The sequence below is a fragment of the Vanellus vanellus genome (genome assembly GCF_965231255.1).
Source record: "Vanellus vanellus genome assembly, chromosome: 9".
Lineage (NCBI taxonomy): Eukaryota > Metazoa > Chordata > Aves > Charadriiformes > Charadriidae > Vanellus > Vanellus vanellus.
Window position 1 is genome coordinate 5,370,906 of NC_138914.1, and position 142,987 is coordinate 5,513,892.

General features: G+C 44.5%; 2 protein-coding genes across 5 annotated transcripts; one reads left to right on the forward strand and one right to left on the reverse strand.

Annotated features, from left to right (window-relative positions):
- Window positions 1–4,981: 4,981 nt before the first annotated feature.
- MITF (melanocyte inducing transcription factor) lies at window positions 4,982–116,183 on the forward strand. 4 transcript variants are annotated; one of them, XM_082487519.1, is made up of 10 exons: window positions 4,982–5,182; window positions 65,662–65,908; window positions 94,339–94,566; window positions 95,703–95,786; window positions 97,147–97,242; window positions 103,198–103,315; window positions 106,770–106,844; window positions 107,884–107,959; window positions 108,955–109,102; window positions 112,111–116,183. In XM_082487519.1, the coding sequence occupies exons 1-10, from the start codon at window positions 5,079–5,081 to the stop codon at window positions 112,510–112,512; spliced, it is 1,578 nt and encodes a 525-aa protein (XP_082343645.1). In that variant the 5' UTR covers window positions 4,982–5,078; the 3' UTR covers window positions 112,513–116,183. The 4 variants fall into 4 exon arrangements, with proteins under 4 accessions (XP_082343645.1, XP_082343646.1, XP_082343647.1 ...); XM_082487520.1 differs by having other exon boundaries at window positions 106,788–106,844; XM_082487521.1 differs by lacking the exon at window positions 95,703–95,786.
- A 6,512-nt stretch (window positions 116,184–122,695) lies between these two features.
- Window positions 122,696–129,977, reverse strand: LOC309675576 (2-epi-5-epi-valiolone synthase-like; the record flags this gene model as incomplete). The annotated part of the gene is made up of 5 exons (XM_082487902.1): window positions 122,696–122,796; window positions 124,069–124,321; window positions 124,991–125,224; window positions 126,874–127,507; window positions 129,808–129,977. The coding sequence occupies 5 exons, from the start codon at window positions 129,975–129,977 to the stop codon at window positions 122,696–122,698; spliced, it is 1,392 nt and encodes a 463-aa protein (XP_082344028.1).
- Between the last annotated feature and the right edge of the window lie 13,010 nt (window positions 129,978–142,987).

Here is a 142,987-nt window from a genome sequence, read left to right on the forward strand (position 1 = left end):
CTGTGTGGCTGCCCGTTTTCACGTCTCTCAGAGATATGCCATGTGCCGTTCCTGTGACAATCAGGGTAAATGGTAATTCTTTGAAAAACCGTAACTGGTATACGCGCAGCAGAGCAGCAGTTAAATTTCCATGGGTTTCATCCCTCTCGGACATTTTCCATCCTAAATAGGAGCAGGATTTCTGAGCTGCTGTGCATAGGGAGCGTATGCCGAGATGCTTGTTTGGTTTATTCTCCTGCGTGCAGGGAGTAGGGAGAAGGAAACCCCTTGATTTGGTAGCAGAAAGGATGAAAACGGCACCTTATGGGAGACAAAGCTCAAACGGCACTCAGGGGAGGCAGGAACCGTGATTAAGTACTGAATAAATGTGTGAGGGTATCGCTGGGAGGTGGAAGGAGTTGAGGTCTGGAATAGAGGAACGTGTTTTGGGAAGGCAAAGAGATGGGATGGTGGCTGGGGAAGGAAGGAGAATGGGTGACGGACTGGGGGTCTGCAAAGAAACTGTGATGCTGTGATTCTGTGAAGAAACTGTGGAGCTGGATAAGACGACACCAGGACAAGAAATGAGGCAGAATGATCCTGAATGGGGGCAGGGAGGGGGGTCTCTGCTACATCTCATCTGGGAGAGTGCAACGAATTTGATGAGATATTAGGGATGGGAGATTTTAACTGGCAATATACGCAGCTGGTGGGCAAAGAAACGGGACAGAGACTACATGGGTAACTGGAAGCTCTCACTTAAATGCCACCTTTCTTTCCATATTGAATGCTGCAAGATTTTAAACAAGTCTTCTGCCTTGTGGAGTGATAAAGAGCGATAACGACTTCTTGTCTTTTAGTCTGCAGGGGTAAATTGCGTCCTCTTCCCAGATTTCACAGTGTACCATACAGAGTACGAATGCAAAAGCCTGGGAACTTTCCACAAAATTAAGTCACATGTTTATGTTCTTGAATAGCAGCATTGACTGCTTCCTTTCCCCTTCAAATAAATGCACGTATAGTTGGTGTGGGGGAATTCTTCCAAGCTGGCCACGCTGCTGAGTCGAGTGTCAATTTTTTGCCTACTTATAGAGATATGAATCTATGTTGCTGCTCCCTGCTCTCACCTAGAGATCCCCAGACTGTGGTTTGAGTAACATCACTGATGGGAGAAACATTTCACGTGGTACTCGTAGGCCAGAAGAAGAAAAATACAAGTTATGAGAATTATAAGCGAAAATACCACAAACGAGGGAATTGCAAAGAGTAATCATGGGGTGGGGGGGAAATAGCAGCTCTGCCCCAAGTGCTTGCTGCACGTTACATGGTGCACCCCGCGGTATCTTGAAAATCATTGCCGAAATCACAGGAAATGTTGGTTCAGAATGAGGAAGAGCTGTGCCTCCTGATAAACCCTGCTCCTCTGCTGCACGGCCAAAGTCCTTCAGTCTCCCGAACCTTCCTCAGACTTGATGAGAATCCACTCTGAAACGGAGAATTTGTCTAATAAACTAAACATATGTTTTAACAGCTGTAGCAATATCAGACCCATCAGTTGAAAAATAACTGAAGGATACTGCCCAGAGAGGGGATCTCTGCATGGTGCTGGGGAGCTAAGCGGAGCAGGGCAGCCCGAAGTAGCTTTTGGCGGGGGTTATGTTAGTTTGGGTGAAGAACAAGACGGAAGTGTCATATAGGCATTGAGACCGCCTGTGCCTCTGGATGTTAATCTCTGACTCTAGGAAGGAGTTAACAAGGCGTGAAAATTTAATTCTGTTTGAGAAAAAGGAGAACAACAACAACAACAAGTCGGTAAATGGAGTATTATCTTCCAGGGAACAAACTAACACGTAGCTGTCAATATAGCTGCAGTTGTTTCCTTTATTCTGGCTATAATTTGTATTAAATGAGTCTTCGAAGCAAGGCCAGTTCCAGGCAATGGAAAACCAAGCTGTGCATTCCCGGCGATGCCTAAATCTGATGATGTGGCTGTACCCGCGGTGAAACCTGCCTTGACCCCTTGGAGTGTGTCTGGGACTTGCTCAGAGGGCATCGTCCTTAGCGGAGTGACGATGCTACAGAAATCCTACCTGGTAAGAGTCTTAGCAGGGTTATGCCCACAGTGCAAACACTCGATTAAAGTTCATGTTCTGCCACCGATTTGCTGTTTGACAAATGACCTTTCTGTGTTTTGTTTTTCGCTCCGCTAAATGGGATAATCGTTCTTGCCCTCCTCCCTAAAGCAGTTTGACATCCATGACTGGAAAACACTCAGCAGAGCTATGCAGAAATCTGGCTATATAGAATAACCATACAGACGTCAAAATCCTGCATCAACACAATAGTCACTTCATCTCTGGTTTCACCTAATATGTATTTTGTGTTTATTTTAATTTTCTTTATGGCACTCAAACTTCAATATTGGTATAATAGGATTCACCTTTAAACATCGTGTTTGTTTTGGAGGATGTTTACGTATTGGTATCCTGCTTGGGCACAGTGGAAGTATTGTTCCTTCACGCTGAAAGATAAACTCTGAAAAATTATTATAAACACAAATGACATCTAGAAGGCGGCTTTGTATGACTCAGCAAAACAGTGTGAAGGTCCCAATTAGCCCAGGCGCAATGAGAAATTACCGCCATCTGAACACCAAATACAAACTTTGCCGCGCACAGAGGAGGGATGAAAGGCAGAAATAAAAGCTTCACGGTCTGATGAAAAGAAAACCAGCTTCCTCTGTCCCCGTGCGCTGTACGCACCGGCCCTACTGACGCTGCGCTATCTCAAGTGCAGCAGCATCGCCTGGGACGTGTATTTGCATACTAGATCTTAGCTCTTTAGAACAAGCGCTATAATTAAAACAAGAGCTGAAAGCTCACAAGCCATGCGTTTCCAACAGCAGAAGAGAATATCTCATTTTTACACCTGGAGAAACGGAAGCAAAGTCATTACAAGGAGATGAGTCCTGCGGCTTACTCCCTTGCACCCAGTTGCGTAGCGTTTCTTCACCCAGGCGAAAACTCACATTCATCAGAAACACCCCCGAACCCACGGAGGCTCAGGCTGGAGATGTAGCTTAGCAGTGTTTTTTATTTTTTTTTTCTAAGTTGTTTTTAATTGTTTGTTTGTTGGTTGCCTTTTTTTTTTTCCCCCCAAAGCGCTGTTAGCAAGCCTACTCCTCTGTCGAGCTATGCCAGCCATCTGCCAATGTGGGCTCAAAAGAACATTCTTCAGGGCCTTATCCAATTTGTTGTATCTGATTCATTAAAGTAATTACTCCTGCTATTAAGTCATTGCTCGGAGTTTGGCAGGTGCATAATAATCTGGGACTTAAATTTCTAAACCAAGTTAAAATTCTTGAGCTTAATTTTATCAAATCTCTCATTGCCTGGGATGAGCGGGGGTCCTGGCTGCGTGAGGGCGAGCAGTCCCCGGTGCGGCGCCGAGCAGCTCCGGCAGCTGTGCTCAAGGAACGGGAGGTGTGGAAAAGCCTCTTTTCTGGCTTATCCGGTCTGCTGGAGTTAGCGGTGCTGCACCGACACAACAGGAGTGGTGTGGTTTTAGCTGCCGGTGATACGATGGCAGCAGAATTACTTGGCATCAGTCATCAACAGCATCCTCAAATGTCCCGCGCCTTTGAGTTGCGCTGCGACTTCAGTTAGTGAGGTCAAAGCTCCGGGGAAATGCCAGGAATGAAATTTCCTATGGCATTTCTGAACTGGAAGGCCCTTGTCACCCTAACATCGCAGCGGGTAAGGAGACAGGACAGAGCTGAGGAGGGTTTCTCGCCCCCTGGATTGGTAAAGGGGAACATCCTGATGGTCCGTGCTGACACACAGCCCCTCGTGAGCACGGGAACAGAGCCCCGCTCCCGAAATCCAGCCCCTTGCGGCACCGAAACGCCAAGCTGAAGAAGACGAGCAAGGCCAAACAGGATCAGTTAAGAAGTCCAGAATGGGACCCTCTACCCCCAGGGTCTCCGAAGCCAAGGAGGGACCGACCCCGTCACTCGCAGGGGCTGAGCAGGGAGAGGACGGCTCTGACCCCTGACACCCCCCCAGTGAATCCCCCTCGCCCACCGTCCCCTCCCTGCCCTCCCGCTCCCGTGCCCTCGGGGACCCGGCGCCTGTTGCGTGGCAAAGGATCAACTCTGTGTTTCGAGATCATCTGCTCTTCGTTCCCTAATCCCGCAGGAGCCACTCGGGAAGATGAGGCGGCGTTGCAAATTTTCCGCTGCAAATAACGCAAACCCCGCTGGCTCTCAAACGTTTGATTTTATTGCACCTCTCTTTGCAGCTTTTCCGAGCTTTTCCCTATTTATAAAGCCACATAAAGCCTGAGGGACCCCTCTTAGCGCCATGAATTCTCACGCCGAGAAATTACTCTGGGGAAGCGCCGTCCCGGGATGCGAATGCCCATCACTTCTGCACCCGCCAAAATAAATTACCCGTCAATGTCCCACCCTCTGTCGCCTCGAGACCGCTGCTGTTTGCCTCCGAACCCACCCCATCCTCCATCTCTTCCCGGGCTCCCAACGCGGCCCATTCGCGTGCCTGACGCTGCCGGGGAACGCCGGACACCCCCCGCACCGCTGACCAGACCCTTCCCCAGACATATTCCCCTTTCCCTTTCCGCCCCGCCCCCGGGGGAACCCGCGCTCCTCGGCGCTGACGTGACGTCACGCGCGGCACGGCTGACGACTGCCTGCCGTCAGAGCCGCGTGACGTCAGCCGGCGGGGCGGGGCGGGGGGCGGAGGGGCGGCAGGTGGCGGTCACGGCTCGCCTGCCCCCGCCCCCGGCTGACAGCGGCGGGTCGGGCCCGGTCCGGCGCGGCGCGGCGCGGCCCGGCGGGAGTTGTAGTGCGCAGCGGGGCGGAGGCGGCCGGGCCGGCCCCGGGGCGGACTACAAGTCCCAGGCGGGGCGGGCCCGGCGGCGCTGCGTGTGTGTGTGTGTGTGTGTGTGTGTGTGTGTGTGTGAGAGAGGGAGGGAGCGGGCGGGCGGCGCGGCTGGGCCGGGCTCGGCGCGGCGGTAACCTCCCGTCTCCCCCCCCCACCCCCCCCTCTCCTCTCACAGCGGCGGTGGCGGCGGCGGTGAGGATGCAGGCGGAGTCGGGGATCGTGCCGGACTTCGAGGTGGGCGAGGAGTTCCACGAGGAGCCCAAGACCTACTACGAGCTGAAGAGCCAACCCCTCAAGAGCAGGTGGGACGGGCGGAGGGACGCCGTGCCCCCCGCGCTGCGGGGCCGGGCCGGGCCGGGCGCGGCGGGTCCCGGCGCTGAGTCAGGCCGTGGGTCGAGGCTAAAATGACCGATAACCCCCCCCCGGCCTGCGCTGAGGGGAGGCATCCTGCGCAGCGGGGCGGCCATTTAGCGCTGCCTGCCATAATAGCGGCGTTGTTGGGCGGGAGGGCGGGTCGGCCTTATGTAAAGGGCATTGTTGGCCCTGCGGGGCCTCGCTGTCACGGCGGGGCGGCCCCTGCCGCCCGCGGGCTCCTCTGGGGGGGGGGACGACACGACACGGGGGACACGGGGATAAAGCACCGGCGGGACCTGCCCCCGGGGAGCGCCGCCGCTCACGGCCGTCCCCTGTGCCCCGTCCCCCCTTCAGGTGCGGCGGCACCCGGGGGGGAGGGGGGTCAGCGCAGAGGTGTTGCAAGGTCTTGTGGCGTGTAAGGTTGTTTTGGGTGTTTTTTTCTGGCTTTGAGGGCCGGTTTGTTACTTGCAGTAGCTTGGTTGACTGGAAACTTTTGCCTAGGTACGTCACTTTCTTCTTAAAGTATTTCCCTCCCCCGAGATGTACCCTTTATTCTTATCTGGCGCGGCTGCGTCGCATAGATAGGGTCTGTAAAGGGAAATGAGGCGGGGTGTGTGTCCCTCCCTGGCGGGGTGATGGGTACCCGCCGTCCGTCCCGGCGCTGGAAGAAAGAAGGAGGCGCTCTCCCGCGCCCTGAGCATCTGTACCTTGTCAGCTATGGCATGCTGCTGCCTCCTCTGCTCTGCCATCCGAAGCGCCCTGGCGGTAACCAACCCTCCATTTCATCACGACGCTCTCCTCAGCTGCAGTCGGTTGAATATAAGGTCACTGCTGCGAGTGGGTCTTATTTGTAATCAAGCCCGTTGTTAGCCTGTCCGTGTATTCATGGGGTTTAGTTTTGAACAATGCTGTGCGTAGGTCTGTGCGTGCGTTTGAAAAGTGAATGGGAAGGTAAATATTTTAAAAAAAAAGTGTTAGAATGCGCTTAGGTTGTACTGCCTATCAGACAGACTTCAAAGTGAACAAATGAATCTTTGATCGTGCTCTGAATGTTTAAGAAACATTGAATGTCTTGTAGTAAAAGACGTTAAATATTCTGTCACTGTTGCAAGGGCTGGCAAACCTGGGGCTGCCTCCTGCAGCCTGTCTTCATAGCAGCCCTATCTCGCATTTAACCTTTGGTATTGCCAAGAAATGGTGTGCGTAGTGGTGGTGATACGCAGCCTTTCACAGTCTGAGAGGCCAGCCAACCTAGCCAAAGCTGCCAGAACTCCTCTGCTCTCCAAGGTTGTGCAGGGAAGTTGCCATTATCAGGGTAATTAGCTGGGAGCCAGGCTAATGTGCAGAGAGAGGACAGTGTAGAGAAGGTGGGTTCCAGCTGTGATGGAGGCAGCTGGGAGACCCACAGGGCTTTGGCTTCAGTGCCCATGTTGCCAGTGGAGTGCAGCAGTTGCTGGGTAGATGGTGACAGCTGCACTGTTGTCAAATAGCCCTGTTTTTACCAGCCATGGGTTCTAACTGGTGCGCAAGAGTTGTCCTGTTTATGGTTGTCCACTTTGTAGTCAGCAGCTTAGCTATGCCTTCAGGTGGTGTGGAGCATGGAGCATAGATAGCAGGTCTGGATTAGTGCTTAGGCAGTAGGTCTGCATTTGACCTTGCACAGATGTTCTGACTGTTTTTAATTCCTGTGACTTGATGCTCTGGGACTCAAATGCATCCCTGTGTTGTTCGCTTCTCTTGGGGAAGTGAATAAAGATACTCTGTAACGAAGCACTGGAGTATTTGGCTGTGTTCTAAAGGTTGTCAGTTCAAACTACCCTAGACTGAATTGCGCCAGTACATTCTTACCTGGTACTCCTGCAGAGCCAGCACTGCCCACGCTTTGGGTTTAAAGGGACCCCCATATGAGTCATCCAGACATCCTGGTGGTGCCTCAGGCCAGCATCTGTTCTGATGTTTCCAGGAGGGCTTGTTGGGTAGAAGTGACCAGCTTGCCCCAGTCTGCCTCCCTGTCCCTCCATGGGTACCCATTCGTACGAGAGGAGGGAGCCCCGAGGGTGGAATAACAACCCATGCTTTTTTTGGCAGATAGTGAACTGACACGCTAACCTCAGCATGGAGTCTGCCCAGCTCACGTACAGCTCGTACCTCCAGGTAGAGTCTCAGTTGTCTTCCTGGTCTTGTGGGAGATGAAGCAGCAAAGGAGCCCGGGGCTCCTGTCAGGTCCGTATAAACCTGTCCCTGGAGCCAGGATGATAAAACTTGATGATAACAGGAGGCAAAAGTTGCTCACAAACCTGTTTGCTTCATGATATGCAGATCATAATCTCGGAGTATTTCTGTAGTCCTTCAGCTTTGCTCAGGCCTGAAACCAGTTGGAGTGATGATTATCAAGGGTATCCGACATCACCGTGGTGCTTTCTCTTGTGGATGTAAATCAGGAGTAATTACACAGCAGTCAGTGGAGTAGCACCAGGTCAGCGTGGTGGAGCGATGGGACTGTGGCCGTGGGAATTGCGTTCTTACCTTCTTCTCCGCAGCATTGCTCTGGGGAGCAGGCAAACCAGAGGCAATAGCTGATGTTAGGAGATGAGTCTAAATAGCAATCTGCTCTTTTCCCTGGTGAGAACTGATTTCCTAGCAACATTCAGGGCTTTCTCTGATCTTTTCTAACCATAAGAGGTGAGAAGCATCCTCAGCTTACTCATAGCAGCTGAATTTTTGAGTACGTAGAAAAAGCCATCCAGCTCAGAAACATGTAAGAGTGACAGTGCTCTGAACCAAGAAGAAACTTTTTTTGTTGCCCAGTTTCACTCAGCCCTGCTGATATTGATGTCTTGCTTGGTAAAACTCTCCTGTTCGCTTCCTCCCGGGTTGCTTGTTTTCCAATATATGACATCCGGTTAAAGATTTCTCCTCTTCAGTGTGTGCTCACAGTGACTCCGTCCGTATTTCATAATTCAAGCCTGCAATCCAAAGCCACAAGGGGTCCGATAATAAAAGCTTTTTGCAGTAAATACTGTACTAACTTAGGCCAAGCCACAACTGAATGCTAGAGGCCAAGGAAAAATGTAAGCCCAGCAAAAAGCTTTAATCACAAGGGATGGAGAGAATACACGGGGCTGAGATACATCAGTCCCAACCGTATTTCCTAAACCCCTCAGACTCATGAGAAGTTAGCTTCTTGTACTAAGTGCTAGATACATTTAAGGGTTCTCTGGAATTTGTTGTGGTTGAATGTCTTTGAAAACTGAGAAGATGTTTCATTCGCTTTGGTTTCTCTAGAGTCACTTTTCACTGTGGGAGGAAACTGGGCTGTATGACTAGCCAGTAAGACAATGAGATTTTATTTTTCTTTTTCCTCACATTTGTACTTTATTCCTCTCCTGCCATATTACTAAAGGATAATAGTTTTAATTTATAAGTGCATACCCTTAAGTGTGTGTGTGTGTAATGAACAAGTAAATAAGATTTCTTTTCTGGTACAAGCAGTGTACAAGGAAGTTGATGGAGTTTTATTTTCAGGCAATCAGTTGAAGAAAATAATCACTTACTACCAAAAGTAAACACAGATCCTGGTGTGTCTTCACACAGTCATCAGGGCGCTCTAGGCTTAAGTTACATCTGTTGTGCTGCTAATGTGGATTCTGCAAATCATTTGACTTATTAAAGCGGTGTTTTGGATATCAAACTGGTATCTGGAAGTAAAGACTTCACAGTCTGCCTTTGCGCAGGGTGATCTTAACTGACCCAGATGGGCCAAATGCAGCAAAAAAAGTCGATATTCAATTACTTTTCCCTGTTTCTTGGTTGTCTTTAACGTGTCTCTGTTTGGTGTGCGCGACCTAGCAAGTGCCAGCAAATTATTGCTAGTTGTTGTAATTTACTGCCTTGCTCTTAATAAAACCATGTGCCTGCAGGTAAATTACTGCTATTTGTGCTATTTTCTGTTTCCCTTTCCCAGCTTATTTATTTTCAGACTGGTCAAAAAGCACCTGAATGATCCAGTTACTGAAGTATTTTTAGTGAAAAAAATATTAGGAAATGCTTTTAAGTTGCATGATAGTTTTTTAGGAAGCTTATTCTTACTTTATGAGCAACAACATTGAGATGTAGTTTGTCATTACTAAAGCAGTGATGTTTTTATAAAATTCTCATCATTCCTGGTGTCCAAATACCTTTGTGTGGTGTGTGTTTTTTTTTTTTTTTTTAATGTAAGCCTTTGATATTTTACTTATATCAACTAGTACCTCATCTCTATCCAGTTAGGATCCTCTGTAAAACACTCCCTCTTATTTTTTTTTTCTTTTCTTCTGGTGCTGTGCTAAACACTGAAGTCTCAACTTAGTAAAAACTTTCCTTTTAATATACAGTGTTTGTTGAGGAAATATTAATTTCACCAGAGGCATGCATTTTAAACTGTACTTACTCTGGAGCCAAAGAGGACTTTTCCAAAGTGCCCTAGTCTGCAGATGATCAAATTTAATTTTGTAAATGAACTTTGCAGCGTGATTAAATTTGAACTTGATTACATTAGGCTTCTCAACATTGAGTTTGTGCGTTATTGGAGGTAGTATTTTCATATTACTGCTATTTATGGATCTTATTCAAGTGTTTTATATTCTGGTTGGGTTCTGCAATGCAGTTTGTTCAAGCTACTGCTTATATCTGTTCCAGTTGTGCAAGAAGTGGAAAATATCCTTTATTTAGAACAGGTCACATGTGCTTGCATCCAGGAACCGCGTCTCAGTGTGTTTAAAAAAAAAAAAATGTATCTTGGAGGAACAGATTTAAAAAGTTCCTGAAATATTTTTCCGTCTGTTACAGAGGAACATTACATATTTTAAACTAAAAGGTAATAATAGCTGAGTTTAAAGTGATACGTAGGCTAGCACTGACTGAAGTCAATGGTAAAAGTCTTTACCGACGTCAGTGGGAGAAGAGCTAAGCCAAAAGTACGTCTCTTTGAAATCTCTCCGGTAACATTTTTGTGAGTGAGTCAATAATCCCATGTTTATTCTGCACCTCAAGTTCGCTTCACTGGGAAGGAAACCCTCGCCACATCTTTTTGTACTCTTTTATTTTTGAACACAGTCTTAAAAGGAAAGGCTGCAATTGGAGCGTCTATTGTATAAACATGTGGAGACAATAAGCGGTATTTCTTTGTATTTCTTTATCCCGGGAGTCGGTGCTGCTCCCTGTCTGTAGCAGAGCGTTTTCCGTGGTGAGAGATCCTGGTTGACCTTTTCTCTTCTGCGAAACTCTCGCTCTGTTATTTGCAGTAGGCCTTTGCTATTTAGCAAGGAAACAGAAATAGCCCATGAAATTCAGTTCAGCATTTGCTTTGATACGAACTATTGAACATCACCTCCTTGCTTCCCTGGCCTGCTTTCCTCGGGAGGGTTTTGTTCAGCTGCCAAGCTGGTCAGAGAGTGCACAGATGTTTTGAGGCTGAGCTGACTGCACTGACTGCGCACCTTTTAGCCTGCACATGTGTTTTCTTTTTATTTATTGGACTGCTGGCTTTATTTGTTGTGTATAAGTACATACGCACTCTGCATGAAAGAAATCCATACCTTTCTGGTGAGCAGGAAGTCTCCCTAGCTGGCTACTGTCGATTTACAGAATCCGGGTGATAATTTGAATCAGTATATTCTTCTGCCTTTTAAGTGGCTGGAAACAAACCGCTGCAGCCCTGCTGATGGATGGCTGGGGTGCACCTGGTACTGCTCGTTTCCTCGCACGTAGCGGAGGTAATTTCACAAGCCTCTGGACCAGAATTATTGGGGCTGCTCTGAACCTACCAGTTGTCATTAACAAGTCATTGCAGAGCTTATTCTGTGCTGTGTATGTTTTTATTTGGCACGTAGGGTGATGTATCGGAGGCCCCTTCCAGTGCCGTGGTAGGCAGCGTGACTAATTCCTGCTGTATGGTTTGGTCAGGATCTAGAAGAAGATTGGGAAACAAGAGCAGAAGAGACTTGAAGATGAGTTATTTTATAACCAAATTTAGGCTCTCGCCACGTTCGGTGATTGAAAGTTTAATGGGAAGAAATCTATATAGCTGCTTAAAAATGAGGGTGCAGGAGAAACTTGTTCCGGCACTTATTATGCTGACCTCCTATTTCTAGGTTTGCTTTCCAAAGCGACATGCTTTTAAGACTTTGAAAATGAAACAGAAGGAGTAATTTTCTGTTTACTTTTTTGCTAAAAATTGAAATTGCGTGTTGGCTGTTAATGGTTTTCCGAGAATGATGTGCTGTTTCAGTGTTGAGAACAAAATGAGAGTCCAACTTCCATTAAGCTGGTCAGGCTCTTGGCCATTATTGTCTGTCTCGTTCTATTTTGGATTCAAAAAGTTTTTGAAACATGTTGGTTGTAACATTTTTATTTGGTAAAATTCACTCTCTTTTAATATCATTTTTGCTGGAACAAAAGCAACATGATTAAGCAGTATGGTATGGCAGATTTTGCGGGACAGTTAACTATTGCATCACTATGAGATTATACTAAAACCGTGATTATTTATTTATTTTTTTTTTTTAATAATCCCGGCAGCTAAACAGTAACAGGACAATTATTGGCTTGCATGTAGTTTTGCGGTTCATTTCATACTGGGGAAAAACAGCACAGGAAAATGAATATTGTTGCATACTCATAATATAATAGTGCTAATGCTTTATCTGCAACAGCTGTAAAAAAGCTGATGCTGCATTAAGTATCAAGATTGAAATATTTAGATTCACTGGAACCAAAAACTGTAATACAGTCTGAAGCAGATCAACCTGTCCTCCAGTCCATCTGCGAGATAGAAATTACATGTTTTCCTGTGTTAGGCACACCAAGGGTCTGGAGATGCACCAGCAATTTTGGGGTGCCTTTAGAAAGGGCTGTGTCCCAGTATCTTTGGCCAGAATTTCAGCTTGCAGCTTGCATAAGCCCTGATCATTGGCGTCTGTGGGCTTCACCTGAAAATGTGTTTCAAAGAGGACGTAGGAGTGTCCAAGTGAAAGAGGATGGTGTGGATGTCATACGTACAAGTACAAAAATTGTGAAAATGAATAAGGAAGGCTTGCAATACAACTGCTAGCTGATACTTTAACCACTAATAGTGCCTTTGGATCGAACTCATTTTTTCTGGTAACATCTCTGCTGCAAGGGCTACTGTAATGTTTGTGTTAGCAGCTTTCTGCCAAGCATGCAAGCCAGGGTCTGGTGGTTTATAGCTTTTTTTCTTTGGCAGTAAGTGATTATGTAGAAACCCTCTGTAGGCTCCCCCCGCCCTGACCTGCTTCTCACAGCTGCCGCGTGGACTGGACTGGCAGGTTGAAGGGCAAAAATGTGTTGCTGTGATATATAATTACCTCTTCCAGCGTGAGCCAACAGAGCTGCTTGCTGTGATGATTGTTACGTATGCTGCTATGTAAAACAGAATGCAAGTTTAATGTAGGGTTCAGGCTAGTATTTTAATGTTGTAATTAACAGCCTCTAACAGTAAACAAGCTTTTTTCTTAATCAGTTCCCATGAAGATTATTCCTTTACGATGTAGGCAGATGTACATTTGCAGATGTGGAGTTTATGAATTCTGTATTGCTTGGAGAAATGAGCATCAAGAACAAACAAATACCTCTTTTTCAGACCCTTTTTCTCTTATTCTAGAATACCACAGGTACGGTGCTGGGTGGCTGGAGATCAGTCCTGCAGTCGGTATTTCATAGGGACATTTCGGCTCAGGGAAACAGTCACATTTGAGATGATGTGGCAGTTTCCATCTCTTGGAAGAACTGGATTCATCCTTCTTAAAGGCTTCCCAAAAAACGGTGATCTAGTTTCACAGGTACGTTGTGCCTCCATTTGCGCTGCTCTTTTGACAAAAAATGGGCATAAACCCACCCGAGCCTGCTGCTTAGGCTGGAGTGGCTGGGTGGAGCGTGCTGGGGGGGGTCTGGTCTTCTCAATCCATCTTGTGAAACCCCTTGTGAAGAGACCCGTGAAGTTGCAGGGGGTAGGAAGGAGGTTTGTATCTGTTCAATGGCAAGCTTCGTTTGTCTGTGCGCGAGGGTTACGTGTCTGGTTTGGCCTACTGTTACATAAAAGAATTTTTGTGATGAATTCTGCGAGAAAAGGACTTTATATGGTGAAAATTAGTGTTTTGGGTACCCGGGAAGATGTTGATCAGCTTTGGTGCTGGAAGCTTGCCAAGTTTAGTGTGTTTAAAGCAGCATGTCCATAACAGATACTGTATTGTCAAAGCTTGCCTTTAACCCCAGGATGCTGAGACACCATTCTTGTCTTTGCAGTATGTGACAACACAAGCTACTGTATGAATGGTAGAAACCTAGTAGGGCAGGGTTGTTGGGGTCTGGAGACCGGAGAAAAGTAATGAGAAGAAGTGGGAACAACCGGAATGACCTGATGCTTCAGAGAATGGAGGCAGGAGCGATGAATGATCATTACTAACCTTATTCCCAGCTACCCTGTTGTAACATGGACAAGGGGGGGTTGTGGTCCTGGAGCTTCTAACTGGGAAGTCGTACTGTGGAGATGGAAAAGGATCATTGAGTTATGTGAGTGGGAGAGACTGGCTGAGCATGTTTTGTGCACATTTACTATTTCCACTCAGGATTCTTTGGGTTTTATCTAAATAAAGAAGGAGAAAGTTTGCATAAAATATGACTGACTTTGGAAATGCTTTTTCTGGATGTGTCCCTGCATGTTAATATGCAGCTGTAAAGCCAAACTAGGAATACAGAGGTAGAGAGAACAAACCCAACCCTTTTTATAATGTTTGTGGCTGTCAGCCTGAATTAATAACAGTTGCAACCTGAGAGAATGAAATCAGAATGATATTGAGATGTGTACACATGCGGGAGGGGATGATCTTCCAGAAAAACAGAGGGAAAAAATTCTTTTGAGCTGTTCACTGGAAGCTGGAAGGAGTTCAGGGAGGCGTGGGGCTCTTGCAGTGGGTCCCCTGGGATGCCATTAACAACTGTTTGGGTTTCTGCTCAGTCTAGCAAGCTTTATTTTATTTGTACCAAATATTTACAATTCTACCCAAGCTCAGCCATGCTGAAGGCACATCCCAGATGTCAGTCTGTCTAGTGGCACAGTTCAGAGGGGTTGCTGGGATCGTTTATTTATTTATTGCTGTTGTAACACGAAGCTTGCTATCTGATAAATAATTATTCCACCCTTGGAGAAGGCACATTGTAAATCTGTTAAGCTGCTCCTTTGTTTGTTAGGCTTGTGCATAATGAGTCTGGAATTTAAGATTAGTAGTATGCTGTGCAACTGCTCATTTCGTGACCTCATCCTCCTGCTCGGCTCGCCTGCCTGTCCACCTGTCACATCCTGTTGGGCACCTAGGGCTATATTCGTAAGGGAACTTTGGTTTAGCGTTGCATCATCTCATTTTTATGTGTTCTGCTGCCTAGTGGAATTAAAAAACCTCATGAGGTAGGTGTCTAGGTTCTTTACAGAATGCGTGAGGGGAAAGGTGGCTTCAAAGAAGGCTTGCGAAAACCAGCATGTGGAATGGAGGATCGCCTGACTCAGCCAGCAAAGGATCTAAGAGGCTGGCGTTAAACGCTGCCCCTCGAAGATGTGGTTGTCTGGTCTAGGTGAGCAGTTGCTAAACCTTTCTCAGAGTGACATGCCAAGGACAGGTCTATTCTTACAGAGATGAGGAAGAGCAGGTAGTATGACATCCTGCCTACCCCAGCTTTATCCACTCAGGACACAGAAGCTTTGAGTTTCAGTCCTGTCTAATTCAAAACATGGGATTGAACATGTCCACCACCCTTTGGAGCACCCAAACTAATAAACCGTGGGCTTTTTGAGGTGTCCCTTTTGCAGAAGCTAGTCTGTTTTGCCTTGTATAGTATTAGTTGAACTGGTAGGAACAGGAGTGGCTTGGTGTAACACAGAGGGGTGACCATTGGCCTGGGATGGTTCTCACCCTGCTCCAGAAAATCGTACAAAGTGGAACAGCTCTACCAGGAAGCAAGGAAGATGTGCTCAGAAATTAAATTGTTTTCAGCTCCGTCTGTTTCTAAAAGGCAGTTGTCCAAATGTCTGTAACTGGCGTCACAGCATGAAATATGGGGACCCGCTTGAAATAGGAGCGGTGATATTTGAGGCACGGGTAGCTGGATGAAGGGAGAATGTCTTTAGGGTTATGGGAGCCAGAGGTTCATGAATTGCTGGGGAAAGACAAGAAAGTTGAAGGGTGGCGTGAACTATCTGATGGTACTGGTGGCCAAAGGGCCTCTCTAAGTGGTATATGTTGGTGAGGAAGCTGTCAGGCAAAGGTGGATGTTAACAGTGAAGGCAAGTATACATCAACTCTTGAGAACACCTAATTTTTTAGGAATGTGAAATTGTTTGTGGTGCAGCAAGAGAAGCTTGAATCTCTGTAGAATTGGGTTATTGCAAAGGAGTTCAGTGAGCAAGGCGGGAGATGAAATAGGATTATGTCTCTATCACAAACTTGTTTTTTTGATTTAGCTTGTTGCACAATTTACAGTTTCAGTCTTAATTGCAAAACTATTCTGCAAGTGATAATTTTGTTCCCAGCTAATACAGCTTTCCATATTTACTGTACAAAGCTGCGCCGTAGGAGCTGCTTGCCCTGAAGATGCTGTAGGCTGGCGAGGACTTTCTGTTTTTCAAGAGTGTCAAGTAATGTAAAAAAAAAAAAGGCATGAAACGGATCTGCCTGTTAGGAGGATCTCGGAGGTGCTGGAGCTGCCCCTGCAAAGAAAACAGGGCTGCTGGAAGAGGCCTGGTGCTGCTGCTGCACGTCTGCAGAGCTGGGGAGGACCTTTCTTGGAGCCTTTTTGGTATTTCCCAAAGGAATTGGCCACCCTGCCTTTACAGCAGCCTCCTGCTTTCTGGGAGAGATCCCTCTGAGTAGGCAGTAATTACTGCCTTTCGAAAGGAGTCCTCGTTTGTGGAGGAGACTGTTAATTATCCCTCACTTAGCCTTTCTAATGAAGGTGCTTGTAAGAGTTGTGCTAGGGTACCGTCATCTTCGTAGCACAAAACTTCTCTCCTCTGGGTCTGCAGTGTGTGCAGTGATCTCTTGCACTGATCCGGGGGCGTGGGGTGGGTGGGGTGTTCTTGGGTCTCAGGTGGGATCTTTAGGGACTCGCTGTTTGAAACTGTTGACCATTTGGCCTTTTGCCTTGCAGCACCACTTGAGACTATAAATAGACCTGCAGAGAAACAGGTCCAGTGATCTCGTGTTCCCGAAATGCCGTTCTGCTGTGCCAAGTGTCGTGCTGCATACCAGCTCAGTGAAGGGAGGCTGGCGAGAAAAGGTGGCTCTTGCAGTGAGATGCACCCTGGAGCACCTCTGGTGGTTGCAGTCTCAGCTGATAATCATTTTCATACCCAGAGCTTCTCCTGGGCAGCCTGGGCTTTGCAGCTATTTTGGGTAGGCACAGCGATAGAGACACACAGAAGATGACAGGTCCCGCTCTCCCAGGGGATTGTGAGAGCATCAATGCGCTATCGCAATGGTGTGATGTTCTGCAGATCGCGGTGATGCTCTTGTCTGTGCCATCCTGGCTGGGTGATGTGGAAAACCAGCAGTACTGCAGGAAGAAGAACAGTAATGATCTAAAGAAAAAATGCTTTAGTGATTTCTTACAGCTCCTCCTTGTTTAAATACTGGCTTTGCTTACTTGCCTGTTTTCTCATATAATTTTTGAGATGTGCTATCAGCTGGAGGATGGTACTGGTTTGTATGGTTACCAGTCTCATCCCCTGCTATCTGATAACTCTTGCCCCGTTGCTATGAAACGTTTTAGTGAGATGCTGTGTAAAAGGGATGAATATCCATCTGTAATTGCGGAGATATTTTTCCATGGCTCATCTCTTGCTGATCTTTCTCATCAGTTTTCTAATTCTGCTGTTGGTAGATTTGAATGATTTCTGGTGCTGTCATACAATTATCTGATGCCTGTTTCCCATCTGTAATTTAATACCTTTGCATTGAGGTTTATTAAATAACACTGCAGAAAAATGCACTATCTGTCCTTCTTGTCTCTTTTCAGTGGGTTTATTTTTTTGTGGCAGGGACTTTCACAGCTCTTGAAATTCCAATTCTGTAATCACTACTTAATCTAAGACAGTTCTCCCTGTATTTGAGCTACAGAATGAGGCTATGCTTTGGAGATATGCTATATTTGGCTGCTTGCAGAGTCATCTGCAGTACATAGGTTGTTCAGTAGGTGCTGTTTGGCTTCTTGTAGTGCTATAGGGAATGCCAGGCTTTGGGGCTATGTGATGGAAAGGCAGTTGCTCTTTTCTGCATGTGGCATGGGAAGAAATAAGTGGTAGAACTAGGAACTGTGTGCACTTCACTTGGTGACCCTTACAGTTGCAGAGCACCCCTGGTAGCCGAAAGACGTGTGCTCTAGAACTGCAAGATTGTATTGTTTGTGTTGCATTTCTGCTGGAACAAAAATATAACAGGCTCAGCATTTGCACTTTCCACTTGTGTATTGTTTTCTCTTTATTTTGTGTATTTAGAAAATGCTATGCACTGCAAACTGCTGGTTTAGTATTTTCTGTGGAATGAAAACCATCTGGATAATTTAACTGAATTTTATCAAAGTTTTTTGGTAACAGGCTCTGTTCTGTTTCCTGGCATCTTGTTAGATGAAAATGAGAATTCAAGTTAAAATTCAAAGAGGTAACAATGTGCTGGTTTATGACCTGGAATTTTAGAAACAACTTGGGCTTGTTTGAAGTTGTAAAAGTAATTGAAATATTAAGATGATATAGAGTCTCTCCCAAAGGCATTCTTCCTGAGCAAATGCCTGCTGTAGGGTTTTGGTGTTTGGTTTTTTTTTTTTTTTTTTTTTTTTTTTCCCCCCCCCAATGTACTTGGAATCCTTGGCATAGTGAGATCTGCAAGCTAAAGAAAGCATCCAGCGTTCATGCCGAGGCTTCTTTGAAAGAGATCAGACTTAAATGCCAGCTGAAGTTAAGCATATGTTTAAAGACTTCCCTTGATCAAACCTCTGTTCAGCAAAACACTTCCATGTATTCTTTATTTCAGAATCCTAAATAATTCAATCTGTTTTGTACTCGTAGGTTTAAACTTGTTGCAGCCCTACGGCTGTAGGAAACATGGGACTGCTCTACTCCATCCAGCAAACTTCAAGCACATGAATTAATGCTGCTCAAGACTACTTGTGCTTAAGTTCCAGCTCATGGTTTGAATATGTTGCTGGACTGGGAGAATAGTGTTCAGCATATGGCAGGCTGTTAAATATGATGTACTTTTGAGCCTGACACTGTTATTTTAATATATTCTACTTTCAGTGAAATACTTCTTAGAAAAGTAAAAAATCCCACTAGAAAAAGATAAATGCATAATCCTTTCAAGATGAGATGTGGAATTAACTGAATTTCAGTATAGTCTAACAGAGGAGGAGCACTATCAATCAGATTTTTCTTTCTCATCCCTGCCCACCCCCAAAAGACTTAACTGCCCATTTAGTTTCTGACATCCTGATGTTAGTGTTGGCTTATGGGTTTGGGTTTTTTTTGGGTGATGTGCTTTGTTTTGAGGTTGTTTGTTTTGGGTTTTTTTTGGTTTGTTTTTTTTTTTTTTTTTTTTTTTTAAGTGAGGTGAAAGAAAATGATAAAGTTCTCGGCATTGGAAAGTTTTAGGCATTTGAGAGATGAGCATGTAGATTTGAACCTGCTTAAATCATGAAGAACAATTCCTTGAGCACTCGTGTGTGTGTGTGCGTGCATGCGTGCCTATGGGAGCTGTATATGTCTGCAGCTTTCTGGATCCAGACTAGGTTGTTCTCAAAGCCAACCACAGCATTGTTAGTCTAATATCAAGTGTCATGTGGACAGGTTCTGAATATTTGGCATAGGGTTATTTTCAACAGTCTTTTAAGTTTTTCCCAGTGGCTATTTAGAATCACAGAGTCATTGAGGGGACATATCTGGAGATCATCTCAAGCAGCTCCATTGCTTGTTATGTTGAGTAGGTTGCTCAGAGCCATGTCTCGTTGAGTTTTGAGTATCTCCAAAGACAGAGGCTCCACAACTTTTCTGGGTGACCTATTCCAGTATCAATGACCCTCACAGTAAAAAAGTGTGGGTTTTTTGTTTGGGGGTTTGTTGTGTTTTTTTTTTTTTCTGAGTTATGTATAACTTACACACAAACTGTTTTACTTACGTAGCACTGAACGCACAAGATAAAGTATGCGGGAGGCTGCATACCTCCTCCCCTAGTTGCAGTCCGTCAGCTTTGCTTTTCCAAGACAAGGGGAGTTATTGTTTATCTGAACTGTTGCAATGTGTCCTGAAGGCAGTTGGTTATACAGGCATAGTTAAAGACCTGGTGGGCAAAGCTTCTGCGTCTTTTTCAGTCTTGGCTCAAAAGCCACCAGGTTTGCTTCCTTGCCTTGGTTCAATCTTGTTTGACACAAACTAGTTTTTTTGTTCTGTCATCCCCTGTTGCGGATGGATGCAAAACACCCTATAATGTAATGTTACATTTAATAAGTGCTTCGGTGCAGAGGTTGTGTCCAGTGCTGCAAAACTGTACCTTGTTCTTGTTTGTGCAGAGCATTTGACAGATGCTCGTTGCTTGCGATGTTATCTGGACTGTTTAATGTGTATAATAATTCCACGAGGCTGTTGACTAAAATATTCCAGTTCTTTGATGCACCAGCAGTAACTTGTCTGCTATGAATTCATACACTAAAGCCAAAATTACTTCTAAAATAGTAAACATGAACTTTGGCCGTTTCACGTTGTGGGATAGTTCTAGAATTGGTTCCTCAGTGTGCTGCACACAAAGTGCCTTTTTGTAACCTGCAGCTGTGTCTGTGTTCATCGGGACAGTGTACAATACACTTCTGCCAAGCTATATTAAATAAATATCACATGGAATCAAGTATCTGAGCTTCAGTCGGGACTAATCTGTCCTGCGTTATGCAGTTATCTAGGACTACAGTTTTCTGCAGTCTGCTTTTGGCAGCCTCGAGAACCAACAACCTGGAGATCTTACAGAGTATGTTCTTTAGCGTAAAAAAAGGTTTACTGGAATTGCTGGTAAAGTTTACTCAAGAGGTGCCTTCCACAGTCAAATAAATGTAGCAGTTAAATGCAAATCTTTAATGACACTGTCAATAGCAAGTAAGAGTCCAGTGCTATGCCATGCCATAGCTGTCTTCATTTACTTGGTATCAGACACAGAAATTAACATGTGCTGACTGCGCAGTCTCCAGTTTGTCTTTTCTGAGGCTGGAGTCATTTCTCTGTACTGTCAAGCTCTGACATGTTTGGGTAACTGGAGTTGACTGGCAATAACCAAGCATCAAGTATAGAAAATAAACCATGTTTACTGCTTCAGACTTTGTCCCTTTTGCATTTCCAGTATCTATTGAAAAAGTTAAGAGTGCTTTCCCAGAGTAGCACTTTTTTGAGAAGAGACTTGTTTACTTATTGCCACCTAGAAGCTCCAAGCAGACTTGAGAACAAATAGTGTCAATGGTCCTCCTTACTTTAAGTTTATAGATGAGGATGATGTCTGCATTTATGCAGTCCTTTTGGGCTTTTCTCATGCAAACGAGTGACATCGGTAAACAGGGTGCAACAGTGTCTGCACTTCCAGGGTGCTGTAAGGCTTAGTTAGCTGTTAGGTGCCTTAATTAATACCATGTGAATGCTGGACGCTGCCGGATCTTGACGGTAGTTTTTGCCTGTACCTGCGGTGAGGGCTCTTTTTACCCCATCACTTCTCTTGGTCTCCCCCTCTTTATTCGAAGGCTCTGGTGTGTACGAGGGAGATGAGGAGAAGCAGGTGCGGGGAGAGGTCTGGACATCTGTTTACAAGGCCATCTTGAAATGCCACTTGAGTATCTCATTGCAAATGCAAGATTTGGGAGCAGGAGAAGTCCTGTCCTCTGTTATCTAGGTAAAATGTGGGATCCTGGGAGGTCTAATTCACAGTGTGTGAGCTGCTGCTTGAATAAAGCTGTTGGGGCAGTTTAACTGCAATGCTTAACTTCAATTAAGCTGTCAAGTTTAGCATTGCTTTAGGCATTAATAGAGTTTTACTCTCACTTAAAAATCTGGTTTGGTAATTAACCTCCATTTTATTCTGGAGTTCAGAAGGTGCTCGTTTAGTGCAGCAAATCTAATGTCATGTGAATTAAAACACGAAAGATATTCAGTAATGAGAAACTGAAACAGGGTGGTGCAGAAATGAGATTATATGCAGTTTACAGGGAGCTGTGCTAGATGCTGCATTCTTAATGAAAAGCATTTTGAAGGCACTACCTTACCTCTGTATTTGCATGGTTAGGTAGTGTTCTGAATTAAATTGGGAATTCGTAATGGACTTGGGATTTCTGTTGTTGCATGCTGACATTTTATTGCACTCGGTTTTATTGTACAGTTCTTCCCGAAATCTGGACACTGGATGGCTGTGACAGTACAACTGCCAGAAGGTGTGAGGCATTCACAGAGGTTGGGAGAAACGTGTATGAAGATGGAGGGACCCCTGGTTCAACTGGGTGATACGGGCTAATAATTGAGATCCCCGCCTCTGTTGTAACTGAAGATTGAACCCAAACTCCAGCATATTCTGCTGGGTTTACTGTTGGAGAGAGGCACAGAAGGATGGTATGTAGAAGGAGAATTACACCTGCAGGCAGCGGAGTTGCTTCACAAAAATTGGCCTGGCCTTTGTGATTTATCTGGCAGCGTTCTTCGTACTGCTGTGCCCATATTTTACATCCTACAATAGCTGTTACTGTCACAAAGAAAAGCGGTCCCCAGCTTTTCTGGTAAGAGAACTGTTTAACTGCTCCCAGCGTTGGAGTATAGCTGCGTGCTGCTGCTTCCCTCCACAAGAGCAGGGCTGCTATGCAAGGAGAGGCGGGTTTAATTTTCCCCAGAAGTTGTCAGGCTTATTGCACGTATGTGTGGAGTATGTGCCGGCTGGTAAGTCCCATGCTTTTCAGGACTGGACTGCTAGCGTCGCGTCAATTCACGTGGTCTGACTTGCCTTTGGATATAAGGTCCAGGCCTTTAAACAGCCTGGAAAACTGCACCAGTTTCTGCTGCCCAGAGGTTTTGGGTGACTGCAGCGGTAAGGGGCGGCTTTCCTCTTTTCTTCTGAGCATCGCATGCACAGAATGTTGTTTACGCAGCTATTTTGTCTGGGTATTGGGGACTGTGTAAGAGCACCAAATTCAGAACATGAACACAAAGGCATCTGCAAAGCAATACTGTCTATCATGCTTTCACCTTGTGACATGCATTCTTACGTTAAAGTGCACTTTACCACCTCTTTGGTATTGTCTATTCCAGTAGATTTCAGAGGCGAAGATGCAGGAGGCTCAGTGTTTGCTTAGCCATCTCCTCTCTAGCTTAGATATGTAGAATCAACGGCTTTGTCTTTTCTATCACTTGAGTGATTTAAGGGAAAAAATAACCTCTTATCACTTACCTAACTACTTTATTTCCAAGGCAGTAGTGTGGGGTAAAAGTTCACTTTATGAATATTGGCAGAAGGACTATGCACTACACAGGGTGTGGTTTTGTGCTCCACCTGATCTCCTCTGGCTGCGGGCTGCTGCTGGAGGGTACGGTGTGCCCATCTCTGCCTTCAGTCTCAGTTCTGCACCCCAAGAAGGAGCCGGCTGCTAAATAGCTGCAGGGAGGGTTCATTTATCTTGCTGATTCAATGGGAAAGGACCACACAGGCTCAAAAATAATAAAAAAAAAAGTTTTCCATCATCTTACAGAATTGACTTGTGTTACGGCCAGACAGTTACAAGACCCAACCAGGGAGAGGGTTGGGAACCAGGATGGTGGGAAGTCAGGACTCCTCCTTCCGTAGCAGCTTGCGGTTATGTTGGGTTAGACGGAACATAAAATCTTACTGCTGACCTTATAAAAACACGGTAAAAGTGATGTGTGAGTTGTATGGCTGGTGGATTTCTGTATGTGGCTGAATTTTGCTGTCTTAAAAACAGCATTCCAGTAGAAAGTAGGACAAGTACCATGCTTACAGCTAGTGACAGTAGTTACCAATGAGTCCAGTTTGATGACTTTATATGAATGATTCTTAACATACTGAATCTCTTAAATGAATGAGCAGTAATGCCAGCAGTCTGGTAATCTTCTAGGACTCTCTTCTCGAGCTTTACGTTTTCTCCATAGGAACTACATCTCAAATATACTGGCTCACTGAGCTAATCGTCTTACGGCTGAAGCATAGTTTAGTTAATTCTGTGTAATAATTTACTGATGTCAGCTATACTGCAGTAGTTATCTGTGTGCAAAGTCCTGGTTCGTAGCAAATATGATGTAATGTAGGTTAACGCTAACCTCTTTGACCGTAAACTAAGCTAAGCTGTTTTAGTACACATTGGCTATGGTCAAACAGCACACGTGGCTGCTCTCGCTGCTCAGCTGCTGAATGGTAACTTGTTAAGCCAAGGTATTTTGATCGGCTGCTTGGGTCCTTCTACCACCATTGAGACCTGGAATCGCTTACATTGACTGCAGCTGTACCGTCCAAGTTGTCCTGTGTTAATCTGTTTTCTGTGGGAGACAGAAAATGTAGATAATGGATGAAACAGGATTAAATTCCTCTAGTGTGTAGCCACTGCTGGTGACTGTGGACTAGTTTGACGGGCTCCACATCTGTGTTAAGTTTCAGAAGACAACATGAAGCTATTATGCAGTTACTACCCACTCCAGGATCTGCACATCAATTAGGAGAGGCTGCTTACTCATGCTCCTCAAAAGTTGTGCCAAAATAGCTATTACATTATGTCAGAGCCCGTATTTTCATCCTGAACAATTAATCAGAATATAAACCTTGTTTCTCCTCGGCAGCATTGCATATAGACCTAGACTTTGATACAGGCTACTTTGGCTGTGCTGGTTCAAGAGGGTTCCTCTGTAGTTGGCACGTGTCAGGGAAATTATTATGAAACGTGATGTTATTTTTCCAGCAGTATATCTGGGGAGCTCCAACAACAAAGTGCTCTGTAAACAGCTTTTGTTCTGCATGTTATGACTTATTCTACTATAACACTTAGGATCCCTGCTCGGGACCCAGCATCCCGTGCTGGTGGTAGGTGCTATGTGATCATGAAGGAAGGTGGTGGGATGCTTCACAGCAGATCTGCAATCTGAGAATAAGACACAAGAAGCAGATGGCTACAGGGGGAAACAATGAGGCAGAGCTGTCAGCGTGATGGGAAGGAGTCCTAGTGCACCCACTGCCTCGCTGCTGTCAAAACCCTGGTCGGCGTCCTGCCCAAGAAAGAGCTCTTGAGACAGACTTGATGGAGGATGGCAAGGCAGGCACGCTTGGAGGTACCTCTGAGGACCTTAATTTGTAAATGGGACAAAGCGCTGAGGGGATGTTGGTGGAGAAATGTGGCACTGTTGGTGACCAACTTGTAGCATTTCCAATCCAGCTTCAGGAGCTTGTGGTTCTGGAATCCAGCCCTGTCTCCTGAGGTAATTGGTGGCCATTCACTGTGACCCAGAGATTCATGGCAGCAGAGCCTCGGACAGGTGTAGGGTCTCAGTTAAGATGTGACATGCCAAGGAAGTGGCATCTGTGGAGAAGTGACAAAACTTGTTGTAATGAAAATGGGAAAATACTGGCTTGACTGACGTTTTTAGCTCAGGTGGGAACTTGGAGGTCTGTCTCTTGATTTTTCCAGACTATCCTCATATAAGAGCTGCCTGATAGTGCCATGCAGGAGCTCCTTTTTCCAAAGAAGAGAATAGGCTCAGATGTTATCCCATGAATTATTTGTGCAGTGCGACACACGGCCGTCACACTGATGGGAAGGCTAAGGTCTGTTCTGTCATTCTTGATCCTAATTCTTGATTTTTTTTGTCTATTTTGCCAAATACCTTGTAATGCAGGGAAAACGATAATTCAGAAAAGATGGTGTCTAATAAAAATAGAAGTGCTTGCTCCAACTCCTCCATATGTTAATGGCTGGATTTTCAGGCAGGAGATTCCAGTAAGGTGTGCCAGCAGTCTGAATACCTGCTTGTGCTGTGGCCCTCTTTCCATGAAAAAGCTGTTTGGGTTAGAAAAAAGGGTGAAGTCACTGGGAGTGTTTGGTATCTCTGTGAATTGGATCCAATGTGTGTGATTGTGTTAGAAGAAATGAAGTATCATAATTCCTGAGGTACTAGTAAGATTCTTGCTTGAGGAATCCCGTCTCGCTTCCATTTATTTCTTCGCTATTGGAAAATTCATGGGGAGTGAATAAATTTGTCGCTTTGGAGGCCATCTGGAAATAGCTAGAGCAGGCTAAATTATACATTGCATCTGACAAAAACTTTACAAAGACTCTGCCTCTGGGGAAAGGGAGGATGGAGGCCTGGAAAAAAGGTTTAATAGGAAAAACAGACAAAGAGATTAGGGTTCAAAAACTACAAAATTATGGTAAAGTTTTCATTCAGACAAAAACATATAGAGAATTTTGATTATGATTGAATGCAAATGCTGAAACATTAAAGTGATGCCTAGCCAATGGCTGTTCTCTTGGTTTATTCTGTCCCCTACCAGTTAATGTATATAACTTCAAGATGCAGACCACCTTTCCATCGTTTGACAAGATAGTTACCTGTGTTAAAATACAAGTAAATACATGCAATGCAATACTATGGGTTTGCACCTGGAATTTGGGTACCAGTTGGCTGAGCTCTGGCAGGTTGAATGTCTAATTCCTTCTTTCTCTACTTATTTCAAAACCAGGAACAACTCATCAAAGCCTGGGCTAATGAATCATTGCAAAAGCTTGATGTGTTGGCAGTTACTTGCCACCCAGCTTCGCACTCTGTTCTGCTGCCATAATTTTAAGAAACTATTGGAACAGTGCCTCCTTCCCCCCCCCCCAAAAAAAAAAAAAAGTATATTCAAAGATCTGGGAACTAATATATGCAACCCTCCCCCAGTTTATTTGTACCAAGCTGTTTGGGTACACCTTCATATTGGTTCTAGTCAGAGAGCAGGTTTTAGTCAGGAAATCAAAAGCTTGGGTATCATTTACTCTGAGTAGATAAATGAGCTACTTAATCCAGAATTGATGAAAAAAGCTCATCTGAGTTGAGAGCACTCAGTCAAAGACATGAAAAATCTCCCGAGTCCATAAGTAAGAGCTATATGGTGCTTTGCTTTACATGGGGTATTAGTCATTATCCTGTCAGTCATGTTTATTAGTTTGATTTAGAGGTGTCTCATCCCAAGCTGTGTTCATCTTTGCATGTACAGGAGGCTTGTTTATTTTCCTAATGTAGTAGTTCAGTTAGATTAACTGAAATCTGTACTTCCATCAACTATTTGTCATATTTTTTGACTCACGAAGTCCATGTCATGATGTACTTCAGTGTATGTGTTAAAACATCTTAGTCCCATACTTCTAAAAGGCTGCCTGTCTTTGGGGGAACAGAGATCTCGGGGGGGGGGTGACCTGCTCCCCTCGGTTTGGCGGAGGGGTCAGTAGGTGGTATTTGTAATTTCAGCAGAGGAGAAATGGGGAGTTACGAAGGTGAGTGGTCCTCTCCTGACTCTGGGTACTTGATGGACCTTCGGTTTCTCACCCCCCCACCCCTGCAGCACCTCCACCCTTTGCTGCCTGAAGCAGACCACAAGTCCTGTAGCGGGTGAACCTGGCCAGAGGAAGAGTTTCCATTTTACAGAGGGGTGAAGTCAGGGACGATGTTTTATCTGGAAGTTGTGAATCAGGCCTTTCCTTCAAATCCAGAGGAACAGTCCCCTTCTCCAAGAACTTAAAACTTTTTCCAGTATTTGAAAAGTTGCCTGTGCTAGGGCTCCGGCCTTTTCTTTTTCTCTGTTTCTGCAATGCCAGGAAGAAAAAATAAATCTGTAATCCAAGTAATATTCTAAATATAGAAGTGCTAGTTTACAAATGAGAAATCTTTCTGATGGCTTCAAAATGGGTTTTGTAATAAAAGGAAATGTATTTGACACTGCCAGAATTTACAGTCCCACCAGAGGCTTGTGAAATAACTGCGATACCAAACATCCTGGGCTGTAATGGAGCTTGTTGACACATACGGGTTACTGAAGGGTATTTCGGGCTGTTGCCATGAGGATGGGTTAGTAGGAAAAAATACTTTCTTTGCGACTACTGTAGGGCCCCGTCAGTACCATCAGCTTTTAAAAAGAGCTTTTTAATAAAAGGTGATTAAGAGGGGGCTGTCTTTCAAAACGGATATCAAAATGTGGCCCCTGAGAGCCAGGAGGAAGAGGCTATGAGTAAGTCTGTGTTAAGTGGTACAGACTAATACTGGTTTTGGCTGTTCAACTGACTGGAAAACTATTTTGCTGGAGCCCCTGCAACTTGCAGGCCTTTTTTGTTTGGTTTATTTGTTAGGCGTTTGTTTGTTGGTTTTTTTTGGGGGGTGGGGTGGGTGGGTGGGTGTTTTTTGTTGTTCTTTTCTTTCTCCCAAATCCTTTCAGGCTTTGACTTCTCTACAGCTACTGTATAAGTAAAGGTCCCAGCTATTCCCAGGTGGGATCACAACTTTTTCATGTGGTCATTTATGAAGTAAATGTTGCCGGAAGGTGTCGTGGTGGTCTTCAGGTGATGTCAAACTCAGCAATTTGGTGAGGTGAGGTTTCAGCTACAGACTTAGAGGTTGAAGTTTTCCCTGCTCGCTATCTCACTTTTTTCACTAGGACTGAGCCTTGTACTGTGTGAATGGTCTTATTGCCTTTGACTGTACTTCATTTGTAGCAGTTATTTATAGGTGGATCCAGGGGTCCAGTTCTGCTTGGTACACAGAGGCATAACCATAATGAAGTTACAGTAGAAAGAGTGGGCTTCGCCATGATTTCTGCTTGGTCTAACTTAGGAGGCACTGAAGATGTATGGGGGAGAGAGAGCAACCTTCTGCCCACCTTCTTGTAAAGCCCAAAAATAAAATGCTATGGGACGACTTAAATAAAATAGCTGATGCTTGAAAGAAAAAAAAAATGTTTGTAATGATATACTATTTCCCTACCAAAAGTTAGGTTTCAGATTGAAATAAGATGGTTAAAAGAAGTATTGAAGTTTGATCAGTAGAATTGCCTATTAAAATGGGAAACTGAGGCTCTGATGCTTCGTTCTGTCTTCAGACCAAGTTTCCCATGTCATTCACTGCCACACACACGAGGCTTGCGCCATATTTTCATCTGCAGGCCTTTTAGGGGTTTTAGTGCTTGTCTGCGACTCTTACATTGCCCGCGTGAGGGGATCAGAACGTGGAACTCCATGGTACACAGAACACTAAGGATTTGCTGAAATGTTTCACTTCAGATCAGTTCCCCATGCTGAGTGGCAGTAGTTGAGCCAGCAAGAACCCAGTTTTAAAACCATGGGTTTTGGCCACGATGATGCCTGTGACTGTGGATAACCTGTTTCTGTGGGAGATTGGGCTTTGCTCTGCCTTTCGCTGTGCTTGGAACTTGCAGGTGTCTCATGCCCACACACCACTGGCTATTGTTGAAGAGCCCTGTGCTGGGTACCACTGCTCCAGGCTCTGCTTCTTCTCAGTACACCATGAAATACCTCCATGAGCTCTCAGAGATGTTTCAGGTTACATAAACCAGAATTTAAAATAGTATCTTTTTCACAACATTTGGAGCACGTGTTTGCGAATATAAATTTTCAGCACAGTGCCAGTAGAGTTAGTTTAACAGATGCAGAACTCTGTTACTAAGAATAGTTTCTGCAGTTATCTCCCCACACAAATTTTCTCCTTGGGCATTTGCAATGTGCTTATCAACACTGCAGAAGATCATATGCATGTTCAGTTTTTTTTGCAGAAAATAGTCTGCAAGCTTTCTGCTTTCAGGAGCTATCGAAAGTACGCTCTTCTGAAGGCACACTGAGTTTCAACTGATGAATCAGAATTCTGCATGGAAGGATTTGGGTACAAACACAGCAAGGAAATGTAGCAATATCTTTTATATTCTTCTTTTTTTTTTCTTGCTTTCCCTTGGTAAACAGCAACACTTGCTGGCAAGAATGGGAATAACAGATCAATCTGCTTATTTTCAGTTGTATTCATGTTTGTTAGTCATCCAGCTCTTTTCCAGCTGTTACCCAGTGGAGAAATTGCTGAGTGGGGAGGAAGATATATGATGTCTTGGCAGAAGATGCAGACTCCTTCCTAATAATGTTAAGGCCATAAGAGCACCTGAAGTCAAATCTAGGCTTTATTTGTTTGAATGAAACCTGAATTCTCAGAGTTTTCCTACTAAAAGAAACAAAGTGCTGTCAGGAGTTAGGCAAACAGAATTTGGTCCCCAGTTAGCACATGAAATTGTATTTAAACAAGAAAGAGTTAATTGAAGGTTGCCGGTTCCTTGTATGCTAAGCAGAAGAACTTTTACAGGGTGTGAAACTGTGGTTATTAACCATAGTTAATGGGGATTGTCTCATTCATCACTATACACTGTTAAGAGTAACTGTTGGTCACTCTCTGTTGAAGCAATGCTTCTGTTGCCAGTCAGGTCAGGAGATTTGCTTCATTAAAAAAAAAACAAAACAAAAACAAAACAAACAAAAAAAAAACCCAAAACCTCCAACAAAACAAACCAACAAAAAAACACAAACAAAAGACCTGGCCTGGTATATTAGTAGTCATTGAAGGTGAACATAAAAGAAATACAATGGGAACGACATACCGAAAAGAAATGCAGTTTGTAAGGTAGTTGAGTGCTTAATTCCTTGTGTTATCAAACAGAAGTTAAGCGCCCACACACATTAAAATAAGGCCTGGAGAAAGGAAAGAGTCAAAAGTAGCAAAAAGACTTTGGGTCTGCTAAAGTAAAGCCAGAAAGGGGAAAAAATGGGGGTGAGAGGGAATGAAAAATAACTGATTTCAGTGGAGTTTAGGGGAGCTGATTTGATTTGCCCTGGTGTCCTTTCTGGGTCCCATCCGTCTGGCAGGTGGCAATGGAATATGGATGTTCCGCATCAGGTGCGAACGCTGTGGAATTATTCGTCTTCTGTCTGTTTTTGTCTGTCCAGTAACTTATCAATGGATGTAACTCTAAATAAATGTTGGTGTTGTGGTTTTGTGTCTTTGTGTTTTTGTGCATGTTGTAGGTTACATCGTTAGATTGCATTGTTTCTTGTGCATGGGACAACACAGTCCTAAATCTTTGGATGATTTTTTTTTTTTTTTTTTTTTTAAAAAGGAGTTTCTGTAAAAGTGTATGGAATGATGTGTGCTGGAGTATTTACAAGATTCCCTAAACTTGGAGCTACCACTCCAAGCCTGGCTCTATGAGTTACAGCCCCTTTCCTCACTTAATGACTGCCAATGTGGAAATCCACCTCTCTATCCTGGGTTCGTCTCCTAAATCATTTTAAAAAATGGTGTTGGGAGAAGAAAACGTAGCCAGGCCAAGGAGCCTGGAAGCCCGCTGTTGCATACTATGCTTGCCCGTACCTGGGGGCAAAACCGATCCCTCAAGTTCTGTAGGACTTCCCCCTTGAAACAGGGAGTAGAAATATTGGGAGGCAAAGGAAAGCTTGGGATTTTCCATATCCTTCTGCTTAATTTAAAACAGTGATTCTGACAGCCAAGGGAGACCGTTTATCTGTTCAGCTATGGTATAGGCGTTGCCTCTTCTTGTGCCAAATACCTTTGAGGATGGGAAGAGACAACATAGTCCTTCTCGAAACCTAAGAATGTACGTCGTTAAAAAGTAATAAACTTCTTTTAAATTTTGAGTCTGCTGAGCCTATGCTGCCATTTACACCTAGCAGAAGAGAGTAGAGATAGTAATGGAGTTCAGGAAAAAAGCTTTTAATCAATGATTATGTTCCGTATGTATTTTCTGTCTCCTGGAGAAGGCCACTGTGTGTGGTTTTGTCCTTCCAGCAGCTGCGGTAGCCCGTAACGATAGTGCTGTGTGCTGTAGGTCTGAGATAAGTGTTGGAAATCTGAATGTTTATTTCTGAAACATGATACAAATGTAATAACTTCTGATGATCAGCTATAGATTAGCAAATATTTGGGGAGTCATATATTCCCCTTGCTGCTTTTTTGTCTTTAGCATGTCATAAACATTTAGGAAAGCTCATTCATCCCAGGTAGGCGTGAAATCAATCTTTGATGCATAGGATTGTGACTCAGGGAGTGGAAACAAAAAGGCCACTTGGTGTAATGTCTGCTGCTGTCCTCTTGCCAAATGCCTCGAGCAGAGGGGGAAATCTCTGCTGTAGTTTGTTTGGAAGATGCTTTGAAGATTATGGATCTCTTCCATATAGTGTACACCAATTAAATGTGATTAGGAGTGTTGTAGGTAATAGCTCTGCTATGAGGATGAAAAGAAGATGAGAAAGATGAATAGCACAGGATATGAAGGTATTGGCTGGATGCGTGAGGGGAGGCGATGGGGTATTGGGAGTCTTGGGGAACGAGGCAGCGGGGACGTGTGAGACAGACCGGCCTGGCGGGAGCTTTGTCTGGAGGGTTTCTAGGACAGACGTCAGGAACTGGCTGGGAGCTGGTATCCAGGTGAGTTTCTACTTAATCTTCTTGCTCTGTCTGCCATCCCTCTCTTTGTCTATGTGCCTTTGGCCCTTATAGACTAAGTGGAACTACATCTCTAGAAGACCCTTTGGTCTTTTATGCAGCACAGAAGGGAACTCAGAGACTTCAGACTCTCTCTTGTCCATTCTTTCTTGCTTGAAATTAAGGAATATATCCTTAGCTGTGAGAAATTGCCTTATCTTTTCACATCCATCTGCTGTCCCCCAGAACCCAGCAGTTCCACCTGGCTCCCCATCCCTTGCTTCCCATACTTGCTTATCCATCCTGGAGGGGTTTCTGTCTGTTGGTAAAGTTAACTGGCTGCCATAATATCATACATGTCCTTCACCTTCTCCCCTTCCCACCTTGGAAGTCGCTGTTGTAGATTTGTCTTGTGGTACAGCACATCTGCTTCTCCTTCCAGAAGCTTTTGCTGTGTGCTCATCCACCTTTTCCAACAGAGCACCGTTTCATAGTTGTTATCTTCGTGAGCCTTTTAAAATGGTCTTATTAATGAACCGTGCTGTAAGCTGAGCGACTGGCAGTGAGTTGGTGTCATGTTTTTAGGGCTGTCTCGGTGGCACACAGGAACCTCTGCAGTGTTCCCAGAGGATGACACCCCACTCCGGTGTTTGCTAGCACTGGGACAGATCATAACCAGCCTCTTGCACCCTGGCAGCATTAGGCTGATGGAGCAGCTTTCAGGATGCTCTTTCGTGCTGTGTGTGTTTGAGCGGTGTTGACATTCCTGTAATTTGCACTGGGTGGACAAACAGGCTGCTTATTGCTCCTGTGATTGCCCAGGAAATGTTCTGTCAACTCCACCCTTTTTCCTGATGTGTAGCACTTCCCTCTGATCCGGTGTTGAGCTAAGCTGGAGAGAGGAACAGAGACCTGGGTGAGTCATCTCACAAAGCTTTTACAGCAGGTGTCTCGCTGAATCTGCTTACCTTGCTTTCTTTTCTCTCATGGGTCTTTTTCTGCCCCATCTCTTTGGTTTCTCTGGGTTGTTCTTTGACGAGATGCTCTTAATAGAAACAGTCTTGTTAGCTCATTTTTTCCATCTGTCTCTGTCTTCCATTCTTTCCCTTGAGATCTCCAGCTTGCCGGCGCAGGGGGTAAATTGGCAGGTAAAGATGATCTTGAGATGCTTTCTGCTGCAGCACTACTTATGGCAGCATTACATAAAATCAACTGCGCTTATGGAAAATGAAGGGGAATTTTCAGCAGAGCAGTGCCTGGGGAGGGAGGAGAGGGAAGACTATGAGCTTCAATGCTGTTTCAAGTAAAATCGTCTGCCTGCTGGCCTTGTTGCGTCAAAATGAGATGACCGTTAACTTCAGTATGGAAAAAGTATTCCTCCTTCCTGAGTATTTCTCCTTCCTTCAAAGGGAGGAAGAGATCCATGGTGGGAAATGGTTGTTCTTTTATTGTCACTATTAAAAAAAGACAAACCAACCCCTTTGGCTGGCTTCTATTGTTGGGACTGCTGCTGTCTCCTACGTACTTTTGTCTCCCCCCATGTTACTTATGTTGTCTGACTTCTTATAGAAGTTCTTTGCGCCATGAGTGGTCATGTTTGCTATTTGTGTACAAGATGCTGATTGATGTTGAGTGCTCCTGGGTGCTGTGGCAGTGCAAACAAATAATTAAGTACTTTATATGTGGCAGGTAGAGACTTGGTGTATATATGAGTGAAGGTGCAGAAACCCTGTGATATGCTGAGGGGGGGAATGTATAAAAAGTTCAAGTTTTGTGATAGGGGGACAGAGCGATCCCACCCACAGTGGATAAAATATCCAATATACTACTCAAGGGAATGTAGCCTCTGGGTATGGGTTACTGTCTGTTGGAATCACAGAAACAAGTCGTTCTGCAGCTGGTTTGTTTAGTGCTTTCAAATGTAATTGTAACTTTTAATGCGGATGGGCAAAACCTTTACCCACTTAAGCAATTAATTTCATTCAGATGTGTATAGTAGTAGAGTAAATGAATGCTTTTGATCTTCATCATTTTTTTTTTTTATCTAGTCTGAAAGGAAGCTGTAATAAGAGATGTCTCCAGTAAGTCCTTTTTGACTTAGGCTACTCTTCAGCTCCTCCATCACTGGGAGAAATGTTGTATGGTTTCTTTTTACAATGTGAATATTTAAGGAGAACATAACTTCTTGGTGGAAACTGTCTAATTAAAAATATTAGGAGCTGTGTTTATTTATAAGATGTATGAATAATTATTACTCAAAGTCTGAGTATTATTTTCTTGGGAAGTCCCTCATTAGAAACTCTGCATCATCAAGCATGGACTGGACTGTTACTTAACTAGTTTTGGTTCACATCTGGGCAGAGACGTAAGGAAAAACTGCAGGGGCAAATACAACATGCTGTGAATAAGAAAGCAAATCTTCCAGCATCCCAGATAATTTTCATAATTGTTTTTCCTTGTTGTCTGGAACTTAAGCACAGCCAATGCTTAACTGCTTGTGCAGTGAAACCTTAAGTGTATGGAGTGTTGTTCTGGTTGCTGCTGGGAGAGAGGGAGAAGTCGGAGAGGTGTGTGTGTGTGTCCTTCTCCCCCTCACCTTGATGTCAGCGCTGCTGGAGATCTCTAAGCCCACCGCGTACCTCCCGCCAGACTGCGTACCCTCAGTGCAGCTCTGCTTGGGTTGTACATCCAAGTATTTGGCCTCTTGCCATTTCCTTTAGAACAGGGACCATTGTTTGTGCCTGGACAACAGTGACTGTGTTTTCTAATTCAAAAAAACTCCTTATAGAAGAGGCCTTTATCATCATTCCTGCTTTGCAAATGTGGGAATAGAAACAGAAAAGGGAGCAACTTCTCTTCAGGTGATGTAGATGAGCAGCAGTCAGGAACAGAGCCCTCGTCCTTGCCAAGTCCTATAGTTGTTTCGTCTGATGTTAGGGTCACCGAGCAAAACTCTCCTGTGAGCTTCTGAAAATACACGTTTATTGCAAAACGTTGCAGAACATAAACAACCCTTCCCTCTGTGCAGACAGAGCTAGCTTACTTGCAATTACTGATAATCATGGCCTTAAGCTACTGGCAGTGATATTCTTGGACAGGTAGGAATAGCTCAATAGTCAGTGCTGGAGCTGTAGGGTTGGAGAGACATGGGAGATAATAACAACACATACAACTGGCTACTTCTCATCCGTCATGTTTCTGGAGGTTCCTGTACCGCCTACTCATGGCCGGGGCCGGGAAGTGGTCTCCTACATGGTCCTATGCACTGGGAGTGAGCTCGGACCAGCTCACTTCTTGAAGTTGTCATTTAGTTTTTGTTACACAATACTTGTAGCTTTGACTTTTCCTCAAACAGAACAAAACCAAAATCCTTTGGGGGTTCTTGTTCTTATTTTCTCAATTCTTCAATAGTCATCTTTTTGGTGTTTACTTCTCTTTTTTTAAGAGCTGATGCTATTCTTGGACCCATAAATTTGTATCTCGTCCCATCTGTCTTTCTCCACATACACCCTGACAAGTATTCCTCCATCCTTACTACAATGATACTCAGTCACACTCTCCACACTGTTTTCTGTCCCTGTCTTTCCTTATCACTTATCTCGCCTGCCCTCATATGTGGCTCCTACATTTCTCATGCTGTGGTCTCCACCCGTGCCATATCCCTTGGGATTGTTCCTTGCATGCTGACTGTTGTCCTGGCACCTTCTTCTCTGCATCTGTTTTTCTTGCGTTTTCCTTTGTCCTCTTTTCCTAAAGAAGGCCTCTTCTACGACATCCTTTCTTTTGATGTGAAGACCTCCACTTTATTCTCCTGTCAGTCCTCTCCCTGTACCACTGAAGACTAAATGAAACTTCTGTACCTTCCTGCCTAATAGCTGGGTCTTGAATCTTTGTATTTTCACAGCACACAGGAATCCCAGTTACACTTCTCTACTTTGTAGTGTTTTGTACAGCACAAATCAAAGGATGATACCCAAAACTCTTGTTTTGTGAACTTACTTAGCTTGTATAGGGCAGGAAAGGGTAGGAAAGGAAGTAATACAGAAACAACAAATGGTAGTATTAGTTACAGATACAGGTTGCAGGAAAAGGAGAGCCCACTTGCTGTATCGATCGATACCTTCCGTATTGAGGACTTCTTTATCCTGTAAGGATTTTGCAAACTGGCCATTCCTGAGACCAGACTAGGATGGGAGAGCGTGCACTTATCACTTGTGGCAGGATATGAGTTTGCTTTGGGTTCAGGACAGGGTGGTTCTGACCTCTGCCCTTTTTTTTGCTTTTAATCCTCTGACTATTCATTAATCCTTATGCCCATGCTCCAAACGGCCATAATGTGTGCTTTGCCATGCTCCAAACAGCCATAGTGTGTGCTTTGTAGCATATGTCTCACTGTGATTTATTTTTGCCTGTTTACTCAGAATTATTTGCTTCTGTATGTAGTAGTAGGGTAACTAGAATTTAGCGTGAAGGCTGTACTGCATGACATTAGTGACGTTAAAGCCTCACTATGCCCCTGTCATGGGAGGGGAGGGATTCAGATGCGGTGACTTGATTTAGAATCATAGAATCAGTGAGGTTGGAAGGGACCTTTAAGATCATCAAGTCCAACCATTAACCTACCCTGATAAAAACACCACCACTTCTAAACCATGTCCCTAAGCAGCTCATCTACCCTTTTCTTAAACACCTCCAGGGATGGTGAATCCACCACCTCTCTGGGCACCTTATTCCAATGTTTAATAACCCTTTCAGTGAAAAAATGCTTCTAATACCCAATCTAAACCTGCCCTGACATTTAACATGTTCCTATCATACAATAAAGGAAAACTTGCCAACTGAATTGGAAGTGGTGGCTTGATTGCATTAGGATTCTTTTGTATTCATAAATTACTAGTTATTTCCTAAATAAACTAATTTAGTCACCATCTTCCTCAATTTTGGAAAAGTCAGTGTGGCCGGTCTCCGAATATCAGCCAGAAGCCCCCACTTCTCTGATCACTTCCCTAAGTCAGGCTACAAGTTTCAAGACAGAAAGTTGCCTGCTCTTCTAAAACTAATCAAATTAAGCAGGGTTGTCTTTGTATCTAAGAACTGGGCTTCTGCAAAATGTAACGACAGAGAATCAACTAATGTTTTTATGGTTCAATTATTAGTTCATAAGAAATATCAGTTGTTCCAAATAGCAGCATTTTTTCTTGGTATATACAACCAATGGCATGTGAAAAATCTCTGCATTGCTAATGATGGTCAATCTGTTGACATGCTACTGGAACAGCAGTGCACTTCATTGTATTTTACATTTGGTCAACCATTAAGCAAGTGTTTTCTTATAGTTTGGTGGTTTTCTTTAATCATGTGAGAAAGTAGATGCTGGAACTGGTAGATCTGGAATATAACTGTGCTGACCTCACAGGAGAGAAATGGCTTTGTCTGGTGTCCTGTCTTTCTTCTTGCCCTGCTTCTGTCTTGTGTGAGAAATACCAAAACCAAAAAATTGTATTTCAGAGCTTGGTGGTGGTCTGAGTGGTGCTAGGTGTGAGCACCTGGAAGCCTGATGAAGAATTTTCTACTAAAAGTGTACATTTTCCTCCCCCAAGTGTTTCTGTTGATCTAATGAAGTAGTCTCCTTGTAAACTCTTGCATTGCTCATATCCTGTGATCATCATGGCTGCAAGAACTTCACTTTTTGTTATTGCAAGAATGTAACTTTTGATGTTTCAGGCGAATGGATTTGTTCATCTGCTGCTCTTAGCAAGTACTCTGCGGATGCATCCCGCAGTCATCTGTCCTCGTTTCTTTTATATTTAGGGAAGGCAAAGGAGATGTACTGACTGTTGTTAAGATTGACCAAGGGTGGTCTGGGCCATCTACTTTGAGTCTCTGTTGAGTTCTGGCCCAAGACCTTTAAACAATGGCTTTTCTGTGTGGATGCCTGAGTCCAGCTCATGTTATCTGCAGCCTGTCATCCTACGCTTGGGGTGAGGGGTAAGAAAGACTAAGCTGGAAGAAGAAAAGGGAAGGAAAGAGAAGGTCAGGCAACCTTCTGTCTTGAAATTTGTAGCCTGACTTAGGGAGGTGATTAGAGAAGTGGGGGCTTCTGTCTGACATTCAGCGATTGGTCACACTGACTCTTCCAAAGTTGAGGAAGATGGTGACTAAGGTCTGTTTGCTAAACCTGTAGATGTAGCCAGCCTGACATCTTTGTGAGGTGGTGGCGGCGGCTTTTTCTGAAGGCCTCTGGAAGCACAGAGTGTTTATTGCATCTTGGTTGAGCGCCGGAGGGAGTACAGCACCTGGAATGGCTGAATCGTGGCCCCACCTCCTGCATGGGATGTCTCATGAAAAGCTGAACGAAAGTTTCCTGTGGACCAAATGCTCTGCCTTACATTTGAGGACAGGGTGGACACAGAAACTAGAAAGGGACCATTTCTGCATCTCTGAAAACAAGTGCAGCAGGACCCCTCCTGCAGCAATTTCTGGTGGCTCCTGCCAAGAGCAGACCTCTTATCTCAGATCTCCCAGCTATCATGTTATTTCACCAAATGTGAAGCTGGGATTTTTTGGAGTGTGAAATATCCCAAAGCGTTAGCTAGGCTTCTTTTGGGAATACTTTAAATTTGAGCTTGTTTTTTTCCTGGAAAGACTAGGAAATAAATCAAATTACTTGCATGGGTTTTATTTCTTTACCAGTTTTTGGTCTATTTGAAATGACTTTATATAAGCTTCAGTAACATGGTGCTTTTATTTGTTATAAAATAATGAGGAGGTTTACTCCAGGTCTGACTTTGCTTGCCTGAGGTAGTGTTACTCTAAAAACAGCCTAAAGGGGCTGTTACACGAGCCCCTCTCTGAGTGCAAGACCCATACTTTAATTTTCCGTAAAGCTAGACTGCTGCTGCTGGAAGGTGTTATTTATCACGGGAATGGCCATCCTTTGGAAGCAATCTTTTCTGTCTTCAGCAAGAAGTGTAACTTTTGTTTCTATCTGAAATTTGAACCCTTGGTAATAACGTGGTGAATGTCCTTTTGTTCTGAAGTGTGTGTTGGTTGCAAGAAGGATGCTGGAAGTTTATTTTGTGTGATACTGTACCCTAAGTAGAGATCAAGCAGCTAAACCGAAGTCATCCATTCTTTATTTTCCAACCTTTAGGCACTGTTTGTTATCTCTGTCCTAAGCCTTTCTATCTTTTGTCTTTTACGTAGTAATTAATAGTTGCATTCTAGTCGACAGCAATGCACCTGAAATCAGAGGCAAGCGCTGGGATGCTGGTGTCTCCCCTCTACCCACCGTCGCTCTCTGCAGCGCGCTCAGCAATTGACCGGAGAGATCATGAATGTCGTCTTCAGAAGTTTTGGGAAGACTTGCTGGCAAGATGTATGTGCTGCAGTGCCCGATAGCTTGACTGACACTGCCAGATGGGCTGTATGCTCAAGTGGCTCTGACCACTGGCTGGGTCATCGCATGTCTGAAGGCTTAGTCACCTTTTAGATTAAGTTTTTGAAATATTTCTTTTCTTTTAGTTTACCAAACAAAGCTCACTGAATTATTCTAAAATTGATGAAGTATGGTTTGTTCCAATAGAAACAGTTTCAAAAATGTTTGGAAAAGTATTTCTCAGTATCTGCTTTGGTCTTTCTGTTGATCTGAAATTGCATATTAACTTGGTGATGCACCAAGGCTGCTCTCTGAAATAGATCATCTAATACACCCTCCACTACTTTGCTCAGTCAGTGTGTGTGTGTTTCCTTTAAAATGCTACAAGAAGCACAAATATAGCTGGAGCACCTAGTCTGGAGTCAGGGACAAAAATAAACATGACATTATTATATTAGACTTGGACACAGTTCTAACTGACGGTGTGCTTTGATAACTTTGACATCTAATATTTTTAAGCAGGCTTTAAGGTTCATAGGCTTTGCTAGTTTGGTGGCTAAGCTTTTCTCAGTCCTGCTTTTCTCTCGGAGGTTCTTGGTTGGGTGTTTGTATCCTTCTCTAAATCCCGCTATTGCAGAAAGCCATGGGTGTGCTTTTCCCTGGTCATACGGAAGTGGCAGTTAAACACGATGCCCCAGCTGCCAACTGCAAGTGCTTTATTTTTGTACAGCAAGATCAAAACTACACAGATTTCCAATCATCTCACTCTTGCTTACCTTACTAAAGCACTTTTGTAACTCACTTGCCTCTCTTCCCGCACTGAAACTCCTCAATTTAGTAACATTGAAGCCCAAGGCTTAGAATTGTGCTGTGAATTTGCCGCAACTCATTTTGTTTGCGTTATGCCCATTCGGACTGTTAAATGGCTGTTCCCTTTCTTCTGCTCGGGTTTTAGGGAGCCGCCGGCAGCTTGCCAGCCGAGTCTGACCACGGGGCTGCTCTGGGTCTATGCCGCTGCTATTACTCCCACCGCTATACCAATAGCTGTATTTATATTTGCAGTATCACCAGCTACAGGCCTTTCTATTTTAAGCATCCCTGGCATGCCGTAGCCTTTCCAGAACATGATTTGCACTCTTAGGGAAAACGAAAAATGCATCCAACAGAAAGCAGCAAGCTTGCAGAAGTTTGGATGTACATCAAGTTTCCTTGAGGTGTACCTTAAGAGAAATGACGGCTGGTTATGAATTATGACTGCTAGAAGATTTCTATCACTTACAGAAAACTAACAAGGAAAGATTCTGCTTAATTTTTTCCAGTGTATGTACATTGGTAAAGTACTTCTGTTTTCAGTGCTGAATAGCTATTAACTCAAAGCCTTCAATGCAGCGTGTCACTAATGTGGAGTGGTCACTGACAGTGGTGTTCGGTAAAGAAGATGCTCTGCCGTGCTCCTCCAACCTATATTCTTTTCCTAAACTTGCTTAAAGGTAATAAAAAGTGATCTTGGGCACTGGCACTGGTGCAGAGTAGCAGTATGCTGAATAACGTCTGTGTGTGTGTGTGTTGGATTTGAGCAGGAAAAATGCTGAGGGCTGACTCACCAGAATGTTGTTTCGGGCGAAGGAGGGGGGTTCAGCTGCTCACCGTTCCCTTACAGTCAGATTTGATCCATTAGTATTTTAAGAAGGCAGTTAGGGAAATTAGCCGTCTCCACATGGCGTCCTGTGCTGGGCAAGCTTGATGGAGAGAGGAGAACATATGTAAGGGTTCAGTGGTTTCTTGTTGGCTCAGCTAACTGAATGTTAGTAATTGTCAACATTATTAAAAGCTTACACAGTATCTCTCTTTAATTCCATTAAAAGAGTTTGGCTGGTAGGAGCGTTCAACCTCTGAATCTCTTAAAATTACAGTAGGTAAACAGACAAACTTATAAGGATTAATGAAGAATATAACAGCACGGGCCCTGTGAGTAAATGACTTGTGCGGAGACTGTAGCAATACATGCACAGAGCAGTTATTGAAAGGGTTTCCTTGCAACTGTAAATGTTCCTATGTATCTTTCCAATGGGTGATGTAGTGCCTGGGTCACATCATTCTTGATCCCATCTGCCGTGGCTTAAACCTTTCTAACTTGGATGAATAAAACATTTTTAAAATATATGATTAGTCTTTGTCTCTGAAATTACTTAACTTCAGTGTTTCTGGACCAAAAATAATTTGGGTTGGGAGGGACCCCCGAAGGTCATCTGGTCTGACCCCTTGGGTCAATATCAAAGTTTGAAGTCGGGCAAGGCTCTAAGCAGCCTCATCTAGTCAAGCTTTGCTTATCTCCCGAGGATCACTAATGAAAATGTCGAACAGTGTTGATCCCAGCGTTGACCTCACCGAGGATGGCTGCTGTTAACCAACCCATCTGCTGTGGGTTGACCCGCTGGCCACTGCCTGTAGAGCCGGGCAGTCTGTCCAGATTTCCTCGCATCTTGTAGTCATGTAAACAGCGATTGCTGCTCTCTTGTTCTGTCCGCAGAGCCAGTCATCTTGCTGTGGAAGGCGGTCAGTTTGGTGAGGCACCGTTTGCTTGGCATGGGAGCCATCCCGTCACCTCTCCCCGATCCCAGTGTAGATTAGACGGGTGTCTGACCAGTTTGCTTTGCCCTCTTACTAACAGCCCCAGACCTAAATGATCTTTGCAGTGAGCAGCCAATCGAGAAGCAAGGCAGAGCGGAGGACCATTGATTTCTAATGTATTTTCTTTTTGTCAGAGGGCTTAGCAGTGCTTATGTTTGCAGAATGACCTTAAAGACGAGGGCTGCGGGGCTGTTGGCTTTCCCTCCAGCTGCCAGGGCCGGGCCGGGCACTGCCCGATGTGTTTCACTGCCTGGATGTTCCAGATTTCCAAACAGTCTCAGCCGTACTGATAGGTACGTTGAGGGTGGGAAGAGTTTGTTTCCTATTGAAGAAATTAATTGCTGGTAACTTTCCACATTCTTCTCTCTGTTTTGTCACTGAATATTTTCCAGGACCCGTTTTTTTCCAGTAACAGTTTTGGCTGCAAAGACTATAGGCTGTTTTATTTGGTACAGTTAGGAGCAGCTAATATTAAGAAGCAAAACTCATTTGCATTTTCAGAAGTTGTGGGTGATTAAGTTTTCAGTAACAGAGATTTTTTTTTTTCTTTAAGTGCTAACAAAATCTGTGTATGTACAAAAGCTGTGTTTGAGTGTGCTGAGATTAAGCCAGCTATAAATAGCATCTTCTGTGACCCTGCTGGAATTTTCTTTAAGCTTGGAAACACTGAAGTGTGTGTTTTGTCAGATTTGAATCATGAACCCTGAAGAAGAGCTAATGAGTTCTTATTTCTCACCCTTAATCTCCAACTAGAGCGTTCTTTATGCGAAGGGCAGATCAGTCTGAAACTGTAGCGCAGGCTTCAGTTGCCTTATTTAACTTCTTTTACTCGCTTTGTTCATTGTGACATTTTTTTCTGCTCCAGTTGGTGTGTTTATGAAAATAATTAATTTCAGCCCATACTATCAAACCCATGCAAGCTGTTGCAATTGTTGCTGTGGCTGACAGTTTACCAAATTTACTGTATTTCCTCTGGTACTCAAAAACAAACTTCTCCTCTTGTTGTAACTCTTAGCCTTGTGAAATGCATGGCTTTCTCTGTTACTCTGTCTAGTTTTCCTGGCAGCTTAATGATGAGCTGTAGCTCAGACTAAATGATCGACGCTTGGGACAAAAGCCGTGTTCTCTGCTACCTGTCCTGCTGGATCTGGCTGTAGGCAATCAGTGGTAAAGCATTCATTTGCTTTGGGGGCTGAGATTTGGTTCTGGGCTTTAAAAGTGTTCCCTGGCTGTGCTGCACCCGAACCAGCTGGGGTGCACGTATTGTAACCGTTAATTACGTTTTGCCACAAAACAATAAAAAAATTATTAAACCCACCCACCCCACCCCCCAGTTTGGTTGAAATGGAAATGTTTTGTAGGAATACGTTAACTTTGACGTTTTTGGTAGGAAGCAATCAGAATGCTTTGCATGTCCTTTTGGATGCATAATTTCTTTCAGCGTATATTAGTACTTAAGCTATAATGTATGTTTTGTTAATTGGTTGAATTCTTGCTTCAAAAATATTTTCTTTAAATTTGTCTTCTGTTTCTGCATAGAACAGAATTGTGAAAAAATAAATTCCAGTGCTTGACTAGCTCTTGTTTGGCATGAAGTCGTAGAGCACTTAAAATTCCTCATACAACAGCTTTAATTGCCTGCTAATCTTGCCTAAAGATTGGCTGAGAATGTCAGCTGGGTTCTCCTGTTGCTTATTTTCAGTAGCATAGACCGCAAATACTTGGAGAAAATATACTAGGAGTATTTCCTGTAGAATGTCGGTAAAGGGGTATGGAAACCCTTGCCTAGAGGTCAAACTGCGGACGTTGAAGTTGTTGGCTATTGATCTGTATCGCTAGTCTGACAGATGTGTGGCTTTTGTAGAATGAGTTAATAATTTCTTGGTGTAATGCAAAATCAACAACCAGTTGAGCTGAGCCCCTGAAGAGGACCCCCGTGGAAGGAGGGGGTGTGCGATGCTGTTCCCAGCGCTGCTGCTCTGCTCCATGGAGCCTTCCTCGATGAACGGCTCTTTTGGACAAAGACTGACCGACAGCCGTTTCTTCCTCTTTCCTTTCTACGTTGTATTGAGCTTTGATGAATGTGTTAGTACTCATGTTGTTGGCTGTTCCCTTTTTTTAGAAACAAATCTTACCCGCAGTAACTCTATATCCACGGTGAGTAATGGAGAAATCATTGCTCGTTAATGATTCACTTACAGGTTCCTGTATTGCTGTTGCTCAGTCACTTGCGTTGCAGTTATCTACAGAAGTATTGCTCAGATGAGCACTTAGACCTGATTTTCATAGTTTCAGTAGGGTTAGTGTAATGACAGGATGGTGGGTGTCTGCCTTTCGTTACCGATCATCTGGTCCAAAGCGTATTGCCCCAGAGCTGGTCCCGGTGATGCTCTCAGCAGGCTTGTAGAAATTCCGTGCCTTTGAACCGTGCAACTGAAATAGTGTTGGTGCTGCTTAAAGATCACTTTTAACAGTTATTTTTTTGTCGGTTTGCAAAAGGCAGGCTTGGCTGTTTGTTTAAAGACTCACTCACGATTTACCTCTCCCGCTGTGTGTACCTCTTGTACACTAAAAAGTTTAGTATTTAAACTTTGCTTTTCCATTTTGAAACTTATTTTCAGGTAAAGTTCTCATCACGGCCTCTCCAAAGTTTTTGCTTTCTGTGAGTACACTTGGTGATTCGCTTTCTTGCAGAGTGCCTGTGCTTTGCTGCCGTAGTTACAGGAACGGTGCATCTCATAAACGAGCAAAAGCAAACTTCAACTCTTAACTCAGTTGCAGAAACTGAGTCCTGAAAGATGCCTGGGGTCACTGAGTCCAGTCCTTTGTCTTCGTTGTGCCTGTCATATCCTCCCTAGGCTGATTGAGTTACGCAGGCGAAGCTTGCCTAATAATTCAGCTTCCTATTTTGTAACAGTCATTATTGTAAGCTGTTTCATGGTGCCATTGTTCAAATAAACTAAAAAAAAAAAAGGAAAAAGAGCTCGCACAAGAACAAGAGGATGCTTGCACTGCTTCTGGCTTGGTTACATCCTGTGGGGGGAAAAAAAAAAAAACAACACTCGCCATGCCGTGCTTGGGATTATTCAGCAGCCGTCAACCCAATAGCAGAAATAAATAAGTTAAACACCACTGGAAGCTTCAGGTTGTTAACAATATGAAAACGCTGTGGCCTAACTTTTAAGCATTCAATATCTTTTTTTTTTTTTTTTTTTTTTTTTTCCTTGATGATGTCTACTCGCCTTCCGGCATGGGTGGCCAAAGCCCAGTGGCTCCGAGCCATTTCCCAGGGACAGCGTGCAGGCTAACGGAGGCCCTGGGCTTGGTGGTGCTATGGTTGAATGCAAGGTTGGGGTGAAAACCTGCACACGAGACCGGGGAAGCCGAGAGCACGGCCTCTGCCCGGCCCGTGCAGGGAGTAGGAGGCTGCAGCGGATCCTGGCCCAAAGGGGTGTGCAGCATAAGGCTCCAGCAGGTAGAAGCATGGCAGAATTTCTGATCAAAACGGGTGATTTGCAAGCCAGTTATTTTTGTTGCTTTTAGGAGTTCCTGTAATTGATTTGATTCTAGGGAGAAAAATCGGAATTTTTTTTAAAAAAGTGTTGTTTTTTGGTGTTTTCCTTTTTTTTTTTTTTTTTCTTTCTCCATTTTTCTTTTCTTACCAGTGGTGAACCAGTTTGGGGTTCGTGCAAGGGAAAGATTTCTCATCATCATTCTCCCACTGTCATTTCACAGCAATGGTTTCGTACCCGCTCCCTTTTCTTCGTCGTGTTGCCCTTCTCCACTTTCTCTTCCCCGCACACCGCCTTTTCCCTCCCATCCTGCCTGCTCGCTCCTGGAGCGGAGTAGGAGCTGGCGGCGGCGTGCCGGTGTGCCGGCGGGGAGCCGGGAGCTCAGCCTGCCAAAGCACCTTTGCCTTTCTGAATTCATAAGCTCCAGGATGTCGCATACCAGAGAGCTCAGATCTGCATTTGGGTTTAAGTTTGTGCAAAAAACGGGAATGTTCAGAGTTGTTCAGTTGTTCAGAGTTGGGTTTTTTTTTTTCAATTGAAGTCTTAACAGCTAAAGCGAAGGAGCACAAAGCCTGATTATTTTTATTTTTTTGTAAGGGATGCCCCTTCAACAAGCCTGAGATTGCTCCGCATCGTGTTGACCCGCAGAAATTGTTCGAGAGACCTGGGCCTAAGCTCCGTATGGGAAACGGCACTGGATCAATGAAAGAAAACAATCAGCAATGTGCATTTTATACAAGCATTTAAACTTTTTTTTTTTTGGTTTTGTTTAGTAATAAAAGGAACAAAGCTATTATTAGTGACCATGGGCTTGGGAGTTTGCTAAAGCAGCAATAGTTACTCATCTGTTTTCATTTGCAGAAGTATTCTAACAAAGGCAGCCACAAATGCAGCAGCGGGGTTAGGAGGTGGATGGTAGGAGTGGAAGTGCAGTTTCTGGAAGCCGGTGCTTACTAAGACCTTTCTGTCTAGTCTTGGGTTTGTGGCCATCAGGAGCGCAGTTCCCGGTGAGCTCTTGCCTTGCTGGATTGCAAAGAGAAAGAATGAATCCCCTGGGTAAGTTCCTGGTCCTTTTTTCCTCTCTAAGCTGCAGCGGAGTTGTTCAGAGCAGTTGTCCCGTCGGGTGCCAGCCCGGGGTTGCGTTTGCACGTCAGCTCCTGCAGCTGCCTTGCAGGAGGTGGAGAACAAACAGTGTTGTATGATTTATTTTTTTCTTTCTGCCCTCTCCTCTCCCTGCCCAGGTAGGAATAAAGTTAAGAAATTATCTGACTTAACAACAACAAAAAGACCCAAACTGGCAAAAGGTGACAGATACTTCCTTGCTCGTTTCTTTTTCCTTCTACAAAACAGCCTAACAAGCATGCACAAGACCTTTGTCTGTGCTTTAATGTTCAGCCAGCTGGTCCATGGTTCGCTCCCTTGCAAACGCTGAGGGCTGCAGCGCTGACGCTGTACGCCGTGGGGTCGATGCTGCTTTGCGATTGCCGTTTCGGTGCAGTTTTCTCAGCTGCAGGAAGGGCAGGCGACTCTTACAGCTGAAAAATGCTGTAGTCAAATACCACCTGTGCCAAAAGAGCGTTAGTCCGTGGGAAGTAAGAATGAAATGCTCCTATTGATTTCCATGGGTTTGGGACTATGTCCCAGCTAAATTTGGTTACAATGTGCTGAATGAACGTATGCTTGAATTTAATGGTATAATTAAATGCTTAGTGGACGTTTGCTGTCTAATAATCTTATTAAAATCAGCCTCTTTTTCTCCCCAGTCTTGCAGCAGTTAAGAGTCTGACCTTGCAATTGGAGTTTGAATCCTAAGGCTACTAGGACAAACACCACGAGAAATATCTTGAATAAGTAACGTAAGCTTTCTGAAGTAACTTTCAGAAATTGCTGTTTACTAAGACGTCCGTATGCTGAAGATACGGACTTAAAACCATGGGAGACCTAAATGGAAAGCAAGGACGGAGAAGGAAAACTCTTGTTTGTATGTAGAGATCTGTTGGGGTGCCTGAGCCACAGCATAGAAAGTTCCAAGTGTTTTTCTAGTGTCTGAAATGATGTTGTCTGTGGTTTTTAGATAACAGATAAGCAAAGGAGGAATAATTGGGCTGCTTTATCGGGCTGCTTACAGAAACTTGAAGTTTAGCATGATAGTTGAATAAAAGGTCTTATCTGTATTTACGGTTCTTAATGGTCAGAAACTGCCATTTAAGAGTATAGATTAAGTAATTTGTGTTTTATTAAAATTGTAAATACATATTTTTTCTGGATTTTATACAAACATTTTTCAAAAAACATACTTTCTCTCTTGGCTATATGAAATAATACTTTGTTTTCAGATGCCAAGCTATGGGAGTAGACTGATAGAATAGGGAAAACGTTACGCTCGGTGATATAGTTGCACAGGGCATTTAGCAGGGCTTTTTTATGTTTAGGAGTGGGTGTTTTTTAATGGTTAATCTTCCCTTTTCCTTTTTAATAAAGGTTTTGCAAGCACAATAAAATATGTAGACATAAAAGTTTGAAATGACCTGGCACTAAAGGGAACAAAGCAACCTTCACACTATTGAAAAGGGATTCTGCACATAAAACTTCAGTTTGCTTGGTTTTCCTCCACGGCAAACAAATTTTTGAAGTTTACATTGGCAGTAATTCATACCACCATTATGTTAAATAAGAGTGGAAGGACATTTCCAAGCAGCGTGTTGTTCTATTGCTGTGCACAAATGCAGTTTTAAGTCTGTTTTCTGTAGGTACTTTGGTTTGTGGTTTTATTTTTCTATTTTTTTTATTTCCTTGTTGTCTTCTCATGCATCTATAGGTTCCCAGTGCCATTGGAAATAGTTATATTCACCTTTTAATTGAAACAGAGAAAGTATACGATTTGTCTATTCTGGCTTGAAGTTCACTGTTTAAATTTTTATGCGTGTGAAATGTTAACCAGTACAAAAATGCATACAGGGTGGGTCCCATTGTGCATTTGTATATTCGCTTTATTAGTTCCAAAGAGTTTTAGTGCACTCAAATGAAAGATTATGAAGATGGACTTTGGTATGGACAGTTCCAGCAATTTTCTGCCAATATCAATTTTTGTTTTGCTGCTCTGGTTGTGACGGAGAACACTGTTATAGAAAAGCTCTTGCAGGGTAGTACACGGACGGTTGACAAAGTGATGCCACTTTTGAATGATGCGGTGACAAAACATTGTATTAGTTAGAAACTGGGTTTTTAAACTGCTGCAGCTAAATCTAGAACATGCTGGCTAATTTCTGACAAACCTGACTGCTTTAGGTTTTCTGGAGCGTAGTCTCTGTCTACCCATTGCCTCAGGGAAGCGAGATTGGGGGTGCACCGTTTTGTTCAGGGGGAGAGTGTCAGTACAGGAGAGTGATGTCGGAAAATGAGTTACGCCTGTAGTAACACGTCCTTACAGTAATACATTAGGAGTTGCCATGGTTCTGTGAGTGATTTGGGGATTTTTGTGGTTTGGTTTCGTTTTGAGGACACTACTTCTCAGTTTATTTTCCTTAGGCTGTGTTGGAAGGGCCACCGTCTCCTAGAGGTGAATCAGACCGTTCTTACCAAATTCAGTCTGTTACTTGCACGTGGGCATGGAGACGGCTTTTCACCCTCTTAAACTCTCATCTTCTGCATTCACTGGAATCTCAGTAGCCTTTTATTGCCCTTTTTTATGGCAGTATATCGAGGTTTTCCTTAAATAAGGAAGGATACAACTTACCTGAAGTAATAACTGTAAGGCTGGTTTATTGCCTGTACGACCATTGGGATCAGCCCTGAGTGCCTCCCTTGCTGGCGCTTGCGAATACTTTCATTTCCAATCCTGTTCCGGGCCACTACACTACGAGGTCTTGGACCGGTTTAAAAACCAAACCCCTTTGGCCTGGGAACTACATTATTCTGGCTGACTTTGCAATTCCCGGTTTACCTGGTGCTGGTTCTGCAGAGGTGTGTGGTGGGATGGTGGGGTTTTTTGGTTGGTTGTGTTTGTGTGTTGTGGTGTGTGTGTGTTTTGTTTTTTTTTGTTGTTTTTTTTTTTTCGTTTCAGGGAATTTTTGAATCCCAGTCTGGAAAGATTTAACGTGCTGGCTTTTTAGTAGTACTAAACTCTTGTTTGTTTTCTACAAACTCATACATAAGTGTTCAAATATTAAAGACTTCAGTTTCAAACAACTTAATGTGTTCTAATGATTAAGTCCATATGTAATCTAATGCACTTGATCTGCATTTTTTTTTTTTTTTCAATGGAACATTTTCAGCTTAACATTGCTGTGTATTTTATAGATGGTCTCTGCTTTTCCCCAGTTATTTTTTAAAACATTCTAGCAGCCCTGGCTAATGTAAATATCTATAGAAAGTGCTTGCTCTGCCAGACAGGAGGGTGTTTTTCAGGTTTCATGCTTTGGTTTTGTGTACTTCTTAATTATTACTTTTTTCAGAATAAATTAGACTGTATTGAAAGAGCACCGGAGTTCTTTGTTCCCAGGCTGGGAGTAACATGGTTAGTGAAGGTGTTTTCATTCTCTCCACTTTTGAACTTCAGTGGAAATTTTGGATGGCAAGTCCAGGACGTTGTACAGTAACGGGATGCCAAGGTTTGGGTTTTTACACTGATGTAACACACTGAAAGAGTTCTTCTCTGCTAAACTTGGTGAGTAGGTGTTGCAAGAGCCTGGCAGGTTCACCTTCAGTTGTGTCTTGTGTTGCTTGTCAGTGCCAGGTAGGATAACGAAAGACACGACTGTTGGTTGCTGAGACTGGATGATACTGGGATTTAGACGTGTGGTTTCAAGTCCTGCCGTTACTGCCCAAGCTGTGTGTCCCCAAGGAAGTCCCTGAAGAGGCTCCGCTCAAAATCCTTGTGTGGAAATTCATTATAGATGATGGCATCTTCGTCAGATGATGCGTGGCCGTTGGACCCTTCAGCTGCTGTCTTGTCTTTGAAATGTCTCCCTCTTCAGTCTGCTCTGGTTTGATTCTCTGCGTGCCTTCTATCTACTCTGAGTTGTCTCTTTTTGTAGTAGGTATTTCTTGGTTTGGTGTTGGGGGGGGACCCCTAATCTTTGGGTTATCAGTTTTCAATCAGGAGAGGAGGGGCAGGTGAGCTTCTATAGAGTAGCCGATATAGCCTGGTAGTTTAAAGCATGAGAGCTCCAGCTTTTCAGGATGGCAGAAAGCGGTGGGCAAATGACGGTGTGGCGTGAAGACTCTTGAAGGTAAATTGGCCTAGTTCTCCTTGCAAAGCAAACTTCTTGAAAGGTCATGTGAGTTTTCTTCCTCTGTCAAAGTCTGTAAGTTACATGCAAGTTATAAACATCCTGACCTGAAAAAATACTTGAATTGACTTATCAGTTTTGGCTGTCCAGTCTGGACTGCTCGAGTTACCTCTGGGCTGGCTGGGAGGCCATTGCCTGGGAACCAGGGGAGACCTTCTAGGACAAGAAAGTGTTGTAAGTGTGTCTTTTATCTACTTTTCTATTTTTATTTTGTCCCATGACTGAATAAAGAAGCAAATATCTTTGCTCAAAACTGGTGACCTACTTGAACAATATTTGATTTAGGCAAAACTTCTTGATGCAGTCTCTGCGGGCCAGTTAAACTGAATAACGTGGTGTGGTCAACAGAAAGAAAATAGGGACCGTGGCTGATCGTTCTAATGTGAACAAGTAACAGCTGCTCCTTTTCATCACCTGCTCCCACAGTTTTCTAACTCTAGCTGTCTTTTTGTGCTTTTATGTCAGTTATTTGTACCACTTGATGGGAGTTTTTGCCTATTTAAGAAATACTGACTCGGAGGAACTTTTGCATTTCAAAAAGTTTCTTTATTTGGAGCCTATTTTCAGACCTTTTCCTAACGTTAGTACTTGAAATTAGTCTTATCCCTTGACTTGTTATATTTGAACGTGTGGCTGCCCCAAATCAAGGCAGCACTGGACCCCTCTGGTCTCTGCATGATTCAGTGCAGAAATCTGGGGAATAGTGTAGCAGCCAGACACAAAAGGTGGAGTCAGCTAAACTGTACCCACTTACTTGCAAAGTGGTGACATAGGCACTCCAGTTATTTCTAAATTAGTTAGAAAGGAGGGGTCGCATTTTTGAGGACTTATTTATTACTTTAGTTCAACACTTCTGAACTCTGGCTTACTCAGCTGGGCTAACGTGGGAGAGGATACGGGCAACGGCATCCTCGAAGGTGGGGGCGAGGGGGAAGAGAGGACTTCCAAGAACTTGCAGCACGGTGACTGCTGACACTTGCTTTCCAGCCAACCCAGTGTGCCGGATGATGAGGAATGTTTTGTTAGGGTCCAGATAGGCTGGTAGCTCTAGAAGAGCATCTTTGTTTTGGTGGGACCTGCTGAGAAGCGTGTTCAAGTTAGCATCCTCACCTTCTAGAAGGAGTGCCTTTGGCCACGCTGATGTATGTGAAGGCAACGGCTCCAGTTGTGTGCAATACTATATTCCAGTGCTACTTCACATCTGTATGCTTTGCCAAAGAGTTTGCGTGGTCCTGCATCTGTCCCATTGGAGCTTTTGGCTGGAGGGCATCTTCTGTGGCCTGTAATTCGTTACTGGCTGCTTCATTCCACAGTGACCTACTTTGATTAGGCAACAAATCTTTATCTGAAAAGAAGCACGATGTTCCTTCGCCAGTCCTCCAGTTGGAAACGGTTTCGGGACTGGACTTCTCAGAATGAGACTGTTGGTACCAGTTTAATCTTGTTCATAGCTGGTTCATATCGCTTGGTGAAATGCCAGGGTTGTTCTCTCCTGGGTGTTTGTTCCTCTGCTGTATTTATAGACAGCAACACTCATCCCCGTCAACCTCCATTTTGTAAGATTAAAATGCCAAACTTTTCTTTAGCTTCCCACTATAAAGTGGGCTCTTGTTTCTCTTGTCAATTCAATCTCAGCTCCTTGCTCTTGTGGGCAAGGGCTCCTGCCTGGGCACCTCTGCTCAAGGACTTACACAGATGTCTTGTACTATGGGCGCTGGTGCTTCTCCGTCCTCTCTGGTGTTACCTTGTCTGATAGAGCCCCAGGCTGCTACTTTTTATGCTTGCGTTGTAGTGCTGGCCACTTGTGCCATTAGGAGTGACTCATTCCCCTGGGCTCCTCTCTGTCCCATTGAGTTTAAATTCATCACAGAAATACTGATGAAGGACCAGAGCCTGTTGTGCTTTGAAAGAGTTGTGGCAGCTCACCAGAAGGATGAGCTGTTTCTCCTGAATTGTTTTCTGAAACAAACCAGACCAAATCCAGCAGATGAAGGCAAGGGGAATTTTACTCTAATCAATGAGTTGTTTCCCAGAAGCATCAATGGATCCAAGTCTGGAGCCTTAGCAGAGGCATTAGGTACAGATGTTTCAGGTTCCTGGAGAGGAGATTCAAGATTGAAAATTAGTGGGAATATAAAGAGGGATCCAGGAAAGCCAGCAAGCAATTCAGGTATGTAATCTGGTAATAAGCTTAAATGCTGTCCCTTTATAAGGGGAGGAAAAGCAATGTAATTGTAATGCGGTGGGAGCTCAAGGCAGTGCCTCCTGGCCGTAGTAAAGGCGGGTAGAAATTGCAGCATGGTTTGGGATTTGGAGTTGTTGACATCTTTGATTCTTTGAAAATGACAAAATAGTGCTCGAAGGAGAGATTAATGGGGGTGGGAGTGGAGCGGGGCTGGGGAGGGTACGGTGAGAGCCCATGTACTGGCACGGTATCCCGCCGTTCCTGACGCCGTTGCGTGCGCTCTGTTTGTCCGGGGCGAGCTCGGCATTTCACCCTTTGCCTCTTTACCAGTTTTATCCGTAACTCTGCACAGTGCCAGCCAGCAGGCTGGGGAAGCAGGGGACAAAGCTCCATCTAGTGTGTAAAGGGAGATGTCTGGGAGCCGGCAAAATAAGGAATCCTACAGTAGATGGCTTTCCTTAGTCCAGGCATTGGTTGTGGTGGTTGTGTTTGGGTTTTTTTCCCCCATAACTTGTGAGTAGAATTGTAAAAGCTTTGGCTGTGCAAGTGTTAATTGAATAACTTTGGCATCCTGACAGCTGATGCTCATTTTCTGTACCCTGGCATGTGCAGAGGTTAATACTGGCTTTAATACAGTTTTAAGTAGTCTAGAATGTCAATTCTAGGCAAACACAAATATGTGTCCTTCTCTTAAGTTTAGAAATTGTATAGCCAGGTTATGACTGCGTGAAGAGAAAGGACAGAGAAGTATAATAACATATTAACGCTTTTAAGGTGAAGTATCTTTTGACTCTTCCTGACTGATTTATACAGCCTTTAAACTACAGTAAGTTGTAGATAATGCAAGTGTAATTGGACAAGACATTTTATTATCTGCTTTTAAAAATAAATCAAGAATAACAAATCATCTTGTTTGTTCTGGAGGTTGCTAAAAATAGATTTTTTTTTTTTTTTTTTTCTTGAATACTTGGAAAACCAATTGCAGTTACTGAATGTGGTTTTGCAGCAGCCTCTCTCTCTGAAAGGATGCGATAAGTATTTTCAGTGTATTAGATGCATATTAGCAACTCGATATCAGGCAGCTATGAAATTTCTGAATTCAGCAAATGGTTGTATGGCAAAAACAGGCTACTAAGGTCTAATCCAGATTTTTTCCTGGGGATAACGAAGAAATTTCCTTAATCCACCTATGATGTCCCATTCTTATCTCCCAATACACTGCTTGTCCTCGTACCTGTAGTACCTCTTCCACAGTTCAGTGCCAAAGACCGCTTGGTGGAATTTGTGCATTTGCCTGCAGTGGTAGCTCTTTGAAATCTGTGGAAAGTTGGGATCAAGCACCTGTGTGGGTTTTTTGTTGTTGTTTTGGGGCTTTTCATGGTTTCCAGCATGTTGGGAATATTGGGGATTCTTCCTGCTGGAGGAGGACCAGGAGGAATAGAAGAAGGTGAGTGACAAGAAGCTGAAGTTTGCATCCAAAGTGGTAGGTCGAGGTCAGGGGATGTTTTTTTAGTGCTGACCTTTCTCAGCCAAGAAGCTAAAGAAACGGGAGGGTCACTTTGCTCCCGGCAGCATGTTTGCCAAGCGTTTGTTTTGCAGAAATGTGCAGCTGCTACCAAGTCCAGGCTGAGAGCCGTTACAGCTTTTTAGGGACAGCAGTACTGTTGGCTGCTGGGCTCCAGCAAGTCTGGAACTGTACATCATTTCCAGGTGACTGCTGCGAGTTTATAAACCTGGTTGACTATTGTAGCGCTGGACAGTCATCTGCTGTAGCCTAAAATAACAGAAGGTGTAAATTGCTGCTCCACAGTATTGGCAGGTGCTCCCGCAGGTACTTTGCCAAGGTCACAAATGCTAAATAAACCAGATTAAACAAAACCCTGTTGCGAGAATTCATGATTAACTGTAGTCTTTGCAGGATTTATTGGTTATAAACTAAGTCCCTGCCTTTATTTTTTTGTCCTAGTAACTAAGGCAGATGTGAACTTCAGTGAAACATTTTTTTGGCTCTTGCTTCTGTTTACATGATTCAGGACTTTGCAGTAGTTCCACAACAAATATAGCTTTGAACAGAAATAGCCATTCAAGTGCTATGCTTCTGGCAGTGCAGAAGAGATTAAGAGAGTCTAACAAAAGGGCTTGTAAATAGTTTTGAGTTGGCTGCTCTTTTTTTTTTTTTTTCTTTTTTTTTCAGAAATGAACCAATAGATGTAATGTATTTTGAAAAATAAGAAGTGGTATTTGTGCAGCAAGTGACGTGGACAGCACGTCGCACTCAGCTGTCATTAAACTGTGCAAAGCATGGACTGTGCTGAACAGTTTTACTTTAAAACACCCTTTTTCTAGAACTGCAGCAGTTGTATTCATTTTGGAGACTTTATTTCATAGAATGGTTTAGGTTAGAAGGGACCTTAAAGACCATCAAGTCCACCCCCCTGCCCTGGGCAGGGCCACCTCCCCCCAGCCCAGGTTGCCCAAAGCCCCGTCCAACCTGGCCTTGAACACCTCCAGGGATGGGGCAGCCACAGCTTCTCGGGGCAACCTGGGCCAGGGGCTCACCACCCTCACAGGAAATAATTTCTTCCGGATATCTAGTCTAGATCTTTCAGTTTAAAACCGTTACCCCTCATCCTATCGCTACATTCCCTGATAAAGAGTCCCTCCCCATCTGTCCTGTAGTCCCTGTAGGTACTGGAAGGAGCTATAAGGTCTCCCCAGAGCCTTCTCTTCCTTATGCAACCTTTATGCAACCTTGTTTGGTTGCATAAAGTTATTTCTGAGGATTTTTCCTGTCGTCTCCTCTTTGAGAAGAGCTTATGCTTTTTAGATGCAACATAAGAAAGATGCAGAACAAAAGGTTGATTGCAAAATGAAATTAAGGCTGTGTATGAGCAGGGCTGTATTTGAGGTGTTAAGAAAAGACACAAATAGATTAAAGAGGATCTTTTTGTATGTATTTTGACACTTTGTGAAATCAGAAAGTATAAATGTTGTTTGCATGTTTTTATTTTGAATGAGACTTCATTCTATACCATGTTTTTGATTTGGTATTTCTTTTATTTACGTGCGACCCCAAGTTTAAGTAATTATTTTCCTCTTTCCCCCTCTCTGGTGTTCATGAACAGTTTCTGGGTCAAAACAAGGTGCAGAATTTTTTTTAATGGTGTCGAGGGAGAATTGCAAAAACAGTCCCTGGCGGTGCCAGTTCCCCAGTACTCCAGCATTTAAATCAGTACTAAATATTTCTGTGAAAGGCTGCAGTTCATATAGATTTCATGAATTTAAAATACAGTTTTCAGCTGTTGGATGGCAGGCGAAGAGGTCCTCTAATCGAAGCTTGCACTGACCCACCCCAGCCATCCTGTGCAGCTGCAGAGCAGACCCTGAGGTGTTCTGACGTGACCCATGGTGTACCCCCAAAGGTTGTAAGCACACAGAAACCGTATCCATCTTGGGAAATCCCTGAACTGGGAGTGGTGGGGATTTGGCATAGGTATTTGGGGACAGAGGGCCCTTATTGCTGGCTGTGGCTGTACTGAGGTTGCTGCTGGATTCCGTGGTCGCTTAGCAGAGCTACCTGATGGACTACTGGGGTTTGCTTTCTCCAGGAGCCTTGGTTTGAGATTACCCCATGTCAAGAGATGTTGTGGGTCGCGTTGAATGGTCTAAGCAAGGGAATGGAAGGCCACCTCTTCTGTAGTTTGCAGTTGGGCAATTCCTCCAGTGAATGACTGTCATTTTGCTTGGCCTCGATTACCAAGTTTGCAAACATCAGTAATGCTTTCTTACAGGGAGAGCTGGAGCTTATCCCACCTTCCTGTCTGTGCTGTCAATACCCGAGGCAGCGAGACTGGTACATCTGTCCTGCAATTGCAGTGTAAATACCCAAATGGCTGGGAAAGTAACTTGTTGCTGAAAAGGCTTCCCCCCCTCACCCCCCCAAGTCATTCAGCCTGCAGAATAAACCAGTCCTCTTTGTCCCAATAACTCTTCCACAAATAGCCAAAAATGTAGAACTATGACCAATGCTTAAGGACTCTGAAACGGAAGTTTGTTTAAAATGTGTGGACACTGATGAAGTCTGGAGAAGTTGCTTTGTTAGAAAGAAAAGTTGCTAAAGACACTCCCTGATCTGATCAGGTCCTGTAATGAACAGCTCGCGCTGTGGCTAGAGAGTGAAGTACGAGTTTGCATAATAACTGTCCAAGATGATTTTAATGTTAGAGTTATTGCAGTAATGTGTCGGGGGTTGTTTGTTCCCTTGCACGTAGTATTCACTGCAGCGAGCAAGTCCTACATGCTGATAACACCGACCTATCACATACCGGGCACTAAATTCACTTTGTGGTTTTCATTATGACTGTTTGGGGTTCTTAATCATTTAAAGCAGATCTTCCATAAACACTTTCCCTTGTGCGCCTTAAGATCCTGTTCGCTCAGCATACCAGAGCGAGGATGTCATCGGCGCGAGATGAGGCTTCGAGCTGCCTCGTCGTCTTTGGAAAGCATCGAATAGTGCTGTAACAGGGGAGTCAATAAGCAGAAAACCTCGGATGAGCGGAAGGGTTTAGGCTGGGAATTGCCGGGTCACTCGGTAAGCCTCGAGGAGTGCGGTGGCTTTTTGGCTGGGAGGGACTCTGAGTGTGTGAATGACGACTACAAGCTGCAAACACAACATGGTCGAGTCTTGTTTTCTGCAGGGCTGCCTCTGTGAATAAACCTGCTATCCCACCATGTAAGCGATAGATAATTTCTAAACCAAGTTGTGATGGAAAGGTGATGTGGAATCAGATCTGGGTACTATGTAGTTGCAAAGTATCAAAAAGTGCGGTGATCGTACGTCATCTTCCCTCTCAGCGACAGTGTTATCTTCTCTGTTTACCCAGATAAAGGAAGGTAAATTCTCTATTACAAAATCAAGAACTACAGAGGTGGTTAGTGGAGTGTTATCTCCTTGCTTTTTCTTTTATCACCTCTTGGTTGCTTTAGCTATCTGGCTTTTTGTTTTGCGAATGTGTGTAGAGCTCTGTAGGGAGGGAAGTACCCATAGATGTGGAGGCTGAGAAAAGGTTCAAAAAGCTTTTGACAAGGTGACTGGTCAGGCTTTCCAGTGAAAGACAAATCTACCTCATACCTTTATTTATTTATTTGTTATATCTTCTCTAAGTTTGTGATGGCGTTGAAAGTTTGAGAAAGAGCACCAAACCAATATTGACTAGAGCAGTCAGCTACATTTTAAATTCCTTTCACCCTTCATGGAACATTTTTGCGAGCTTGAGGTATTTGTGCGTGTAGGTGTCCTCACCTGCCTGCTCTTTTTCTGCTTGAGGGATTCAGCCTGTTTGAGCAGGAGTGAAACTGGAGAAACGGTGTGTACCCCTTCACATTGAGTCTCCGTGCTGTTACAGATGTTGTGTTGTCCAGCTGTTGTGAGATGCACCTCCAGTGTGAGATGAACCTCCAGTTCACCTAAGTGAACCTTGAATGTGAAGGAATTATGTCCCAGAAAACAAATTTGTCTTGCACCCACCCTTCCCCTTCGTCTTTTTGGCGATAAAGATCGTGAGGTAGCTGTGCTGTTACAGCCAGTCCTTATCTGCTCCTCTGATGGCATTAATAGCCTGATCACACCCCTTTTAATTAATGAATGGGAGAAGTGCTTTCAATGCCAACCCGCGTTTTCCGTTTCTCCCAGACCTGCCGCGGGTTGTCCGTCTGTGGGACAGCGAGGGTAGTACAGCCGCCCGGGCGCGGGTCTGAGGATCACGCTCAGCCCCGCCGTAGTGCCGGGCATTTATCCGTGCTCGCTGCAGACCCACGCTTTGCTCCGGGCTGTCTCCGCCAGGATCTTGTGCAGTACTGTCATGCAGGTGAGGCAAGATGTAGTGAGATGCTGACTCCAAACTGCTGGGCTGTTTTGGAGTCCTTTCATGATATCTGAAGACCTTGCGTGTGGCACCCTCAACCCCCCCTTTTCTTCTCCTCGGTAGGTGCTGGATTGCACAGGTCTGCAGTGCTGGCAGGCACCGGGCACCGCTGCTGGTGGTGCTGCTCCGTGGGGATTGGAGTTGCCAGGTCCTTATCTGGAGCCACCCCTAGAGACACGGCTAGCCGGGACGCCGCTTGACTTTCACCCGAGGGTCCTCAGCAAAAAGCCCTTGGTCACGCAGGGAGGGGGGGAAAGATGGAAGCTGTTAGAGTTCAGCTGTTCATGCCCTACTCCTTTGACAGCTTCTGCCTGTAAGTGGCGCTTTCCCCGAGCGACGGCACCGCGAGCAGATTGCGCGATTGGTTTGTGGTGGTGGAGGTTGTGTTCTGGGAATTAAAGCTACTTGTGCTTGGGAGCTGGCCGCTGCCTTCTGCAGAGCCGCAGCAGCTGAGGCTGACCCGCTGAGATCACGATGGTGACTTTCAGGAGGGGAAGACTTATAAAAGCCTCCATGTTTAAAGAAAATTATAAATCTATATGCATATATATGTGTATATCCTTTCTGAAGCTTCATGGCAAACACACATTTGGGCTAACGGAGGTTCAGTTTAGGTATTTTTGACTTGGTGCATTATAGTGATTATTATATAGAGGTCTTTGAGGGTATCCTAGGTTTGCAATTATTCATCTCCCTCTTAACAGGAACGGTAGTAAAGGATTGTAAAATGTGACCTTTGCAGCTTCTAGAATGAACCTCTGTAGTTTTACCTTGTTCCTTAATCTGGTGGTGATCAAGCTTTCCAAGCTATACTGCAAGCTGTGTCCCCAAGTAAATGGGCATTCAAGCAGATCAACTTACGGCATTTTATTAAGTCAACACTCATGCAAAAGCCACCTCCAGAGCTTAATAATTATTTACTGAGTGCTCCTGGGTCATGAGAGAGGTTTTCATTAAGTTCGAAAAGCATTATGTTCAGCAGCTTGTGAAGGTGTGTTTTAAAGACAGGAAGAAAAATGGAAAACTACTAAATGGTGTACAGCTAATTAAAAGAATTCTTAGCTAAGGATTAAATGAAGTGTTGTGTTTGTGTCGTTGATTTTTGGTGGTGGGTTTTCTTTTTTTAAAGACAAGCTTATCCACTGAATTCATTTGATTTGTAATTCAACCCTTAGTTCCTGGGTAAGAGATCTGCGTGGTGGATGTTTGAGGTTTTGTTTTTTTTTTTTTTTTTTTTTGTTTCGTTTTTTTCTTCCTTTCCCCCGCTGACCAGGTGCACTCAACGCATTCGAGTAGATGGATGGATGCCCCTTGGGCTGCGCGTTGTTCTACAGGTGCAGCCCGTGGTGTAGGGTAAGCGGTGCTGCTGCAGGAGAGCAGCTCTGGGCTGGTTCAGGTTGGGATAAGCAAGTGCTGGAGGGAGAGAGAGAAATGTTAACCTTGACGATGGAGCAGATGCAACAGCAGGCAGCACGTCTCTTTAAACGTCGCCTTCAAACGCCGAAAACTTCTTTCATATAGAGGCCTGAAACATGGTCATTGCTTTATTATAAAGGCTGATAAAGGTTTCCACGCCGTTTATGTAATTGCTCTGTCCTTGGCAAGAAAGGGCATACGAGGGTGCCAACTGCTGCTTTGTTTTTTTTTAACATTGATACTTTAGGCAGCGCCAGCCAGTTGGCGCGGTGAGCGGAGCATCGCTGTAACCCACAATCAATTATTAAATTTTAGGAATGAAGTACAAAGTGCTCCAGGGAAAATGCCCTACTAGTTTTCTTGTACTTAGAATCCTTTGCTTCAGCTGAAGATAGGGGAGAAGAGATTGTGTAGGGGACTTGTTGCTGTTTGTGGTTTTTTATGTTTTGGCATTTGGGTTTTTTGGGGGGCTGATCTGGCTCCCTCTTGCCTTTGTCTTTTTTTCTTTTAATATCCTTCCCTTTTCTGTCACCCCTCTCTGTGGCAAACAGCGAGTCTGGCCGGCAGGTTAGATGCTGCTAGAAGTGGTGTCGTTTCAGCCATATATATAATACTGGCAACAAAAAGTTTCTTGAGGTTTTACTGCTTGGTGGAGAGACTGAAACCAGAATCTGGACAGATAAACTTATTCTGAGGAAATCTTAGTGGTCACTGAAGAGGAGGTGTGTTGGAAGGGGAGCTGTGCGGTGGTCTCTTCTGATAATGGAGAACCTTCTGGAGGTCAAGCCAAGTATTTGGGCTGTAACGTTGGCAACCTCTCATCTGCTTGCTCTAAAGATCAAGATGGTTTTATGCTAATGTCAGATACTTAAATGTGGATGCCTTTCTTTTCTCTATAAATAATTATGAATGGGATAAGGGTAAGACATGAAACACAAGCATTTAAATCCCGTGTTATTTCTTACCTCTGACCTCCGAGATCGGGTGCAGCTCAGTGGATTTCTTGAGGTGCTAAATCTGCTTTTCTTGGCTGATTTCTCTGTGGACTAACCCATTAACAAACAGTTGGCATGAACGGAGAGCAACAGCCTCCCTTGTATGCTGTTCCTCCTTATAGCGGGGCAGTCAATCCTGCCAGAGCAAGTAGTTTTGAAAGCACTTTTTTTTTTTTAAAATAAATTTTATCTGATTCTTGTTCATCTCTGTTTGAGGAAGCTTTGGGCTTGAGGAGTTGGTCTGTGTTTTTAATTATTGTAATTTCTCTAAAAAACCTTACATTGGAGGCTTTTCTTTTTTTCTTTAAAAATAAAGAAATACAATTCTCAACCAGTAAATAAAAAGCAAAGCTGAGTTAATTAATTTTTTCCAGTTCAAAATTTCCAGTGACGCTTCTTAATGAATACATAGCTAACGCAAAATAATGTCTGTATCCAGACAACTCATGTAAGTAATGTATGTGAACCAGAGAACTTGTTTAATCAATTTATATAAGAATCTGAAAACAAAACTGACCAACAAAAGACAAATTTACCTTTTTATCCAAGGAGACAGAGATAAAATAATCAGTAGACATCTGGGAAGGTAGATTAGGCTCTAAAAGGTATGGTCTCTGTAATGGCTCGAGTTGATGGCAACAAAATCAAACGATTTTAATCTGACCAGTTGCTTTTCATTATGCAACAGCCGTCTGCGTTATAACTTATGTATGCAGTAACAAACATTTCCCAGGCACCTATGCAAAGGATATATAATTTAAACTTATTAAATAAAATGTTATCACTTTGTGATTAATTGGATTGGCACATGGCACTCATAACTAATAGCTCTCAGTCTGTATTACACTGTGCTTATTAGACTACTAATGGATAACCGGTTTAATCATATGTCAATTAAAAGGATGAGTTGGTTTCATTTATTGCAATTAAATGGTATGCATAAACCGTATTTGCAGGAAGTATCTAAATCACATCATGTATCAGTTGTATGTGTGGGCTCTGTTACCAACTCCACATAATCCGGGGGTGAATCAGTTCATGTATGAGAGTTTTGAGTCCACGTGTCCGGGTACTGGATCGTACCGTGGTACACGGCGCTGTGCTCGATCATGGGAGAAGATCTGCCTGTGCAGCAGCACGTAAAGGTCAAGAAGCTTTAAAAATACGAATTTTCAAAACTCTCTTGATGAAGCCTTTGACATAACAAGACTTTAATTGCTTTTTTGGTTGGAAAACTGAGTTTCTAACAAAGCTTGTCCTGGTTGCTCGCCGGAGGGTATGTGGTGATGAAACTCAATCCATCTTCTGTTCCATCTTGGAGCTTTGCGTGGAGCGTCCTGCGGTTGAGAAGAGGGGCAGGCGAGGTGGGGATAGGAAGCTGGGTGGGAGGACGGTCCATGCTGTGCATGGAACAGGCTTAGGGGATGAGATACCAGTTTCAAACAGTTTTCCACATTAGACCAGTGGAAGGAGCACTGCCCACGGGAGGAGCTTTACAGCCCCGGGGGGATAAATATCGGGGATCCTGCGTGGCAGGAGCTGTCTTGTGTTTTTCCAGTTTCCTTCGCAGTGCTTGTGGCAGGAGCATCTGGTCAGGCAGGCAGGCGTTGTGCAGCAGCTTTTATCCCAGATAAAAGCGTTATTTGAACTCCAGTGCGTTGATGGCAGTTGCTGCCAGCGCTGCCCGCGTTCGGGGCTTATGCGCCTCTCTACTGCCTAAAATCATAATGCGCACAAATAAGAGAATGTTGTGTCTGCTGAGCCCACGGCTCTGTTGCAGCTACGCTGGTTTTTGACTTCTCCTTTGAAATAAGGATGAACGGGACATTTGATAATCTCCTTGAAATAAGGATGAACGGGACATTTGATAATCTCCTCTCAAGCTTTTTCTTCCCGTCGTTGGGCCACCAAAATCTGGTGTTCAGGATGTACGTAAGATCGGACTCCTCTTCCCCTTGCTGGTGGCTGCTCTTCTTCTGATATTTTAAAAAGTACGTTGCCCAACCTTGCAGTACCTACCTAGTGACATCTAAGCTATTTATTCCAGTGAACAACTAGAATATTGAGCACAATTGCAAAAGAAATAAAACCTGGAAGAGTCTCTGCCCTTTGGGGAAGAATTTCGGCTGAACAGCATTTTCTTTCTTTTAAAGACACAATATTTGAAGGTTTTGTTGACAATTTTCTCTCATATTTCTCATCAGTAGAGCCCAGACTGGTCTGCAGGAAGCTGGAAGGACAGCTGTGGAGTTGTCGGTGTGAGTAGGAACAGAAATCCCATGAGCGAGATGATGTTCCTGGCAGGGGCTGTTTGAAATGCCGCAGAAATGATTTCTGCTTCCTTCTCCCTCACATTCCCCACAATTTTAGTATATAGGAAGGTTCTTCTGAGATGGTTTTCAGCACACTTGGCTTTGGTAGGCAGAGAAACAGTTCGAAGTGAAAGAAGGTGTGAGGAACTGCTGGGTTACCAATTTTGCAGCATTAAGTATCTATAAAAAAAAATGCCAGTAGCACACAAATGAGAATCCTGCTTACAGGATACAAAATAAGCTTGTCCTCAACAGGAGAAGAAGGAAATGTTCCTTAAAAGCAGCGTTTGAGTGAGTGCCCTTTTTTGCTCATCTTTTACAGTGGTCTCCAAAGTAGGGTGCGCAATATTTTTGGTGGGCAGGAAGAAAATCTTCCTGCGCTTCAATAAATATGTTTATATAATTCATAAATAAATAAATATACATATATAGAGGGTGCATGCTCAAAACTTTTTTTTTTTTTTCCCTGGTAGCACTGCATGATCAAAAAAAAACCTGGGAGACCACTGCTCTATAATTGGCAATAAATCGTCTCCTTGGTTTGGAAATGGGCAAGTGGTTCAGATGTGCAGCCGGGAAAGACGCTGCCGGGTTTAGATGTGAGAATGCTTCGCCCTTAATTGAAAGGGTGGTGTTTTTTACAAGTATCGCAGTCAATGACTTGTCTTGAGCAGCTAATTAGTGCGATTATTCCACAGCTGCATTAGTTTCACCACAAAGGTTTTCTCTTGTTTTATCAAAAGGATCAGTGTCTTTGTGAATGTTTCAACCTGACAGGTCTTAAATAGCAAGATGGTCCCCTCCCTCCCTGCCCCCCTCCCTGCCCCCAAAATGCGGGCTCTGGAGAAGCAGAGTTTGATCTCTTGGGGGAGTAAGTGTGGGTTCTCCTTTTTCGTTTCTTCTCTGAACTGTTTTCAACATTGCTCCTAAACAAAGCCGGAAAACTTCCAGCAGCGCTGGCTGCGGTTGCCCAGGCACAAGTAGCTCTCGGTGCCTGCGGCCTCCAGGGCAGAGCTGGGAGGGACGCTGGCTCCTGGTCTCCTGTGTCCCATCAGCGTCCTGCAGGTAGCACCAGAGCCAGAGGTGGGCTTCTCAAGAGCAGTCTCCTCCTAGAGCGGGAGGGTTACTGCCGGCTTCCCCAGGCATGGACCTCTATCATTATGGACTAACGAGCCCTTTGCCATCTGCCCATGGAAGGAATCAGCTGCGGCAGTCAGAATCACAAACCAAATATCCTGAATTATATGCACCGCAGCTCTTATATGGGGTCGTGTATTCTCACCCACTTCCAACATCTTTCCCTTGAAGGATGTGCAGCTGGGTATTTACATAGCCTAATTGTTCCGCCTTATGCTACTAAAATGTCTTATAAATGGATTTGACTTCTGAGGGCTAACAAAATGATGGGTGGCTTCAGAAGGTGTCCCCACGGTCCATGGCGAAGTCCCGTGGTTTGTCCCTTGCTGTCTGGTAGGAAGCTCTGCTTGCCAGTGGCTCGCAAACAGCTCCTAGGTGGTGAAGCAGTGCAGCGTGCTGGCCCAGGCCAGCCTCATACGCTTTATAGTGTTACTGAAATAAAGCCATTATTGTTGTTTATTCCTGTATCTTACTGCGCTTGGAAGGTGCTGGTAGGCCTGAAGTGGGAGTTGGGGTCTTTTTTGGGGTGTGTGTGTGTCTGATTTCTAGCCATGAAGAGTTTCAACACCAGCAAATCCAACCCTAAGGTAGTATTTTGCAGAAAATAGCTGAAATTTGTTATGTTGTGCTTTCAGGGGAGAGGTAGATTTATTTTACCGATTTATTTATTTTTGAGCTAGATCATTGGACCTGGACTATTATCTATACCTATCATTAGAGTTGATACAGCCCTTTGTTTTTTTTTTTTTTTTTAAATGGAATATGAGTGCTTGCTGCTGTCTATAAAAGCATTTGTTTTTCTTGTGGATGGTTGCTGTAAAAATTGAAACAGCAAATAGCTCTTTCCAGCTGGCTATTGGCGTTTGGAAATGGTTAGCTGCCGTCAAGTTAAGGCAGCCTAATGTGGCTGTTAAGTACCTGAAGTAGGTCGGCTCCAAAGTCCCCTTCGCGCGGTGCGGCGTATCCTCACCCATCCCACCCTACGTTCCGGTGTAATTCTGCGAGCTCCGACCGCTGGAGCCGCCATCCCGCTTGTGGAAGCTGATCTGTCTCTCTCTGGTCTTCCCGCAGCAATTCCGAGCATCCTGGCGCTTCCAAGCCTCCCTTAAGCTCCTCCAGCATGACCTCACGAATCCTGCTACGCCAGCAGCTCATGCGTGAGCAGATGCAGGAGCAGGAGCGTCGGGAGCAGCAGCAGAAGCAGCAAGCAGCCCAGTTCATGCAGCAGCGAGTACCCGTCAGCCAGACACCTGCCATCAACGTCAGCGTCCCCGCCAGCCTGCCCCCCGCCACCCAGGTACCCATGGAGGTCCTCAAGGTACGTCGGTCTCTCTGCCTTTCTGTTTAGGAGCTCTCGCTCATCTAAACCTACTTTATTTAACAGGGACGTGGTTATAGGGGTTTTCGGCAATGAAATTTTGCAAATAAGCTGCTCTCTGGCTTGATTTGCAGCTTAATTTGGTGTCCTGGTAGCGAAGAAGGAAAACCGTTTTTTAAAAAGTTTGTGCGACTTTTGTTTTCTTTAAACTTGGAGATCCAGGGAGGGAGGTTTTGTTACAAAACTAATGTTTCCGTCATTTTCCCTTTGGAAAACACATCTCCCTCTTTCTAGTACTTATAATTTCTTCTTTTTGAAAATAACTATATATTCATATCAATATTTTGGTTTTTGAAAGAAAACAATGAAATATTTTTGTAAAATGGAGTCAAAACTCATTACAAAAGAGCTCCTCAGAAAGTCTTAATTTGAAATACGGGTGAGTTTCCAGCCTCTTGCAACAAGCCTCTGTAATCCTTTTTTGCTTAAATGACTTGTTTGCTATTAGTAGCTTTGGATTCCTTGTCCTACTGGAAACTGTAGGAGCTTGTTAGTATCCCTCTGTCAAAGGGGATGTAGCTTGCTAATTACTCGGAGGAAAAACGTGAACAGCTACAAGAAAAGAGATAATTTCATGCACCGAGTAAGACCAAGTAGAGTAAAGCAATGTGAAATGTGTGAGTAAAAGGATGCAAAACATTTTGGAGAAATTTGCTGACATATTTCATGAAAATAAAATTTTCATTAGTTTTGAAGAGTTATCCATTTGCTGTGCGTTAATTGCTAAATCTTTTTATTACAGTGTCACATTTGGTAACTGCTTTCAGTCGGTAAGCATACTCTTACCAGACAAGTTAACTGAGCTTGGTTACAATACGCTCGTAGTTTGCTCATCGCTCTTAGATATCAATGATACGTATTCAAAGATTTAGGTTTAAAATAGACTTGCAGGCTCAGGATTTTGAGGCCGTCTGTGTGACGGGTTTATGGAGGAAATGTAGGGTGCTTTTATGTATTGAATCTGCGTTATGGTATTGTGTCGACAGTACCAAAACTAATACTTAATTGGGACACTAGGGTCATGCTCAAGTATGGGCTATGATCTAGGAGCAAGAAGGCAACAGGTGAATTTTGAATTGTGTTTTAATATATATATATATATATATGCACATTTCCATTAAAAATTGAATATGATATACTCTGAGCGTGTGTGCATGTGCATATAGTAAGGAGTCCGAAATTGACTGGGAAGAGCTATTTTGTCTAATGCTTGTGCACTATGCACAATGTTTGTGTGTAATAAATTTTTAAACTTGTTTCCAGGTTATGACACCGTAGTTAAATTTGGAGCCAGCAGATGCGTAGGTGCTATGCGATAGTTTTTTTTTTTTCATTTGTAACACACTTTGTTGACTAAACATGTGTTAGATTTTTACATCCTTTCATCTTAATACGTTACGATGTGAATTTTAGGGTTTTTTTTAAGCCTCTCTGAAAACTTGTTGGAAAGTGTTTATTTTCTAATGATATTTTACCATTAAGGAAGGAGTGTAATGTCTTGAAGAAGCATTAGCAGTTGTCTACATTATTCATTTTACAATTGCCTCTTCACATGAGAGAGGAGGGGAGGCCGCCCTTTATTTCAGAGGGCCAAACTAGAGAAGACGCTGCAGCTGAGAGGTGATGCTCGCTTGTTACAAATGGCGTTACTAGCAGCCGGCTCCTCATAGGATTTGCGTGCGGATCAGAAACCTGCTGCAGCACTGCTAGGGAACTTCACGTGAAGGACTCGAACCCGAATCCTCGTCCTCCAGGGCTGCAAAAGAGTTACCTGTCCCCTGTTCCCTCCTGGAGGAAGGTCTCCTGGGAAGAGGGAGGGTATCTCCTCTGGTCATCTCTGGCCCAAATGGCAGCATGCATGACCCTGTAGAGCAACAAATGAAGAGAATGTATGCTTAGCTGGCTTGTGAATTAAAAGTAATACCTGGCAACAAGTGCCTTTTGGCGGCAGAACTGTGCATTGAAGGTGATGGTTGTGTTTATGGAGGCTACCTGCTGGAACAAAACGATGTCTGTCTTCTCATCGCCCGCGTTTACGTACGTAACAGTCAAAATTAGCAAAACCAAGTCCTCTTGGTATCTCTCTGTGCGTGAGAGAAGAGAAACTGCTTTGCATACTTGTTCTGCTTGTGGTTTTGGTGAGTGAAAGCAGCTAAAGATTCACCCTTTTATCCTTACTAATAAAAGTGGACTGGTTCTGTATAAAAAAAAATAGTACAAAATACCAGGCTTGGTGTCATGATCTTGCTGAAAGCCACCACTGATGCTTCAGAGAGAGCAGGATTTTGCTGAGAGGTCCATGTAGTGTTGGTTGTGGGTTGGTTTTTTTTTTTGTTTTTTTTTTTTTTTGTTAAATAGGTTGTTTGGCTCAAAAGAGGAGATTAACAATAAATCAGGATAGGATGTTCGTGGTGCCGATACGCTGTCAGCCAGCTCTGCCTGCCGTAACACTGTACGAGTGACATCATTTCCCTGCGGCTGCTTTTTGCACTTCAGTTGTTCTTTAGCTGTAGACAAATTTTTCCATATGGGCTGTACAGAAGTTTTAATTGGATAAATAGGGAACTAAGTTGGTATCTTTATTATCCAGATGGTCTGGATTTCGTGACCTTAAAGAATAAGACAGAAAAAAGGGGATTTTTTTACACTTTGAGAAATGTTAATCTGCAAGGCAACCATCTTTAGAAAAGATCTTTTTGAATATTACTTCCCAAACAAATAAGACCAAATGTAGCAGCTGGTTTTGCTGTTGTTTGGAGCTGAGCATCAAAAAAATCCTTACTCCAAGCCTGTTGAATTTGTCAATGTTTTGTGTTTTTAGTTACATTGTGTGACTTGCCCTTTCCCCCTATCTCACAATGTGAGGAAGAGAACAATAGTTGCATGTCTGAGGATGGTAGTTGGGAATGACTGGTTTAAGAAGCCGCCAAAGGTGTTAACGAGCTTTGATTTGAACATGTTTAAGATGTTCATTTAGAAACAATACAGAAAGAAAGACAAATACGTACAAATCTATGTCACATTGCATAGGAATCTCCAGATTACATAATGTGGTATCCTCAAGGCCATATGAATAAATAGAATTTCATTTTCTTGAGTAATGACTTCTTATTGCATCACTTCTTTGCCAAGTAATGTAGCTTGGCAAGGTAGGAAATGACCTGTTGGAATTCAAATTTTGTGTTGCTTTGTGCAGCCCAGTTAAGAGCTGGACTGGGAGTAGGTCCAATGCATTGGAACAGTATCTCTTTGAATCTAATCAGAAAAGGAAGATTTCTTACGGCTTTCGGTTACCCTTCTGCAGAGCTTCACAGACGTACAGGATGGTTTATCATTAAGCACCTTCTCATCCATCTCCTGTTGGTAGTCGAGGACTAACGCTACAGAGGGATGTCCCAAGAGTTTCTTTGCTGCTGCTGCAGTTCAACTTCTTGTTCTGCCTTGGAAATAGGAGCACGTAACTGATTGTTGATTGTTGAAGTAGTTCCAGTCCCTCTCAGTGTTGGATCAGGATCTGTTACTGAGGTACAAAGTAAGTTTATATTTTTATTTGAGAGTTAACTTCTTTGCAAAGAGTTCAGCTTAAAACAACCCACTGAAGATATCTTATTGAGTATCTTCTTCAGTACAGGTGTATTTTAGTTCTGTATACTTAACTCGTATTAAGAAGCTGCTGTTCTTGTTGTTGATTGCTGTTACTCTTGTCTGGTAGGAGTTCTGATCTGTGGGAGCAGAAGCAGCCCTGCAGATCCCAACTCTAGTATTCTAGAGCTGATCCCTGGGTCCCGGTTGCTGCCTTTCTGTAAGCAGGGTTAGCCCGGGACTTGAGGAGGTCATGCATCAGATCCTGCCTGTAGTCACTGAGACGTGATGATAGGTTGGTCCTTTTACTCCTCGGTCATCCGTTTGCAAAACAATACTGCTATTAATCTCATACCTTTGTGGAGTTAAATTTGTTAAAGGTGGTGAAATCCTTGGCTGTTAGAAATCTAAAGAATACGCTTTTGGTTTGTAGTGAAGCTGTCTGTTAATCAGCTTCCCCATAGCTGTCTTGGACTTCATCTGTTACCGCCTTCCTGCTTGGTATCAGGAATTAGCTTTCCTCCTGTAGTCCTAGCAGCTGTCTGTTGACAGTTATTTAGGAAGCATTTCCTGTTGATGTGATATAGTTGCTGGGTTGTGCTTTTCATGTCTCTTTTTGCCCCCCCTCGCCCGCTCCCAGCCTCCTTTCCCACCAAGCAACTCACAGGATTCTTGTAAAGTGAGTGATGTCCTGCCTGCCGAGTTACTGGCAGCAGCAGGACAACTGCCTTTCTGGCAGGCGGTGATACCCTAGCCTCGTCTATACGATGGGTTTCAGTCTTCTGCGTCAGCCTAGGCAGCTGATTTTAGGATTTTTTTGTTCAGCAAGCAGAAACACGAACTTGTATAACCAGAATTTTACTTAGTGTCCCTCTGGCATTTTCACCAAAGCTTCACTGTAGCAGTATGGGTATGGGGCTCACCACCCTTTACATGCTTTTAAGAGATACAGAAGGAAAAGCGTTTTTCTTCATCTAAAACACATAAAAGAACCCAGGGGAAAAAACAAGGAATGACTTTAAAGGCTGAAATTACCAGCCATTGTGCCTTGTTGCCCCAAACAAGGCTTGCAAGATTCTTGTTTTTTTGCTTTAGTCTTTGAGAAATTCTGCTGATAGAAGTAGTCAGACCCGACATTGATTAAGGCTTGCCTTTGAAGATTGCTCTCTTCTATTTTTTTTTTTTTTTTTTTTTTAAATAAGTCCACTTGTCTCAAAGTAGCCTTATTTACAGAATTTGCAGTGCCCCAGAAAGTAAACTTACTGCCGGGATTCACAGAAGTGGGCGACTCACCTGTTTGCTTATTGAGAGACTTTACAAAAATTGAATTGTAGCTATGCTGTGTGGTTTGTGTTGTTTTGCCTGATTTCTAGATAAAGTTTGCTGTTTGGAACAAGCATAACACAATCCCCTAAGTACTTTGGACCTGCTGGCCCGAAACACAATGTGGCATTGCAGAAACTGCGGCTGGCATGAGCAGGCTTGTGTCCTCCATGGGAGGAGAAGCACTGGAGCATCCTCAGGAGTCAGGAAAGGAGGCTCAGGGCCAGCATCAGCCCACAGAATTGCACATCAGTTCCTTTGAAAAGATTACCAGTTCTTGCAGGATTGAAAGCATTACCTGTGGGCAGCTGACAGCCAGCCCTCTGCATGTCTCACTAAGCAGATGGAAGGTGGAAAATGGAGGGTGAACACTTCTTCCCTCTGTCCCCCCATGTTATTTGTTGGCGTTCCTCACTTGGTGCATGGATGTGACACTTGTGCTGTCGTGTTTTTAATGTGATGCACCGGGTCACAGCACAAGGGTTGGTGGAAGCCTAAGCTGGATGTGTTGCGGTTGAAATGGTGTGGTCCCTGTCCCCATCCCCGTCTGTCCCTGCTGCTGCGTGCTAAAGCTCCTGAGGATGTGGTTGGTTTACATCCCCTTCCTCCTGAGTGTTGTCACACTCGATGAGTAGCACAATAGGAAATCTGCTGGACTTCTCATGTCTCTTCTTCCCTCTTTGTCTGCCATTGGGGATTTAAGAATGTAACTCCCATTTGCACAGGTGCTGAGATGGGAGATTCCCTAGAGACCCACATCGGATGCTGCTGCAAAGTACAGCCTTGAGGGCTGGGGTGAGAACCTGCACTGGGTGTTTGCTGCATGAACCAGCATGTTCCTGCAGTGGTTGCAGATGTCTATTGGACTCTGCATAAATGCTGTGCAGGTAATAAGATAAAAGCAGGTCTCCTGACCAGCAGATGATATCACAGGTCCCTTTCAGGATGCTAACATCCCCTTTATCCTTGTTTCTGGAGAGTGAGGGAACAGTTCCCTTGCTCCAGGGGATCTGGACAAGGCGGTCCAGATCTAGAATCTGGTCCTGCGTTGGTCACCTGCACTTTGAGATCTCTCTTCTCTGGCCATAGAATCTGTGCTACCCCGTAGCACCTGCCCCTGCTTACAGGGCAGTTCACCTCAAAATGTGACAAGTATGTAAAAACACACGTATGGCAATATAGGCTGCAAAATTTTTTTTAATATTTGTTATTAACAGATTGTTAACAGTGTGTTTGCATACAATACTGTTTAGAATATGCTGGATATTTAAAATCTTATCTGCCACTAAGGACGTCACATAGGATTGCCCGTGCTGCGCTGCCTGGGTTGGTGTCTTCATGGTAGATGTTAACTGCTCTTTTGGTGCTAGAATTACAGCTCTTTACTGCTGAGCCTTGTCATTGTGGCCTTTCTTCTTTCACCTGGGGTCCTAAACAAGCTGAAAAGTTTTATTTTCAAAGCCTAGAACCAGAGACTGTTTACTTGCTTTATTATTCCAAGAGCTTTTGCCCATGTTATGCCGTTATTGTGGGCTGATCACTACTGATACCGGAGCGGGTCCGTTTGTCTCTTCCTTAATGCCATCTCATTGCTGTAGTTTGTGCTCATCTTTCCCCTTATGGCAACTCTTTCTGTGTCGACAGGAGCGCGGCGCTGCAGCCGTGCTGCTTGGAAGGGGGCAGGCGACCAGGCTGGCCTCTTGCCTTCACCCTCCTCTCATTGTTCATTCAGATTTTTAAATGCGCCACCACGATAAGCTCTTTGCATCAGATACCCTGTATTTCTTCGTTTTTAAAATGCCAAGCATGCCTTCTGAGTGATGTTAATGACTGTGGACGTATATCAGAAAAATACCTCATCCTACTTCTTTTCCAGTGTGCTTATTACAGAGAGTGACCTGTGGTGGTACCGCAGCCCTGCCTGGCAGGGGAGGCTGGGCAGTTAGCAACAGTGTTCTTGGTGTAATAATTAGCATAAAACTTCATTGTATAGGGGACTTATCTCACGGTTCTGAAGAACAGGAACAATGGGATGTCAAGATAAACGGGTGGTAGCGTCTGCTACAGCAAACGTGTGTTTGTCGAAACACTTATCTGATTAAAAGTTAATTTAATCTAACCTGACAATGGTAGATAGTAGTGTGTGCCGGTACGTTAAGTAAGCGTGGCGCGTATGTGCAATTGACAACTTAGACAAGTGATTTGCCAGACTGAGTCTTGGTAAACTACAGATAGAACATTTAAACTAAGATTAGTTGCGCTCAGTGACTCTGGTATAAGTAACTTAAGCCTAAAGCAAATTCTTCATAAAGAAAAACTTGAATTTAACTACAGAACCACTAAAGCCTGCCTTGTCTCCTCAGCCTTCAAGTAAGTAAAAGTATCTCTCAGGCCTTAAACTTGCTTGCTTAGTGGGTTGAAAGCTATTCCAAAACAAGCACTGGTGCTTGATGTCTGTGGTTAGTAATAGAGGTAAAATGTAAACTCTTGCTTAACACCCAGGTTATTAGACATTAAAAATGTATGGAATTCAAGGGGGCAGCGTACTTCAGCGTACAAGTATCTGACTGCTTGACTGCCAGTGCAAAACACTGCTTTCACCCTTCGTCCCGAATGCCCTTTTTGTAGGGATGCAAATAGGTGTGTTGCTTAGCTCTCGAGAGAAATGCTGTTGCTGCTGCTGCTGTCTGATCTTTCCATCTTGGCTCGTCAGCTGTGGTCACTGTGGCACAACATACGGCTCCCAAAGTTGGGGGACAAACCGTGCCGCGGTTGAATTGTGTGGCTGGGGGGCTTGGGTATTCCCTGGGCAAATGATGCTGGGGGCAGAGTGCACAGGTAACGGAGCAGAGTGGGAAGGAATCTGAGCAACTGCTCCTTCTCCCAGAGCTCTTGCCCTGCAAGTTCACACTAGTCACCTGGTAGTTTGAAATAACATTTTTGACACAGAGGAAATAAGGATGTATTCGCACAAAATGATAGAGGCATCCAGAGGTCCAAGATCTGATCGCCTTTTAGCAGGTTCTTGGTGGTTTATGCCCTAGTTGGTGGTCTTGAGGATTTGCTGTCTTCCCTCAGGCATGGTAACATCCACAAAGTTAAGAAGAGCTTGCTAAGGTTGTTCTGTTATGGCTTCAAAGCACTTTTCTTTTTTTTTCCTTTCCCCCCATCCTCCATGGTCTAGACATATTATCTGATGGCTGAGTTACCAGACCTTGGGAAAATGGTGGTTCACCACGTGTCAGTGGCTGTTTCGGACCTGCAGAAGATGAGTTAATCTTCCTAAAGATTTGTAGGTGCCCATAGTTGTGGGTATTAAAAGCATTGATGCGGCTCCACAGCCCACCAGCTAACATGTTTTAACAGCTTGTATTAAGTCCTTTTTTGGTCAACGTTAATTTAAAAAAAACACCTTATTCCACTTCCCTGGTTGAGCCAAGGACATACGAAGAGGGTGAGTGCTGGTCATTGCAGTTGTGTTTGTCGAGTCCACAGCTTAATTTGGCAGAAAACAGTGCCCGGAGCCACACGCAGTGCTGGAGAGGGGGGGAGTTGGGTGGAGGTCTAGGGAGGCCTCTGCTGACAGCGTCGATAGATGTTAAATTTTAAATGTGAAAATTTAGATCTGCTTAAAGTAATCTTTCGGTATTAGGTATACTCACAAATATTTCAGTTCTACAGCTAGTTTGGCAGCATTATTCTCCGAGATGCTGAACCTGTGTAGTGAATGAATTCAAAGTGACAAGCTGGAGACATTCCTGCCATTCAAGAGAGGCTTAAGGAATTTCTTATTGGCTGAATTACAAATATGTAGCATTTTGCCCAGCACTGCATGGCAATTTCAACCTGCCTGACCGTGACAAGATTAGCACTTTTCCTCCCCTCCCCAGCAGTGATATTTTTTTAAAAAAAAAATTAGATTAAGAAGTACCAGGCAGAGATGCAAAAGCTTGAAAGAGTAAAAACCAGCCTTACCTTGAATGATTCTGTCTGTCATTGGATTGGTTCCTTAATTAGCCCCGTGTCCTTTAACCTCTTGAGAAATAAGTAAGGGATAAATTTGGGGATAAAGACAAAGACGCCCGGAGATTTACCACACACCGCTAGGTAATTCATCAAGGAATGTTGGTAATTAGCCCTGCCTCTTTCCTTTCTGGCTCATTTAATAAAACTGGTTGATTTAAAATAATGCCTGCTGGTTCATTATCAACTACTTTAAGAGCCAAGTTATGAACTTGAAACAAAAAACGGTATTGTGTTGTCTGTAAAGGACCTGGCAAGTGCGTTTTGTTTTGTTCTTTAAAAAAAGAAATCATTCAGTCCCGTCATCAGTCTCCCCAACTTGATAATTAAATATTACTTTGTTTGGATTAACATTTGGCTTTTTGGGTGTATTTATTTCTAGTGTCTACTACTGAGAGGCAGAGAGGAGGAAAAAAAAAAAATCCAAGATCTTGAAGAGGTACATGTCAGATTGTGTTAAGAAAGCATGGCCTGATGGAATTCAACGGAATACAGACTTTACAATAGTAGTAGTCGTCCAGTTGAGGACATGGGTAACTGCTTTAACCCTTTATCTCTTGAAATGAGTGCCAGCTTCATGTCTTGTTCTTTGAGCAAAAGAATCCATTTTAGTAATGCATCTCTCTACTGCTTGTAGTGGAAATTGTCCCTGAATTGAGGACAGAACTCATCTGGTTTGTATTTGCTTAGGAAAATACTCATGCTGCGTTCTTTCTTTATAGATAGGAATAGCATTGCTCACAATAAATGAGAGGATCGGGGTAGAACTGGATCTATACACAGCTGCCTTTGCGCTTTTCTGGGAGAATAACTCTGTATGGCAACATCCAGTTTGAATTTGTTGCATCGACAGTTGCTGGTCAGTGGATCTGGTTAGGTCTGTCTGTCTGACTTTAAGAATTAAGTTACTATTACTGTACATCTTCCTTTAATAATTAATGTCAGACTCGGATTGCAACACTTCTGAAACTGTTGTGGGCTAGAGGAAAAGCAGGCTGTGCTAGCCTTCTGCCTACTGCGGGCTTGCCAGGTCTTGAATCCCTTAGAAGACTTTTTGTGAACCTCTTCGAACTCATTAGTATCATCTGGGGCAGAATTGGATACAGTGTTTCAGTGCAAATGACAAAAAACATCATCCTCGCTTGTCTTCCATACATCCCCTTTGCATCCCCCGGGATGGTGCTTATTCTGGTGGAGCTTGTGATTGTTACCCGCCGCTGCGACCCAGCAAAACTGCATGTCTGCTTTTATATGCTTGGCAGATTGGTAAATTTAAAGAGAAAAAAGTGATGGCCTTTGTGGAAACATTACTCTGCCAGTCTTTAGTGCTCGGCATTTCTTTTGTGACTAACTGTGAAAGTATCTTGCTGTCTCCAGACGCTTGCAGAGAAAGCGCTGGGGTTTTGGGGTAACAGCTTAATCCTGCCGGCTGTCACTAGAAACACTTCTACTGGATGCCAGTTACCCACTTGTTTATTAAGAAGTCTCACAATAATAAAATTTTATAGTTTAAATTGATTTAGAACTGAATATGTTTTGTCCAGCTTGCAATGACATGGAACAGAAAATTGACTATCTTTTAAAATAAAAAAAAAAAGGGGGGGGAACCCGCAACAAACACAACTCTACTTAATACCAGTGTTTTTGTGAAGTTAGAATGTCCATGCCAGATTTGTCACATCCTCGACTTGCTGAATATCAGTAGTTGAAGTTCCAGCTAGTTCTTCGAAAATTCTTGGGTAACTTATACATCTCAAGAAGATTTTTATTTTATTTTCCTTTTGAACTTGCTCATGAGCAGCACGCGTTTCAACATCAATATTACAGTAATTAAACTAGTGCTTGGAAGCACTGAGAACTCATTCAGGTGTGTCATTCACGGCGTTGCACTTTCATGATCTCTCAGCAGATGGCATTATGGTTTCCAAGAGCGTGTGTATTTCTTGGGAAAGCTCTCCGCTGCTGGGAAAGCCATCTTTCTAGACTGTTCCTTTCTCTGATGAAGGCTAATACTCAAGGTGTTAGACCCTTTTGACACATTATTCTAATCGTGTTGTTTGCTTGTGTTATTGTATTTTATTTTCACCAGCTGATGTCCCAGAGGTACCTTGAAGCCATTAACCAGTTAAATGCTGTATGTAATTGTTACTACATGTGAAAACCAATTACTGCTAGAAAGTCTGTGAAAGGCAGGCTGCCTCTTTTGAATAAATCTGCTACTGGCATCCAGTAGAAGTAATAAACTTGTTCAGCAAGTAAGACTAGAGCGCTAAAAAACTTAAGCAATGAATCTGGAGTGTGTTTTCCACTGAACATTCCCAATCCTCAAAGCTATGTAAGACACAACTGTACTGCGTTAAATTGTTACCCCCCCTTAGTGCTTTGTGCTACAAATCCTGATTTTTGTAGACAACGTGAGCTAGTGAAAGAAAAATCATTTGAAGAAGTGATGGCTTTCCGGAAAAAGAGCAGTAAGTATCACTGTATTTCTAAATTAATGTGGTTTACGCAACCCAGAAGCCATTAGCTGTTCTCAGGCAGCCCACCTACTGGAAGCCCTGGCTTCTGACAACAGCATTTTTGTTACCGACTTGGCTGGAATCTGCGTTGTATCTTCAAATGAACACATTGACATCAGCAGGAACGTGTCTTGTGTGTTTAAAGAAACCAGTGATTCAAAGAGCTGGTTTTCTGTCTTGGAGCAGTGTGCTCCTTCACTCTATCTATCTGTCTATCTCTCCTCTCCTTTTGAACACGGAAAGCGGCACAGCTGCTTCCCAAAAAGCATCCCAGGCCACGAGTGCTGCGGCTGCTGAATGTCTGGCAGCGTTGGGAGCCGTCGCTGGAGCTGAGCTTGGAGTCTCAGCAGCAGCCAGGCACCTAAGCATCTTTAAAAGGTCCGAGGGTTCATTGCTGCAAGCTCCAGAAAATCCTAGGAGGGAGTTTCAGAGGAAAATATGAACAGGCAACTAATGGAAATTCTCTTTTTCAAAAAAATACTCCCTTGCTTGAAAGGAACTCTTTTCAAGATTGAGATGTAGAAAACAGTTTATGTGCTTGTCCCCCGGGTCTTTGTAAATGTCCTGTCAAGGGACCTGTAGGCAGCACACTGAACCTTGTCTTTAAGATGATTTCTGCTAGCTAGCTAAGGCTGTGACTTCTCTCTGCTGGGGTTTTTTCTTTAGGTGTGTGGGGTTTTTGTTGCTTCTGGGTTTTGGAAGTCCTGTCTCGAGGGGGTGATATTCTCAGGAAGAACTTATTCCAGTTTACTCATATTGGTGATCCGTTGATTTCCAGTTTACCCATGATCAGAGAGCCGTTGCCCTTAACTGGTATCGCTGTCCTGGTAGCAGCCGACTGAAGAACCTGGTTTTGGTGAGACAGTTTGTTTTTGCTGGGGGGACAGAGCTGGTCAGAGCTGGTCTTAGTGCTGCCACAGGCATTAGGGCTGTTCTGTTGAAGCAATATGGTGCTCTGCTGGAGCAATATGGTGCTCTGCTGGCATTTCAGGAGCTGCTTTAAAGTTAATTCCTGCCTTGTTAAACGGTGCCTTAAAGTTAATTCTTGTCTTGTTTAACAGAAAATTCTCAGACGTAAGACTTATGTTTAAAAAAAAAAAAAAGGCAGTATAATCATAATTTACTGATTGAAGTCTTCCTTTGAGCAGTCTAATAATATTTTACTATGCTATTTACTTAGCTATTTTAAAATTCTGCTTCCTGACTCCCACCAAAACTATGCTCTTCTGAAATACTGTGATAGCCTGGGTCTCAAAGAAACAATTTGTTCAGGAAGGAGTAAAATGACCTTGAATGAGTCAGCACTTGTGTGTAGCGATCGTAAGCTTTCTATCCTCTGTGCTTTCGAAAAGGAAATGAATTCTGGACCACAGGCACCATTCATTGCGCGGTAGTTAATGGGCTCCATTCACATGAAAGTTCATATATTCCTTAAGGGTTCAGCCCTGTATGGTTTGCTGTGTAAAAGGAAAAATAGTATTTAATCATGCTACTGCGGCTTTTCAAAAGAGTTTATCCTTTTCTAACTTACATTGGCGTTTTGAGGGAAGACAAGTGGTGCCTTCTGCTCTAGAGTGCTGCTTAGTCAATAAGTGCCGCTTTGCAGTGGGTCACCATTCAGAATTGCCTCCTGCCTTTCCCTGTGGTGCTTAATGTAAGTAATGAGGAAAAAGCTTCCAGCCAGGGCTTCTGCCGGTTTGCAGGACTTATCCTTAGAAAACCCTTCTCTCTGAACTTGCACCTTCCCCGAGAAAACTTATTAATTCCATTTATCTGCTTTGGTTAAAGGCGGTACCTGTGAGGACTGAGTCTAGTCGTGATGGCTCTGCGCGGTCTGTGCACACAGTGTCCAGATGCTCCGCTTTGGATTTGGAGTGAGGAATGTGCCGACTGCTACGGGACCCGGGGAATAATGACAGATAACTATTAGAGGAACACAGTTAACCCAACTTTGCATTTTCTTCTCTAGTAGCTGCAATTCCAGATAACGTGCCTAAATAGCTATTGCTACCAGCTGTGTATAAGCAGTAGACCACCAGATGGGGTAAGGCAGAAGCAGCTTTGGCTGTTATTCAACCAATTCCTTATTTGTGCCCATTTTTATTTTTTGGGTATGGTTCTGTGATACGTTGACTGTGGCAGCAAAGGTGGCGGCTGATGTCCCTTGTAGCCCTGGTGCTGCCCCCATGGTTGCGTCAATACGTGCGTTTGTGCGGCCACACTAAAAACGATGTGGGACTACTGAGGCAGTCTGAGATTTTAAAAAAAGGCCTGGTTTTGGAAAGGTGACTTTTTTTTTTTCTCTTTTAATCACCTTAGTGGTTTTGATTGCCTGGGTCAACGCAGCCCCGCAAACAGCTCAGCCTGCTGACCTGAGGGGTAAGAGCCGCGAGCTGATGTGGTAGGGCAAGAACAAGGAGCCGGACATCAGCACCGATGCCTTCGCAGGCCAATTCTGCCTTTAGTGCGGAGCCACAATGCAATTTTGAAGTAAATTCCTGTTGTCCCCACTTTACTAAATGTTAGCTGCTTTTTTTTTCCCCAGTGCTGTTGATGAGTACTAATTAGATTCTTGTCAGAGGAAACTAAATGAGAAGACCTTGTGTTATCCAGCCGCTGCTGGGAGTTCAGTCTGTGAGAGCGGACTAGCGCCGGTCTGACATCAATGGCTTGAACTGCATATAGTGTTCTGAACCATTCCCCTACGGGTTTCCGCATCTCGCACCATGCTGCGTGAGGATGCACAGGTAGCTGTGGTGTCCTCGGCACCAGCTGCAGCTACATCTGCCCTTGTCAAACCCAACTGTTCGCTATCGTGGATGTACTGGCATCTCCTCTGGCTCCTAGCAGATATTAAAAAAACTCCAAAGTTTTACTTTTCCTCTGTTCAAACTTTTATTTCATTTAAAATAAACCCTGTTCAGTGTGAGATTATTTTTATTTTTGAAGCGTTAAGATCTCTAAAAATATTTATTCCATCCTGTAAAATAGTGACATGCTAAAATAGGTTTATACTTGAGGTTTAAAAAAGGGTGAGGAAGGTGGGGAAGATTGAGTTAGGTTCTAGTTAATCCACATCTAATCTCTCATTACATCCTTCTAACTAGCATCTGGTTGCCTTGAATTGTGTTATGTTCCCATACTATTTCTTGGGTAGCTAAAACTCTGTGTATGTTATCAAACAGTGATGAGAAGTATGTTGTAAAATACATGTCATGCTGTTTGTATTTTTTTTCAGCGTTAAAAGGAGATGCGTGTTTTTTAATATAAATAAATACAGCTTTAGTGGAAGATGCCATGCCTGTTTCCCCTTGCGAACATATTCCTGCTCTTGTAATAGCATTTGAAGGGTTACATTAGTGTGGGTCAAGTGCGGTTTAAAATAGGATTCTTCTGAGACCAAGCCTGGAGGCCCTGAATTTCTTTTGAGAAAGACGTTTTGATCTTCTGACAAAACTATTACTTCTGAATTTCTTGACGATTCGTATTTGCAACTAACCTTTGGAGGACTGGAATGATAACACACACTCTTCTTTGTGTTTTGTGAATGTGCCTCTCCTGGCGAGTTGTTGACTTGAGCTTTTTTGAAGTTCAGATGAAACCATTGAAAAGAGTTTTCTGTAAGCTGCTTGGGAAGGTGGAATTTGTCTGGTGTCACGTAATAAAATGGGATCCCAGTCCTGCAGAAAGACCTCTAACTCTGATCTTGGTAGGACTCCACGCAGTAGAGAATCAAGAGCTTGTAGTCCCTGAAAATGCTGCTGTGCTGGGACATGGGTCTATGCTGGAAGACCACCACGGCAGAAGTTTAGACCATCGTCTTATATAACCTCTCTTTCACATTCTCTAAGTTTTAGTGATAAGAAATATACTTGTGCAGTATCTGTCGAAGTAATGAACCTGCCTGCGGTTTTTTGTTAAAACTGCAACGTAAACAGGGTTACTGACAGCTAATTTGGTGTTTGTCAAAGATTTCACCGGTGATGGTCCTGCAAGTGCCCCATCCTCTGGCCTGATCGAGGGTCATTTATGTGGACAAGGAGCTCCTCATTTCACAGCGTAACTAATTCTTAGCTTACCATATGTGAAATAACATGAGGAGAAGAGTTTTCAACAGCTCATCTCTGGAAGACATGGAGGGGCAGGTGTGGGGAAGGTTACAAAAACGGCCGTGTGGCTGGATGTTGTTTTTGTAAGGATAAAATAGATTGTGATGCTATGTCTCTATGTATGTAAGGAAGGCCCGAGATCTTAAAAGGGCTGAAATGTTGGCATCCTTGTTTAATAAAGGAGCCGATGGTAGTCTTGTTTTTGCTGGGCGCCAGACGATAGCTACTGTCTGTTGTGGGAATAAGATCATGGGGTGTAGAGGTGAGGTCATGCAACCTAATGGCTGTTTGCCTTAAATACGTCTTTGTGTTACAAAAGTATTATGGCAGCATTCCTTCAGCGAAGAAATAACTAAAACACTAAGTTTCATTGTGGTTTCTGGGTTTAAAATTAGAGTGGGATAACCATACTTAACTTATTATTGTTGTTGTTACCTGTAATCTCTTGTGGCTACCGTGATGTCTGCTGTAGCACCTACTTTGTGAGTGAGATGTCAGGAAATAAAGGATGTAAAGTTGCTTGATAGAAGTGTCGTCCTAGGGAGTGGAGTCCTAATGTTCGAGTTGCCACCATTCAAAAGTAACCCTGGCAGCATTGGCTTTCAGTTTTGATGCTTTATGGCATCAGTTTGGCCCCCTGGGTTAATTCTCCTCCAGGGTGGTGACCTACCACCCTGTACAAGGAGCGTACAGCCTTTGTGGCTTGCCAAAGTGTCCCCCCCCCCTCCCCAAAATCCCAATTCTGGTATTTAGCAGAATGCTTCAGATCATATCGTAGCCAGTTGAGTTTGCATGAAGGTGACTTGGATTGTCTTACATTAGAGAACATGATGATCAAGCACTCTGAGGTACTGAAACTGTTTTATTACAACTCAGTGGGTTTTAATACTGTCATAAATAACACTACAGCTCGTTGAGCAAAAGGATAAAAATCAAGCAGTTCGGTGGTAAGCCAGCTTGCATTTCCTTCGTTTAAACGAAGTCAGCGATTTATTATTATTTTAGGTTGTGTCTAATGATCATATTAGTCGTGTGAATGAAATGGATGTACCTAAGACTGCTTTACTCTTGTTCAAACCTTCCATATTGGGGCTGACATGAGACATCATCAGCTGTAGGCAAAGTGGTATAGAGCCCGGCTAAGTCTTTCTAATTCTTTATTAACTGTGACATGTAGAAGCTCAGGGCATGTTAACAGCGTAAAACTGTTTTGAATTAACAAAATCTTCATTCTCTTGCTAACTTCTCGTGGCGCTGGGTATTTGTCATAAAGCGGATAGCCTCAAAAGAGGCGTGTTCCAGAACAAGCGTCCTTTGTGCTGTAGCCTGTTTGTTGCCAAGTGGTTTGGTAAAATAAATGGTCCTTTTGAAATTATTCTCACTCTTATTTTTGAGGCTTCTTTAAAAGTTTTGGTAAAAAGGCTTTTCGGTAGATGCGCAGGCCAAGCTCTTCCAGCACGCGCTGCGTGGCACTGGTTGGATTTGGTGTATTTGGTTTCTGTTTTTACATTTGGGTTGTGATTAGTGGCATGTTCTCGATATGTGCTCGGTAAGTGACCTTGAGAGCACGCTGCCAGCCTCGCAGCCCCCACGTAATTATGTGAACAATGAGTGTACCACTCTTCCACCTAGGTCATTTTTAGACAAGTACGCAACAAGTGTGGATGTCCTTCTGATGTGCACTGTGCCTTCAAAGTAGGGAGTTTTTTTCCCTTGATTATAATGACCCAGGTGTTGCATTTGAGTTTACAAATAGCTTTTATTTAAAAAAGAGAAGGATACACCTGTTTCTGTATGTGGCTTTTGGGTGTTTGATATATTTTGATCTAGTGCTATCTTTACATCTCTCTCCCTATCTCGTGTGCCAGTGCTGAACGTTGAAATTTTGTAAATAAATACTTCAGTAGCCCACAGGCAATATTCTGAATGCCGATTCTTTCTCACAAGCTAATGTTGTGGATTTGAAAGACTTAAATCAAATTTGCTTCTTCCTTAGCCCCAAAGTGCTGAAGACTACATTTCTCAACATCTGAAGTTGTCTTGGCTCAAAGCTGTCTCAAATGGTATAAAATTGAGCAATCTTTCACAGACCTCATTGTGACAAGTGAGACCTGTGTAGTGGGTATGGGGTTTTAAAATTTATGAAAGTAACAGGTTGGGTTTTTTCCCCTTTCTTAGAGGTTTTTATCTACAGTTTTGCCAAAATAGCCTATTTTAGCTTAAATTTCACGTGAAAAGTCAGTGTTGCATGACACACATTCAGAGAAGTCCATGCAGGGGCAAAGTAGATTTACTGCATTAAATCTGCTTTTGGCATGGAGACTCAAAGCTGCTTGAATTTTATTTATTAAAGTCTGGACAAGCAACCAGCCTGTCCCATTCTGCGTGGGGGTAAGTCTGTGTCTCTAGGAAGTTGATAATAAGGACTTTTATTTTAAAGTCTGCGTGTGCTGTCTCTCCTTCTGTTTTAAGCTTAGCTCTGATTACATTTTACTCAACATCTTGTATAAAACCAATTTCTGTTTTCTCCTTTGTTCATTTGCTATGAGAGATGCAATTATTTTTACCCAGTCCCATTTGACAAATGAGCAATGATGAGCAACCTGAGCAAATCCAACTGTGGGAGAAGGATGCTGCTTCTCACCTATGGAAACTGCCTCCTCAGAGCATTGCAGGACTCAAGGAAAAACTCACGTTCCTCCTTTTGTATAGCAAGGTGCATGCTGTCTCAGGTGCGGGCTCTAGAAATAAACCTAGAATCTCTAAATCCTTTGCACATGTGAGGGTTGATGTGTTTTAAGTAGTAGTATGACCTGTCATGGCCCTGCTGGGGAGAAGGGTCGGTATTCTGCACTTTTCCCTGCTGTGGGAAATGCAGTAGAGAGAAGTCATTGAAGACACCAGTTTTTCCGGCAGGTTTGTAGTGAACCAGAGACTTGGAAGTGAAATACTCTGTTGTGCGGGTCTAGCAGGGGTTACTGAGGGCTGGAACGGTGGCTGGATTAGTAACTGCTATGAAATGTAACTGATAGTCTTGCTCAGGCTCTAAATATGTGACCGCAAGTCAAAGCTGGCACTGGCTAACACCATGCTTGCCAACCTTAGGAGGAAGATAAGGTTGGACAAATACTTTTACCTCTCTAATGTGACTCGTTCAAGTCGATAGTGAACTGTGTTAGAGTGGTCTGGTAAATCTTGCGTTGGTATCGCTTGGGCTGTAGGAAGGGCGGATGGTTATGCTTGGGCTATGAAGGCTTTGCAAGGGCAAGCTGGGAGCAGAGGTGGCTTCAGACCGTCTGTGCTGGCTTCGGGCTCTCGGGCAGCTGAAATATCTGTGGTCATAGGACCCTCTTGAATTCACACCTCTACGGCAGGTCTTGCAAGAGGGCTTTTTGGAAGCAACTTTATGTCTATCTTTGACAGTTCCTGTGAGGAGGAGTCATTTGTGTCCTGTGAGCAATCTCAAAAGTGCCAGTGAAAGTGCTGCCCAGCTTCCTTATGAGAGGGGAGGATGGCAGAAGTGGACGTAAATATGAGGTGCTTGAATTAAGCTTTTTACCGTGGCAGAACCGTAATTCAGCCTTGCCTGTCAGATGCAGTTGTGTGGCTGATATTGTTACCTGTTAGTCATAAAATATTTACGCTCTGAAGCACCTGGGGTAGGTGAAATCATAGCAAAAGATTTGTGTCTGACATTTTATGGAGTCAATTACTTGTCTGTCCTAAAATGTTGCAATGCTTTTTGGTATCCTCTCAGTAACTGGATAAAATAAAAATTTATGGCATGTGTGTTGGGAAGTAAACAGCTGAAATACTGGTTTCCTAACAAAAAAAAAAATGCAGCAGTTCAAAGGACTGAATCCTGTCTGAAAGCCACACTTGTGGAATGGCAGCTAGCGTGCCACTAACCTGCAAATTACATCAATTCCTGTTGCCTTAAGCAAATTTGGCTAACCTCTCTTTAATTTCCTTAGATACTGTTGTCATGTGCTTCTATAGCTAAAGCACTTTAAATACTAATCCACAAAAACTTTGTTCTTTTCGTCTGCTTCATGTCTTTCCCTTGGATAAAAAGTCACGTTACACAGAGGAATTTTTGGTGATGGGCAAAACAACCCCTAGTTGTGTAAGTGATGTTCATTCTGTACAATGTGCCTTTTCTTTTTCATAACTATTTGTGCTTGAAGATGACTGTTGGATCCACTTAGACTGTAATCGTGATGCCAGATCTTAAATAACTTTCTCATACCTGCCTTGGTTTTCAAGTTCAGAGGGTCTTTTGGATGAATTAAGTAGCCGGGGAGTTTTATTGCACTAATTGATGTCGTTTCCTTGTGTTGGCTATGTCCTAAGGTAAAATGCTGGAATCAACTCATCCTGCCTGGCATTCCTCAGTCAATACAAGTAACTCTTCATCTTTTGCCTGCTCTTGGGCTTTCTGGTCAGTGCTCTTCTGGCCACGCTTCCTGGGTTATGGACTAAAAGAAAGGGGAGCAAATATGCTCTGGAGAAGATGGCGGGAAGGGGAGAATAGCAGCTGGAGAAGTTACTGAGTAGCTTTATCTATTACTAAATTCACAGTGCCCCTATGGGGAATGATATATCACAACTCAATCAACTTAATTTTGATTAGGTTTCAAACGAGGTAGCTGTTCCACCTTGAAGGACTGGAAAGGTTTCAGAAAGCAAGAGGACTGAACTTCTCATGTGAAGCTACTTCAGACCACTGATGTCCCTAGGGGGAGAAATGTGATGCCGTTGATTAATGTTTGAATGCTGCATGTGGAAAAACGGCTTTGAGAATGAGTTAAACCATTGTCCAGCTGGTTATTTGGATTGCTCCAAGTTGGGTGGTTGAGGGTTCTCCCTGGCATTACAGTGAAACCCATCATCAATATTTTAATGAAATAATTGATGTTTTTAATGGTCTTCAGGATTTTCAGGCTTAGTAGATCAAGCTGTGGTGAATATGACTTGCAGAATTTTGAACCTGGATTAGAAAACTTCAGGAGGATAAATCACTCTTAATGCAAGAAGCACTAATTGATTATCTTTCTCATATGTTGTTTTCCTCAGTTGTTTTTTTTTTTTCCCTTTTCTTCCTAGCCTGAAAGGATAGACACCTATTTATACACACAGCTTTCTGGTTTTATTCAAAGTCCTAGGAAACAAATTGTTGCTGCTGCTGTTGGTTTTTTTTTTTTTCTCCTTGAAAGTGATGGGTCAAAGCAGCTTTAAAAAGCAGCTTTGAAGCCCTGGCCTGGTATGTTGAAAAGGCTTTCTGGTGCAGTGGACCCAACTGAAGCCTGTAGCCCTTGCAAAACGCTTCAGTGGATGTGGTTTTGTATCGTTTTTCTTTGGGCACCATTAATTGTTAAATAACACAAAATTTTAACCTTTCTTAAAAATCCCATGACATTTAGCTGTCTAAGCAACAAAAAGTTCTATTGAACTGAGAAAACTGACCAAAAAGTATTTTATTTGTGATTCTAAACTGTAAGTCCTAAGGCAATTTAGTTGAAACAAATGGTCTTTTTAATTATGGGATATAAAAAAAAAAGTGAGGGTGGGGGGGGAAAGTCTTCCTCCGCCTTGGTTAGCTGTCCTCTGTCTCTGTTATGCCCCTGTGCCCTATCTCTGCTTAAATGAAGTATTAAGTGGTTTGGCTTTACTTTCACGGGAAGGTTCAGCGATGGTTTTGGTGAAAAGAATCTCCTCCTGTGTAGTTTGGGGAACGGGAATATGCTCCTTCTCAGCCCAAAGGAGCGGGGCGGCCCCGAGCTGCCGGCATCGTGATGGCCTTTTGTCACTTGTGTTGCGCCAACGGAGGGTTTGGGACACCTTCCGCTCCGCATGCTCAGGCGTGAGGTCTCCGCTGCCTAACTCCCTGTCCTGGTTCTTAGCAATCTGCTTTTTGCTAGGAAACGGGTGTTGTGTCCTGTGAGCTCAAACGGGAGGAGGAAAGCAGGGGGGAAGCTCTTTTGGCTGTACAAATGGCTCCCGTCTGAACAGCTAGGCCTCGTGTGGCAGAGGCCTCGCATGGCGCCGGGGGTGGCCTTTGCCAGAGAGGGTGATGGGGCTGCGATATCCCCCCGTGAAAAAAGGGGGAGATGAAAAGTGGGAGATGAAAGGCGCAGAGGCGGCAGAGGAAGTCCTGGGGTCAGGAGGCGGCTGGGCCTGGGGGGTGAGGAGACCTGTGCAGGTGGGGCTCCCCGAGGTGGGACGTGGGTGGACAACTCCTGCTCCAACATCTGGGTTTCAAAGTGTGGCTAGTTCAGAACTGGCTTGCTTCCCTCAATTTCATTTACTGTTTCGTTCCTGGCTGTTTTTTCTCCTCGGCCTGGTTGCCTTTTCTTCGCTTCAAAGGAATGTTGTGGGAACGTGAGTAAACCAGTAGTAGTATGGGTATCTGCAAAACTTTTGGCGATGAAATTGTGTGTTGAATTGCTCAATGGCTACAGAAAAGATCACAACTGAGCAAAACAACTATTAAGTGCTTCAGAGTTGTATAACTTCAGTGTTATTTTCTTTTCTATAACGCAGCACCTAAGGCTGTTCGTACAAAACTATTCTGTGATCACATTCAAACAGAAATTATTTTTTTTTCTTATTTCTCCCTGGATGGTAAGAGAAGTTTGAAAGCAGTGGTACTTGGAGATGTGACAAGTAAGACACTGTGATTTTAAGTAATAACTGAGATGGCAAAGCCAATAAGCAGCATTCTACCTCAAGGAAATACTCTTTACACAGGACATGCTGGGGTTGTGCTTGCTTCCTGCGGTTTCCCATTTCAGATAAACCGAAGCTGTGCATGGTCAAATTCACAAGTATAGGAATAACACAGGCCAACTAACTTAGACTAGTTATCTTCATCCAGAAGTACTGGTGGGTCAAAGCTTGATCCTGCAGCAATTAACGTACTTGAAGTTTTCCTAGAGGATGATTGGTAGTAAAACCACAGCTAATTACTAATTTCTATTCTCTTATAAGTTCCCTGTTATTTTAATCATTAGCCATTCAGTTTCCGGATGACACTATTAAACGCCTTGGCCAAGCCATTAGGCTTCTGTCCTGCCCTGTGCCTGCCCAAGAGCGGACTCTCCTCTGTGCCTCTACAAAAGGGATTTGGTTCGTGTGTACCCACTGGGAGTGGGGGTGCATTGCTCTGTTGCCACGTAGCACTGTTCAAGTTCTTGCCATCATTAGCAAGTTATTAGTAAATTAAGTCTTTAAGTGATTCCCGGCAAGACTTGACAGGAGGAGCAAGTATCGGAAGTATTGCTTCAGTTGCTTGTGTTGGCTTCATACAGAGGAACTATTTGAGCCATATGCTCAAATGCTTAAGCAAGCAGCAATGCTTTGTGTTTAAATTCCTGAGCCCCTGATCACCTTAACGGGAAATATTTTTGGTTTTTCAAACTGAAGGAGGTAAGTGGGTCTACTCAGGAGTCCTGTCACTGACGTGTAATATAATACAAGGATTTTGAAGAATGTAGTCTGAAGTATACCTAAAATTCCCACTGATATGGTGCGTATGCTTGAAGCTAGTGAAAACCATTGATTAAATGTTTGCTTGATTGACTCTAGACCCAAGGGCTGGGACAAAACTGCTCTGCGTATATGGGTTATTACTATTGTTTCTGTGATGTGGAAGAAAACAGGCAGTTTCTCAGGAACTGTTTTTCCTCTACTCAGACACTTGAACTGGATGTATGCACTGGAATTAGCAGTCAGATGTCGAGATTAGCGAAGATATGAGAAAGCCTTTCCCCTGCTTGAGATAACATTGTTCTCCAGGATACACCAAAGAGTGAGGGGACAAGTGCTGAGTAATTGGCGTGGCCCCATCCAGAACTCATCCAGCCCAGCTCAGCCTTGTAGGGCCTAGGCTGGCTTACATATGGGAGCAGTCAAGCGGATTTCTTTATACTGCTTTTCGCAGTGCTTCAGCTCAAGAGAAAACATACCAGCTCAGTGTCAGCATGGCAAAGACACGTGGAGCTTGAATTGCTTACCCATGAGACTTGTAGTGCAGGAGTGCATGGAGCCAGCCCGTGGAGGTTAGCGGAGATGCTGCTGAGCTGGCATTGGAGGCTGTTCTAGCATAAAACTAGTTGTAGGCCTCTACTTCTAAGGCAGTGTTATTCTACTACCCATGTAAGCAGTACCTTGATAACCATGCAAATTGAAAATGCACCTGAATACAAATTGAAAGCCTTCTTCCAGGTGTTTCTGGGCTGAATGCAAGCTGTAGACTGCCACTTGGCCATCCTCGGTCTGCAGTTCCTTGTAGCTAGATTCTTCTGTTAATATGGTGGGATAAATTTTTCTGGGTTTGCTGCCTCGTCTTAAATAATTTCTAAAGTTCTGAAGATGATGCTTCCATTACTTCTTTCCATTACTTCTTGCTTACCAATACCAAAATGTCCAAACCCAATGTTCTACTCAGTTTAGTAATGTTACAGCAAAGTTTGGGTTGAGATTTCTGGAAGTAGATGGTTGGAGATCCAGAGGATTCAGTTTCAAGTTGTTGAAGTTTGAACATTGAATCAAATTTGAACTTGGATTCAAGTTGTTGTTTTTCTTGCATGTCCCCATTCAGATGCATTTCTTAGGGAGTGTATCCAAACCAATAAATTGTCATCTTCCTGTGCTTTGTGTGTCATGAATTTGGAAGAACAGCAGCAACTATTCTTCACCCCAAAGGCAAGAAGAGGCAGAGGACCAAAATTAGATCTCAATTAAGTCAAAGCTTTTATTCATGGTTTCAAATTCGGGGCTGTGGAATTTCATTTTGGGGTTTGTTTCGTAGCTCTTTGCTTGTGAGATATTTTGTTAGAAAGTAAGGCTGCTTTATGGCTTATCTGCAGGCTGACTGTGACTGATACATCTTGGGACACTTGCCCAAGTAGACACGTTTGGGCTCTCTTTGATGTAGACTGCAGAAAAAGATGCTCTAGGCAAAGGACGGGGTTAGTCTCAACAAAAAGCACTGAGTTCATAAAGGTAGTCCCCACCAGATTTCAACGGTGGACCTCATAAGGCAACTGAAGAGGGCAGTAAGGGACACAACGAAGCATCAAACTGAAGTTTCTCAGATGCCTTCTGTGTAGCCTGTTGGGCCTCACACTTGGCCAGAGCCATGGTAGTTGAAACTGGTACATCTGTCCAAAAAGAAATGTGAGAAGCTGTTTCCATCCTGTGGGAGCTCCTGTCCTTGTTGCACTGACATGCAGAGTGGGAATAGTTATGTCACGTTCTGCTCCATTCAGAGAATATTTTTTTTGTTCTTTTATTCAAATGTGAAAGTATGTTTGACTGGCTGTGGATTAAAAGGAAACGTTCAATCCCTGAATCTCTCCTTTGCATCATTTCAGAGCAATTTAGTGACAGAAAAGGCAGTTCTCTGTGTTCTTCAGTTCACTACTGTACTTATGTGAGAAGGTGACATATCCTTGCATACCCAGTGTATAATGATTATGGTTCTTCTGGTAGTTTTCTTCTGTAAAGGCAATAGAGCATCTTCTCCTCTGCCACTGATTTGAAGCCCAAACACCTGGCAGTAAATGAATTTCCTCGGAGTCACTTGTTGCCCATGTGTAGCAAGAGTTGACTCTGCATGAAAACGTGGTCTAGTGGATAACTCTGGATCCTGCTTCCAGAAGGATATCCCTTTTTCTGTGAGCCAAAGTGACTATGTGGTGTGTCAGGAATTAAATTGACTAGATTATAATTTGCCTTTGCAGTTATGCTGCAAACAAATAAGTTAGTTATCTAGTTAGTTATGTTTGTAATGTTAGTCATCCAGCTGTTACACTCGCTGTAAGGGTGGGCAGAGGAAGAAAGATTCCCACACACACTCCCCCCCCCCCCCAAAAAAAAGAGGAAAGAAAGAAAAAAGCAGACAGTAGCTTCTGATCTGCAGCTGAAATATGTTGCCTTGTACCAAAGAGGATGCACTTCTCTGCAAGATTAAAATTCTCAGAGAATAGTTACACTTCTGTATTAAGTAGAAATCTGCAACTTAAAAGTTTGAGAAAGACTGCAGCTCCTTTGTTTAAGGTTCATGACTATTTTCCTCTTCCCTGGCGTACCGAAGGCAGCACAGCAAAATAACACAAATTATTCTAACGTAGGATATTACAGTAAAATCTCGGGGAAAGTATGTCCTTGTGAAATAAATATTTGTTTTGCCAACAAAAATCCCATGTCAGTTAGGCAGTGTGTGTTTCAGAAGTTGACATGTAGTGGAGTCAGTTCAGTCTATTGGTATATAAGTAAAATATTATTTGATGATGCACAGTTGAGATGTGGATCTTGGAATTTTGCTGGTCCCTCTCCTGGGAGCGTGGAGGGTGGGTGGGAGATGGGTGCAGAGAGGAGAGGCTTTGCTCTGTCCCGTCGCCCTGGCAGGGTCGAGGGAGAACCGCCGTGGTGTCTTGTGCCTGTGGAGGAAAAGGAATGTGCAAATTCTGTCAAGAGGAGCAGGGCTTCTTTTTAAAATAACATTTTCAAAGATAAGTGTTACAAAGATAACTCGTTTACTGATAACATTATCTACTCGGAAGATGAAAATTTAAGTGAAAAATAGACTTATCTGGGTAGTGTAATTCTTACCACTGGTAATAAGAAAATTGATAATGCAGTTTGGGACTGACAAAACAAGTGCTGTACTTATCACAGCAGACGGCTGTATTGTGTTGTCTTGCGATTTAGTGCAACACATCAGATTAATCTCTCCAGAAACGCTATCTTAAGTGTGCTTCCCTGTGCAGCAGAGACTTTGGAAAATAATGCAAGTTGAGCAGCTTTTGATGCCTGTGCTTGAGTACAAGCTTTTGTCAAGGACTTGGATAGAAAGAAAAAGTAAGTTCTGGAAGGTGTAGGAAGTACCGTGACTGTGTAGAAGTGCAGGTAAGTGCATTTGGGACATGCTTCAGCCCATTGTCAACCATTCCTGAACTGGAAAGCCTCTTCCAGCTGTAGTTTGAAACGGAATCGATGGGCTCTAACGCAGCAGGGAGGCTGAGGACATGTAGAGCTTTTTCCAAATCCTTGGTGTAGCTGTGGGTGCTGGGTGGATCGGTGGCTGCGTGGGCAGAGTGATGGACTGCTGCGCCTGGAAGCTGAAGATAGGACTGCGAAGCCCTGTGGGTTTATCCAGTGCACCCCATTGCTGGGGGATATGCATTAGGCTCGTACGGCATTTCTTCAGTTATTTCTTACTTAAAAACTTTTAACCTTACTCCTAAAGAAAAATACCATTGTCTATTAGTATGACTGGAACGAAAGATGAATAGCGAACTAGCCTTGAGCGAACTGTCAATCTGACTTTGATAGCCCATCACTTAAAAGGTCCTTTTATGTTTATGAAAAAGCATGACGTCAAAGCCAGGGAGAAAAAAATAATACCAATACTTAGGGCTAAACTTGCACAGCTTCCAAGAAGAGCCCCTGTGTGAACTGTTTGTTTCTCTACATGCGTGGCTAATTAGTGTAGGTTACTTTAAGTCTGAGCAGCGGCATTCAAGTTTCTTCTGCTGTTTTGGGGTAGCTTGTTTATGGTGCTTCCATATGTGAATCCCTCGAACTGGAGTAGCATAGCGCAAAGGATATTGCAGTCGCTTCTCTCGCAACCTATAAGTAGTATGCTGGAAATGCTTGAGTATAATCATTATCAGGTGAGTTGTTACTGCAAACTTATTTTAAAACCTGTTGCTAAGAAGGCTTAAGGTTTACAGGAAATCCTGTTCTTCTGGTATCTAGTACATCTTACTTAATTTCTTCCACAAAAATGAGTGGGGGACCTACATGGTCACTTTAAACAATTCCATGAAAATGACTTTTGCTGTTACAAAACAAAACAACTTCTCAGAATATTACTATATTTTGGTTTGTTTTCTACTGTCCAGTAAAAACATTAATGAGCAAAGAAAAGTGATAAAAAGTTTTCAGGATATGGTGAAAATTTTGCACGGAAAAAATTGCATTTCTTCTTTTGCTTATTTAGGGTGTACAAGAATAGTTCGGTATGAGGTTTTTCGTATTTCGTATATAAAACATGCTAAGTACTGAAAAGCTTATCTTAAATACAAAAATAACTGTTGCCGAGGACGGTGATTGATCGGAACTGAAACACTTCTTTTCTTGCATCTTATTTGCATAACCTGTTTATAAACAGGCTGTCTTATTTGTATATGATTTAGGCCATATATCTGAGATATAAATAATTTGTAGGCAAAACCATAATGTATTCCTTTTTTTTTAACCAATGTGTTACTTTAAAAAACAAACCAACCAAACAAAAAACCCTAAAAAAACAACAACAAATTTTTGGATCTCTATGTTACTTCACATCTGATAAACGATAGCAATCTATACTACTTGGTTTTAATTAGTAGCTACTAACAAGTAAAATGAGTCCTGCTGTGCAACTTGTTTCTCCATATTTTAGTGAAGACTGAATGTCGCGTAGCTGAAGGTCTGAACGCAGAACCGTCTGTTCGGGAGTATGTCTTAAACTAGAAAACCTGAGCATTGGTCTTGAGTGAGAAATCTCATGTTGTAGAAAAATGAGTGGAAATTCTTGGTTTACTGTTAATAAGTTTGTTATAGAAACACTAGCTCATAAACTGATTTCTTGCCGCCAAATGGGAATTAGTGAACCGCTCTTGACTTCCTTGGAGCTGCACGGGTTTGTGCCTTTAAGTCAAATGCTTAGCTGGTATATATGTCGCAAATGTATAGCTCAAATTGATAGCACGTATAATGATGTTGCAAACCAATAAAGCACTCTTTAAATTGTGTCATACAGGTGCAGACTCACCTTGAGAATCCAACCAAGTACCATATTCAGCAAGCCCAGCGGCAGCAGGTAAAGCAGTACCTCTCCACCACTCTAGCAAATAAACATGCCAACCAAGCCCTGAGCTTGCCATGCCCAAACCAGCCCGGGGATCATGTCATGCCGCCTGGAACTGGAAGCAGCGCACCCAACAGTCCAATGGCTATGCTTACCCTTAACTCCAACTGTGAAAAAGAGGTAATACGCTCTCACTGTGCGTGTTCTTCACTAAAATGCAATTGCAGTCTGCCTGCCTTTCTGTTTTGAACCGTATTTGCTCACTGTTAAGATGCTTATCTTCTTTTTCTGAACCGTTCACTTTGAAAATGCAACTACTATCTCTGTGTCTGCCTGATGAATGTATATTTGCATAGAACATTTTGGTAAAAAAACTGTCTCCCTCCAACTTCCTCTTTTTTGAACTGTTTATCTAGTTCATGCTTATTAAAACTACTTTTTTTTTTTTTTTTTTTTCCCTTGCTTGATGCACGCAGTGAATAATTGACCTTTAGAGAACACAAAGCAGTTTTGTAAGCTGTAGCTTTCTGGAATAATGTTATTTATGGCTCATTCAGTTTAGAAAGAGCAAGTAGCATAGCAAAAATAACTGAAAAACACAAAGCTTTGTGAGATACTTTAGATATTTTTCCAGTAAAATTTGAGCAAGTCTCTTGCTTAGCTGGAAGGCCAGATTAACCCAGCTAATATCCTCTAAAATGTCACTGATTGGTGTTTCCTGATGAGCTCAGTGCTGCAAATATAAGACTTCACTAGCCTGTGCCTAGAAGTCCTTTGGAGACTTGTCTTAATCTTTGCTGGCAAAAAATAAGTTGGATGTTCCATGTGTGCTCAGGTGCTGAAGGAAGATGATTTGAAAGATGTCAGCGAGTGTAAGAATCGTGTCAATGTTTTTGTAACATGACAAATGGGAGACAATTGTAGAGCTCCTTGGGTCCCCCCGTCCTCCTCCCTCGAGCCTTTGTGCCAGATTTTTAACACAGATGCACTCTGTGAGGAAAACGTTATGAAACTTTGGGAAACAGTTGTTGCAGAACGTATTTTGTACATGCAAGCGATGTTACTTGTGCTCCATAGCTTCAAAACAAATGAAAATCAAATAGTTCTGTGTTATCATCCTAGTTGTACCCAAATATTTTTTTTCCTCAACATATTTAAAGCTTCACTTTGCTGTGTCATCAGGCACATGTGTGCATGACACTGTTTCAATCGTGCTGGTTTTGGGACTGAGACTGTGCCATGAACTCGGATCCATGCTTTGCTTTTTTCTTTTTTTTTTTTTTTTTTTTTTTCCCTTTTCCTTTTTATTTCTGCAGGGATTTTATAAATTTGAAGAGCAAAGCAGGGTTGAGAGTGAGTGCCCGGCTCTGAATACACACTCACGAGCGTCATGCATGCAGGTACTGGATGACACAGGAGTTGGAGCACAGGTCCCTTTTCTAATGAGCATGTTTCTTAGAAGTTATGTTGAAGAATAAACTTGCCTTGTAGTGTCTTTAAGACGTTGAATGTAAGATGTATTTAAGGAACAAAACAACATCATTGTTTATTAGCATGGGTGTCAAAAATGCATTAAGAAGAGCGCTAGTGCTTTTCTAGCACTGTACCGCTATAGCAGAAGAATATATCAACCATGCTTTAAGGTCTCACTTCAGGATATCTTTTCTAATGCAGTTTGCCCAAGACTGCATGTATGTATTCTTGTCCTGATAGTTTCTAAGACCACGTTTCTGTGCGGATCACGTTTCCATTTTAAAAAATGATATGACAAGGCTTTAATCCATCTGTGGTAATTCACCCTCAGTAGTTTTTTTTAATTATTATTTTATTTTTATTTTTTAGTGAAGGGATTTTCATTTCTAGCAGCAAGACTTCAGATATGGGCTGTAACTGTTGGTTCCTTTCATGCCCTCACTTCCAGTCAATGTGATTCGTTCTGATCACGCTTCCTTGATCTGATACAAAAATCCCATATATTACTGTTTCTGCCGTCAACTTTACGCATTGATTTTTGTAGTTGAATGTTGTTTAAGCTCCTTTTTTATAGTGAGCAAAAAGGAAATAGTCAATCCTGTAGGACGCTCTGGAGCTCCTGCGCGGGTGCTTTGGAGGGCTCTGTTTCTCCGGACCATGTAGGAGCTTACGGAGGCACGTTCTGGCCCAGCCCCAGAAAGGAGATGGCTTGCACTGCCTAAAGTCATCTCGGAGCTACTCTTGGGTGGTGCTTCCTGGGAGGGTGTGTGAGGGATGTGAGTCCGATGGATTCTGTCGTTGTGGGCGGGCAGCCACTCACCCAGCAGCAAGCCTCTGTCCCCTCTCTTTCCTCCACAGGTGTCAGGGGCTCAGGCATCACTGTCTGTACACAGGCTTTGGTCCCAAAAGTAGAGGAATGAGCCAGCGGGTAGGCGGGCAGTGCTGCACGGGGGAGAGAGATTCACATCCTTAGCGTAGCTGGTTCTACGGGGAGCTGTCTGCTCCGCTGTTCCTGGGAGGAAGTGTGTCCGTGGGCAGGTGGTGCAGAGTAACTGCTGGTGGGAGGAGTGGGTTAGACCATGAAGTCTCAGCTTTGTCATGACCTGACTGTCCTGGCTAACTAGAGGGAGTCATGGCCCAGGGGGTGGATTTGGAATTGCACGGGCACCTCTGCTTGGGCCCATGCTCCAGAGAGACCGCGTGCGGCTGAAGTGCTTTGTCAGGCTTCTGTATTCCAGTGGTTTTGATAACTATTTTGTTTTTCTTTGTCCACCTTTTCTGCTGCAGATGGATGATGTGATTGATGACATAATTAGTCTGGAGTCAAGTTATAATGAAGAAATCCTTGGCTTGATGGACCCAGCCCTGCAAATGGCAAATACGGTACAATGGTCCTTTCCTTCTGGTTTCCCTATTAAGTCTAATTGTCTTTCCTTGAGAGAATGCAAAACTGTAGCATGACTTTTTTTTTTTTTCCAAGCAATTAAGTAGTTATTGTATTGCTCCACAAAGTGTAATTAGTTTTTCTTTGAAGAGCTTAAGGTATAAGGTTGCAATGAAAAACATGAATTTAAAAACACAAGCTGGAGTCGGGTCGAGGGAATACAAAGGACAATTCTGCTTTTCTTATTTCAAAGCCAGGTTAGTCCGCGAGAGGACTGTAACAGAGGAGTGAACTGAACTAACAGAAGTAAGCTCATACCCATTGATATGAAAGATTGCCATGGACATTATACTTGGCTTTTAGAAAGCCTAGAAGGAACCTCCGGTACCCCAGGTTCCTGGATCTTGTCGTGTTCAAGTAAGAAATTGTACACCACACTTAAGCATGCGTTAGCATCCCTGTCCAGAGACGCTCTAGTTTAGCTCTAACATCTTAACTTTAGCTTAACCTGATTTCAAATGGAGAGAAGTCCTAGCTAGACGACAGCAAAGATGTTACAAAATTTAGAGGGAGAAAAATAAATTAAAAAAACAACCTTGAAAACAAACAAAGGGGAAGGAGTAAAGATGCTTAAAAGCTGAATGGGGGAAAGGGCCGTAGGAAGCCCGTGACAAAAGATGAGAACACAGATGTGTGAAAGTGAGGGAAGGTGCAGGTTACCTCTGAGTTGCTGTTTCTGTTTGCTGGTTCACATTGCTGCGAGCATTAATATAATCGTACTTGTCGCATAATCTTATTTTGATCTTTAGTGGAGGGCAGCTCCAGTGAATTTTTTGCCTTAGGCTTAAGTGCTGTTAGATCTGGCTGAGTAGATGTCTGCCAGGGCTGGCGTCTGCTTCTTTTTTATCTAGTGCCAAAATTTACAGCTTACCACATAGCATTGATTTTGTAGCATAGGTTTACATTTGCTGACAGTACTGGTCTGATGTCATGTTAACCTAGTCCTGCACTCCCACAGGTTCCTACAGCCCTCTCAGAAGTGGTGCGTGCTGCAGGAAACAGCCCAGCAGCATCCCTTGCCTAAATAGTGCCCTTTGAGTAGACGCAGAAATAATTGCGGAGTCCTACTGGAAAGAAAGAATTTTCCTTTAATCTAAGATGAATTGAAAAGTGCATCTGTCCTGGAGTTTGGGAGGAAAACTTAAAAACCCCATGAAAAGATAGTTTCAAGATGGCTACTCTTTTTTTTTTTTTTTTTTTTTTTTTATTGAGGGTTCAGGTTCTTCTGGAGTTCTTTCTCTGAAGTTCCATTGGCTTGGGACCTGTTAAATTAGAGAGGACTTGGATTTCCTTGTGCTTTTCTTCCTTTCTTGTTTCACAGGGACCCCAGCAGTGGCTCTCTGCTTCCAGGCAAGCACATAATGATACTCTGCATTCTTTTGGTGCAAGGAGTCCATGTAATCAATATTTAGGGTAGTCTGCATCCTTCCTGCTTGCCGCATGACAACAAGCCTTGTAAGGACTGCCTTATCCACACTTGCTGTGAAATTTCAGAAATTGCCCACTATATGCGGTGAAGTCTGTAAAATAAGAGTATGAAATAGTAGAATTAGGAATTCGTTACTAATACATTTAAATTGCTGGAGGCAAAAAGCATATTTCATTCTCTGAATTAACCTGGTACCAATCCTGAAGAGATGGAAATTGAACCATGTTTCCCAAATATTGTGTTTGGGGGAAAAAATGAGCCTGATGTAACAGACGCTTTTCTTTTAGAACAGGATTTAGCTCTTAAAACACTCAGCATTTTACTAATAAGGAATTAATGTCTGTAGACTGAGCTAAGTAGAGGTGGAAGAAATCAAGAGAGGAAATGGTCTCTGAAGAGACACAACCTATAAATAGCTGTGCTGAGACCATGACAAAGGCTGCTATTGTTCCATAACCAACAAAGAACAAAAGGACCAGTTTGTTACATTTGGTAACAGTACTTAATTGATAGGCAAAATCAGAGATTTCTGTGTAGAGTGAGCTAAGGGAACTTTCCAAGTACCTCTTAATTGCAAAGGGCTGGTTGCAATCAACTGCTTGTGGAAGTGTTTGTAAACTTTGGTATTGGGTCACAAGTCAACTGGCTTTGCTTCTGTGGTGAAAGGTATCACAAAGTGGTCACTAGTTTGCTGAGAGGGTTTTCTGTGTAGATATGACCTAGTTAATTGAATTGCTCAGTACTGTGTAAAGTACTCCTGTATGCCAAGTTGAGATGACAACTAATTCATCCAACTAAACAATTTCTAGCAAGAGTCAGACATGGAAAGCTCTGTGAGTACGTGCAGCTCCACTTCTAAATGTGACTTTCCTATGGAAGGCAAAGTCCAGGAGCAGAGAGGAGCCTCGTTTCAGGGACTGTCGCCGAGCGTGTGCTTGTAGGTAAGGGAACAACACAATACACTGCAGGCTGCACGAGCCAGGGAACAGAATCCCTCCAGTGTGCATCGATACCTTAGAACAGCCCTGTTGATCGCACAGCTGATGACTAAATGATGTATATAGAGCCCGAATGACCCGAATGTGGGTGCTTGTTTTGTTGGAGTAGTGGAGGAGAAAGGAAAGCCTCAGACTCCCCTGAATGTACGCGTTGATGAGTCTGCAGTGATAATTACTGTATTTGACATTTCTGTTATATAAAAGCAGTAATTTGCTTATGCACCTTGTGAAGCTGAGGCCTAGAAATATGAAATCTCATGAATGAAGGCCTTTTAGACCATGCTGTTTCAATGCAGATAACAAGCTGTGCCTGGCCTAAGCCACTCTTCCTTCCTATACTTTTTGGGAGAGTAAAGATTGGATGATCTGAATGATGCTTTATTTAAATTTCTTCTTAGCCAGAGGTGGCTAACGAAGCCTTAAGGGAAGCCTATTTAAGTTGGAAAGATGCTAGAGTTTGGTGAAGGCAGGGAAGGAGCCTCCTTAGCACCAGAAAAAAAGACATCAAATTCCATGTCTTTTCAGTTTTGAGACTCATATCTTCCCGATGAAATGGCTGTGGGAGTTCTGAACACTTTGCCATTGCTTTGGGGAAGAGGATGAACAGGGAAGTGGTTGAGTTGCCATCCCTGGAGGTATTGAAAAGATGTGTAGATGTAGTGGTGAGGGACATGGTTTAGTGGTAACTTGGCAGTGTTAGGTTAACCATTGGACTTGATGATCTTAAAGGTCTCCTCCAACTGTAACGATTGGATGACTGTCTTAGTAGATTAGAGCTGAAATGTTTCCAAACAATGTTTAATTTCTTCTGGTTTATTCCAATAGGAGGCATTTGAAATAAATGCCAGGTGTTGCTGCATTGTGTCCGCTATAAGCCTCTTCTGTTTGGTGTGTTGTTTTGTTGGGGTTTTTTTTTTTGCCCCATTTCAGCCTAGTGACTGCTTTTGTGCGCTCACAGCGCTGCCGACTTCTCCATCTCCAATCAATGCCCCCAGCACAGAGGTTCTCTCCCCTTTGCCGTTCCCTAAACTCTGCACTAATAACTATTGGTCTTACCTTACAAGTCAACTAATTCTTATTCCTCCGGGACCTGGAGTAGAATTGGGAACAGAGGATGTGCCTCAATTTTAACTCATCTCTAACTGCAGGTATTTTAGCCATGTGAGATGAGCTGAAGTGTTGTGTGCGCTCTATATTTTTCAGGAGAAAGGGGTTGTATAAGGTTAGTCCCAAAAATGTGACTTGCAGCCGTGCAGGAGAAAAGGCCTCTCAGAGGCTCATACTGAGCGTGGACCATTTGTGTAGTCACACGGTTAGAACTGAAGCTTTGAGCTGTGGAGTTCAGCTTGCTGAGAAAAAGAGTCACAGAAAGCAAGCCAGTCAGTCTCTCCGCTTATGGGTCACTGCTTTACGCTGAGATTGTTGGCACCTACCTCTAACGTAAATTCCCTTGATAAGCATTCACGTGTAGGTGCAAACCCAGTTTCTCAGCTGTGCAAATGTCTCCCTTCATCTTCCTTTATTTAGCAAACGCTGCAGCGGCAGTGCTTGTGCTTTGGTTGTTGCACAGCTCTGGGTTTGGTTCCTCTGGACTGCAATTTCTGCAGGACTTCAGCGTGCACATCACCAGCTGCTGCCCGCGTTACATTCCCTTTTTGTGGTGTTTGCGGGCACGGCCCCTGTTTATTTGCACGGAAATCCGGCACAGTGTTGACACCTTGGGGGGGGCGGGAAGGCGAATATAATAAAATCACAAACCTGTTGTAACAAGCAGGGTCCATCTTGCAGTAAGTAAAGCAGCTTGGTGACCTTGACTATTCTCCATGTTTAATTATAACTTAGCTGCTTTACCCAGGCTTCCAGATGCTAGATTCTAGATTTCTTGGGGGGTGGGGTGGGGGGAATGGATTTTCTTTTTATTGTTCTTGTGTTTTTTTTTTTATTCCCTGAAATTCCTAATTAGATTTCACATGTCTGGTTCTGAACTTCAAGTCCTTGGGCTACAAACAAGTTCTTTGTGCTCTCTCCATGCTCAGGAGCATGAATAGAAAAAGCGCATCCAAGTCAGAAGGGTGTATGACGCTATTGCTGTGCCTGTGTCATGGATGCGTTTGAGGGGCCAAAAGATACAAGGGTCAGCCTTGTAGAGCAGTGAGAGAGGGAGTGGTCACCCTGACATTAATGTGGATACGTCACAACTTGGACCATAGTCTGTGATGGACAGCTGTGACCTTAGATTTAGTCTAGGTGTTCCTTTTTTTTTTTTCCTTGGGGTGTTTTTTTTTTTTTAGTTTGTTTTTTTTTTTTTATTGCATTCAAAAGCTAAGGGGAGGGTGAGGCTGGATCTTGGTGAGAAATCAGTTATATTTTTCCTCTGTCACTTAAAGATTGAGTCAGGGCACTTAATTTTTGCTGTTGGCCACTGTCTGTTTGGGACCAGTATTGGCATGGCTTCTGGCTGGTGGTACTTTAAGATGCACATCAATTTTTTTTTCTTACAGTATCTCCAGATGGCAGGGAAACTTTCTTAGGTCTCAGTCTGGCAAGGACCATCAGTAGGAGTTTTAATAGTCCAGGCTGTGACTCACTCCATTGTATTCAACAGCATTATTTACATGGGTGTAAAGTTAATACCCTAATCTCTGCAGGATCAATGTCTTGGAGGGATTGGTTTTCTTTGCAGCAAGGAAGATAAAAAGTATTGCAACTCAGATAAGATATCAAAGTGGTTTACACCTGTCTTCTCAAAATCTAGTTTGAAAACAAAAAAGAGATGGGTAAAATAATCCACTCAGGAAAAACTTCTTTAGATACATTTCAATTTAAAGAGATAACTGTAAGTCTTACTGGAATACTGTACTGTTTCTGTGTATATCTCCTTGCTTAAACATACCTAAATAAGAATAGCAGAATGAACAAGTAATTGAGGAAACTTAATGTCAAAATAATCTTCCTCCTACTGCTGTGTGTTCTTGTTGCGTAAGTTTACTTTAAACGTAGAAGTTTTCTGTGTAGGTAGCTTTCAAATCACATGAAAACTGGGATTGATTAATACAGTGCTCTCCCTCAAGCATGTGACAACCTGCTAAGTACTTTCACTCACAGATTCCTGGAAAAATGAGGGCTTCCTCCAGGAGTGTTCTGTAGGCTATTTCAGATATTTCAAATAAGAGAAGTGATGGGGGTACAGACGTAACAGTTTCACTGAAAAGTAAGGAGCAACAGCACAGCAATATTGTCAGCATGTTACCTCTTCTGCATGTTCTTGAGAAGACAGAATTTCCCCAATGTAGGTGTTTTATTCCTCGTACCTGTGCATATCTGTGACATTTGCTGACCTTACTGGACGCTTTCTTTGCGCATGGAAAAGAGCACAGATATCTTAGCAGATCCTAACTCTGTTCTTCTGTACCAAGCCTTTCATAAGGGCAAAACAAATGATCCTTTTCCTTTTTTATCTTTTCCAGTTGCCTGTGTCTGGCAATTTGATTGACCTTTATGGCAACCAAAGCATGCCTCCTCCAGGACTAAACATCAGCAACTCATGTCCAGCTAATCTTCCTAATATAAAAAGGGAGCTCACAGGTAAATATGTCTATAATACCACCTTGGAGCAATAGTATAATTGTTTTGAATTCAGGTGATATTGGACATAATTTCTGTTATTACAAAGAGCATATGGATTACTTCTTGCTTTGCAGACCACTTTTTTTGGCAGACGTTAGCCTGCAACGCAGTTGTGTTTGTGTGTGGGCATGTGTGTGTTCACTGTGACAAATTAAGATAAAGTCCCCAGTTGTTATAGTGAAATCTGCACAATGAAAACATTGTGTCACAGGAAGCTTCTGTGCACCTCTTGCAGAGCTGTTTTCTAGTTTGGGCTTATCGTTTGCTCTGTCAACACTGAACTTTAAGTTCGCATCTGGAGTCTCTGCAGGGTTCATGTTGAGGAACGCTACATGTTGAGGCTTTACTCCAGTAGAGGAGGGCAGAAACGGACGAATAGGCTGTTGTAATGTGAAGGCGGGGCACCTAGATCATATAAAATGTGTAATTAGGCACTTGAGAGAGAATATGCATCTCTTCAATTAAGGTGAAAATGAAGTATCCCGTAAATTTCTTGTCATGTCTGTTCTTCCAGCAGTGCTCTGAATAAGCTGTGGGAGGCAGGGGGAGGGAAGGGGGGGGGGGACATTAAAAGCCTCTCTCTTTCAAGCACATATGTAGAGAAGCTAAATAGTTTGAAGGAAGAAATCAAAGTTTCTTATTCTCAAGCACGTTTCATTTTTGCTGTCTGCTTCACTTGAAAGGATATAACCACATGTAGGGTACAGTATGCAAGGCAAGCTTGACCGCAGGGGGAACAAGTGTAGATCCGTTCTAGAAGCAATGACAAAATCATCTTAATAGCCAGAAATGGCTGTTCTTAAGCCCAACAGAGAGTCATATGGTATGCAGTATGGTAGGGACATAGTTTCTTTCTTGTCTGTCATCTTTCTGGGTTTCTGTTGTGAAAACTCACAGGCTGACTCAGTTGCAAAGCAGGTTCTGGGCAGGAATTAGTTTAAGTAGAGCAGTTTTAATAGCTCAGGAGTCAGCTTCTCAGGAGGAAATGCCACGTCTCTGAGCTGGCAGATATTTGCATTTATATGACTGCACAAAATTTAAGTTCAGCACCAAATGAAGACACAGAAACTGCACAATGGTTTGTGGGTGCTAGGAAAAAAAAAAAAAAAAAGCTTGTACAGCGATGGAACTATGTTAAGAGGAGGGTGGGAGGGGATGAGGACTGCTCAAAGTCCTGCATTACGGGCAGTTTCATTGCCCCAGGTAAAGAAAGTTAAAGGTGGCTGGAAGCTGCAAATTAAACATCCAACTTGTCAGATGTCCAGGCTGCTGGATTCACTGCAGACTGTTGTGTAAGGTTTTAGGCAAAGAAGGCAGAAAAAAGGGGGAAATTAGTGAGTGAAGTGATCTTATGTGGAAGTCCTCAGTACATCAGAATAGATCTGAACTAGGTTAAAGGTCTGTATGCTACATTCACCTGTAGGCAGAAACAATTTAGCTGAGTGCTTTTTCTGTTCAAAACATATGCTAGTAGATTGCAGTTAATTTAGGAGAGGTCTAGGAATTAAACTTGTATTTAACAGCAGTCACTTTGACATTGATCGGGCCAAGGCTTTGTGCAGAAAGCACTTTTGCTGGTGCGTTCTGACAGCCCGCGATTTTAAAATCGGCATGTTACTGCAGGTAGGAGTCTTTTGGTTCTCCATTTCCTGATTTTGTTGTTGGAACTAGATTGGAGAGAGCTTGCAATACTTAAATCTAGCATTTGTCAGAAACCTTTCTCCATCCTACTGTATAAATACAAAAATTATGAAGAACCAGGAAAAGTCAAATCTATTACCCAAGCATCTGATGGTGATGATGGTTGTGAGTTCTCAGCTGTAGTTCTGAAGCATCTAACGGAAATCCTGCTTACCCGGGAGAGCAGTTTTCATAGGTTTTGGCCTTACAAACCTCATGCCTGTTTTGTAAGGCGATGTCGGATTAAGCCCAAATTTCATCGAGACATGCAATGTTACAGAATCACAGAATCACAGAATTATCAGAGTTGGAAGGGACCTCTAGAGATCATCTAGCCCCACTCCCCTGCCAAAGCAGGATTGCCCGGAGCACATCCCTCAGGACTGCATCCAGGCGGGTCTTGAAAATCTCCAGAGGAGGGGACTCCACCCCCTCCCTGGGCAGCCTGTGCCAGTGCTCTGTCACCCGAACCGTAAAGAAGTGTTTCTGTGTATTTGAATGGAACTTCCTGTGTTCGTTCAAGCTTTTTTGGGGGATGCTTTGGGAGCCTAGCATAGAAACTGTCTTGTTACACTGCATGCAATACTGGCGTAGCTCTGTATTCTGAGTAGTCAAGTAGTCAGCTTCCAGTACTCCAAGGGATACCCTTGTCACCTGTTATTTTGAATTGGGTGGGACATCATAATTCATATTCCATAAAAATAAAAGAATACAGGAAAGAAACTTGTTGGAATGAGTGAGAGGGGTTTGTTTCCATAATGGTCTGTGTGATAACAGATCACATGTTCGCTTGTCCTCACTGACTCACTGCGAAATTAAATAATGCGTGCTGGTTTTGAGATTTAAATGCAACAGGTCAAGGATTAATGACCTCCTTTTTAAAAACTAAAAGGGATAGAGCAAACAAAAAAATAATTAAAATTGCTTGAGAAATGTAAGATCAAACGAGAACTGAAAATAACAAATTTAGTAATGTTTTTGCCAGAACTATTACATGCTGAAGTCTGTTAATAAGTGAGCGGAGCCAGGGTAAGAACAGTTCTGAGTTGAGGCGACAACTAACTTGATGTGCAGCATGGTTGTCATTATTTTTCTTTTAGCTTTTCCTGAAGCAAGGACCATCATTTTCTAACAATATTGCTTAGAAAGGTGTCGAATTTTTCATCTTTTTTTTTTTTTTTTTTCATATAATGAGAACAGTTAGCGTAGCTGGAAAATACAGTATTTTTAATAGGCGGCTTAAGTTATACCTTGAATGTTGTGGTGATGTGCGTGCACGTGCCACGAGAGGACGTAGCCTTAATGACCGCTGGCTGCTTCACATCCTGTGCGGGTAGCAATGCACGAAGCATGCGGTTCCTCCGGTTCAGCGTCTGTGTGCGGTGCGTAAGCGCGCCGCCTGCATGTAAACGTAGGAGAAGGTATGTTGGATTTCAGCAGTTTGTTGTCCTCAAATACCTTACTGAATCAGGGCCTCCGTGGGAAACGTTCTCGTCACGGAAGTCAGTATGGGAAACGTGGGAAGAGATGCTCCGCAGGTGCCGGGGTGAAGTTCAACACCAGCGTTGTGTTTTGGCAATCACAGCTTACCGTACGGGCCCTTCGCGCTCGCTGGAACGGGTGTAATAATTGGTTTGACAAATATCGGTCCGGCTTCCTGCGCAAATGTTTCACAGACTGAAGTGTAGTGTTTGAATTACTTTAATTCTAATTACTTCATTCACATGCACAGCATGTATTTTTCCTACAGAGTCAGAGGCAAGAGCGTTGGCTAAGGAGAGGCAAAAGAAAGACAATCACAACTTGAGTAAGTTTTGGTTCTTCGCATTTTGCACCAATTCTAATATTGATTTTAGACGTTTAGTGTCTGAAAGCTGGTGGTTTAAATCTGAATGAAACGCTGCATGTAGTATATAGGACCAGTTCGTTATGTTATGCCCGTAGATCAAATATCTCGAATTCTTGTGAAATACGTGCTTAAATCTGCTATTGAATTTTAAACTCTTATTTTTATTTTTTTCAATAAGCCAAGTGAACAGGTGGTTGTTATGAATGGAATTACTGGAAACAGCATTTGATCCAGTTGCTTTTAACAAATCCACCTTGCACAATTTTGCCTTTTTTTTTTTAAATTAATCTAAAATCTTAGATATGTGGTCAATTTGTGATTTTTAAACATCAGTGCATATCCTCAGTGTGGCAATTTTATAAATACAATTTTTGAAGGGATCACATGTTTCCATGTTGGGAAAAAAAAAACATTTTAAAATAATGCACATCTTAAGACTTGTAAAAGGACAACTTAAGGATCCTTTACTTTGTATTACTAGAAAAAAGGAACTGTTTCATGCCTTGAGCTATTCAGAACCCTTTTCCATAGCATGAAAACCTAATTCAGGAAAACTGGTATTTCAGTTTGACTTTTGGATCCTCAAAATGTTACCTCTGGAAAAGCGCTTTAAAAAAAGAGACTGTACGGTTTGTCCCTTTTGCTGCTTTGGGATTCCCTTGAGCATCTGAATTTTTTGTCTCTGAATTTGTCTGTGATGCTTTTCCCAAGGAAAACATTGGCTTCTCAGTTGAGTCCTATGCTAACGCAGCCATCCTGGTTTTTAGAGTGTCGGTTTAGCTCTGCCACTTCAGCAGCCTGACCTTTTCACAGTATAGACAGAACTTCTGTCTTAGCGTGTCCATGTGTAGGAGAGCAAAATAAATGACTCTGTCACTGCATTTTAAGCTTCAGGCAAACATTTCAGAGGCCCTTAAAGAAATCTTTGATGAAGCACTTTATATGCTGTAATTAAGTGTGAATATTGCTTGTAACATTTCTGCTGTTTTTCCTCAAGTTGAACGAAGAAGAAGATTTAATATTAATGATCGTATAAAAGAACTAGGCACTTTGATACCCAAGTCAAATGACCCGTAAGTATAATGTGCCCAAGGAGACTGTGGGAGGGAGGTGGTAAAAGGAAAAAATAGCTTAAGGGAGAAAAAGAATTTACCAAACAAAAAACCAGTCCTGAGTTGTCTTGTATGATCTTGGCACTCCATGACTGTAGAAATGCATGAAGGTTCCATTATGTTTTTTGAAGACAGTTTGGGGGTTGATTTTTTCCCCTTTGGAACTTGCTTAAGTTTATGTTAATTTTGATGGCTTTTGTCACAAAACAGTCACCGTACCGTTGTGCAGCAGCTCAGCATCCAGCAGGACCCCGTGCTTTGGCAGGGCTGGGGCTGATGCTAGGAATGACTGCCTTACCAGAGGCAGAGATGTCAGGATGTGAAACTTTCGTCTCGTCTCGCTGTTTATCTTGCTAAATCCTTTTAATTTAATAGATGTCATAGCTCAGCAAGACAGAACCAATCCCTCTTTCTGTGAAAACGGAGGACAGTTCCTCTGGGAAACCATCATATTCCCTTCCCTCCAAGAAAAAAGAAAAATAAAGAGCCTATCTGTGTATCTGTTCACTGATAATTTGCCAGTGCTTGGTGGTAGTTTCCCAGTAGTTCTTTTAGGTAATTTTACTGTTACTAACTTGTCTTAACTTTACCCAACACTGATTCAATAACAAGGAACACCCCCTTGCTCTGCAGCTTGAAAGTCTCCCTTAAATCTGAATCAGTGCCCTGTGATGCTTTTGGGGAGAGTTTCCATTATTTTAAGGCAGTTGCTCATGGAGCAACTCATAGCTACTCTTCAGAGAGGCTGGGGCTGGCTGCAGTCTGCTTCCTACTAGCTGCACTCTGGCCCCCTCTAGTGCACATCAAATGCCTTCTATATTCATAAGCTTGGAATAAATATTAGCCAGGTGTTACGTATATATGAGGGGTAATCATAGCTGCCGGCGTGAAGGTGATGACTATAAAATAAAGCTTCCCTCAGAGCCTTAACTCTTCCTTTTTTATTGATTTCAAAGGGATATGCGCTGGAATAAGGGAACTATTCTAAAAGCGTCAGTCGACTACATCCGTAAGCTGCAAAGAGAACAGCAACGCACAAAGGAGCTGGAGAACAGACAGAAGAAGTTGGAACATGCCAACAGGCACCTGCTGCTCAGAATACAGGTTTGCTGATAAATAAGCTGCAAATGCTCTTGATGTCACAGTGTCTGACTGCAAATAATGGTAGCTGAAGCTTGTTTGTAGGAATGTGGGTTACAAGGAACCTCCATTTTAATTAACGGTGACCAATGCAGAGATTTTTCCAGAAAAAAAAAAACAGGATACGTTAGTTTAAAAAAAAAAAATATCCCATCGCTCTACTAAAGCACTTATGGCTGGTCTGTTTGTGTTCTACCATGGCCATCGTAAGTTGCAAACCATACTATATAAAAGTTTTATATGGTAATATTTTTTTCTGGGTGCCAGATCTAAGAAGTTGGGACGTCATATGTCATCTGTTTGTTGATAGTGATGAAATTCAGTTCAGCTGTTTGGGAGTATGTTCACTTTAGCTGTCCTGTTTGGGGAGTTTTTTTTTGACCTGTAGCTTTAGTGCTTCTTTTCTTTTCTTCTGAAGCAGTTTTGGATGAATGGCAATAAATGAATTTTTTTTTATGTTGCTTGTGGGTTTTCTAAATTTTGTGGGGCCCTATCTGTCAGAGAAGCTCTGCAGATTGCAGTCTTCTACATCTGATCTCTTATTGCTTCTCTCCATCAGCCTCTCCCTGATGCTCTGCAGGAATCTGTCATCTGCTTTCCAGTGGAGGGTAGACACTGCTCACAGGACAAAATGTGCGGGGAGGGCAGTATTGGTGACAGACACTGCAGCACTGTATCTTGAGTTCCCCATAGATATCGTGGGGACTGGCAGCTGTATTTAATGTTGAGGCTGCCCTGCCTTGTCTGAGGGCAGTTGCAGAGAAGCACACCTAATGTGAGGGTTCCAAGAGTATTTGTGGCAAGACTGCCAAGAGCTATGGATGTTGAGCTGCTTTTTTTGCCCGAGGAGCTGTGGTTGGTTGTCTTCCATGTTCCTTGAAGTCTGTAGGACTGTAAATCAGTTCTCAACACTGAAAAGCAGTAGGTGGCATGAATGTGTTTTATCCGTGGGTTATTGCCTTGTTAGATTCACCCAGGCTCCCAGTAGCCTGTATTACACAGAGATTTAGGGGTGAGAACTCCATTTCTCTAATGAATTCCTTTGCCTTCACCTCAAGCTGGATAGGAAACCTCACCCTTGCAGCCTACACAGCTTTTGTCATCAACTCTTCTCCAGGTGGGGCAAAGATAGCTGGATATCCACCCCTCCCCATAAAGGGGTAATTAAAGAAGTATATCTAGAATTGGGTGTAAGACCACGTAACACGGAGACGGTGATGTCCCGGGTATTCTCACGTTGCTGCTCACCTGCAGTGTGAACAGCTGAACTCTGCGTGCAGGCTGCAGCGTGCCGGGCTGGCTGCCCTCTCGGGAGACCCCCGACCCGCAGCACGGCTAATCCACAAAGCAGATAATCAAGCTAGAAATACCTGAGAGTCAAGTGTGGCAGTAAACAGCTTTAAAATAGAACAGACTAGGATGAGCTTCAGCGCAGTTTTTGTACTTTGTTGAGCAATCTGTTTGCTAGAGTGAGACGGCAGAGAAGCACAATCAGTCTGCAGAGCAACATCAAGCAGCGGTATTTCAAAGCTAAGTCAGATTGCTTTTTAAGCATCTTTTATCTTCCTTTGCATTATCCATCTGCTCTGGCTACTTCTTCAATCAAATAACATAAAAAACAGACCCTTGAATAATGAGCAATACATCTGGCAGCAAATAACCTAGAGTCTGTATTTTCCCTTTTTGTGTTGATTCTGATTAAGCACCAAATAAGAAACTCCTGATTTTCACACGTTAGCTGATGGGAGATGTGCTCCCTTCTTCCACCTTCTCCGTTGATCCTGCATTGTGCCATTAGAAGCTTGTTGTCTTAGCCTGAAAATAGAAAAAAGGCTATTAATCAACTTCAGTCACAGGAATATCCAGAAACAGTACAATCACAATAGTGATTGTGATTGCCTAATATAATGCATAAGTAGAAGCAAAACATCCCTCTTAAATGCCCTTTTCCAAATGCAGCAGTAAGTGAATTCTTCTATTATCTGTCTTCAGTCAAGTGCATCTGTATGATTAAATGTGAAGGTGGGATTTAAACTTTTCATGGAGACTTGAAGAATCCTGGCTTTCTGAAGTCTAAAACCTTCTTATGCCTTGCCTGTGATTTTTCAGTGCAGAAATAGCGTTGCTCAGTTTTGGCTGACCTCTGTACTTCGAGCTTTACCAGACGTATAGAATGAGAAAAGTCCCTTCCAGTGTCTTGGCAGGAAATGATGAGCATCATATAGACAAGCTATGCCTTCACATATGATTTTTTAAAAAGTACTAAGTGTACACTTCTACTAGTTAATTTTTTTTTTTTTTTCCATAGAATCATAGAACAGTTTAGGCTGGAAGGGATCTTCAAGATCATAGAGTTCCACCCCCCTGCCCTGGGCAGGGACACCTCCCCCCAGCCCAGGTTGCTCCCAGCCCCGTCCAACCTGGCCTTGAACACCTCCAGGGATGGGGCAGCCACAGCTTCTCGGGGCAACCTGCGCCAGGGGCTCACCACCCTCACGGTGAAAAATTTCTTCCTAATATCTAATCTAAATCTCCCCTCTTCCAATTTAAAGACATTACCTCTTGTCCTGTCACTACATGCCCTTATAAAAAGTCCAAATTTCCAAATTTTAAATGCTTTCCTCACCTGACCTGATGCCAAACTTGCCTACCGTGGCACTGGTTTGAGAAGGAGCCCGAGGGGGAACGGGTCTTTTCTGCAGGGTGCTGGGTTTGGGCTCTGGTGTGGGTTCTGAGGAGAAGCGTGAAGGACCTGTGTGGCGTGGTGTTCACCCACCTCTTCAAGAGACTAATGTTCAGGTGAAAATCTGCAGGGCAGAAGTGTCCAAGGTGCAAGCACTTGTCGCTGTTGGAAAGGGGGGAAACGGTTTGTGTCCAACAGAAGGAAACTGTACGTCACAGTACACATGAGCATGACAGATTTTTGCTTTTGGATTTTTTTTTCTTAATTTGTTCCTTATCCTCCTTTACAGGAACTTGAGATGCAAGCTCGGGCGCACGGACTGTCCCTTGTTCCGTCTACAGGCCTTTGCTCCCCTGATATGGTCAACAGGGTCATCAAACAGGAGCCTGTGCTGGACAACTGCAACCAAGACATCATGCCGCACCACACAGACCTGTCTTGCACTACCACCCTCGATCTCACTGACGGTACCATCACCTTCAGCGACAACCTCGGAAATGTGACTGAACCAACTGGCACTTACAGCGTTCCTCCAAAAATGGGATCCAAACTGGAAGATATCTTGATGGACGATACCCTCTCCCCTGTCGGAGTAACTGACCCACTGCTTTCCTCTGTGTCTCCTGGAGCATCGAAGACGAGTAGCAGGCGGAGCAGCGTGAGCATGGAGGACACCGATCATGCTTGTTAGCATATCCTTGGCACACCTTTCATAAACTGCTTTGTTTCTTGATCAGTAGATTAAATAATTTACCTTTTGTAGAATTTTTTTGATTTTTTTTTTTTTTTTCCCTTGTGCTTCTTCAGTAGCCCAGTGTGTGTGCGCGTGTGTGTATATATTATATATATAGGATTTTTTTTTAGAATTTTTGTGAAGAAACTTGTATATTCTATTTTAAAACTACCAATGCCTCCAAAATATTGTACAGCATATGTACAGTATCTGTGAACTGGATTCGCCAAGAACTTTGAACTGGTCAAATCTACTCAAAGCAATAGAATTACAAATGAAGAGTCTGTTTCTACTGGGGGGGAGGGGGGAATCACAGAATTGTAAATGCAACCTATTTACTTGGAAACAAAATGTAAAGTTAAAGAATGTAAAGAAACAACAGGAAAAAAAAAAAAGTCCAATTTGTAATTGTATTAATTGAATAGTGCTGCCTTAAAGATACAGTGTCCCTCAAACCTCGGTCTTTGCAAGACAAGTGTTTGGGGAAAACCACCCACTCAGAATACAAACAACGGAGAAAAAGTGTTAAGACATCCTGATTGTGTTGATTGCGATATAAAATGCCGTTGCTGAAAATTGCAGGGAGACGCGAGTCTCTTTCTCAGAGTGCCCGTTTAATTTTACTCTGAGCTGATTTGGGTTTTCCTTTTGATCATGGTTCGAGTTTTTCTCTGAGATTTTTCTTTTGTTTTGTAACACGCGTTGATGGCTTGCCAACAGTAAACCAAGCAGGAGCACTGTAAGTTGGTATACACTCTTTGGACAAAAATAAATCGATACATTTTATCAGCTGGGCACATTATGTTGTACATATCTAATTGGCTTTATTTTTTTTAAAATTGCATTGTACAGTATATTTTGATTTGCATGGATTCCTTAGTTATCATCAACTTTTTGTTTTAAATATATTTGTATTTCATTTGTAAGATTTTTGCCTCTTAATATTGCAACAATTTTTTGACATTTTTAAAACTCATTGGAAGTTTTCTGCGTTCTTTGTAAACACTTGAAAGGAAGCTTTTATGCAGGGTTCTGTGTTTTAAGAGAGATTTTGAGAATATTTTGTATATTACAGTCTCACTTTGAAAATGTTTTTAAACACATTTAAGGTAGAGGACAAATTTAGATTAGGTAATAAAACAACTCTGTAGAGAAACTGAACTTACATATTTATTTTTAGTGATACCGAGAAAGGTAGTAATATGCTTGGAAACATAACTATGTAGTTAATATACCCGTTATAGTAATTTGTGTTTTATTTCAGCAGTGGGGCTGACTTAAGGAAAAAAAAAAAAAAAAAAAAGTAAATTACTGTATCTGCAAATAACTGTTACTTGATAACAATGTTATTAATTTTTAACATGCAACGATGTTGTAAAAGTAGTTGGGTGCATTATCTACTCAAGTGTAGTCCTATGCAATAACGGTAGTTATACTTGTATTATATCGAGCCTAGGTGTTTTACAGAGGTGACCTGTGGTGTTACGGGCTAGACGGATGGAATGGATTTCTCAATAGCAGCCTACAGCTGACTCGCAAGCGGCAGGCAGGCGTAGCTCGTTCAGAATGAAGTGCCTTAAACTCTAGTTGTAGTCTTCCTCGACTAGCACTGACTGAAGTGTGGCGTAGGAGAGAGCTTTCGGGTGACGTTTTATAGGAGGATGAAGTGTAGCATGGTGCCTACGTATAGAAAACAAGAGCTTCCCGTTCTCCTTTGTGCTGCACTGGAAATTACATAGGATAAGTGAAGCGGTTAGTGACTCGAGTGCCAGTTTGGCAGGCTTTATAAGGAAACCTTGGTCGCTGCAGTTAAGTGTTCAGAAATCAAATGTGAATTGGGTGGCGATGGGACAGCTGAGGACAATGTCAGAAGTTCCCGTAGCCTGCGGCGTGGCTCGCTGAGCTTTCCCCCAAACTTTTCCCCACGGAAGGGTTCTCGAAGTGCCCCCTGCCTGGTGCCGCTCCTCCCGGCGCTGCTGGCGGGGGGCGTGGGGCTCGGCGGGGACACAGCTTGCTGTTACGGTACTCCGGGGTCTGTGTTCCTGTCACTCTTTCCGTGGCTGTTGCTGGCTGCGTCCCGCCGTCTCTGTTTCCGCTTGAGCAGCGAGCTGTGTGTTAACATTGATGCAACCACCGGGTTGTGACTTTTTTTTTTTTTTTCCCCCCCCCCTTAATTTTTTCTTGAAGGAGGAGCTGGAGTTAGATTTTAATGATGCCTCTCCTTCCCCTTCCCCCTCCACCCCAGACGGCTTTTGGGAATGTGTCTTTCCTACGGTAGTGATGCTCTGGCCCAGGGCAGGACTGGGGAGCCTGCGGGATGCGCTGCAGCCGTCGTGGTCCTCGGGCAGGGATATGCCCTGCAGGGCTGCTGTGCCGTAGTTAGCCCTGACTCCAGTAGGTGGGTACGGCCTTCTGGTGCTGCCGTTTGGTAACGGTGACAGGGAAAGAAAATCGGGGCTGTAAAATGCTTGTAGCTGTAACGCAGGGTTGCGTTGCTCTTCCCCAGTAAAATGGGACAGCTCTGCCGCATTGTACAAAATCAGGGCGCGCACGCTTGAGTGTAGTAACTGAAAACCACTGAATATATTGAATAAATATTTGGTTTGGTGCACATGCTGGTCATTCAGAAATTGACGTCTAGACTGTGGTATATAAGTATTTTTCAAACTTATGTGAAACACTGGTACTCGCTGACAGCCACGACTCCTGGTTTTGGCTGCATGCTGTGTGGGGATGAGTTAGTTCTATCAAGAGCTGGATTTCTTGATAAAAGGCCCCAGCAGCTGTGTCGTGTGTTCCCCCGTATGTTGTGTTGCGGTGGGGTCACATACGACTTGGCTGTGCCCTGCTCACTCTTCACCCCGTGTTTCCTTAGGCTACAGCCCTCCTCTGAGTTTGCCCACCCTTTGAGCAGAAGCACGTTGACGCTGCAATGGGGACACCTCTAGGAGACACGGACCTCCAGGTGGATGCGAACTGGAGATGTCTTTGCCTGTTTGCGCATCATGGAACGTGTGGCCGTGACGTTTTACAGGGGATCGATGGCAGAGGACAGAGACAGCAATTAGAGACAGGATTTGGTGTGAACTAGGTGGAGTGAGAGGGACAGAAGTTGTTGCCCAGTCTGATGACGGTGTCTTGTGTGACACTGGGCCGGCGGTGGCTTCCCTGGGCAGGTGGACGGGATACCTACCAGTTCTCACTTTGCCAAAACCATGCAACAAGCAGGAACATGCAGAGTACCATGAAGTTCTTCCTTACTGCTTTTGGCCTATAAAGCAATATTTAACTCTTGCAACCTGTAAACGCAAAAAGAAGGTACCTGAGGAAAGCACAAAGCACAAAATAATGCACTTACATTTATGTTGTTTGACATAAAATGCACTGGGGGGGAAGCTGATGTTGATAATAGTATAAATACCTATATTTCTTGAAAAAGTGACATTAATTACTGCCTCTTGCTATGATGCTTGGTACTGTAATGTTGATATTCATCTGCTGTTGACTGCAGCAATAATTTGTGTATGGTCCATAGCACTGTAAATTATGGATCAATATTAATGTATCCAATGAAATAATTTGAACTGTTGTTCTTGATAGATGGATTAAAGCATTTGGTTTTTCACATACGTCTGTGTAAGCCACTCGTTTCCGTGTAAGTGAACCTTGTTTTTCTGTGCAGTGGAAGTCCCAGCAGTGCTCCTGTGTTTGTGACTTGGCGGTGGATGTGTCCACGTTCCTGACCTGGTGTCGCTCAGCAACCCTGCTTGCACCAGAGCTGTCCGGTTGTGTTTGTATTGCGGTAGCATCAGGGGGATGGAGCTACGGATTGGGCCCCGCTTGGGCTTTGCAAATACCCGCCAAAGATGGTAGACCCAAAGCTGATGGTCCAGCGTGAGGAACAAAAGTGGACATGGAAAAGCGTCACTGCCTCTCTCTCCTCCCGTGGGCTCTTGACCTTTCACCTCCCTCCCTTCTCAAAGGGTGTCTGCCAAAACCAGCCCCGGCTGCGTTGCCCATCACCTCCCATGGGTGCCCTGTGTCAGGCGTGGGCTCAGTGAGACCTTGGGTACGTGCCCCTCTTAGCCCTGCTGTTGCTCCTGCACGGTCACGTACCCCCAGCAGTCCTACACAGGGGCACCTCACCACCCTCTCCAGTTGACCTGTGCACGGAGAGATCCCGGTCCTGGCTCTGCTCATCCCTGGGTCGCTCCTGAACCCTCCACTCTCCCAATGTGCCAACACCTGCTCTGGGGTTGTGCTGGGACCTGCAGCCGGTGCGGGGTAGGAACCAGCTGGGGTCTTGTTTTGTCTTCCCATCTTCGTTATTTTTCCCTGTCTCTCTGTTGCTTTCATCCCTTCTGGTGGTGTTCCGTGACGGGCTGTCGCTTAATGTGCTCACAGCGTGGAGTCCTCGCCGTCTCTGTGGTCGTTGCTGCAGCAGCAGTGGTGGTCAACGCGCATCATCTCATGGGTTTTAAGCCCTGAATACAAACAACAGGTTTTGAATTTGGCCTGTGTTGAAAATCTGATACCTATGAGGAGTAGAAAATACTTAATTCTGTTGCAATTAAAAATTACCTAAAAACCAACCAACCAAAAAATGCTGGGCGAAGCTACTTGGCTCCACTAGGACTACAGTAGAAAAGCCCGTCTCCCTCTTTGTAGAAGATAGTGGAGTTGAAGGTTGCGGGTGTTTCCAGCAGGCTTTGTAATGCTATTTCTTTAGAAATCCACAGTATTAGAACGCGGCGTTGTAGTACTGAAACAGGAAATCTGTTTATCAGCAGCTTAGGATAGAATTTCTCATTCAAGTTTTGAGTTTTTAGATGTGTTTCGGCTTTCCTGTCGGTGGTCTGTTGTGTTCGCGCTCTGTTTCGGGAGTGCCTTTCTTGCTGTCGGTGGGAGCAGCTCCAGGTTTCGGCTGAATTGCAGAACGCGGGAAGAGCGGGGAGAAAACCCAGGGTGGCTGTAAAGCGTTTGCTGAGTGTGTGTCACCAAAGAGGTGGTTGCGGGTCTGCTCAGAAGCCTTTTAGTTCCTTTGGGCAAGCCTGAAAAATCCTTTGTGGGGTCAGAAAGTGGATGTTAAAAATAAGGCCGCCAACGCCTGGTGGGGTCTGGGTTGCTGGCGAGCCCCGTGGCCACGCTGCGGGACGCCGTGGGACGGCAGGACCCTGCCACCAGGTCACCGCGTCCTGCTTTCCTCCCGAGGAGACACAGTGGGGGGCTCGGCAGCTCCCGGTGCCGGGAAGGAGACGGTGATTGTGCCGACTCCGCGGGCTCAGCGGCGGCTGTTCCTTTTGCTGTCGTGTGCGGGGCAGTCCCGACACTGAGTGGTGGCCATGCTCTGTGTGTCCATCTCCTTTGAAATGCACTGGCTTAAAATTGCAGGGGAACGGCTTGAAAGAGGGTCCCTGACTTCTTAAAATCAGTAATGCTGATGGGGCTTCTGGCTCGCGGGTTAAGTGCAGGTGCACTGAGCATCGCTTTTTCATTTTAAGGGTGGTGAGGCACTGGCACAGGTTGCCCAGAGAGGTTGTTGAGGCCCCATCCCTGGAGGTGCTCAAGGCCAGGCTGGACGTGGCCTTGGGCAACCTGGTCTGGGGGGAGGTGTCCCTGCCCAGGGCAGGGGGGTTGGAACTCCATGATCTTCAAGGTCCTTTCCAACCTAAACCATTCTATGATTCCATGATCGCCGTTGTCTTTGCTGGTGATCCAACGTGCACCCTGACTTGAAACTGCTCCATTTTTCACTCAGGTTTTGAGAGCAACTCTCTTACCGGGGGGGTGTCATGTCTCCGCCAAGGCCTGAAGCTGCAGTTTGTCCCTTTTTATGGCTTTCTCGCCTGGATTGCAAAGGAGCGAGAAGGCTTCTCCAACTCCAGCAACAATGAACGTGGACGGCTGCTCTCGTTTGCAGTTTGCAGAGACGGCAGCTCCCAGCCCCTGTGCCGCCACGCTTTTACCCCATCCCTGCGCTTCCCAGGCCCGGGGTTGCCGGGGCTGCCCCACCGTTGTGCTCTACAGCCGCAGAGGGAAGCGATGGCTCCTGCGACAGACCTCTCCGTTAAATGCTGTCTAAGAGCCGCGCGAGGCAAGGAGGAGGCTGCCGCGGTCAGCGGGGCGCGCGAAGCATCTCCATATTGACGGCTCATTGAATGCGTTTATAAAAATGATGTCCGCGGCTGCGTATGGTGGGTACTGTCTCAGAGGAGCTGTGGGAGACATCCGTAATGCCCTGATGGGTTTGCTGCGGGCAGGGGAGCGGCGGTGGGTGTCTGGGGCGGCTGTAGGACACCGGCGGAGGTGTTGGGAGCGGGGCGCAGCCTTTCGGGATCACCTCACCGTAGCCATCGGTGGGGCAGATGCCATTATTTGGGAAGGAGGGCTCCGGAGCGAGACACAGTGTCCCAGCGTGGTGCTGGTCCTGCGGGAGCCGGGCCGGGTGCTGGCCGGGCTGTGCAGGGCTCCGAGCTGGGCTCGGTGGATGGGGACACATAGCTCGGGGGGGTTCCGGAGCCGCTGAAGGGCTTCACCTGCGCTCGCAGTGCCTCTCCAGAGCTCCCGGCTCCCGCTGGCTCTCCTCCTGGCCTTTGCGGGCAGCAAGAGCTCAACATTAATTAAAAAAAGCGGGGAAGAGCTGCATCCTTTCTCGCCGGCTGCGAAGCTTCAATGATGGGAGGCACAGCCCCTGCCGCGGCGATGATTTCGGCAGCATCCCGGGAGCCTGTGCCGGCGGTGCGGGCTGCAGGCAGGGGAGCCCAGCGCCGCCGTGTACGGGGAGCAGGGCGGTTGGTGTTACCTTCAGCGCTGTTTGTTCGGCCACTTTAAATACATCTAGTCAAAATCTTTTAGTGTCTTCAAGACCGCTGGCCTGATTCTCATTTTAGATCTGGTACATTTAATGCTATTATTGACTGGATGTGAGCAATACCTACGTAGTTTCTCCTTTATTAATCATATCAGAGCTCATAACATTTCTCTTTTTTTTCCCCCTGCTGAAAAGCAGTTTCTGGAGCCGGTTGTTGCAAAATAAGTGACTTCAGAACATGTAAGTAATAAAATAGTTTCTTGTTCTCTGACCACTAAAGTAATTTTGTTCAAACAAACCCATGAAGAACTTGTGTTGTGGAGAACCCAGCTGGGTCCCGTACTGCTTTCCACTTTTCTCTTTGGAGCAATACGTCATTGAAGGTAATAAGAAAATAAGCAGAGATTTTTTTAGGTCTAATGATAATAGTTCCATTTGAAAAAGCAGGGATTAAATCAAAGCTGAATAAATGGCAAAAGAATTAAATTCGTGCTAGACATTAAAAAAAAAATGCACTGCAAACAATGAGGTGTATTTTAAAAAGTCGCTGTTTTATTAATAAAATACTTTCCACCTCCTTCCCTTGATCTTTCGATGACAAGCCTGGCAGAGGCACTCTATCAGACACTGAAGCAATTTAGCTGCTGTCATGTGCCTTTCCTGATATACACGTATTAGTCACACAGCCGTTTTATGTTCTTTAGCATATTTTAGTATATAATTAAAAATGTGGCTGTCTGCTACTAAGCAACCAAGCGTGTCAGGGGTTGATTGTATTCTGTCACCCACGGCAGAAGGGAGGGTAAAAAATAATAATCATGTGTTCACTTTTCAGTCTTAATTGTGCTCCAGCTCCTTTGATCTGTTGTCGCACACACACAGCGGCTCCTGAAGAGAGAGGCAAAGCCAATGGGTGGGAACAGCTGGCGGGTGACCCGCAGCCACGTCACTGTCACCGAGAGCACATCAGCTGTAGGTGTTGAGCTTTTAACGGGTACGTGGGGTTTTGTGACTCTTCTGGGTTCAGTTTGGCTGGACGCTGCTAAGCTGCTGCTTGGCTTTCCCTGGGACTGGGGTGCCAAATGCCTTTGGGCTCCTGAGGGTCTCTCCCTCGACATTTGAAATAAGCCACTCAAGTTGACATTTGTCTGGTACCTCCTCCATGTAGGTAGATGGGAGTAGGACTCCCGCACCGAAGGACACTGACTGTTGGGCAGCCAATAATCATAGAATCATAGGATGGTTTCGGTTGGATGGGACCTTGTAGGTGATCGAGCTCCACCCTCCCACCATAGGCAGGGACACCTCCCCCCAGCCCAGGTTGCTCCAAGCCCCGTCCAACCTGGCCTTTAACACCTCCAGGGATGGGGCCTCCACAAACCTGTGTACATAATCAGTTGTAGATTATCTGATGTAAAAAATGGCCCATCCAGCTCCTGGAGAGGAAGTAAACCACTCGTGAGAGTACCCAGGTCATCACCCTAATCTCTGGGAGAGGAGCACCAGAGCTGCAGCTCTCCAGTCCTGGATCATCTCCTAGAGGTGGCCAGCACCGGATGGGGCAGAGACAACAGCCCCGCTCCCTCCCGGTGGCTCTCGGCACATTGTCCCTCAGCACTGCTGTCCTTGGGGCACTCTCTTGCTCCTAAAAAGTTCAGATCCTCATCTAGACTTGTGTTGTACTGTCCCTTTCTGTTCTAGCGAAAGGCTGAGGCTGCAGATGGCTTCCCCACGAGCAGGAGAGATGCTTTCCCCACTTGGTGGGCGCAGTCAAGAAGCAGCTGAATGAACCTGTGTTTGACGGTCTGGAAAAAGGACAAAATTTCATTGATCCCCTCAGCCACAGGGTTATTTAACTCAGGGCGATAGGGGATTATTTCTCCGGGAAGATGTGGCTGTGAGGATGTGCTCTACTGCTGTTTGCTGCAGGAGCCCTGAGAGAGGTCTACCTGGTGGGGTGGCACCTTCTGTGTGAAACCCCGTCCTGAAGCCAGAGAAGCACGTGGCTCTGGAGAAGGCTTTTGTGTACTTCTAGGCACACATTCTCTGGGCTCGAGGGGAAAAGGGATTTATTATGTCACCTCTGTTCCTCACTCCTCCAGCATCTTCCTGTCTCTTGAGCACATGCAAATGTACACAGGCCTGCACCGTGTGCAGTGATGGAATCGTTATTTTAGAAATTTTCCAGTTTTAATAGCTTTTATTACTTCAGCAAAACAGAAGCCAGCAGATCAGCACAAACTGGTACAACCCAAGGAAAAAAAATAATATAATAATGCCGTAACTAATTCAAAGGCTGTTTGTTGATTGCGATTCCTTTGATTCAACCCTCAGGGAGGATGACACTGCCTTTACATTTTTCACAGTCGGCATCTGATACCTGACCCGCTCCGTGTCTGCCAGGATCCTGAGACACGACACTGAGCCTGCTTGAAGATGATAAACTCCCCTGCTGTCCCCTGATTTCTCCTGGTTTTCCCCCAGCTGACCTTATCTACCCGGAAAGCGCCGCGATGGGGAAGGAGCCCCGGCCAGCCAGGTGCGAGGAGGTCCAGGGCAGACGCTCCGTCTTGCCAGCATGTCCCCAGTATCTAAGAGTCCCAAGACATAGGACTGCCATGCTGTCAAGATACGGGTCCCCTCGTGCTTCACAGCAGCGATATCTGCTGATCTGCAGCTACGTGACGGTGCCTGTAATCGGAGGGCATCGTCCCCTTACGCTGGGAGCAAAGGCTGGCAGCTAAGTCTCTTTTTTTTTTTTTTTTTTTTTTTTTTGCTAGTTTGAATGAGCTGAGAAAACAAGAACAACTCAGAATGCCAAAACCAGTGAAGGAGACGTCCTACCTCAAAGATTTTATGCAGCATGGAGATTTTGTGTGGTGCCATCAAGATGCCCCACTTCTTTTACATGGTCTATGAGCCAGATACACCTACTGACTTCAGGGGCCCAGCGACAAGCAATGGTGGGAGAGCGCTGTGCAAGGCCATGGCAGCCCCCAGCTCAGAGTAACCGAAAGAAAGAATAAATGCCACTTGCGTTCCCCCGAAGGAGACTATGAACTATGCTAGGGGCACTTGGTGGTTTCACTTCTGAGTGATCACTTCTTGAGCACTACACAAGTCTAAGGAGTTCCCTTTCAAATAGAGCAGTTGGAAGAGGTAAGTCAGGTCAGATGCCATCATCATTCTTGTTCCATGCAGCTCTGGGGGGTATGTTGTTTCACAGGGGCTGCTGTATTTATCTCGTTTAAAATTCAGTCCTGCCCACTCACTTACGATGTTGAACAACTCCACGCGTGGGGCAGGACCGTCAGCTTGGGCTCGCATCTCTCAGAGGGCAGCTGGCTCTTCTTCCAGCACTGTCTTGCAGTCCCTGACCCACAGCTTGTATGCTCTTTCCAGGGTCTCTTCGGTAGTGTCGTTGAATATCTCTGTAAAATAAGCCGTGTAGTTCATTGGACCTCCAGAGCTTTCCCTGCTTGCATACGCTGACTCACCCGGGGGAGAGCAGGTCCTCCAGTTGATGAGAATCTCTTTGCTCCTGAGTTTTCTTTCAAGGCCAGGTTGGACGGGGCTTTGAGCAACCTGGTCTAGTGGAAGGTGTCCCTGGCCAGGGCAGGGGGGTTGGAACTACCTGATCTTTAAGGTCCCTTCCAACCTAAACCATGCTGTGATTCTGAGTGTGCAGGCTGAGCTTCATGGAAATAGTCTGAAAGGATACTGATGTAAGAGGTCAGGACCTGGTCCCACGCATTGCTTCTATGTTGGGGGTTTGGTTTGTTGTTTGGTTTTGTTTGTTTGTTTTTTTAAAAATAATCTTATAAGTAAGAGTGTTTCACCCAAGATATTGTATAAATAATATTTAGTTTTCAGGTATTAGTTCTTGGCACAGTAATACATTAAATTGTTCTTGCCAAGGATTATTTAACAAATATTCTCAAGCATAACAAAGGAATTGTTTTTCCCTTATGACATTGTTTTGTCTGCCAGAGCACTGCGTTTAGACTGCTGGTTTGCAACCGTGTATGCAAAGTGAATTGGTCAACCGTAATGCAGTTAATTAGATCTCAGGTTAGACCTCAGGCTAATCAGAAAGATCCTGTGTCACAGAACCACGGAATGGTCGGGGTTGGAAGGGCCCTCTGGAGCTCCCCCAGTCCCACCCCCCGCCAGAGCAGAGGCACCTCCAGCAGTGGCACAGGACACGTCCAGGCGGGTTTGGAATGGCTCCAGAGTGGGAGACTCCCCCCCTCTCTGGGCAGCCTCTGCCAGTGCTCTGCCACCCCCACAGGAGAGAAGTTCCTCCTTATGTTGAGATGGAACTTCCTATGGTCAAGTTTGTGCCCATTAACTCTTGTCCTGTCACTGGGCACCACCGAAAAAAGACTGTTCCCATCCCCCTGGCACCCGCCCTTGAAGTATTGATAAGTATTGATAAGATCCCCCCTCAGTCTTCTCTTCTCCAGACTGAACAGCCCCACGTCCCTCAGCCTTTCCTCATAAGAAAGACGCTCCAGTCCCCTCATCATCTCTGTAGCCCTTTGCTGTCTCGACACGTGTATTGAGATGTTAAGAAGCAAACCCGGAAACGTGCAACAGCAGCTCTGCAGGGCCCGTTTTCCAGCCTGTGAGCGTGCCGGGATCCCCGCCACCCCCCAGCCACCCGCTCCCGGGGGCTCCCTGGTGTCCCTCTCCCGCAGTACCTGCGACGCCGAGGCCGGTGGGGAGAGGCATGCGGGGCTGTCCCCCGCTGTGTTTCAGGCGCTCCATCAGGGCTCTCTTGATGAGGGACCAGCTGCAGCCGCTGTGCCACACCGGCAGCTCCAGGCCTCTCATGCACTGGATGATCTGCTCCTTCTCCTCGGCGGTGATGAGCCCCCGCGTGTGGGCGACGTACGTCATGAACGCCATGTCGACGTTCACAGCTTCTCCGTGCATCAGCGATGGCAAAACCCTCTGAAACAGAGCAAAGGCGGGTGGGGGGAAAAGGTTTGGGCTGACAAATAGTAAATAAGTAGGCTTTTCCTAAAAGTACTTGTGAAAATTGGCATTCGACTCAGAGCAGTGGAAGTACAGATTTGCACTTTGTGATTTATGGATTGCAGAGGATGATCTCTTTTACAGGTGATTAATTGCATGTAAATTCTCCCATAGGGATCCAGGATCTAATTCTCCTCCCATTCAAATCATTGATGAAGAGCACCATGGGATGGAGAGAAGAGCTCTGAATATTGCATAAGGTCTGGTCCTCCCCCCTTATTCCTCAGTGGCAATTTTTCATCGCTAATACAGGCTATGGTCTCCGTGCCTTTGCACTGCTGTAGCTCATGTTGGCGATTTCTAACGGCTTCACTGAAATCTCGTCATCTTTGTGCTTTGGTAAATGCCTGGTAAGAAGCAATAATTGGCCTGTGCTCTGAATAGGAAACGGGGGTGGAGGTGTGGGGGAAATGGGGCAGGGAAAGGAGTCTCTCTATCCAAGAGGACCAGGCTGGGTGTGTTGGGTGATCTTGCGGGAACGTGCAAATCTGGGGTTTAGCTCAGCTCCTTTTGCAGAGTTTTCATGCTGCCGATTGAAAACATTTTTTTTTAAATAGATGTTGAAATATAAAGTCTGTCACTCACCATTTCCAGCTCTGGGCTTATAAGGTGGCCAAAATCAACCAATCTGTCCAGGTCATCCTCCCAGAGGTTGGGAGCCAGCTCTTCCAACATGGTTTCAATGGCAATCCTGGTTGTCTGCAGTGCAGCATCTCCGTGGTCAGCAGACCCACTGTAGGACTGGAACTTGGTGTCCAGCAGGTATTTCCCATGTCTCTTGAGCAGGTCAAACAGCCCTTTGTGTTTCATGAGTGCCATCTAGGACAAAGAACAGGAGAGGTAATTAAAGATAATTATGTGATCCTTGCAGGTGCTGTTGAAAACTTGCGTGTTTCCATAGACTGGACTACGATTAATATCATGTTATGCACGAGCAAAGAAATACCTGCACGCTTGGTACATGGGCAAGTTCTACCTCTGCAACCTGAAAAAGTAGTTCTGTAGACACAGTTCCTGGTTAGCAGGTAGATGTTCCGTGTATATTCAACAGGTCTCTAGGGAATGCGACCTGGTGGCCTTACACATGTCGTCAGCTATGGTAAGTGAAGATGTATGCAAAAGGCAGTGTGGAAATGCCCAGTGGAGCTCTGGTAAAACGGCAGAGGTGATGGGAGCACTGGTGGGCAAGTTCCCTTGCTACTGGGCAACTCCAACCACGCTGTGAGTTTGCTACGTGTTCCAGTAGCCCAGCAGATGGTTTGTAACGAGCTTTGGCCATTTGTGTGCCTGGCAGGAAACTCAAGACTGTCTCAGCTGAATGGTGGCCGTCCCCAGGACAGGGACTGGGTGGTGGACATCCCCAGGGTAAGTCTCATCTAATCCTTGGAACTTCTCTTTGGGCAAGTAACGGTGGGAAAGCACTGCAATATAGGCAATATGAGGGTTCAGAAGTGGTTTCATTGTTACAAGTACATATTTTTTCACCCTCTGACTCAGGCGTGAGTCCCCTTCTGCAGTGGGGAACGGTGACCTGCATGTTTCCCGGTGCCTACCAGAAACCTCCAGATATCCTGGGGTGTTCCCACTGTGCAAGCACTGAAAAATGCTGCTGATACTGATGAACTCATCTCTAATCCAGTCTAATAGCTTGAACTCTGCTTTATCAAAAGTTTTCAAAGCTCTTCAGGCACAAAACCATTTACTGTGCACTTCCCAGGTAATTTTAGAAGTAGAATTTGTCTCGCGGGAGATTGATTGACCACACTTGACATACCCTGTGAGGTAGGTGCAAATGATCTTGCAGATTGCTAATCCCCAGTATAATGAACCTCAAATTCTCTGCCAGCAGTTCATTTTAGAGTGCTGTGGATCAGCCTCAATGGGAAGATGCTTTCTTCCCTGGTTGTGCTGCGTCTACCTCTGGCCTTGAGTTTTGGAGTTTACTCCACAGGCACTGTGTGTGAGGGATATTGTAACAAGTTTAGCAGCTGTAAAAATATATATAGGCTCAATAAGAGTTAAAGGTCCCCACGCAGCCTTGTGTCTATAGGGCAGCTTATACAATGCCATGGATGCTGATGGACATCTTACCAGCATTGCGGCCTTTCAATACTTAAAGGGGACTTACAAGAAAAGTGGAGGCAGACTTTTTAGCAGGGCCTGTTGCAGTGGGGTAATGTTTTTAAGCTAAAAGAGTGTAGATTTAGACTAGACAGAAGGAAGAAATCTTTTACAATGAAGGCTGTAAAACACTGGCCCAGGTTGCCCAGAGATGGGGTAGATGCCCCATCCCTGGAAACATTCCAGGTCAGGTTGGACGGGGCTCTGAGCAACCTGATCTAGTTGAAGATGTCCCTGCCTATAGCAGGGGAGTTGGACTAGATGGCCTTTAAAGGTCGCTTCCGACCCAAACCATTCTATGATTCTATGATTTCAGTTTTGAAAACTGCAGTTGCAAAAGTTCATACCTTTAAAATTTCACCAAGGCCGTTGGAGATGTGTCGCCGAGGAATGCTCTGAATGAAGGATCTATCCAGGAAACTAGCTACTGGGGGGGTGTAGCCCCCGAGCTTGTTCTTACACTGCAGGAAATTCACCCCGTTCTTCGCCCCCACGCTGGCATCAACATAAGAGAGGAGGGTTGTCGGGACCCGAATGTAAGGGGTACGTCTTCTATAGAGCGACGCGGCTAGTCCTACGATGTCCAGGCAGACGCCTCCTCCGATGGCGATGATGGGCTCAGTTCGCCTGTCGATGCTGAAGTTCTGGACTTCTTGCAAGATGTTCAAGACCAGGTCCATGGATTTCGTTTCTTCAGTGGTAGGCAGGGCGAGGATTTTGTGCTGAACGTTATTCTCTTCAAAGTATTCTCTGACTTTGGAGCCATAAAGTTCATCGACGACTTCATCTATGACAATAAAGCGCCTCAGCTTCCTTTTGCCGCTAGTGGCTAGCTCTAGTTGCTGGGGGTCAGTAATGTGACCCCAGAGCAGAGTAGTGTTAGAAGGATCCAGAATATTATATGTTTCTACGACTTTGTAGCAAAAATAGATGGGAGCTTCAATTGTCCAGGAAATCCCGCCTTCGGAGACGCATTCACCTCTGGCAAGGATCAGAAAACATGGTTTGAAGTCATTATATTCCCCTTTTGTACTTTGCATATCTGAACTAGTTTAAGGACATAGCTGGGGGTGGGGAATGTGGGGTCTCCTGCCCGTGCACTGCAAAAGTGTGGGGCTGCAAGGGTGGGACGTGTCTCCTGGGTGTCAGCACTCAATTGCTTTGGCACCGGAGAAACCCTCCCACATCTTAGAGAACAGTCAAGTGACTGGAGTTTCTACATGGTAGTGATAGAATAGAGAGCAAGGGCTGGAGAAGCAAATAGTTTTCCTTCTAATTCATTCATTTGTCAATAAACCAACAGAAACCCCCAGACCAATCATCCCAGCTTCCCAAAAGGGAGTGGGGAAGAGATTGCCAAAATTTTCCAAAGTATTTATGAAGGAAACATCATCTGCCCAGTATATCTGGGTGATACGAGTTGATTTATTCCTGTCTATCTGTGCGCAGCCACAGATGTACACACACCTCCATACAAAATAGCGTCTCTACCGTTCTCCAGCTGAACAGTGGATCTCATTGAAGAGTGGATCTCTTTACCTTGAAACAGGTGTGATAGAAATAGGAAGTGCCCCCAGGTAGTTAAAATAAAGTAATTATTTGAGAGTTGGCAAAGGTTTCCATAGTGGAATTTTGAAAGGATAAACAGAAGGATGCAAAGCTGGCATGTAGTATCTATCTAGATCAGTGAAGAACACAGCCCTGCAACCCAGTTATAACTTCTCCCGTTGGGAATTGGGAGCCAGGTGAAAAACAAGTGGCTTCTTCAGTTTGTTGGGAAGCAGAAAAGGATTTTTTTTTTTTTTTTAAATGACAGAACAAAACTGAAAAATGTATTTTATATAAGACCTCTTCTTGAGCTGCAGTTGGGTAAAAACTGAAAGTTTCCATCAACCTTTGTTTTGTTTCTTGAGTAAGCAGATGGCTTGTTGGATAATCAGATTTCCGTACATGCCAAATTTCTTTCCACATGCCTGAACTTTCTCTTATAGGTCTAAATAGATGCTTCTCCGCTTTCTTTACCAAATTGCCTTTATATCTGGCCCCAACCTTTTTAAGCCTTAAAGAAAAACAGTGAGGATTTACACTTTCCCGAAAATTTCTTCTGGGCTTTTAAAATGCGGTATTACAAAAAAACATAACTGTGCACATTTTACTGCACCAAATATTTACCTTATAGCTGTACTTTATGTGCAAGTGCATCCGTCTCTGCTATGTGACCCTTCTAAGAGACAGGATGGTTTTGAGTGTTAGTTGGTGGAATCAGCTTTGGGTGCTGGATGGCACAACTACACCCATTGCAACCCCTCCGCTGTACGAAACCAGTCGTGAACCTGAGGCTGAACGTACCCTTGTTGAAGCATACGTCAAGCTGAGGATTTTTCTGGGCCCTAGGTTCATCCCGCTGTTGACTGAGGTCCAGCAGACTGCCTTTGGGCCTGCCAAAGTCCTGTTCTGTCTGCCGCAGCCATGCTCCTGCGCAACGGCTACCCACTGCCAGCGCTGGTGAAGGTCCCTCTGACCCAACTGAGAAAAGGGTTAGACTTGTGACGTTAAAACCTGAGTATGACAAATGCTAGCAAACTTCCTTAATACAGCTATGTTTTGCGTGTCAGAAGACCCACATCACAAACAGGGCTCCACACACTCACAAAAAGGAGTGTCCTGTAATTAAAGGATCATTAACTGGAGAGGTGTAATATCAGCAAAGAGCTGTATGTACCCCTGGGAGAAATTTGTCTCTCTCCTCTGTCCGAAGCAGCATTAGGTGACTTCTACAGTTTGAGAGATGCGTTACGGTTTTTGCTCCTCACAGTGACCTACTGCCCGTGTTCTTCCCACCTAGGCATTTCATTTACCTGCAGCTCTCTCCACAAATGCATCCTCCTCCCCTGCCTGTGCCTGAGCTTTTGCACACAAAGATTTCCTGTACATATGGGAGGGAGGAGGGGGAGCTCAAGTGCAGCATTCAGAAGTCCCTGCGTAAGCCTTTCAGAAGTTTAAAGAAAATTCCCATCTAAAAAAAAAAAAAATCAGGCTCTTGATAAAATTCCCTCTGTAACTTAGCCAGGTCACACCGAGGAGAACAGCAAATACCTGTGCTGCCATATTGCACATATTTTGGAGCCCACTTTTGTAGGGATGATGGTGGGTTTAAGCCGCAAGAGCACGTGAGAAATTTTTTCGATCTGAGATGCATCCCCCCAGGTAGACCGCACGGTTTGGCTAACCAGAGCCGCCCAACGCAATTGCCGATGACCAACATGAGCTCCTATACTTACATTTTTGCTTCGGAGAGAGTTATCTTGTCCTCACAGTCAGAAAGAGCTTCTCCTTTCTTGATCCGGCACCACGTGCTCTTGACTCGCACCAGCTGGAAGTCTGTCTGCCGGGGCTCCTGAGGCATGGTGGCCGGGACCACCGGAGCAAAGGCCTCTTCTGACACCGGCATGTTTCCAGGAGGTAAAAATCTCCCTGTTAAGAGACCGCCTGTAACTGGGTGCCTTTCAGATGCTTTTTAAAGGCTCCAGATGACCAGGTGTTGGAAGGGGAGGTTTCCTCTCCACAGGGGAGACCAATTACAAAACTAAGATTATCTAATCTGGGATGCACGTTAGGGGTGGTAGGAGCGTTTGAAGACACGTGCGGGTACCGGGATGGGGTTGTATAATCAGCTAGTTTTATAATGCTTAGGAAGTACAGTAGGAGTGCATGAATTAACTTCCAACATGATGCCCTACAGCAAATTTAAAGTTATGAAAGGCAATTTGTATGATTCTACATGATGTTCATGAACCTCCTTTGCTATGCAGAGCCTCTGATCTGGCTGCAGCTCTAACCTGCTCCAATGGGGTGAGACAGGGGCAGGAGCATGGGGACGAGGTCGATACCGGCTGGTTAAACCGCTTTTGAGCTCACATTTCCGGGACTCTCTTGTGTTGAGGAGCAGAACGATTTGGTTTTGTTGTTGTTTTTAGCTTTTATGGTGTGTTTAAAAAAATGATCAGAGAGAGTTTGTCCCCTGAAGGGCTCTTTGGGGGATGAGCTGAGTTGCGATTCCTTTGCCCAGCTGCCTGTGGGACTCTCGGATGCTGAGGTTTCCCTGCGGTGGAGTAGTTCAGGATCAGCAGTGTGGTCCAGGCAATGGTGTCTGAGCCTCGATGACCCTGCCCTTTGGGTCCCAGGCTTCCCTGCAGTTGTCACCTGTTTGTCTTATCAAGACTATGCCAGATCCCCCCCCGCATACTCAGGGAGAACCCACCTCCCTGACCCAAAGGCACATTGATCCTGTGGGATGTGCTCAGCCAGAGGGATGAATTCCCCTTCTCTGGGAAGCGATGGTGTGGTGGTGGCTGGTGGGGGGACCTGTGCTGGTGGCGGCAGCCGGCACCCTGCTCCCCACTTGACCGCGGGATGCACAGTTCACCTTTCCACGTGATCTTCCAGCTGGGGCTTTCAGAGAGCCCCGGGCTCAGCTTGCCACACCAAACACTCCCTTGGCATACAGCTCTGTGCGCTGAGCGCACGGCAAGATCTTCCTTTGATTTCATCGGCAGCGCCTGAAGGCACAAACCCGTCTTTGCCTTCTCCTTGGCCGTGTTTCTGAAAGCTGTCCTTGTTCAGAAACAAAGATCAAGAAGAAAAGCATGAAAGCAGAGGTTGGAAAAAATGGTTCTCCAAGAGGCCATCGGAGAAGAGCAAGCTCTCATTGCAACGAAGGCTTAATTGCAGCCAAACTCACTTAGGGACCTACATTTACCTCAAACTCGTGAAAAAGCTAAAAGAATAAACTCTAAAGCCATGTGGCCCTGCTCCAGGGAGGGTAATGGGAGACTCCTAACATCTGGCGCTCGCTGCTGGCCTCATCTCCAGACGGCAAAGCACTTTGCAAAGAGGACAGACTGTTATCCCCATTTTATGGAAGAGGAAAATAGAGTCACCGGAAGAGAAGCAACTTGCCCAAAGTCACCTCCAAAGCTAGCGGGGGGCAGATGAGATGGCATACTAAAGCTCTTAGCCTGTTTACCAAATACTCATCTGAAATTTTAACTCCTAATCCAAACACGCTTTGGATTGCTTTCCAGAGGGGCTGCAGCTCTAATGCAGTTTGTTGTTTACTAAATCATACAAAGGAATAATCTTAGGTATGCAAGGAGGTCTGTCCTCTTCGTCTTGTTTATTTGTTTTGATTAATACAAATCCACCGAGCATTGGGATTTATTTTATTTGCTTTTGTTTTACTCTTTTGTTTTGTGCGTTTACTTATTTTCCATTTATACTTCCCTGTTCTATTCTGGGGACATTGAAACCTCTCCTGTTTCATTTTAGAAGTTGACGAATTGACTTTCCAACCTCTGTCCGCTTGCCATAGCCAATGACCGCCGTGTTCTTGTACCATCCGTCTTGCAGAGGCCCGGCCAAGACCCTTGCAGCGAAGACCTGCCCCCGCAGCCTCTTCACCTCCTCTGCCGGCCCCGGGCTCTCTCGGCACGCTTTGCGCGTATGGAGTGTTGGTCCTTGACTGACCGAGCCCAGGGTGATACATCCCAGAGGTGACAGATGCTGTCCTGGTTATGCAGTTGTCCATGTTTCCTCATTAACTCCACTTTGTGTTTCATCTGCATGAGGAGGAGACGGCTGGCCGACCTCAGCTCCATCACATGCTCTTTAATTACTTTGCTTTAATTCCTCACCAGCGTTTTCTGCTCCAATTCTGCTGCAGGCCGGCTGAGGCTTTTGGTTACCTTGGGTGTTACTACTGGTTTCTCCCAATGTCTCCTCCAGCCAGTACATTCCTGGGACCCTTTCTGGGGGTGCAGGACCACTGGTACCCGTGTGACACAACCTCCTCCAGCCCCTGCAGAGACCTGGCCTCTGAGCTGGACCTGAGCGCAGTGGGTGCTCTGATGTCTGGTTGAACGGGGCAGTGGGTGACCTCGTAGCTATGGACCACTTGTAGATAACCTGGGATTCAAAGTCCTGAGTCTTTTTTGGGCTCGTACCTGATGGTTTAGCTGGGACACACGTCTGTGCTATGTAACCAGAAGGTTATGAAATCGCCGATTATCTCCCTGAGCGCCAGCAGCTTCCCGAGGTCAGGATGTGAACATTGCTCTTACGTAAAGCGAAGGAATTGAAAGTCGGCTTTTTCTTTTTTTCCTTTTTTTCGTGTCAGAGGCGGTTGGATCTCACCGGCTCCCTGGGCTCTGGGTGGGGGCAGGCGGGTGCAGCTGGAGCGGGTGCAGCCCCAGCCCGGGGCCATCCTCCCTGCGCAGCCTCTCCCCAGGGCTGGGGCTCTGCCCAGGTGATCGCGGGTGGAGAAGCCCGTCCCCTCAACGGACACCTGAGCGCCGACGTGCTGCTCTGCAGAGGCAGCAAACCCACAGCAGCATCCTCTGAGGCCGGGGGACAAGAAGCAACATGCATAATCCTACAGGTAAACTCCCCGCGTGGGGTGGGGAGCTCCAGGAGAGATGGTGTGACAGGAGGGGACACCGTGTGATGTCCCAGTCCTGGGTCGCCCACTGCCTCGCAGAGATGTGACCTTCAGGCTCTGTGGCTTGGCAGAAGGGAGCAGAAGAAGACTTTATGGGGGAGAGGAGTTTGAGGTTGAGCGGGGAAGATGGGTCTGCAGGAACCTGAAGCGGAGGGAGGAGGACGCTGTCAGGAGAAAGGGATGGGTGGGAAGGTGGACACTCAAAGCTTTGGCTGTGACTAATTTCTGGTGGCTTGGGATGCCTGTTTTATAAATATTGTTCCTGCAGCTTTAACCTTGCCTTGTTGCTTTCTGTGATCACCACGTGTGCCTGGCGTGGCACACACGGTGAGATGTTTGCTGCCTTTTTTGGCCGTTTTCTAAAATCAACAGCTGAGCGTGGGAATCCAGGCTTCTCTGAAGGCAGAGACTTTGTTCTCTCGCAGCCTGATCTAAAGCCCACTGAAGCTATTGAAAGGCTCCCCTTGACTGCCTTGGGCTTTGCATCCGGCTGTCAGTGGGTACCGCTTACCCCTGCCGCACACAGCATCCTTTTTTATGCATGAAATTAAATGTATGCTTTGCATACTCTCTGCCGGTGCCTCCAGAGCCTCCCTAATGCAAGCAGAGGAGTGCTCGGGAGCAGCCAGCTTTTCTACTTCCTACTAGAGCTTGTAGAAAACGTGTCGGCTGGCGTATATTCTCTTCACCTTCCCCTGAAGTTGAGGCAGAATTTTGCACCTTGGCTCCTGCTGTGAGCGGCGGCGTCCCCACCTCAGCCACTTCCTCCCCTCTTCTTCCTCGTGCTCCCGCTCCACATCTGAGCCACTGCCTCTCCCCATGCCATCCCTGCTGACCCCGCTGCGGGCTCTGGCACTACCGATGCTGAGGCTGAGCATCGGCTAAGCGCTGCTCAGTACCCCCTGCAGTGTTTAATGGCCGGGCAGTTGGGTTTGGCCCATGCTGCCAGCCTGCTCTTGGCCCCACGTGGGCTATGATGTGCCTGTGCCCCAGCGCGTGGCCCTGCCCGGGCTCACGGGTGGTGGGTTTGGAGCCACCAAGCGGCCCCAGATGTGCCACAACCATACTCCTGCTTCCCTCTGCTACAGCTCCGTCCGTACGGTGGGCATATATCACAGCTGAGGGTAATGTCTTTGGGTCAAGCGGTCACCTGTGGTTTTGCGTGCAGGGTTTTGGTGGGGTAAGGAAATAGCTCGAGCACTGCACTGCGGATTCCATAAACAGGATTGCCTGGTAAAATACAACAGCTGAGGTGTATTTACACGCTACGGCGAAGTGGTGAGTGTTGTGATAAGCTGTTATCAATGCCTGAGGTGCCTTGGGGAATATGATGGCTGGAACTGTTTGGGAAGATTTTATCAGACTGGATTTCCAAGTGTTTAGCGCGGAGCAGGTCCTGCCAAATGCTTGGAACCCAAGCGCTGAGCCGTCTGGCAGCACGGTGTTGGGGTGGACTAGGTTCGATGCTCTGCCCTGGCGGGAAAGGGGAGCTCTTCTGGAAGTCACTGCTGGGGCTGCAAAATAGATTTAGAGGCTGGAAAGTGAAATGAGGATAGCCCAAAAATGGGAACCAAAGATCTGGTCCCGCATCTTTGGATGTGGCATCTTTTGCTTCGTTTTTGCTGAATCCAGACTGCCTTCTTGTGCGCTTGTCTCCGTGCCTTCTCCTGGGCAGCCCCCCTGCGAACAGTACAGCATCCCCCCCTTTCCTGGCTGAGTTCCCCCCACACAAGAAGGGCTGTCTAAGCCCAAGCTGCAGAGTTTCATTTCGCTTCTGGAGCAGCGTGTCCCTCCATGGCACGGCACCACCTGCCTGCTCAGGGGACCCTAATGTCCCCCAGGTACCACCTTGCCCCCACCTGCAATCCTGACTCCTGACTTTAGGATGAACCAAAAGTGCCTGATTTTAGAAAAAGTAGAAGCTGTAGTCTATTAGGGCAACTAAGATGATTGAGGGATTGGAGCATCTCCCTTATGAGGAAAGGCTGAGAGCGCTGGGGCTCTTTAGCCTGGAGAAGAGAAGGCTGAGGGGAGACCTTATTATGGCGTACAAGTATCTAAAGGGTGGGTTGAAGGAGGATGGAGCCAGGCCCTTTTCAATGGTTCCAAGTGACAGGACGAGGGGCAATGGGCACAAGTTAGAACACAGGAAGTTCCGTTCAAATACACAGAAAAACTTCTTTACGGTTCGGGTGGCAGAGCACTGGCACAGGCTGCCCAGGGAGGGGGGGAGTCCCCTTCTCTGGAGATTTTCAAGACCCGCCTGGATGCAGTCCGGAGTGATGTGCTCTGGGCAATCCTGCTTTGGCAGGGGAGTGGGACTAGATGATCTCTAGAGGTCTCTTCCAACTCTGAAACTCCGTGATGCTGTGATTATTCAGCTTAGTTGTAAAACAGGTTGACTGCTCTCAGCATCTTCCTAGGAAGCTGCTCGAAACCATCCTGCTGGCAACTGCGGTCCATTTTAAGAACTGCCAACTTATCTTTTTTTATGAAGCTACTGGAAGCTTAAAGAAGCCCTTTCCTCCTCTTTTGTGGTAGGGTTTGAACTCCTCTGCTTTGCCCCAGCAGCATTTTCCATCTGAGCTCTATTTTAATTTCTCCCCCCCCTTGTATGCATGAAAAAGCTGATGCACAATCGGATGGGAAAGGAAAAGAGATGTCTGCGCAGAGCGAGCGTGGGGAGGCAACCAGGCAATCTACTTTAGCGCTTAATAAGGTCCAGCAGCTTTGCTGCCGTTGTGCAAAACTATGCGGTAAAAATGAAGCGCTTTTCCTGGAGTAATACAGGGGGAAAAAAAAAAAAAGTAGTTACATAAATTTTCGCTCACCTTAGCGCTCAGAGCCTTGAGCACAGCCTGGCCGAGCCCCGCAGCCAGCCCTGAGCCCTGCTCGGACTTGTCGGTGCTTGCATAAATGAAGGCAATTCTGACCTCTGCTGTTGGCCCAAAGCATCATCAGGCTGTTTAAAAAAAATAAAAATAAAAATAAAAAAAAATAACGCAGCGCTTCCTGAAAAGATTGTATAACCTCAGATACAGAGTTGCTCTTGGCGTGCACCGCACGCTCCCTCTCCCCGGTAGCACTTCTTGGCGCTTGCAGTTGGTGTTATAACACAGGTTACAAAACAGCTGGAGGTAAATTTTGTTTTCCCCCTCCTTGAGTGACAGGGGATCCTTGTCTGTTACTCATCCATAGGCATAACATGGTGATTACTAAAATCCGACATGGATTATAAACATGTTTTTTTCTCCTAAATTAACAAAAAGCCTCAGCGTGCTTGGCAGGGAGGAGGAGCAGATCCCGACCTCCAGCATCCTGCAGCCGTGCGGCGGGAGCCTGGAGATGCTCGTTCACGGGGTGGTGAAAATGCTGCACAGACAATGTGTCTTCACACACATCCCTCGGCTGAGGGATTTGCTGAAGTCAACAAACGCAGTGTGGGAAGGGGGTGCTTATTCCTGCACTTGCAATTAATTATAAAAATGCTAAAAGAGATGCAAGCCGCCCCTATGGCAAGAGATGGGCAAGAGATGTAAATCAAGGGCTGCTATAGCTCGCCTAAATCTGCCTTCCTTGTATGTCAGGTTGGGCTACCGCCACCAGCGTGATGCTGTTCAGATGACCTCTGAGCCTGGCAGTTCCCATGTGAAATGCACATGTATTTTATGTTTCTTGTCTGCTTTCATATTTTTATTATAATTTGGATAATGAAATTCAATGAAGTTGTCTCAAAAAAACAACAGAGTTGTCATCTTAGTAGCTACAGAAAGCTGAGAAACGCTGCTCTGAGAAGCAAACCTTTGGGGAGATTTAGACCTTTCCCCATTCCCAAAGACATGAGTTTATTCATGTGGTACCCTTGGTACCAGGGGAAGGAGCAGTCCCCAGCAACTGGAAGCCCTGGTGGTCTTTTGGTGATGGGGTCATCTGCTGTACCTCCATTCATCTTGGTGTGCTGGGTGGGGGGGGTTGTAGAAAGGGACACTCAAAGTGGTCATATGCATAATGAGGAGACTTGACTATTCTCACATCCTGCGCTGAGGATATGCAGTCGTTCAGGGTATCCATCTCAGGTTTATCCCTTGAAATGCTCAGACAGAGAAGACATTAAAAAAACAAACACCCTCCTGTCATGCTACCACTTGGCTAGAAGCTGACACCAGACCGTCACCAATGCTGGATTAGGACACCCATAAGACCAAGGGTTTGGGGAATATATCCAAGGTGGCATATTAAGTAGATGGGAAAGAAATGGAGAACAGAGAAGTCAGAGGCATATATGCATCTCCGCTTTGCAGTCTGGTCCTTGAATGGTCTGATTAAAAGCTACCCCTGAAATATGTTGTTGCATTTGCCTTCATACAGTCTTTCTCAACAGTGAGAAATGAGGTGAGATATGAGTGAGATAACAGTGAGATATGAGGTGATGCTCTGATGTTCTCAGTGACTTCATACCAGAGCTCTGCCAGCAGAAGGCTGGATGCCTTCTATGGTGTCCAAGAGCCCACCAGAAACTCATCCTGGGATGGGGACACAGTGCTTCCAGCAACAGCAGTTCCACGTGGACAGGGCTTTGCCCCATGTCTCCTGGGCTGGTCCGGGCCAGTCCTCCAGAGGAAACATGTCCTCTTTTCACCCGCTTCACTTAGTTGTCTGCACCTTTTCTATCATTGGAAACAAAATCCTGCCAGGGGCAATCTGCTCCACCCCAGTTATACTCAGAGCCTGCTTGCCCCGTGTCTCTGAAATCTGGTCTCGCTGGTGTTTTCATAACCCAGCACGTGCTCTTACACTTGAGGAGCAGGGGGAGTTTCTCCAAATCATGTCTCACTTTGTGGGGCCATAGCTCACCAGGGCGCATCGTTGCATTGCTGCCACATGGTGATACGGGTTTTCTGGGGTTTCAGGGCAAGTACGGTACCATGGGCAACGTTGCTTTCCCCCCAGGAGAGGCTATCTTGATCCTAGAGATGTTTTCGAAGCCTTTGAAACACTGACAGGCTGTTGCGTTGTGCATAACTGTTTCTCTCTCTCCACCTGAATAATCAGCTTTTGGCAGGGTCTGGCTTGTGGAAAGATGCTGGGAGATTTGCCACGGGGTGCTGATGGGTTCAAGCATAGTGAGTTTTTGTGACCCGAGAGACAGAGGGTTCAGGGTGGTGCGTCACCACCGTGAGCTGTTGTGGCAGGTTGAAGGCAGAAGAAGGGTTAGGAGGTTGCATTCCTGCCAGGTTGATTGCTACATCACCTGCTTAAAAATCATTAGTTGAAGAGTATCGTTGATTTTATGCCATCGTGGATTTGGCACAATAATTTTTATTAGAGTATTTGTCAGTTTGGCTGCGTTAGGACAGGTGTAATTGTATTTTAGACATGGGCGTCGTGGGTTGCTCTGTAGACTCTGTGCACAGCAGTGCCCATGGCATGGGCACGTGTTGGGGGGACTCGTGCACCCCATCGGCGCTCAGGTGGTGGAGATCCTCCTTTTCACCAAGCCAGACCCGGTGCCTGCGTGTCCTGGCCTGAGAAGATCTGCCTGGTTTTGCAAGAGGTGTTTGAGAAGAGCTCTGTTTTCTCCGCGGAAGAAGTTACCTAGAGGAGTGGGTTTTGTATGCAGTTGTTCAGTGTTCAGTGTCCATCTCAGAGCTTCAGAAGTGAAAGTTCATGTTTCTGAAACATCCTCATCCTTTTCCTCTCAGAAAAGGATCAGGAGTAGGGGAAAAAGGGGAGAATGCAGGAGACAAAGATGAATTAGAAGTAGAATATTTTTACAGTTTGAGAACATTTCTGTGATTGTTTTCACATTCCTTCAAAAAACTGTATTTTGTATGGAAAAAAAAAGCGGCATTTGGTTGTTTGGGGTTTTTTGGGTGTTAAATTCCTCTTCTGCTGATTTGAGCAGTTAGGAAATCACTGTTCTCCCTTTTATTTTCCATTTCAGAAAGCCCAGCTGGCCTCATTGCTGAGAACCTTCTCAAAGCCAAAGAAATAGCCCTCAATGACTCTCGTGTTCCTGAACAGCTCAAGAATTACTTACAAAAAGCTCTTGATATTGCTCTTGGACTAGACCCTTACCTGGATGCAATGGCAGCTCCGAAGAGGTATGGGTACTCCTTTGTAACCTTGTGCTTTTTCCCTGTGATTGTATGAATATGTTCGTAGATTTTGTGTTCAGAATATGCCACGAACGTGGGGGACAGTGGAAGGAAGACGAACGAGAGTTAACTGCGCCCAGATATATAGCAAAGTGTGCGCAGACACGGATGTGTCTGTGTGTGCCTACGGCCATGAGGAGAGGAGGTGAGAACAAAAAGTCCCAACTCTAAATTTTGGAAGACATTCTGCCAATCGACTATTGACTGTGGCAATGTCTGCGTTGGACCGTATCCCGTGAGAAATCAGCACGCCAGGCTCCACGCAGCGCCCGCTGAAAGGCTCGTTCCAGCCCCTGCATCAAATTGGTGCTGGGATAAATAAAGAATGAAGAAAACCCGCACCTCTGGATCCACCCTATAATAACAGCCTTTATATGCAGCTTTTATCTCCGAGCGCTCAACAAACATTAATTAATCTGCTAACTAAATTACTCTAGTAACTAAACTAATTAATTAAACTAATTTAAGGTATCATTAATTCAGAAGTCCAACTGATACCCTCATTATTCTTTTCTGAGCTACAGTATATTACCCAGCCATGTGGGGGCTGCTAAACAATTCCCATTTATCAGTGTACATTTTGATATGCGGAAAAAGCCAGTTCTGTCTAAAATTGACAATGTGTAAACTGTTCCAGGCTGTGGATTACGGGAACGCTGAGCGTTCGTTCTGTTGCTGAAATAATAGCTGATAGTTGTTTGACTTACGCTTGCTGTACGATAATAGCTATACATTATCTTATTAAAGTTGTTAAAGCATTTGTGAGGGGCAGAAAAGAGGTTATATGAAATGTTCTACTCTTTAAGTCTTGGATTATCTGAGTGTGGCTGACACGGGTTATGAATCCTTTCTCATTTTACTGAGGAGTGGGGGGGGGAATTGGGGGGGAAAAAAAAAAAAAAAAAGGCTGAGATGGCTCTAAATTCTGGCCCGCAGAAGCATCACCAGCCATTTCTGGTGGTTACTTTCTTCAGATAGGGTAATCTAATCTGTCTGGAGGCTACAGACTTCTTCCAGTCGTCTATTCCCTTCTCTTTGTATTAGGTGGCATCTCACTGGCCTGACTTCGGTGAAATCGCATCTGGAGACACCCTGCTTTTCTCAGCAGTTTGTGAGGAAAACCATTTTTCCCGCCTTGCAAAACATTTTAGATTTTTTGTCTTTTCCCCTATTCTGCAATGAATCCTTTCTTCAACTGAAAAAAAAACAAAAACCCAAACCCCAAGCTGAACAAATCCTGGCCAAGGCAGCTAGAGCCAGCAGATAGATAGGCACCTGTCTGGGACCAACTGGAAATGGGAAAGATTTGGGTTGAACCTTCGGTCACAGAATCCCAGACTGGTCAGGGTTGGAAGGGCCCTCTGGAGCTCCCCCAGTCCACCCGCTGCCAGAGCAGTGGCACCTCCAGCAGTGGCACAGGACGGAGTCCAGGTGGGTTTGGAATGGCTCCAGAGTGGGAGACTCCCCCACCTCTCTGGGCAGCTGGTCCCACAACCCCTTCTTCCCAAGCCCCCGTGGCTGGACTGAGATGGGCCTATTGCCAAGCCAGGTCCTCTTAGGGATTTTTTTAGGGATATTTGTAATGCTTCTGGGATGATTTTTCATGCTCATGCACAGACGGACCTTTCGCAGGAGTTCCCTCTTGGTTGCCGTTTTTTATGCAGGATACTCAGGTTTTGGTTGTTACCATAGTGTTGAAATTTCTTTCTTTTTCCAGAAAAACTTCACCCGACCATGGCCCAGGGGATGCTGGAGGAACTGAAACCAGAGTTAGGCTGCAGGAAGAATGTGCCTCTGGCTCTTTGAATGGCAAGTTGGTCAACCAAAAGGATAAAATTGCCCCAGAATGGTGTAAAGGTTATCACTGAAGTTCATCATCCTCTACTCCGTCTTGAGTGGGGAAAGGATGAATGCCATGGAGTTGCTCAGAAATTGTGGAAAAGTACTTAAAAAGAAATATAAGAACTTCCTGTAGGCTTTGATCTCCCTTTGCGTGAATTTTCTCTGTCCCCCACTCCTGGGCCTTTGTGCCCACGCACCCGTGCCCACGCACCCATCCCCACGCACGTACTCGTGAGTGCTGTAATTCACAGTGCCAGCCCCATCCCTTAGTGAGCCGCAAAGAGGTCATCGTCCTCACTGGTAGGGGAAGGAAGGGAAAAATCCTGTTGGTTTGGGTTTGGTGGTGTCTGATAGGGGTTTACGTGCTCTGGCAGTGGAGGTGGCCCGCGGCTGAGCACTGTACCTTTTCAAGTAGCAATACCCGGGCTCGTCTCCCCATACAAAACCTATTACACTAAATCTATCCCCGGATTCATTCTTCCCAGATGTTCCCATCTTTTGAGTAATACATCATCACAGTGAAGTACTCTTATAATGTATTACACTAATACATTGTTCGAAGGACACCACTGATGATAAATTTCTTAAATGATGGTGCTGTCTAGGGATAATGACTCTAAGAGCAAATGCAAGGTAATGTAGTGATTTTTTTTAACCGGGTTCCAGAAAGAATATGGAGACATCTTAAAGCCATTTTCATATGGGGGGAATGTTAAAATATGCAATATTTCAAGCACTATTTAACAAGCACTTGAACAATAGCAGCATTGATGATAAAGGTTCTACGTTTAAAACCAGTCCCTTTATTCTGTTGTCTTTTAGCTGCGTTTTAGATGGATTTTTGTCAGATTCTGTTGTTAAGCCCTTATTTAAAAGTGTTTTAAGATTAGATTTTTTTTTTTTTATGATCACTTAAAAGGTACATTTAATTTTCATTGTGAACAGGGTACAGTCTTTCTTATGGTGCTTTTTAAAATTTTTCATTCTTGTCTTTCAACAGGCCAAATTTTTAGGATGTTCGTTCATGTGATCAGAGCCAGGAAGATTTTACTAATTGGCAAGCTTAAAGGTTACAGTATCCTTGCTATCGCAGAAGAATTGCCAGATGACGGCAAAATCTTCGCGTGCGCAGAAGCGCCATATCTCGGAGTGAACAGCCAAGAAGCATTTGATTGTTCTTCACATGGTAAAAAGATAAGCATGCGAGTGGGACCAACGGCAGACACTTTGGAGGTAAAGTCAGTTGGAAGGGAAGTTTGGGAGCTCTTGTGCACAGCAGATTAAAGACTTTTGGGCAGGCCCTGGTTCCTGCCCACAAGATGCTGGGTGGTGACCTTAGTTTGCTTGTAAATGTGTGAACACGCTCTTGCGCCGCAGTTATTTCTTAGTCACGGCGATGTACGGTGGGACAGCTCTGTTCACACAAGACAGATAGTTTTTCCTCTTCTTAACTAAATTACTACACCTTTTGATCAGAGGGATCACAAGCTCTAAATGTTGATTGATTCGGTGGCAGAGTTTTACCTGACATGGGTGGGCTTCTTTCAGGGCCTCTAACACCAAAGATAACAAGCTGAAAGAGTTTATCTGTGCTGGCTGGGCATGCCCTGAGCAGGGCAGCTTGCTCCCAATGGTGACAAGAATTGGAAAAGTCCTGCAGAAGTTTGCAAGTCATCCCCAACCTGTCACTATTTTCCCCAGCTGGCAACACCCCGAGCCTTAGACCTCAAGTTTCTCACTTCCAGAGCAATGTGATAAGCTTCAGGGGTGCAAATGCATTGGCTATATTTGTTTCATTCTGACCAGTGACTTTGTCCCAAGAAAGAGAGAAGCTTACAATTGCCAGCAGCTAGAGGAGTTTCACAGTTAATTCCAGTTTATGGATCTCCGGGATGTTGCCGCACGTCCAGCACATGAACAGGTGATGCCCACGCCAGGTTCATTAAATATATAGCCTTTTCATTA

Excerpts from the sequence above, each read along its gene's own strand:
- MITF (XM_082487519.1), top strand. The coding sequence starts at position 5,079 with ATGCAGGCGGAGTCGGGGATCGTGCCGGACTTCGAGGTGGGCGAGGAG. Across the intron at positions 107,960-108,954 it reads ATACCCAAGTCAAATGACCC|GGATATGCGCTGGAATAAGG; the intron begins GTAAGTATAATG and ends TTGATTTCAAAG. Across the intron at positions 109,103-112,110 it reads ACCTGCTGCTCAGAATACAG|GAACTTGAGATGCAAGCTCG; the intron begins GTTTGCTGATAA and ends CCTCCTTTACAG.